At 44.6% G+C, this 144,082-nt stretch overlaps 1 protein-coding gene across 1 annotated transcript; it reads right to left on the bottom strand.

Moving 5' to 3' along the window:
• Positions 1 to 39,217: 39,217 nt before the first annotated feature.
• Positions 39,218 to 116,178, bottom strand: vipr1b (vasoactive intestinal peptide receptor 1b). The gene is made up of 13 exons (XM_030348617.1): positions 116,071 to 116,178; positions 108,870 to 108,960; positions 98,037 to 98,147; positions 70,110 to 70,210; positions 69,034 to 69,131; positions 64,343 to 64,471; positions 49,150 to 49,307; positions 48,927 to 48,987; positions 48,544 to 48,616; positions 43,311 to 43,402; positions 42,705 to 42,834; positions 40,492 to 40,533; positions 39,218 to 39,563 (listed from the first exon to the last, which is right to left on the bottom strand). The coding sequence occupies exons 1-13, from the start codon at positions 116,119 to 116,121 to the stop codon at positions 39,372 to 39,374; spliced, it is 1,329 nt and encodes a 442-aa protein (XP_030204477.1). The 5' UTR covers positions 116,122 to 116,178; the 3' UTR covers positions 39,218 to 39,371.
• Between the last annotated feature and the right edge of the window lie 27,904 nt (positions 116,179 to 144,082).

Raw genomic sequence — 144,082 nt, 5'->3', positions numbered from 1 at the left:
GACTATTTTGACACTAGCAAACGCACCCTACACGTTTTATTTTTGCAAATAGTTCATATTTTTTCATGAAAAAATTCAAATTCATGTTGGTTGTTGTGATTTGTTTACTAACCCAAGTGCTGGTATACTAAAGTAGCCCTACTGTATTAGATAAACCCTTATATCAACTGGGGAGAAAAAGTTTAGTACAAATACTTGATATGCTGAGCTACTGTTGAGCTACTTTTGCCGTACAGCAATATACAAATGATGTGTTTTAAAGAACGACAGCAGGGCCCCGTTTCCCGATAACGATGGATCCACGCTCGTACGATCCATCGTAAATTTCTTTGGAGCATTTCCCGAAACTCTTAACATTAACGCACGTTCACTGCCCTCACGATCTTATTTACCAACAATGCTTTTGGGACACGGTTTGAAAAATGTACGATGCTCGTACAACGCACTTCACAAACTTAAACACAAACACTTAGGCTAACGATGTTTTCGGGAAACGGGGCCCTGAAGTCTAAGCTAGTGAACGTATCACGGGGATATGTATAAACAAAGTTTGCTCGCTCTACCACTCGCGCTAGGTCCTTCCCCCTCCAAACGGAAACAGGCGGGCGGTGCAGCGAGCGCAATGCAATGTGGTAGTTGGAGGATAACTTACTTCTGAACCAGAGAGACACTTTCTGCCTTTTCTCAGGCTAGGATGAACCGATTTCAATTTTTTTTGCACATTTATAATGCATATAATTATTTACTTCATATAACCTTCATATCTCCACCGGTGAAATATCAGGGGAATCCAATCAGCATGTCAAATCAGCTCATTTGACATGCTGATTGGATGATGGTGGGGTCACTCTGACCTTGATTATTTAATACTGTACTCCACCTGGTGCTTCTTGTGAACGCCAGACAGTACTTTAACTCTTTCCATTAATTTTTTATCCCTCAGGCGTTTCTCTGAGGATCCAAAAGAGACAGATTACAGAGAAAAGCTGTGAGTAGATCACTTCTAAATTGCAAACCAATAGTTCAATATAACTTCACTTTGAAATTTATGTCAATATACAGTTCAACACTTTACATCAAAATACAAAAAAACTAAAAAAACTAAAAGCGTTTGCTTCATGCCCTGAATGGAATTTGTCTGCATCTTTTATTCTTGACTTCCTGGGTACAGGATTTAAAGGTGATGTTTTTATGTAATATATTGTTTGTGCAGGGATTTGCTTGTATCAAGGTCAGGAGTCAGGACCAAGTTAGTTAATTAGATAATAGATAACTTCTCAAACTAAATAACCATTTGAGAATGAGTTAGTTAATTTTCAAAGGAAGTCCTTCCAGTGATAATCTCACAACACACTTTATTGAACAATTTATTGACTGCATTGGACCGGACCCAACAATTCTCACATCTAAAACCCTGCTTTAGTCATTGCTTAATGACTCAATTAGTCTGCTGATAACTGGAGTTCAACGTGAGCTGAATCTACATCAACATGTTATCCAAAGCTAAACAATTTCATGTTGATTCGAATTAATTGGTCTTTAATCGTGTCCTTATTAATGAAATCCAGCAAGTTAAAGGAAAGCCCAAAGTATTAAGCACATATTCAAAAACCCCGTCAAACGTTTTCAAAAACCTGTATGCTTGAAAAGAAAGATGGCAGGTGAGATTAAACACACCCTTTCATGGATCGTCACAGACACAACTGCAAATGTGGGCCTGAAAATGTTTTTCTACACCTATCCTTCTTTCTAGTCGCTCTTTTTGAGTTCAGCCAGCCTCAAAGTGGACCACATTCCCACATGCAATTCTTGAAAGGATGTCATTTATTTGTCCAATGCTGCAGCACTTTTCATATCCAAAGGTCAAAGAAGAGACGATTTCCAGAAGGTAATCGGCCACGTAATGCACAGGCAAATGTCTAAGAAGCTCTATGGAGCACATCAAGGGAGAGACATTCCTCTTCAGACGCTTCAGTCATTATTTCCATGCTAGGTTTTTGCAGTAAAGGTTATTGGATTTATTTTAAAGGGAAGTGTTTCTGATATTACTTCTTTCTACACTTTCAACACAAGAACTAAACTACTACTTGGCACATTTACTGTGTGAAAGCTTTTGAAACATGCCATCTATGATGTATTACCTGGCTACGGCTGTGAAAGTAATGATGACAGATGAAAGATGTTTATTGCCAAGCAAGACTTTGCAAAACATAGCTTTACGTTCCCCAACAGTGTAAAGTTGTAACTTTGCGTATCATTGACTATTTGACAATAGTTCCATTGGATGATATGTGAGTTGTTGAACATTAAATTATTATTGAGATATATGTGTTTAAAAGTTGGTGAAGTTAATCTGCAAACTAATTGCCATATTACTACTTGAATGACCAAATAAAGCATTGGTTCATCTCAGCGGTCAGACAGAATGCAGCACCTTGTTAGGACGTGAATGCCCACACCGACCTGCCCACATGCCCACAACGCCTAAGTGGATCGTGAAGTGCGTCGAAAGGGCATCGTAGAGTTTTCACCGCGTTTCCCGAAAGCATCGTTGGTAACGAACGTCTTGAAAATGCTCGTAGCTAACGAGTACTCCAGGTGTACTCGTAGGTACTCGTAGGACGCTAAGAGCATCGCCTACTATAGCCTCAGTGGCGTCACCATCGGACATTCCGTGTATTGGATGCGTTTTATTAAAACGCATTGCGCCTTTATGTTCTTAGTTTGGTGATTAATAAAGATTATTAATTTATTTATTAATAAAGATGTTAAAATGGCCAAAATAAAACGGGACAGTCCAGAAAATGTTTGCGCAGGCAGGGCACTCAAAATGTGTGAGAGAAAGTGGGGGGATTTGTGCAGGCTGTGACATAGGCTACTCATAAAACATAGCCTAAAATAACCCAGAAAATTAAAAATTAAACAAAATAATGAATGAAAGAAATGAAAAAAATATAAAATAAAATAATGAATGAAATGAAAGAAAAAAGAAACCAAATAATGAATGAAAGAAATGAAAAATAAATTAAAGGCAAAAGGAGCAGGCAAAAGGCTGGGATATGGTGGGGATAGGTCACGTTGACGGGAATGTTTAGTGACATGGGGGGGGGGGGGGGGGGGGGTAAAAAAAAGCCGCGATCACTCTTCGCCGTGATTCCAAACCAGCAGCGTAATCCGGGAGGCCGTCCCGAAACGGATCTTCCTCGTCCTCGTCCGGTTCACCCAACGCCACCCCAGCCTTGGCTTCAATGTTGTGCAACATTGTTGTCACGCAGATCACAGCGCACGACTTGGCTGGCGTAAACTGGAGCCCTCCGCCGGACTTGTGGAGGCATCGGAAGCGCAACTTCCACCTGCCGATCGTGCGCTCGACAATGCACCGGGCCAGACGGTGGGCTTCGTTGTACTGTTCCTCGTGGACGTCTCCCGGGTTAGCCACTGGGGTGAACAGGTGAGGCCTAAGCGGAGCCGCCACTCTCCCCTGGAGGCTGCAGCCAGCCGTCCGATGGAGGACTCGCGGAACACGAAGGAGTCGTGAGTGCTTCCAGGTCATCTCGCTACGACATCCAGGATGATGCCCTGATGGTCGCACACCACCTGGCAGTTGACAGCGGCATATCACTTCCGAAAGATGTAGACGTGTCCATCAACGTGGGGCGTGAGAATTGGAATCAAAGTTCCATCCACGACTCCGGCCACTTGTGGGATGCGGAACGACCGAAAAAAGTTCTCTTGGGTCGCACCCATCTCGTCTCTGCTGTGGAAACGGACGCGTCACGGTACGAGACGAAGGAGGCTGTATGTCACTGCCTGGACCGATCTGCACACTGACGCCTTGCACAGGCCCTGGCCATCTCCTACCATCTGCAGGAAGCCCCCTGTGGCGTAGAATCGGAGGGCGGCCAAGAGCTGCACTTGCGGTGTGAGCGCAAAGCTCCTCCTTGTAGCACGTCTGAGGTCTTGCCTGATCGCCCCAAGCAGCTGTCTGATGGCCTCCCTGGGCAGCCTGTAGCGCTGTATGACTGCCGCGTCAGTGTAGACCTCGAGGGGGTCAAAGTTGTCCCGGATTCGGCCATTGATCGCAACAAGGCGACTCCGGGGACGCCTCGGCCTCTCTCTCTCTCTCTCTCTCTCTCTCTCTCTCTCTCTCTCCTCTCTCTCTCTCTCTCTCTCTCTCTCTCTCTCCCTCCCTCTCTCTCTCTCTCTTCCTCTCCCTCTTGCGCACGGAGCGCTAGCACACGCTGTCTCCCAGCCATTATTTGCACTGACGTACTGCATTGTCCCTTGCACTATATCGGCCTATGTTCAGAGACTAATTAATCAAACCTGTTAACGATTGTTAATTTGATGCGTCATGCCTACAACACTACACTATCAACACATGATTAACAATCAATCAGACACTCTGTAATGTTAAACAGCTAATTTGTTAAGGGTAGGCCTATATCAAACATCATTGCCTATTTTAATTTTTTTGTCATATGTTTTTTTGTCATATGTATATTTTGAATTATTTCAGGGGGGAAAATGCCGTGAAACGCACAGTGCATTCAGGATTAGGACTGATATATGTCGGCTTAAGCCTAATCAATTGTGTTTTAATGTCTTTAGCATTCATATAATTGCAGTCTATTTTTTTCGTAGGCTACTCTGCTGTTGTCCTTGATGGGGAGATATTTGAACCCTTTTTAACACAATTTTCCTGCGACATTCCTGCGTCTCCCCCTCCTACGGAGCCCATTACAGCACCGTGTCAGTAGACAGTTACAATCCTACGACGTCGTGAGTGCAGCGAATGCGCGTTCACGTTAAGAGGAGTTTCGGGAAACGCGACAAAGAAATTATCGATGGTTCGAAAGATCCATCGGGAGAATGATCTTACGAGCGAAGATCCATCAATATCGGGAAACGGGGCCCTGATCTATACAATGTGATATAAACAGGGCCTGGGAACCGTGTGAAGCACCATGACTCATGTCTTACACTTCCAGACTCAATTGGAAAATTGGCTTTGAATCATACATAAATGTAGAAAGTGATCCACAAGCATCCTGTCATTGTATAACTTTGTGAAACCATTTCCTTAATCCTGTTTACACCTAGTGTAAACATGTTGGCACCCACCAAACTTGGGTGAAACCATCGTACTCTGGATGAGTCTCTGACAAATGGCTTATGATGTCACATAGTACTTCATATTTACTGCAGTAATTATGGGCTGAGTGGAAGCAGGAATAACCCGAGAGGCACCAGCATGAACAACAACATCAACAATATCCAATATTCAACATCAAGCATACATGTGAAACACAGATTGTAATGGCTCTGCTCAGGCCCAGTGGGCAGTAATGTAGCATTTGAATAACCATGGAAACTGGTTATGAATGGATCCTATCATCATTAGTGTAAGTAGTAACATGTATTTATGGTAAGTGCAATTATCAGAGGTTGGACTTAATCACATCTGTTTTATTTCTTCATTCATAATTAAAAAATGTACGTTTTTTATTCATTGCCGCACCTTTTGTGATATTGTGGTAGTTGGTGGTAATATTGGAGGTAGTGTTTGGCATTGCTACCAGTTATTTATTTGGGTCTGCCTGAGTTTCCATAACTGCTTCAAGGCTCGCTGGAATCTTGGTTTGATACGAGATGCCTCCGACACCAGCCTTCAGAGTTGGAAGTGGGGAAATCTCCCAGCTTCCTGCGGCAATTCACAGAGGCACCCCCCCATTTGGCAGCGCCCGTAAAGAGATTTTTTCTTTGTGTTTGAAACACATTCTCTCTAGGTCGTCCTCAGACGAGCCCTCCATCGTTGCTTTCAGTCATCCCGATTCTCCATACATCTGGCCAGTTCATCGGTACTTTGCGCTTCTGCATCCTTCTTGAGTACATCCACGTATGTTAGTGTAGGACGTCCTCGGGACCGATGCCCATGGGTTGGTTCCCATAGTACCAATTTGCTGGCTGGCAGCTCTTTGTGTCTTTGGAAGTGTCCTGCCAGTCTCATTCTCCTGGCAGCTACTTTCTCACTCACCCTTGGTATTCTTTCATACAGGATCCTGTCGGTGTACTCTTGCTGATGTTAAGTACTGCACGCAGCATTCTGGTGTAGCACCCGTCTAAAGACTTCTGCAAGGTTGGCTTCAGGGACCAGCATTCGCTGCCGTAGAGGAGAACAGACTCTACCGTTGCATAGAAGAAGCTGAGTTTGATTTGACGGGGGAGGTTGGAGTTCCATACACAGGTCATGCCGTTCAGGGCCCTCCATGCGAGTACCTTCCTCACCTTTAGGTCCTGCTCGGTTGAGTTGACCCATGAGCCCAGATACTTGCAGTCCTCGACTTCCTTCAGCACAGTGCCACCAGTTGTTGTCAGCGGTTGATGCTCCGGTGAGATTTTGTAGGTGATGACCTCTGTTTTCTTGGCGTTTAGCCTAAGTCCAACCATGGCGCACTCCAGCTCCACTCTGTTCAGGAGTTCCTGTGCTTGTTCCACGTTGTTGGAGGCAGGCTGATGTCATCCGCGTAGTCCAGGTCTGTCAGGACAATTGCAGGGTGTCGCTCTGACCTCCTTGGGGTTAGGGTGAAGCCGAGTTCCTGCTCCCGCCCACTAATAGCTTTTCTGAGTGCGTAATCCAGGACTTTGATGAAAAGGAAGGGGGCTAGTGTGTCCCCTTGCATTACTCCAGCCAGGATATCAAACTCCTCAGTGTTGCCATCTGGGGTAACCACCTTGGACCTTGTTCCTGGGTACATGGTCTCAATAGCCCGGAGTAGGTTGGGAGGAACATCGTAGGCCTTAAGGATCTTCACCATCGTGCCTCTGTGGATCTAATCAAATGCCTTTTTGAAGTCGATAAAGCACAGTACAGCTGTCAGGTTATCCTTCTTCACCTCCTCGATCATTCTCCTTAGTTCCAGGATCTGGGCTGTGGTGGTTCTCCCCTCGCGAATGCCATTTTGGTTCTCCCTCAGGTGAGGGTCGATGGCACTCCTGATCCTGTTTAATACCATGCGGTTGTATATCTTTGCCGTGATACATGTCAGGCTGATGCCCCGGTAGCTGTCTGGCTTTGAGAGGTCTCCTGATTTAGGCACTGGGAAGATGTTGGAGAGAGATCATACTTCAGGCAGTTTGTTTTGCAGTAGCACTAGGTTGGAAAACTCCAGCATGATGTCAGTGAGGTCACAGTTCTTTAAAACCTCTGGGGGTATGCCATCTGGCCCAGGACTTTTTCAAGCTCTCACTGTGGCTTTCGCCCGGGCTAGCTCAGTGACAGTGAATGGACCATCATCGATGTCTAGGTTCTGGAGGACTGGTGGAATTTCTTCCTCTGCCCCATGCTGTTGAGCCCAGAAGGCTTCGGAAGTGGTTGAACCAGGTTGCCATCCTCTCCTCAGGGCTGTGACCTTCAACCTGTCCCTCCTTTGTCCTTTTCAGCCCAGTCATTTCGTTGATGCAGCAGCAAACCGTGTCTGTAAACACTTTCCAATCAACACAGTGTAGACTGGTCTCTGTAGAAATACACTTATTAAAATCCCCTCTCACAGCTTTTTCCAATGAGCAAGTTAGTTTTTTTCGCTAGAATATCTCCGCAATTAAACTGGAAACAAGGTGTAGCTCAGCCCCTTGCACCAGATGAGGGAGACGGCCAAGCGAGTCTCCCTAGGAGTTCTGCTTTAACATAGTAGGACTGCTGGGTCACAGGTGTCACAGGATTGATGCTTTACACTAATGAATAGGCACGAATGGGCTAGTGATATCGAGCCCAACCGTCCTGCAGGAATCTCTTACCTCTGATTGGTGGGTGGGTGTCTCCTGTTTGACAAAACCAAAAGTGCAGCACGAGCGCACCTAACATCGTTTCTGCTGTTTCGTCAAAAGAGGCTGTCAATGAGGCTAGCTAGTCTTTATGAGAAAAGCCATGATTTCAAGCTGTGTTATAACTTGACCAGGTAATAATTCATTTTAAAACCTTGAAATAATCTGTCAGATGTCTATTAAATGACAGTTGACCACAAGACGATTCTATCTATGCCTCTTCTTGAATTGCTGCACGTTACTTTTCGTTCACACCAAACGCGACGGGGCGACAAGATCCCATACAAAGTGAACATAGGGACGCGTATCGGGCGAATTATTCGCCAGAGAAAACGAGGATTTGTGGCGCAACAAATTCGCTCGAGTTGAAATATTTCAACTTTAACGCGAAATTTGCGTGATGACAGCCAATCAGCGTTCAACAGCGTGGCCACTGAGTGACATGTGGCCACTCAGTGGCCACTGAGTGACATGTGTAAGTCAATCAGCGTCAATCAGCGTTCAACCGGAAAACTCAGTGCAGTGCAGTCCGGGGTGAACTGCAGCATGGAGAAGATATTGATTTTGCCGTTTAAGGCTACCGGAGCTCTATATATAATAGTATATAATATAATATAATTGTATAGATAATATCACGGCCAAAAGCTCAGTGCGTTTCCGTATGGCCGTAGCGCGGGGAGCTCTCATAGGGATTGGGCTTCTCGGGGTTTGTTTACCCGCGTTGCTATGGTTTCCGGTCTTGTGTGTTCCAACGGTTTATTAGGTAGGCCTATCTCTGTCTATCTCTTCCGTGGTCATTACAATATTATGAATAGAACGTCTCTCCCGCTTCCACAAAAGGTAAAGAATGCAATGGTGGTTATCTCGGCCGTGGTTGAGAATGAATTGGCATGAAGCACCGTTGGCGGCCAAAAGTTGTGGCGCTACAAATTCGCCTGACAAAACTTGCACAGCGACAGATTATGATTTGTGGCGCGCCAAAACTTCGGCGACAACGCATACGGGCGACAAATGTCGAGTTTGGTGTGAACGCACAGTTAGTCGACAGAGGCTTGTAATGGTGCGTAGCATGTCAGTTCAAACCAAACGCGATGGGGCGACGAGATCCCATACAAAGTGAACCTGGGGACGCGTATCGGGCGAATTATTCGGTAGAGAAAACCGGCGACAAGTTTTGATTTGTCGCGCCACACTTTCGCCCTGCACAGGCGAGCACATTCACGAGGATTCGTGGCGTGACAAATTCGCTCAAATTGACACTTTGACGCGACATTCACGTGATCAGCGTTCAACAGCGTGGTCACTGAGTGACATGTGTAACTACAGCCAATCAGCGTTCAACCGGCAAACTCAGTGCAGTGCAGTCCTGGGTGAACTGCAGCATGGAGAAGAAAGTGATTGTTGCCGTTTGCATCTCCCGGAGCTCTATATATAATAGTATATAATATGATATAATTGTATATATAATATCACGCCCAAAAGCTCTGTGCGCCTCCGTATGGCCGTAGCGCGAGGAGCTCTCGTAGGGATTGGGCTTCTCGGGGTTTGTTTACCGGCGTTGCTACGGTTTCCGGTCTTGTGTGTTCCAACGGTTTATTAGGTTGGCCAATCTAATACATCTCTGTCTAATCAATACTTCATTCCCTGCCTCTTCCGTGGTCATTACAATATTATGAATAGACTGCGTTGGGTTCTCCGAAGTCTCTCCCTCCTCCACAAAAGGTAAAGACATGCTGGTTATGGTGGTTATCTCGGCCGTGGTTGAGAATGAATTGGCATGAAGAATGAACGAGAGATTATGATTTGTGGCGCGACAAAACTTCGGCGACAACGCGAACGGGCGACAAATGTCGCGTTTGGTGTGAACGCACATTGATAAGCATGATAAGGCGCAAGGAGCAGAAAAAGTTGACAAGGGTGCTAATCATCCGTTTAATTTTATCAGCTGAGGGGGTTTTCGTTGCCATAGCAAAGTGAGCTAAACAACAACTACAACATGTTCTATACTAACACCATGAGACTCATAGTATTAGTCTAGTATGTTGTAGCCTACTTGTTGATTTTTTTGCAGGATATAATTTTATAATAATTTAATAGATTTATAATAATGTATGTGTCCCTGAAAGTGAGGCGACATAGTTTAGTGTTCCCGAAATAGTGGTCTGTTACTCAAAGTATTACTCTAGTAGGCTACATGTTGTACTTGTTGATTTGTTTGCATCACAAGTTTTATAAAAATGTATGTTGATACAATATTCTGAAACAATATTTGTTTTGAAGTTCACATTTTACTTTGTCTTCACATTTTTTGCATCCATTTTCCATATTTACCATGTATAGTTTACTTGGAAAACCAATGTGTTTCAGTAACTGTGTAAATACAAAAAAATGGGAATTCCTTCATCCGAACCATGGACCTATTAAAGAAAGGACAGCTGACTAAAACATGGCCGCCCATTCATTCCTATTAAAACTGCTCAATGGCGCAGGGCAACATCGAGGAGAGATTTGCTTCCACATCATGGGCGCCTAGCCATGCACTAGTGCATGACGTGCCGGATGCAGAAATATTCTTGTTAACTAGCATTTCAAGCATTGTAGACCGTCGCACCTGCTGTCTCCCTCCCTGATTTTAATTCAACCATCATGGTTAAAATGTCCTGATATTGATCAATTGACAGAAGACATAGGCTACTAGACATGCATCATGCTTAGACCAGTGGGTGTCAGAGAATTTCTGCAGGCATTTTTTGTTGCGATTGTTTGCATTACGCACTGTAGGCGCTTCGGTGAGGCTGTAATGAAGTTCACTATTTATTGGACCCTGTCTAGACAGTAACGAACATCCCTGACCATAGTTAATCGCGTTTGTAGTCTACACTCAGACGTGAACTCATTATTGCATGCAGGTGTCTTCATTCATAAAAAATGTAAAACATTCGGGAGCAATAATTCAAACTATACAAAAGAGGTCAGAGACTCCGTGCGCAGCCCCGCCTTCCCCAGTGAACCAAGAAAGCCTGCGCCGTGACGAACGGGGGATTTGACCACCTTGGTTTTACACAGGAAACTTGAGATTAGAAGGTGAAATCTCCGGGCATACCAAGCTGCGACCGAACCGGCTCGGCAGTGTAAAAAGTCCTATAGCCAGGGTTTGCGTTAGGTGGGAGCCAGTGGAAGCTGAGCTTCCATAGAGAGAGGTCTGGCTCCCATGATAGCAGCAAACTCAAATATCTGTGGAGGTCTCTGAAAATACAGCAGCATAATATTGTAATTACAAATAAAGCTATTTTCCCTTCCAAATACAGAGTAATAGTGACGTTGAGTAAGGGATAATAGAACGCCAGTCGTTATCGGGAAAATAAGCCCAGACAGGGCGAACCCGACACCGACGCGAAACAGAGGTGCTTCGACCTGAAGGGGCACTTTTTTGATAATGAGCGGCTACTTGCCAAACGAAAAAATAACTTCACAAGGTGTCTATTTACAATTACATTGTTACCATTCGTAGTGTTGATCAGCAGAGAAATAGTTAGCCAAAGACGTTAGCCTCTGCGTTTGAATGATAATGAATGAATGGTACGTTGCATTTCTAATGTCTACAAATATTCTAGACTAGAGAGCCAATCAATGAAACCTTATGCGGAATCAGATAAAGTCTGCTCTTTTCTGCACAAAGTATTGTGACGACTCCTACCCCCGGGGAGTCTGGAAATCCGTGATGCCGGTTGGGGGAAAAAGGGTTTTATTGTCTTTTTGTGTTGGGGTTAACGGGTTTGGGGTGTGTGGTCGGTAGGGTGAGGTTGTGTGTTTTGAAGTGTTACTTTTGTGTAGTGTTGCCGGCAACCGTTACCGAGAATTGCATGCATGTTGGTTGGGTGTGCTGTGGGACATTTTTAAAAAAAGGTTCTGCAGTTGTCCGGTGTATGGGATGCAGAACTACCTTTCCTTAGCCTGACTCTGTGTTCTTCTTGGCCGACGCTACAGTGGTGTCAGAAGTGTGATTTGTTAGATCCAGGGGAAATGGACAAGAACACCCTTCCCGAGTGGGGATTGCCCGTTGTGCGTCCAAAAGATGAAGACACAGAGGAATGGCCCGGCGCGAATGTGGCGCAGTACCACCCGGAGGCCGCTGGCGGTGTCGCAGGGCCTGCGGCGGTCGACCGCCACCTGGTGGCCAGGCTGCCCAAATTCTCCAGGGCGACAGCAGCACTGGAGCCTTACCGGGCGCAGTTCAGGACCGCCGCATGACACCACAGCTCGATCGTGGACGAGTCCGCCGCCCAGCTAGCCCTAGCGTTAGAGGGAACGGCGGTAAAGGCTCTTCTGGACCTTGCCCCAGCAGACCAACGGGACCTCGGGGCCCTGATCCGTGCCTTGGAGAGGCGTTTCGGGCAGCGGGCCGTCGGCAGCCCCAGCCGAGAGCTGCCCACCAGACGCCGCCGCCAGGAGGGGGAACGGTTGGGGGCCCATGCAGCGGACGTGCAGCTGTACGCCCAGCTGTAATCCAGGCTTACCTGCTGCGGCTAGGGATGAGCTAGCCCTGCATGCCTTCCTTCAGGAACGTGCCCCGCCGCGGCTGGGGCAGCACGTCCGCCTCACCATGCCCCTGACTCTCGATTTGGCTCTCAACGTGGCGGAACAGGCGGAGCGGGAGCTGTCCAACCAACCCAGCCTGCAGCCGTCCGGTGCCTCACAGCCTCACGTCCGGACGGCGGACTACGAGCGGGACGAGGACGGGGAGGAGTGTTTCCAGGCCGGGACTTCGTCCTAGCCTCCCCGCCAACCGATGTGAATCCGGAGCCGACCGGCGCTGTTTCCGGCACCACGGGCTAGACCATCTCGTCCGGCGGAAAACTACGGCGGAGTGGCCCAGTGAGGGGACCACCGCTCCGGAAACCTACCCCTCTCCACGGTCGGTGCGCTCTGGTTGGCGGCCCAGCAGGGCCTTGGTGGACACTGGGTCGACCATCTCCCTGGTGCGTCCGGGCGTTTTTCCGGGTACCACCGGCGCACTCTCTTGGGGGTGGACATTGACCAGCGTCCGCCTGACGACCGTGACGGGACAGGAGACCAGAATGATGGGGAGGAAGCGGCTGGCCATCCGGGACTCATGCATCATCGGCCTGGACCTGCTAACCCGCTGGGGTGCCTGGGTGGACATGGCTATAGCAGCCATCACCGTGGGCGCAGAGACTGTGGCACTCCAGTCCGGACGGGGAGGGCACAGGGACTCTGGGGGCCGGCGGAGTAGTCGCCGGGCTATGGCCCGGGAGCCTTGGCCTCTGCCCAGTCCCTGCGTTCCCCGCGGCCCTGTGTCTGCCGCCTTTCCTTTCCCCGAGACCGCCGAGGCAGTCAATACGCTTTGGCTGCGCAGTGGAGTTGGGCTCGACGTGCAGCAGGGTCAGCAGCTGAGGCTGTTACTCGAGGAGTATGGAACATTTGCGGCTCGGGATGAGGATTGCAGGCGGATAGGGCTGGTGCAGCATGCCATCGACACCGGCACTGCTCAGCCAATCCGCCTGCGGCCCCACTGATTGGCACTGGCCAAACGCCAGGCAGCGGAAGACAAGGTCCGCGAGATGGCTGCCGGGGGGGTAATCGAGCCCTCGTCCAGTCCATGGACGGCTCCGGCCGTCCTGGTGAGGGAGAAGGATGGTAGCTGGAGGTTCTGCGTGGACTACAGGCGCCTCAACGAGGTCACTTGGAAGGACTCATACCCGCTTCCACGGATCGACGACCCCTGGACTACATCGAGGGGTCTGGCTGGTTCTGCTCCCTGGACCTGCGTAGCGGCTACTGGCAGGTGGAGTTGGCGCCCGAGGCCAGACATAAGGAGAGACGCCGAGATTGTTTAATGGCCTGTGGCATGTGCCACCGCGACCACTGACATACCATGGCATATGCCGTTCTGGAACGGTAACTGCCGTTCTGAAACGGTAACTGCCGTCGCGACCACTGACATACCATGGCATATGCCGTTCTGGAACGGTAACTGCCATTCTGAAACGGTAACTGCCGTTCTGAAACGGTAACTACCGTTCTGAAACGGTAACTGCCGTCGCGACCACTGACATACCATGGCATATGCCGTTCTGGAACGGTAACTGCCGTTCTCAAACGGTAACTACCGTTCTGAAACGGTAACTACCGTTCTGAAACGGTAATGCCATGGCATATGCCGTTCTGGAACGGTAACTGCCGTTCTGAAACGGTAACTGCCGTTCTGAAACGGTAATGCCATGGCATATGCCTTTCTGGAACGGTAACTACCGTTCTGAAACGGTAACTGCCGCAGGTGGAACGGTAACTGCAGTTCCCAACAATGGTATGTGACACCAGCATAACTCCTCCGTATAATTTCAAGACAGGTATTGCCATAAATGTAAAGGTATATATATTTGGTATTTATTGACACAATATCACAACATAACGCCGTTAATAAAGGGATTTACACGTTTCTCTCGTCCGTGCTGTTGTAATGATATTTCCGATCTGTCTGTTTTGTAATGACAGATGCTTTTGAAAACAGCCGGACTTGCTCCGGTGACGGTAGTTATAGCCTAGCCTTCTAGGTGGCCATAGAGCTATAGTCTATTGCCTTGTTCCAATATCCATACTATCCGCAGTCATTATACTTTATTTTAGTATGACTTATTTTTTATATAGTTTGAGTACGTAGTGCGTTGCAATTAAGATCAGGGCGAAAGGAAGTGTAGTGAAAGGACCCGGATGGTATACTCAAAACGGTCAAACCGCTGCTGTGGAACACCTTTCGTGCTCCACAGCAGCGATCTTAGCTACGTAGCTGAAGAGGCGGAGCCAGGCTGAGCCAACGTCGGCGCATTTTCTTTAATAGGTCCATGCATTTTCCACGTATCCTGCATTAATGGAGTCATTTTGTAGTTTTAATAGCTTTATAACTACTATGTGTAAAGAGTTCACCGTTCAAAGCGAGATGTTTATGCGGTTGCGATCGTAGTTTCCGGTTAGTGCACCAGAGCCAGGTCCCTATAGGGGTGGCACTGTAGGCTATGGCTAGACAGTCATCCATTTTTCCACTCGTGTTTTATCAAGATGTTCTAGTAGCGTAGCCTATAATAAAGCCTACTGTATGACTGCTTCAGCTCATAACTATTCAATAGGCCAAATATTAAGTTTTGCATTTGTTCTTATTGGTGTTTAACCAAATAATTTAAATAGGCCTATAGGTTCCTATCATTTAACCCTGATCCAGTGTCATAAACCTTTCTATATTGACATGATCCACCGTTTTTCCGCTGGCATGCCACTCATGTAAAATGGTATTACCAGTTTCTACTGGCACCTACCGTTTTTCCGCTGGCATGCCACTCATGGAAAATGGTAATTACCAGTTTCTACTGGCACCTACCGTTTTTCCGCTGGCATGCCACTCATGTAAAATGGTATTACCAGTTTCTACTGGCACCTACCGTTTTTTCCGCTGGCATGCCACTCATGGAAAATGGTAATTACCAGTTTCTACTGGCACCTACCGTTTTTATAAGAATGATTGTGTAGCTGTGAATCATGAGTGGTATGTGTGTATGAACGGGCAAATACCACAGGAAAGGCATATCTACTGGCAAACGGTAGGTGCCAGTAGAAACTGGTAATTACCATTTTCCATGAGTGGCATGCCAGCGGAAAAACGGTAGGTGCCAGTAGAAACTGGTAATTACAATTTTCCATGAGTGGCATGCCAGCGGAAAAACGGTAGGTGCCAGTAGAAACTGGTAATACCATTTTCCATGAGTGGCATGCTAGCGGAAAAACGGTAGGTGCCAGTAGAAACTGGTAATTACCATTTTCCATGAGTGGCATGCCAGCGGAAAAACGGTAGGTGCCAGTAGAAACTGGTAATTACCATTTTCCATGAGTGGCATGCCAGCGGAAAAACGGTAGGTGCCAGTAGAAACTGGTAATACCATTTTCCATGAGTGGCATGCCAGCGGAAAAACGGTAGGTGCCAGTAGAAACTGGTAATTACCATTTTCCATGAGTGGCATGCCAGCGGAAAAAACGGTAGGTGCCAGTAGAAACTGGTAATACCATTTTACATGAGTGGCATGCCAGCGGAAAAAACGGTAGGTGCCAGTAGAAACTGGTAATTACCATTTTCCATGAGTGGCATGCCAGCGGAAAAACGGTAGGTGCCAGTAGAAACTGGTAATACCATTTTACATGAGTGGCATGCCAGCGGAAAAACGGTGGTTCCAGTAGGAAATGGAACTTCCGATTAACATAATTGGCTTGCCAGCGGAAAAACTTTTGGCCTGTATGCCATGATACCACTGGATCATGTCGATATAGAAAGGTTTATGACACTGGATCAGGGTTAAATGATAGGAAACTATAGGCCTACTTAAAATATTTGGTTAAACACCAATAAGAACAAATGCAAAACTTAATATTTGGCCTATTGAATAGTTATGAGCTGAAGCAGTCATACAGTAGGCTTTATTATAGGCTACGCTACTAGAACATCTTGATAAAACACGAGTGGAAAAATGGTTGACTGTCTAGCCATAGCCTACAGTGCCACCCCTATAGGGACTTGGCTCTGGTGCACTAACCGGAAACTACGATCTCAACCGCAATAAACATCTCGCTTTGAACGGTGAACTCTTTACACATAGTAGTTATAAAGCTATTAAAACTACAAAATGACTCCATTAATGCAGGATACGTGGAAAATGCATGGACCTATTAAAGAAAATGCGCCGACGTTGGCTCAGCCTGGCTCCGCCTATACGTAGCTAAGATCGCTGCCGTGGAGCACGAAAGGTGTACATCAATCCACACTCATCGGTTTGACCGTTTTGAGTATACCATTCGGGTCCTTTCACTACACTTCCTTTCGCCCTGATCTTAATTGCAACGCACTACGTACTCAAACTATATAAAAAATAAGTCATACTAAAATAAAGTATAATGACTGCGGATAGTATGGATATTGGAACAAAGCAATAGACTATAGCTCTATGGCCACCTAGAAGGCTAGGCTATAACTACCGTCACCGGAGCAAGTCCGGCTGTTTTCAAAAGCATCTGTCATTACAAAAGCAACAACAAACAGATCGGAAATATCCTAACAACAGCACGGACGAGAGAAACGTGTAAATCCCTTTATTTACGGCGTTATGTTGTGATATTGTGTCAATAAATACCAAATATATATACCTTTACATTTATGGCAATACCTGTCTTGAAATTATACGGAGGAGTTATGCTGGTGTCACATACCATTGTTGGGAACTGCAGTTACCGTTCCACCTGAACGGCAGTTACCGTTTCAGAACGGCAGTTACCGTTCCAGAACGGCATATGCCATGGTATGTCAGTGGTCGCGACGGCAGTTACCGTTTCAGAACGGCAGTTACCGTTTCAGAACGGCAGTTACCGTTTCAGAATGGTAGTTACCGTTCCAGAACGGCATATGCCATGGTATGTCAGTGGTCGCGACGGCAGTTACCGTTTCAGAACGGTAGTTACCGTTTCAGAACGGTAGTTACCGTTTCAGAACGGCAGTTACCGTTTCAGAACGGCAGTTACCGTTCCAGAACGGCATATGCCATGGTATGTCAGTGGTCGCGGTGGCACATGCCACAGGCCAATAAACGATCTCGGCCCTACTGGACATAAGACTGCGTTCACCATCGGGCAGGGGTTGTGGCAGTTTCGGGTCATGCCGTTCGGACCAGCAACGCGCCGGCGACGTGCAAGCGGATGATGGAGAGGTTGCTGGCGGACGTCCCCCGGAGTCGTTGTGTCGTGTACCTGGATGACTTGGTAGTGCACGCCCGCGATTTTGGCGGGGTGCTGGCGAACTTGTGGGAGGTTCTTGAGGCAATCCGCCGGGCGGGGTTGCGGCTGAACCCTTCCAAATGTTCCCTGCTGGCCAGGGAAACGTTGTTCTTGGGGCACGTGGTGAACGAGCATGGCGTAGCCACTAACCCGGACAAGGCGGCAGCGGTCCGGGACTGGCCGACCCCCGCCAACGCCAGTGAACTGCAGAGTTTTCTGGGCCTGGCGGGGTACTACCGCCGGTTCGTCCAGGACTTTGCCACGGTCGCCAGCCCCCTCCACCGCCTAACCGAAGCGGCCGGCCGTCTGTCTGGGACAACGCCTGTGCCACGGCCTTCGCCCGACTCAAGGTGGTCCTCACCGAGGATCCGGTCCTGGCTTACCCCGACGCTGGTCGCCCTTTCGTCACTGACACCGATGCCAGTAATGTGGGGGTCATTGTGGTCCTTTCCCAGGGGGTGGGGGAAGAGGAACGTGCCGTGGCCTACTTCAGCCGCACTCTCAGTCGGGCGGAGCGCAATTACTGCGTGACCCGGCGGGAGTTGTTGGCTGTGGTTCTGTCCGTGCGGATTTCAGGCCATACCTGCATGGCAAGCGCTTCCTGATCCGCACCGACCATGCGCCCCTCACGTGGCTCTTCAGTTTTAAGAACCCTGAGAGCCAGGTGGCTCGATGGCTGGAGGTATTGCAGGAGTATGACTTCGAGATCCAGCATCGGGCAGGGCGGCTCTACAGCAACGCCGACGTACTCTCCCGACGGCCCTGTGCAGTCCTGGAGTGCCGCTACTGCCTGCGGCAAGAGGAGCGGGCCCACGAGTCTCCGATGGTGGCGGCTCTCCAGACCACTGAGGCTGCCCAGACCATCGGCGAGGCAGAGGGGTGGCTCCCGCTGTCGGCGCGTCAGTTGGAGCAGCAGCAGCGGGCCGATGAGACCCTGGCGTTGGTGAGGGACTGGCTGGAGGCGGGGCAGCGCCCCAGCTGGCCGGAGGTGTCGGCACGAGGACCTGAGGTAAAGACCTACCACCCCCAGTGGGGATGCTTCCAGCTCCATGATGGGGTGGTCCACCGCAGGTGGCAGGACCCTAGGGGTAAGGGCGACATTGTACAGATGTTGGTGCCCCGTGTGCTTCGTCCCCAGGTGCTGCAGCTAGTCCACGGCTCGGTGGGAGCGGGGCACTACGGGACTAAGTCCCTGCATCGCCTGCGGGGGCGGTTCTACTGGATGGGTTGTCGACGGGACGTTGAGCTGCACGTCCACTGCTGTGACACCTGTACAGCACAGAAAGGGTCTGCCCAGCGTTCCCACGCCCCGCTCCAGCAGTACCTGGTGGGAGCACCGATGGAGCGGGTGGGGGTCGACGTCCTGGGGTCATTTCCAGTCACCAACTCCGGCAACCGCTACGTCCTCGTGGCCATGGACTAATTCACCAAATGGCCTGAGGCGTATGCGGTGCCGGAACAGAGTGCCGCCACCACCGCAGAGAGGCTGGTGGAGGAGATGTGTGCCCGCTTCGGGGTCCCTGCTGAGCTCCACAGCAACCAGGGGTGGATTTTTGAGTCCCAGGTCTTTTGGGAGGTCTGCCGGCGGCTGGGGGTGCACAAGACGAGGACGACGCCGCTCCATTCCAAGAGTGACGGGTTGGTGGAGCGGTTTAACCGCACCCTGGCCACTCAGCTCGCCATCCTCTCCAGCCAGCACCAGTGGGACTGGGACCGCCACCTTCCCCTGGTCCTGTGGTCCTATCGGACTGCAGTACAGGAGTCCAGTCACTGCACGCCATCTGCCCTCATGTTCGGGCGGGAGCTCCGGACACCGGTGGACTTGGTGTTCGGGTCCCCGCCCGAGCCTGAGATCGCTGGGGGTGCGGCTATGGAATATTTCCACAGGCTGAGGGATCGCCTGCTGGTGGCCCATGACTACACCTGCCAGGCTCAGGCTGCCTCAGGGGTGAGGCAGAAGAGGGGCTATGACACTCGCTGCCGGGGACGAGCGTTCACACCCGGGGACAGGGTGTGGGTGTACTGCCTCGTCAGAAAGAAAGGGGTCTGCCCTAAATTGCGGAGCCACTGGCAGGGGTCTGGGGAAATCCTCGACAGAGTGTCCGAGGTGGTGTACCGCCTGCGGATGCCGACTAGGGGGCCGGTGCCGTTTGGCGGCATTGCACCAGGACAGACTCTCGCCGTACCGCCGTACCGCCCCCTCGCCCCGTCTGTTGCTGGCGAGGGTGGCGGAACTCCTCGTGGCTCCCCGGGCGGCTCCCCTGCCCCTGCTGACTCTCCGGACGGGGCCCCGGGCCCTGCAGTTGCAGCCCCTAGGGGGGTCCGGCTGACCCCTCAGGTGGGAGCTGTGTGGCGACTCCTACCCCCGGGGAGTCTTGGTATCCGTGATGCCGGTTGGGGGAAAAGGGGTTTTATTCTCTTTTTGTGTTGGGGTTAACGGGTTTGGGGTGTGTGGTCGGTAGGATGTTGATGAGTGTTACTTGTTGTATGTAGTGTTGCCGGCAACCGTTACCGAGAATTGCATGTATGTCGGTTGGGTGTTGCTGTGCGCTGTGTGTTGTGTGACATTTTTAAATAAAGGTTCTGCAGTCGTGCGGTGTAGGCAGAGGTGTCAAAAGTATTAACATTCATTACTCAAGTAGAAGTATAGATACTAGCGTTTAAAAAATACTTCTGTAGAAGTTGAAGTATCAACTCAAGCTTTTTACTTAAGTCAAAGTATAAAAGTACTGGTTTCAAAACTACTTAAAGTATTAAAGTAAAAGTAATGCAAGGGAAAAAAATGCCATTAAGGGCAAAAGCTTAGGCCCTGCCATAGGGGCCTATAGAATTACAATCATCTTTTCTGCCAAGTATGCTCACACATACAAGGAATTTGGTCTCTGCATTTATCCCATCCGTGAATTAGTGACACACCTCTATAGCACACTGCCCCACTTCCCCCAAAAAAACATTTTTCTAAGGCCATCTAATGACTATAATGTTAATGTTGAAAAAATTGGGATGCACCTGTTTCAGAAACATTTATGCCCATTGAAAATGAACGCATATTAGTACAATGCAAATACATTAAAGAACCATATATGTGGGCTACTGAGCATTAACATGTGTTTCATGGAGCGGAATATATGATGACTATTTCCAATACTGTACGTATTTGGAATGGTGCAAAAAGTCAAACTTCAGAGGCATGTTATCAAAAGCCTTTATAGGAAATGTAAATATATGTATCCAAGCTTAGCTGCAGGAATTTAAGATGTAACGAGTAAGAACTGAGTTCCTTTTTGCAACCAACCATTTCAAAAAAAATCTTCCAGGTACGGCCAGGGATGTAGAAGGGTTGGCTGGTCTTCTTGGCTACCAACCTCGTCACTGGTGCATGGTTGGGACATTTCGCTCATCCACGTCTGCTATTTCGTAGCTGAAATGTGGCGCGATTTATGTCATGTCAGAGAATGAAGACGGGCTCTGGTCATGCACAGGTGCCATGGATCACGTATAAACCCATAGGGTGTCAGAATGGTATATGTTTCTACTCTCATCCAACCAATCCAATTCACTCTATCCGATGGCGCAAATTATCTGGATAGGTTTTTTTTGTTTGTGTTTTTTTGAACGCCGGCGGAATAAAAACAAGCCGAAATGAAATAGGAGTAGCGAGGCCATTTTTAAAATGTAAGGAGTAGAAAGTACAGATAAGTGCGTGAAAATGTAAGAAGTAGAAGTAAAAAGTACTGAAAAATAATTACTCCAGTAAAGTATAGATACGCAAAATTTCTACTTAAGTATGGTAACGAAGTATTTGTACTTCGTTACTTGACACCTCTGGGTGTATGGGACGCAGAACTACCTTTCCTTAGCCTGACTCTGTGTTCTTCTTGGCCGACGCTACAGTATGTTTCAGAAATCAGCACATTAAGATAAATGTAGTGGTCACACAAGCTATTTTGGATTTTTGTAATACGGAATTATTTAAGGGGGGGAAATGACGTGAAAAAATTGTATGCGCAGTGCGTTCAGGAATTAGGACTGATATGGCATATGTCGGCCTAGGCCTAATCAATTGTGTTTTAATGTCTTTACCATTCATATTGTTGCAGTCTATTCTTTTCGTAGGCTACTCTGCTGTTGGCCTTGATGGTGAGATATTTTAACCCTTCGACATTCCTGCGTCTCCCCCTGCGTCATAGCCCGTTTCAGCACCGTGTCAGTGGACAGGTACAATTCTACGAACGTCGTGAGTACAGCGAATACGCGTTCATCTTGAGAGGTTTTTCGGGAAACACTCCGAAGATATCCACGATGGTTCGCAAGATCCATAGTGAGAATGATCATACAAGCGAAGATCCGTCGTTATTGGGAAACGAGGCCCAGGACTCATACATTCAAACTCCAGTGGGACTCCTTTGTATTGATGAAGAAAGCCCACAGCTGAACCCATCCAAAGTGGGAATCGTCTTGGAAGTAAGTCTTGTGATGGATGACCTGGCCAGCCCTCCTCAGGCCTTCTGCATCCTTTTTGGGTTGATTTACGCCCTACATCTGGACTAACCCAAGTACATGAAAAATATTTTCTCCTTTGTCCAGCAGGTAATGATCAGCTTGGGTAAAAGTCAGTTGGCACCGAAATTCCAGTCTTTTTTGAAAACCAGCTCTCAGGGTAAAGTTGGTTCCTGACTTGTGCAGATATCAGTTGCTTGGTTGAAATGATGCACTTCTGACATGTTGCTGCTTATGTTTATACATTGTATGCAGTGGTGGACGAAGTACTCAGACCACGTACTTGAGTAAAAGATGTGATACCTAGTGTAAGATATTACTCCAGTAAAAGTGAAAGTACTCCCTTTAAACGTAGACTTTAGTAAAAGTATAAAAGCACTTGGCTTCAAATGTACTTAAGTATAAAAAGTAAAAGTAATTTGGTGTAATGTAGTTCCAATGTCTTGCTATGTCCTTTATACACTCAGTCCAATAATTTAAGGTTAAAAAAAATCAAACACTAACACCACTCTAAATACAATGTGTTCTATTTGTGATATCAGGTACTACTGATATCATTTGAAATTATCATAAGCACAATATACTAAACGGAAACCAAATGGTTAGTTTGGGGGGACGTGCGATGTCTGGCCTGCAGGGGGAGTATGGGCAGGTTTGGAGCGCACCGGATCGGCTGGGGGGGGGATTGTACCTGATTGCGGACACCTGCTCGCAATCAGGCCAATCAGGGAGTGTGTACTTATGTGCCTGCTTTGTGTTGTAGTAGGAGGATTGGGAGCAGAGAGGAATGACTGAACCACATGGACGATCACTGCAAGAGATCCTCAGAAACGCTCCTGTGACTGCCTTGGCTGATTTGTGATTTATGATTTGTGAATTGTTGAACTGCCCATAGTCGAAATAAACGACTTGCTTGTGCTGAAAAGAAACCATGGTGTCCATGCGCTCTGTGGATCCAATACAGCCCTTGAGGGCAGAAAGAATGGCCCAGTCCCCGTTAGGAAAGGTACTAGGGCACCTGGCCAAAATGGCCGAGCGGCAAGGCCAGCTCCACCAGGTACAGAACGAGGTGCTCACGGAGCTGGCCCAGTCCTTGGCCGCCGATCGGGCCATGCTCCGTGAGCGCCTTGCCTCCGGCGGACGCGGCGAAGGACCCCGAGGGGCGGGAGCCGCAACCCACATCCACGTCCCAAAGATGGGGGAGGCAGATGACGCGGAGGCCTTCCTCAAAACTTTCCAGGGGGTGCCCGAGGTGTCAGGGAGGCCTTGCCCGGAGTGGGCGCACATTATCGGGCCATTACAACGTTCCGCACACGGGTATCGATTTGTGTTAGTCCTGATTGACTACACAAACCGATACCCGGAAGCAATTCTGTTGCGCAAAAAGATGTTGTTTTTTCGGAATTGTAAGAAAATACTTCTTATGTCTCTATATCATCCCACTTCTAGCATTAAGAAGTGAGCAGTGGCAGCATTGTGAACTTGGCTATGGTTAATAATTTTCCGGGGATTCGGGCGGAGGTGCGCAGGTGGTGCGTATTCTGGCCCGGGGGCCAGTTGGTGAATCCCCCGGCCGTCCCCAGGGCTCCCTTACGGCCCCTTCCCCTGGTGGAAGCCCCCTTCGACCGCATTGGCATGGACATTATCGGGCCATTAGAACGTTCCGCACACGGGTATCGATTTGTGTTAGTCCTGATTGACTACACAACCCGATACCCGGAAGCAATTCCGTTGCGCAACATCTCAAGTGTTGCATCTCAAGTTCTGGACATCACATGTGAATTAGGCTGTAGATCTTGCACTAAAGCCTGAAACGTAGGCTGTTCTACCACAGGAAATGGTTGAAGACAAAATCTATGACTATGTCGTCTACATTTCTTTGATTCACAATCTTAGTTTCTCCCAATTTCAGTTGCCTGGAAGTAGAGGGAACTGGGTTTTCAGCTTTTCTTTTTCGAGGGACTGTAAGGGCATTGTATCTTGCCAAATGACTTGAATGCTTTCGCTGGAAAGAAAGAGAAAAAAACACATCATGAATATCATATCTTCACAGCAATATATCAATTATTTCATAAATGTTTTTCATGTGTTTTTGCATGTACCAAGTAGGCCGAGAAGGCTGAATAACTAGCTAGCCTATCAATAGCAGACAGGCTACTGTTGAAATAGCAACCAATCATATCTTTAATGTTAATTGTTAACCTAGTCAAATAGAAGCCTAAATAGCTGCGTTTACATGGACACTTCTGATCCGATTAGATTTATAATCGGAAAGATCTATTCCTATCATGCATCCGAATGTACTGTATCTATGGAATTTACAAAGGTGGTAAGCGTACGTCCGTATGTCTCTCGCACACAACCGTTATGTTGGTCTGGACTTATTTGATATATGTAAGGGATAATGTTGTACAGAACGCAGCAGGTCATTATCGGGAAAATAAGCCCAGACAGGGCGGACCGAACCCCGACGCGAAGCGGAGGTGTCTTGCTTCACCCTGAAGGGTATTATTTTGCCTTGGTGGAATGAGCTTGCTGCTAGTCTGCAGTTTCCTAGCTTAATCTTGCACAATGCAACCGATGTCCACATTTATTGTTAACACAAGTATGAGCGTATATCCAGTTTGCTTCAAATGACAGGTATATTAGCCTTTAGTTGGTTTCCGAGTCAAACTGAAAATTACTTACCTCTATGTGTTTCTTTAGATTCGATGGCAAATTCTTGAATGAGGAAATTGTATGCTTCTGAGGCAGACACAGAAGGCACTTAAAAATGAAAGTCATTCTTCTTTTCCACGATTTCAAATAATTTGCTTAAATATGGCCATGGGTGCTCAATATCATCTGGCGCTTCCATTATTGTGTATCACTTGGTAAATTCGAAGCCAAAACAGAGACGAGGAAGTTGGGAGAAACCCGTCCAAACTCACGCAGAGAGACACACACGTGCGCACACTCACATTCACGCACGCAGGGGGCAGGTGCAGACAAACACATAAACACACATCATGTATGTCGTGGAAAGGAACGTTGAAAGCAACGACATGTTTTTGGAATGTAGTGGAGTAAAAAGTAAGATTTTCCCCTACGAAATGTAGTTGAGTAAAAGTATAAAGTCTCACAGAAATAACGAATCTCAAGTAAGGTACGCTAAAAAGTAACTTAAGTACAGTGACGAATTATTTGTACTTCGTTACTGTCCACCACTGATTGTATGTTATAGATGGGCACTGATACTGTGGTTCGATTACATTCAAAAAGATGTTTGTTCGGAATTGTAAGAAAATACTTCTAATCTCTCTATATCCACCCACTTCTAGCATTAAGAAGTGAGCAGTGGCAGCATTGTGAACTTGGCTATGGTTAAGAATTTTCCTGCTACAGTTTGAAGCTTATTGTTCAGACTTTTTTGCACACTTTATCTAAAAACAATTTTGATGTAATTTGTTGTGATGTTAGTGTGAACGTATTTAATCGTTTAAAGTTAAAACAACTGACAAAGATTGTTTCTAGGCCTTTAAATTTGTTTTACTGTTTTATGCAAAATATCGTCTCAGCAGCTAATGATTCAAGGGTCATCTGCTAAAAACACGGGTCTCCATCCTGTAGCACAGTGCAGTGCTCAGAGTTTTAAGTTAATTTTTAAAACAATACAAACATTTTATTGTAATTTGAATAGCTTGACAGTGAAGCTAAAACTTCTTAAGTTAAATAAAACACAAAAGCAATGCCACTTTGTTGTTTTGTTTTTCTCACTATTTAAAGGTTCATACAACACGACATACAACACAAGATATTAACTGGACTAACTGGGGAAATAAATGAACATTACAGAGTGAATTAAATCAACTTGGAATTTAGTGTGTTTAACTTATAGATGTTAAGTGCAATAGTTGTGCAAAGCAATTGACCTTGCAAAAAAAAGTGCAATAGGTTTGCCCGATAATGTACAAATATACTTCAGGGCTTGGGTTTAGGTTCAAAGTTATATGGGTTTTAGGTTCAAAGGGGTATGAGCAACACTGAAAGTTTGTTCAAATCAATGAATATCTCCACACAATCCCTTCAACAAAACATCTAGGGCCCTATTTTCACGGTCTGAAACGCAAGTGGGAAGCGCAAAGCGCAAGTAGCTTTGTGGGCGGTTCTACGGCGCTATCGCTATTTTACAGGCGGACAAATGACACTTGCGTCGCGGCGCAAGTGTCAAAAGGGTTGGTCTGAAGCAGCCTAGTTACCCGTAGGTGTGGTTTGGGCGTAACGTCCAACAAACCAATGAGAGTGCCAGCTCCCATCCCCTATAAGAGCCATGAGCGCATTTGAATCGGACGAGTTGATATTTTGACAGCGCGTCTGCAGTCTCCGATGAGACAGATGCACATGAATTTCAAACTGCAAATGGCTCAGTTTATTGCCAAATAATATGGCCTAATTCACACATGGAATAAGGGGTTTTCTTCCACAACTTCAGAAATACTGAGTCCTCAAATAAATTTCGGCAAAGAAAACGTATATGATATAACATATGATATGCGGTAACTGTGGTTCTATTTAATGATATACGCAATACATTATAAACATTGTTTCTTATCAGTATTGTATGCTATCCTAATATGCATGTGTCCCCGCGGTAATAGACATTGCCATTGATTGTATTATGCGTTACGTGTTTAGTTTGCGTGTGATTAAACAGAGCACACACGCGCGCCCGCATTCATTCATTCTTTTTAACTCACTGGCGGTAAAACAATGTTTTTCACGATCAAATACTCATCAATCCTAAAAGTTATGGGCATGTAGGCCTACACGATGTCTGTGTCAAGAAAATATATGTTTGCTGTACGGTGTTTGCAGATGCATTGATTTAAAAGTAGGCTACTACTTATTACCGCTGCATCAGCCATTCTTTCCCAAATAATTTACCAAGAATGTGCGGCTAGGTAGATGAGAGAAGCAAAGAGTATGCGCGAGGTGCACAAGCAATCCGTATGCATCGCATGCGCATGTATGCATGCGCCCTTAAAATAGCATCTGAACAACGCGCCACTGACTTTAAACGAGGTATTTCCTGGTCAGTAGCGCAATGGTATTCAGAAACGGCAAAATACCGTTTGCGCCAGAACACGCCTCCTCCTTCCGCCGAACCGCCCCTTGGGGCGCATGATCAATCCCTAATTTACCGGCGACTGGCGAGGGTGGGAAAAGAACACTCTGCGCCAGTTGTAAACTAGCAACAACACATGCGCCAGTGACTAAGTCACTTGTGCCGGATGCAAGATAGGGCCCCTGGTGTTTATGGTTGGATTTTTTTTAATCTATTTTGAGCAGCCATTTTGAATATTATTTATTTTAATGCCACTGTTTTGTTGTCGTACTTGTTCAGTTAAGGACTGGAACTTTTTTTTAGTGGTTCTTATTTCTGTTTTAAGTATGTATTTAATGTTCGGATTTGGTGAACACATGATATCCCAGTCTGCCTGCAGTTAATTGGCATAAGAAAAACTATATAAAAATAGCTTTCTTTAACCATAATGATCTTGTTTGCTGTTAGAGGTTGTATATGATCATCAGAGGAAAAATTACAAATATCTCTGCCCAGGGGCGGACTGGGGGAAAAAAGTGGCCCGGGAGTTTCTGTCAGACCGGCCCACTCAATACACGGCGCGCGGCCCACTAAGTACACGCCGCGTTGCCAGAGTCGGCTCCAGAGCAGATCTACTGGAGGGGCATGGGTCGCCAGCGGGGGGGCACTGCCGTTTGTGAAATATTTTAACGCAAAAAAAGGGGGAGGGCTGTCGTGAATGCTAAACGCAAATAAGTGCAGTTTAACCACCTCTGCTATGTCATAAATAGTTTATTCACATCACACACACAACAGTTTATGAACCTCCAAAAAAATCATCAAGTAGGCCTGGCACTGTTTATAAACCTTAGAGAACAGCCTTCACAATAATCAAAAACACCCTTGACAACATATAACAGAACAGGACCGCTGACAGAAGGCACGCATTGTGGCAGAAAGTAGCATATTGAACAAGCCAGGCAGAAATGACACAATGCCATACGTATACAAGCCTATTAAACACCAATAGATAGACAAAGCAAACATTAATCAACATTTAGTAGGCCTTATAATGAAAGCCAGGGCTGGCTTCAAGAAGTGAATAAATTAACAACCGGAAAACATCTCCCCTTACCATTGTAAAGAGTTACAGGATACTGTTTTAACACAGTTTGGACAGGCCTGTCAGTCCCGAGATCATCAACCGCTGTCCGCTGACTTGGGGGGCTTGTAGATCGTCGTTGCTCTATGGCTGCGCCGGCTAAATCCGTTTGCGGTTGCCCGGAGCTTGCGTTAGCAGAAGGGCCAGCTCGGCTTTCAGAGACCCTGGCTGTACTAGTGGTGGTGGTGGTGGCCGGAGTGTCACAGTCTGCTACTGGCTGAGGAGGAGCAGGAGGTCTAAGCCATTTTCGTAAATCCATGTTTGGTGATAATTAGCTAGTTAGGCTAACTTTCGTCTATGATAGGAGGACCAACTGTAATTTTCGATTAATACCAGGATTCTGCGGCTGCGCACTGCAGCTCAACAACGTTATTTTGAAATCAAATGTAACAAGTTTACTCAGCAACCAATGAGCATGCAACTCAATGTGCTATAAATAAACAATAAAAGGAAAGGGCACAAAATAAATAAAATATAATATAAGCTAGAGTGAGTGATATTTAATAACACCTAAAACAAGAGTTTGGAAGAGGCAACGAAGAGCTGGGCCTCATGGGCTGAGCGCATGCGTAGAACTGGGTGCCGCGTTGCGTGTATGTATGCAAATCCAAATTCTCTACCTCAATTCGCACAGCTGAGAACACTTCGGCTGTGTAAGAACCAATTTAGAGGTGTTTATTAATAAGGTGGAGATCCTTTCTTACTTTGGACTTCCGAAGACTGTAAAACACATATTAGAAGACACTTAAAAAAAAATCGAAAAATAGTCACCATGAGTGTGAAGACCGATTGCGAGTAGCAGTATAAAACTCAGTCAGTCAGTCAGTCAGTCAGTCAGATTGGATAGGTATAGCTCTTGGAGAAAATTACTTCTTCGCCGCTGTGTTAACCATTGTAGGGATGGTGGGCGTGGGCCGGTACATAATAGTGATGGGCCGGCGGGTTTATATTTTCGGCCATCGGCCCACCGGGGATGTCCCCGGTATTCCCGATGGCCAGTCCGCCCCTGTCTCTGCCCCTCCCTCCATCCAACATACACTCTTCGCCTGTTCCCAAATCATTTTGGCCACCACTATATACATTTTTTGTTTTGTATCTTAGGGCGTATTTTTACCAGGAAAGTCCTTAGTTCGATCTCTTTGGTCCAGACCAAAACGCAATGTTTATTTTTTGGTTTGGTGCGATTCCTTTTCACAATGCAATTTTTCGCAACAGTCCGAGAATCTGTCATCTGTTCATGACAGTTGTCATGTCATGGTTATGACAGTCTTATGCATACACCTTCAAATAAAGTGTTACCATATATTTTATAATATTATATATTTTGGGAGAACCTATATAGTGATATTGTAATTATATAATTTATTTTATGAAAATATCGAACTGATTTATTTGGATTTGATTTAAATGTTTGATTACGCATTTTGAATTATTTGGAGAACTAATTTTATTATATTTTTCTCATTGTATCAATAGGTTTTCAACCTAATCCTAATCCGAAATGCTTGTCGCAAAATTCATGTTCAATAAAAACAAGGAAAAGGATTTGACCTGTCTTGCATCCTCTGTCTAATCCATGGCATTTCAAGTTGGGCAAGCACCAATGAAAAAAAAAAACAGATAATTTGACAATGCCTGTGCTCTGCTAGGAGAAGCTGTAAAATGTCTGTGGGCTTGTGAGCGCTGCCTCTGTAGTCACGTCTCAATGGATGTGCCGTGTCGCAGAGAACTGCTGAACTCTTCGATAGCCTTGGACATTTTAATTGATTGGTTTGCAGCAGAACTAACCGAGAAATTCTGATGAATACTGTTGGGAAAAGGCAACGCAACCTCTTAACAGAACGCATTACGTAGGAGTAGACGTTCACAGAAAACAAATAGGCCAATGAAGGGATATCAATTTGCTAGATTGGGAACACTTACCTCATCCCCTTATTCAGCTCAGTGTTGAATCCTCATGTAGAGCAGTAGGCCTCTGGAAAGTATTGGATCATGCTTCAGATGATTAAAGGTTTTAGAGGAATAGGTTGCAATTGCCACAACCACAATCCACCTCTGAAAAAACACTACTAATAATTAACAGATCAAGCCCAATAAAGATGATGTAGTGATGACGGGTTTGCGGTTCGGTTTAGTGTGTGACTTTATACTTTGCCTGTGTAGTACCTCACTTGGTACTGAATAAACCCAGTTCTCTTAAAAAACAATGAGAAGGGGTTTCGAAATAATTTAATACACTGTGTGCACATTGTGTAAACGACTTTACAAGCTTCATGAAAAAAAACAATTTGGCAACATAACTATTTAAAGACATTGTACAGCGAATGGAATCATCAAAATACGAAACTGCACAGTCAATGTTTGAGTAATAAATTAACAGCATTAACAGCAAAAATGACTGAAGAACTACAACCTTTACTCAAAGAGTACACTCATAGTTTCAGAGTTAATTTACAAGGACTACATGCAACAATGCAACCATAAGAATCAGCTCTGAATATACACACAAAATATCCAGTTCAATGTACAACTACTACTCACACAGACATTAACATTAGTTAACGTAGTTTGGAACAATATCTCTCGGCATGAAACTATATCACACCCATATCCAAAACAGACCCCTCCAATAACAGTCAAGTACTATAAATCGTAAAATAATTCAAACAACTTGTTACTGTGTTCTTCCAACATTTTATTTTAGGCGTGATGTTTTTCATGTCCCGATGCAGCTGGTATCAATATTCATGCATACTTCCATCAATGTGATACTGAAGTCCTACTTCCACTGACTCACAATTACATATTATTTTTATTTTTTACGTTCATTCAGATCCCCATTAGCTTCCACAGCTGTGGTCGCTAATCTTCCTGGGGTCCACATAAAACAATAAACAACACACAGACATATAAACTTACATACAGTACAAGAACCTATCAATATCACAAAAGTTAGAAAAACTGTATATACAACACTTCAATACATTGTACAAGCATCATTATCCTCTCAATCAAAAAAAAGAGTTTACAAATACATCAAGCATAGAGAGTTATTCCTGTGGTGTAGATTCCCTCAGCATCTGTTTTAGTGAATTTTTTACGACTATATTTACCGTTGATGCTTCTTATGCTAATGAGTAAGGAATTCCTGTGACTGACGGCTCTGTAAATTACTTGCTTGTTCAGTTGATTTGTTTTTGGCTGTGGGAGGTCAAAACAGCCTTTTCTTACCAGTCTAGTCATATGACTGTGCCTTGAGCCTGTCTGAACAAGCTGTTCTGAAAAAAAAATGGGTTTCCTATCAACAACGGCATTTCGGGTAAACATTGCAAGACTAGATGTTACTTTAGCTTCAACGGTCAACCATGAAAGACTGTTGTGCATCTTCATGACATACGTTCTAAAAGTACATTGAAGAGCCAACCTTGCAGCTCTATTTTGAGCCAGCTGGAGTTTCTTTATTTGTTTTTTAGCGGCGCTGGACCACACAACCATAGGTAACCCTTCCTTTTACAGTTCCCTAATTACTAGGTATTTAGCTGGTAAATATATGGTGAATCATAGTGCATTATTGGGTAATTACCACTGGTAATAAGAAGGTAAATACAGAGGAATTACCCGGTAAATATATGGTAAATCAGAGTGTATTACTGGGTAATTACCTCTGGTATCAGAAGTTAGGGTTAGGGTTTAAAGCTGAAGTGAATTAAAGCTGAAGTGCTAAGTAAGACCTCCACTATTACCCATCAACTCAACTAAGTACCGTCTAGTTGTAACTGATTTAGGTTGATAATAACTCAGATATTATTGTGTACTTCCTAGGAATTTAGGCAACCAATTCTTCGAAACACCTATTAATTCAAGTTACACTTGTAGTTATCCAAGGTTTAGGTTGGTAACAGCACAAGCTTAATGATGCACTATCTAGAAATTACCAGAGTACTTTCCAATAAATTACTTTTTCTTACAGTTATTATTCAAAGCTACACCCATTTAGAAAGGGTTAGATTTACCTTAGAAACTATGGAATTAATTACCTGGTAAAAAATACTGCAGGAACAGTTTTCCTCTAGTGTCATGGTACATCTTCTTAAGTACTGGGTACGAAGCCGTTTGTTTCCATGGTGTTACCACGTCATTACCATATAATTTGTAATAGATACATTCCAGTCCATGCAGTTAACTAGAACTTGTACCATGTACGTTCTGCAACGTTACTAAGTAAAACATGACAATTACCGTAATTTTCGGACTATAAGCCACGGCTTTTTTCCCATTTTTCGATTCTGCAGTTTATAACAGTGCGGCTAATCTATGGATTTTTACAGCTAACGTCCACTAGGGAACCTCCTTAATCTATGGATTTTACAGGTTACAGTCCACCAACTTTAACTCTATGGGCTCTATGACCGGTCCGCGCCCCCCCACCTTTAAGCTGCGGGCTCCAGCAGGAAAAGCTGGAGGCCGGAAAAGAGTGAGACAGGTAGCGCGCAAAAGTGAAAGTGGAACCGAGAGTGGTACGAGAGACAGAACGAGAGCAAGACAAACATTACGAGAGCGAGACAGCCATCTCTTTCCCGACAATCCCCTCTGTGCACGAACCCTTACATATGGTAATTAGGGCTGGCCCGAATTATTCGAATATTCGAATACTCGTTCGGAATATTAGTATTCGAAGCTTAAATCAGTATTCAGAGCTTCGTTGTTTTTTTTCACGTACGCAGTGGAGGGAGAATAGATATCTTGTTTCCCTTTACTTTATAACACAACATTAGTGGGATCTCGGGGGGAAAAGTAATACTTAGCGAAATGCTAACCTTAGCTAAGCTTAGTTGTTTGTTTACGTTCGCTGTACAGCGCCGCACCAATCAACTGTGACTGGCTTTCAGCAGAGCGTGAGAGTCTCTGGAATACCTGGTCAATATAATGGAAATAATATGGACGCATAAGACAATCAATATTCGGTATTTGTTCTGGATTTATTGCACAAATTCCCTGAAAAGATTCACGTTCCAGGATGAATTGAAAAGCTCCCGTAAAGGCTGAGATGGCAGAGGACAGCTGATTTGGAACGGAACAACAGCTGTTCGCTTTCACGGGGAAAAACGAAGGAACTTCAACCTACTTAGGCCTAGTAATTAACGTTCAATAGCTATTAAATCTTCAATAAAATATACAGATACTGTCAAAATCGGTTCCAGGGAGTATATAGGGATTATTAATGTTGTTTTGGATGGTGTGTTTTTCTGGAACGAGTATTCGAATATTCGCTCGGAAAAACCAACGAGTATTCGAAGCCTGAAAAATGGCATTTGGGCCAGCCCTAATGGTAATTAAACATTAAAACACCTGTGGCTTATAGTCCAGTGCGGCTTATACATGCATACCTCATTCAATTTAGCTGCTGCGGCTTATACACCAGTGCACCTTATAGTGTGGAAAATACGGTAACAAAGTAAGTAAACTGAAACTGTACTGTAAAAGGAAGCCTCATCTGTTTCCATGGTATTTCCAGGTTCTTACCATATAATTTGTAATAAATACATTCCATTGTCCATGCAGTGAACTGCATCTTGTACCATGTACGTTCTGCAATTTTATTAAGTAAATCATGACAATTTACCCAGTAAGTAAGCTGAAACTGTACTGTAAAAGGAAGCCTTGTTTGTTTCCATGGTATTACCAGGTTCTTAACATATAATTTGTAATAGATTATTCGCTTTTCCATTCAATTAACACAAACTTGTATGTTCTGCAAGGTTACAAAGTAAAACATGACAATTTACCCAGTAAGTAAGCTGAAACTGTACTGTAAAAGGAAACCTTGTTTGTTTCCATGGTACTACCAGGTTCTTACCATATAATTTGTAATAGATTATTCCCTTTTCCATTCAATCAACACAAACTTGTACCATGTATGTTCTGCAACGTTACTAAGTAAAACATGACAATTCACCCAGTAAGTAAGCTGAAACTGTACTGTAAAATGAAGCCTTGTTTGTTTCCATGGTATTACCAGGTTCTTACCATATAATTTGTAATAGATTATTCCCTTTTCCATTCAATAAACACAAACTTGTACCATGTATGTTCTGCATCGTTACTATGTAAAACATGACAATTTACCCAGTAAGTAAGCTGAAACTGTACTTTAAAGGTAGCCTTGTTTGTTTCCATGTTATTACCAGGTTCCTACCATATCATTTGTAATAGATTATTCCCTTTTCCATTCAATCAACCCAAACTTGTACCATGTATGTTCTGCAACGTTACTAAGTAAAACATGATAATTCACCCAGCAAGTAAGCTGAAACAGTACTGTAAAAGGAAGCCTTGTTTGTTTCCATGGTACTACCAGGTTCTTACTATATCATTTGTAATAGATTATTCCCTTTTCCATTCAATCAACACAAACTTGTACCATGTGTGTTCTGCAACGTTACTAAGTAAAACATGACAATTTACCCAGTAAGTAAACTGAAAGTCTACTGTAAAAGGAAACCTTGTTTGTTTCCATGATATTACCAGGTTCTTACCATTTCATTTGTAATAGATTATTCCCTTTTCCATTCAATAAACACAAACTTAATTTTAGTTATAAAACCCCAAACCACTGTTGATGAAAGGCATATTAAAATAAACAAAATCAAAGGCTGATCTTTCAAACAATACATGTCGCACAAACACACTGAAAAAATCGGACAAAAATAAGCCGTCCAGATCAACTAAATTTAAATGTTACTGATGGTGTTTTGTTAAAACACATGACAGTGTCATGGCAAGTGACCAAAATGCAGACTGCTTCAACCTCTACAATTTGAATAAGTTGAATAAGAATGCCATGCAGCAATCTGCCTATGGGCATAGGCGTCGATTATGCCGGGGATGCGTCCCCACCAGATTTTGTCAAGAATCATTTTGTACCCACTACTTTTAAAAAAATAAAATAAAAATAAAATCGAGTTTAATTATTATGGATTAATACACGGGTCTTCTCAATGCCGTGGAACGCTCCGTTCACTTGCATTGGCTCTTCACAACTTTGCGGTGAATGCTAGATATAAATTGACCGCTGTCAAGGAAAACAAAGGACTTTTTTCCTATAATGACGTCTTTGGTATCACTCCTCAAGTAGTCCGGTAACTTTTCAACCACAGCGTCTTCGGTTGCTAAGCGACGTCAACGTCTTTGGCGGACTATTTCTCTGCTGATCAACACTACGAATGCTGGTAACAAATAGATGGTAACAAGCCACACCATGTGGAAGTCATTTTTTCGTTTTGGCACGTAGCCGTGTAATAAGCGGGATAATGTATAGAACGTCGCCGGTCGAATTTAAGCCCCTTCAGTGGGAAGCAATTAACCTCACTGCGCGTCGGTGTCCTGTTCGCCCTATCGGGGCTTATTTTCCCGATAATGACCGGCCTTCTATACATTATCCCTTACTTATTACACTGCTCTTCCCAATGCTGTAGACTACATTCATATTCGGTTGCTAAGCGACGTCAACGACTTATTATTATTTCCCTGCTGATCAACGCTACGAATGATAACAAATACACAAAAGACACACTGTGTGAAGTTATTTTTTCGATTTGGCAAATAGCCATTACTAATAATATTAATACTCTTTGGCTGGGATGATGAGGCATCAGACAATCCAGTCATTTTAGCCTGAATACATAGGCAAGAAGCACCAGAGCAGGTTGCTAGTACCATGGACAGTATACGAACGATAACCTGTTGAACTAAATCAATCAACTTATCAATATCAATTTGAGAGTAATTCAGGCTCACCTTAATTTCTTGTAGCTCACTCAGAACTGAGTCAACTCTTTTGCTTGTTGAGTCCATGATCAATTGAGAAAAACGAAATGAAGTCTCCTGCCTCTTCAGCAGATCCTCATAGAAGTTCTTCTGTTGGTCCAGTAATTCCGTAACTGTGTCCATTGTCACAAACTGAGGATCACCAGGATCATCGTTTGAGGCACCTTTGTTTGTTCCTCGGTTGCCATTGCGACCAGTCATAGTGGAACAGCTCCAAATTTCATAATCCAACTTTTAGGAATGATATACAGCAGACATTCTTACCAAGATGTTACCAGGAGTATGTTTGTTTCTGTTCATGGGTCTCACACAGCTTTGGAACTCAATCCTTCAGATATCTCCACTTTCAAAAAACATCCACCATGTATGAAGCTATGGAAGGAGGTATTTTCAATAGCACAACATATGGCTCTCAACATTTTCAAAGAATTTTTCATAGAAATTAGAGCATTCCTTCACAAACAAACTCGAGTGTTAGGCTTCAGTGGCCCTCTTGGGACATGTGATCTAGTGCTACATGAGAACATCAACTGGAGAATAAACCAAATCATGGCTCATAAGCTGAAAGGAACCTTCTGCACATCATAGTAACCTCTAATAGACCCCCCCCCCCCTTCCTCCCAGCCAATCCACATGGTTTCTCCCACGCCATTGATATGGGTTTAATCGCTTGAGGGGAAACATAAACAAGTTATTTCTCTGCCAACACTCAACCCTGCGGACTGAGATGGCAGCTCTCTAGTTTAGGCCAGACGTTCTCTCTTAGAAAGCACACAATGCAGTCTGCGTCTTGAGTTTCAAGTCCAACCTCGTGAAGTGGAAAACTGGTGACAGTATTCTGAAAGCGGTTTGCTCTCCGCAATTGACTTAGCTTAACATAAACTCTGACAGCCGCTGCGGACGGAGCCGCAGAACCTCGGCTAGCTAGCTAGCTCCTGGAGGGCTGCCTACCGTGAGCAGCCGTCTCCACACACACGCATGTGTGACTCCATTAATCCACTGATGACTGATGGAGAGAGTCAAGTGTTGTGAAGCATTCTCGGCCCCCTCCTCGCTCCACAGTGTAATGGCTGATCTGACTGGAACCATTGAAGGGTTACGATTGCCCCTTTACACGAGCAGTACGAATGTTCTGCATGAAATGTTCTGCTTTTCATCATGTCCCTGTAGATCTAATGGGTCGGAATTATTGTGCCAAGGCAGTTTATCTGATGTGGTTGAGACTATCAAATAGAGTTGAAACGTTGTCATACAAACCTTATTGACCATTCTTTCATGGCAATGCTCAATTCATTTTAGCACAAAAAAATGAAAATGTAAAAACATTCCAAAAACAAGAAGTATTTACGAATGTATCTTTAACCAGGTCAAAAAAGTAACTCTAACAGACATGCCTTTGAAAGACTCTGGAGTGCCCATAGACAATGAAATGAAGAAGTTAGACAGAACAAACCTGACAAGAGAGAGAAAAGGTTACGATGAAGGCCCAGGGTCTGGTGACGAGGCTAGAGAACAGCCTCTGATGAGGATAAGGCTCAGAGTTGGTGAGGAGGCTGGAGGTAGGCTGTGGGGTGGAGGACAGCCTCTGATGAGGACGACGAGTACAGAGAAGATCGTTCAATAAATGAACAATGAGAACCGACCACCACTAACGAATGATTGGTCATCCCACTAACGCAATACGATATTGCCAACACGTTTGTGTGAACAACCATCCCAATCATCAACACCCTTGAATATTCCAATTCAATTTTCTCTCTGTTTCTCGGTTTGCCCTCCCGTTTACTCTCTAGCTGACACATTTCCAGTAGTATTGATTCCTAAGTATTGATTATGTTATTCCCTGTAAGATGTTTGGCGGAGGGGGGCATTTGTGTAGGGGATCAGGCAGCATAGGGGTCAACCTCTTAAGTGATTTCTTCAATCAGTTCATAATTAAATAAAAATGCAGCGCCAGCAGATTTTCTTTATTTTCCCTGCATTTCACACTTGGATTCCCAGCCAAAGCTCATCTAATAAGTTACATCTCCTGTTGCTCACTGACAGGGAAGCTTAGGGAATCAATGGGAAATCAAGCGGTTAGCCGTTGTAACACGAATCATCCACCGCCCTTGACAGAGGGCTTGGGCTGCGAGGGGATGCCTCTGTCACGTTCCCTGTCCTCCTACGTTCACTGTAAGTTGTCATCGCTGGTGGAAACACAAGAGGATCAGCTGTTGCTGGTTAATAAATGCATTGATATTTCTCTTTTTTTGTGAGTAAGTGTGATGAGCTGCTTGTGAAAATGGAATATTTATAATCAGCGATTTTACATGCATAACCTAATTTTCTCATTTTGTCTGCTCGTGCGCAAATGTGTATTTATTTTCCTCTCCTCCCTGTGTCTGAAAGCTTCCATGTATGGCATGGATATAATACAGGAGAGCTAATGTGTTGAAAGCTTGTCGTTTGAGTGTAGAAAAAAAACATTCACGTATGAATTGGGATTCTTAGCTTCTATGATTCTGAATCGATTCACAGCTTCCAAAAGTCCAATAAGTGTGTATCCTTTTGTCTTAGTGTGCCTTTGCGTGTTTACATTATTTCAATCAGTTATTATTTTTTTCTTTTTTTTAAGTAATCAAACACACTTCACTCCATCTTCACCCATGACCTGGGGACTATATACACACATAGATCCTGACCTATACACACACAGGTATATAGGTCCTGACCTAGGGACTATACACACAGGTACATAGGTCCTGACCTATATACACACAGGTACATAGGTCCTGACCTATATACACTCAGGTACATAGGTCCTGACCTATATACACTCAGGTACATAGGTCCTGACCTATATACACACAGGTACATAGGTCCTGACCTATATACACACAGGTACATAGGTCCTGACCTATATACACACAGGTACATAGGTCCTGACCTATATACACACAGGTACATAGGTCCTGACCTATACACACTCAGGTACATAGGTCCTGACATATATACACACAGGTACATAGGTCCTGACCTATATACACACAGGTACATAGGTCCTGACCTATATGCACACACAGGTACATAGGTCATCATCTATATACACATAGGTCAGATGACGGAGCAGTCCTTGTGGTCGGGGATATATACACACACGTTGACACGTCTCCATGGCGATGGAGGTCAGATGACGGAGGAGTCCTCAGGGCCGGAGGAGGAGACCCGGCGGGTCACGGGGCTGCACTTGGTCAGCATGGAGATCTGGGTGCTGAAGGTGTTCCCGTTGCTGGACGGCTGTTGGTACTTGGTGGAGTCTGAACCCATGTAGCGCTGCAGCAACCACCGCCGCCACTTCCTCTTCACCTCCGCCTGAACCTGGTGGAGGAGAGAGGGTGGAGGAGAGAGGGTGGAGGAGAGAGGGTAGAGGAGAGAGAGTGGAGGAGAGAGGGTGGAGGAGAGAGTGGAGGAGAGAGAGTGGAGGAGAGAGGGTGGAGGAGAGAGAGTGGAGGAGAGAGGGTGGAGAGAGGGTGGAGTAAAGAGTTGAGGAGAGAGTAGAAGAGAGAGAGGGGAGGAGAGAGGGTGGAGGAGAGAGTGGAAGAGAGAGTAGAGAGTATATTGTGCTTGTTGCATTGCATGACCTGGTGAGAATTAGGGGTGGGTATTGCCAAAGAAGTCACGATTCGATTCGTATCACGATTCACATGCCACGATGCGATTCTATCACAATGCATCGCGATACTTGAATTATTGCGATGCATTGCGAATTTTCACTGAACACTGTTAAAAAAAAATTAAGCCATTACCAGTGGCTGACTGGCTGTGTATGATCTGGATAGTGTGTTCAATTGATAACTCAAAGCAACTCAATTCATACATAGCTGTATTTATTGAAACGACTATTACTGGATACACTGACAAGAAGTGCTAAGGATCTATAAAACTTAAAATAACAAAATGAGGATAATCAGTGCCGTTTACATGGCCTCAGTGGTCCTTTAAACCAATGAAATGAAAACATTCAAACATTTCCCCTTTTGGAAGTAGCTGCCATTATAACAACAATATCATTTCATAAACATAAGAGGACAAACTGATGCCACAAAAAGTGAATAGGCTTTATAAAACTATATAAAAAAAACACAATTTTTAAAATTAATAATCGATTCTTGGCGTCAACAATCGCTGCAGTAGATCGTGAAAATTAGAATCGCGATGCATCGTCATGACGATTATTTGGCACACCCCTAGTGAGAATGCCAGGTCAGAACTTGAATATTAGAGTGTGTAATGCGCTGGTACCTACCTCCCCGTTGAGGAAACAGTACAGCACGGCCACCACGAAGCCCTGAGGAACACACGTAGATATCAGTCCAGTCTGGGGTACACACTATAGATATGAGCCCGGTCTAGGGTACACACTCTAGATTTGATCCCGATCTGGGGTACACACTCTAGATATCAGCCCGGTCTGGGGTACACACTCAAGATATCAGCCGGTTCTGGGGTGCACACTCTAGCTATCAGTCCGCTCTGGGGTACACACTCTAGATATGAGCCCGGTCTGGGGTACACTCTAGATATGAGCCCGGTCTGGGGTACACACTGTAGATATCAGCCCGCTCTACGGTACAAACTCTAGATATGAGCCCGATATCACTCAGCCCTGCTGGAGGATTACACACGCTTTATGATGTGTGAAGGATTTATCGGCTATGAATGACATTACAGTGTGTCAGAAAGGTAAACTAACAGGAGATACATTACCATTTAGATACTTTTATCCAAAGCAAAGTGAGGCTGAGCACAACCCATCACCATCAGAGTAACTACAAAACACTCCGCATGCTGGCGGAGAAGTCTGGGACAACTGAGTCATGAGGTTAACAAGGAGTGTGGGGACAGAATGTTAATCTCGTTAATTAACCAGTACTCTTGGTCAGGTGGTCTGGCTCCTCTCCCTCTCATGGCTCATCGGGCTCTAACAGCAGGCTGACCGCTGTGACTCTGTCAGGGTGAGGGATCCACTGGGACCACTGCCATGTGCTCCAAACCTGCCTAGTCGACTTCACCCTGTTGAGCTCCTCTGTCTCCAGGGTGGAGTCGACTACACCCTGTTGTGCTCCTCTGTCTACAGGACAGTGTGGAGTCGACTACACCCTGATTAGCTCCTCTGTCTCCAGGGTGGAGTCGACTACACCCTGATGAGCTCTTCTGTCTCTAGGACACAGGGTGGAGTCGACTACACCCTGATGAGCTCTTAGGTCAACAGGGTGGAATTGACTACATCCTGATGAGCCATCGCTCGCTGGCTCCCGAGAATACGGCTCAGCAGGACAGAGCCAGAAGTGAACGACTTGTATTCACAATGTTGTTTATTTTAGATGAAGACGATTGTAAAATAGTATAATGTTTTCCTGGATTCCTTTGACAACTATTAATGAATATTTATATCAATGTTTAATGAAGCAGCAACACCATTACAAATACATGACCACTCCTGATTCCTCCTTCTCCCACCGATGATATCGCAGACTAGCAGCTCTCTGCAAGTGAGTAGCCAAAGATGTTTTGTACAAACCCACTGAGTATGAGACTATCAACACTAGAATAGGGCCTTCTGCAAGATTAACACATGGAATTTTGAAAATGCTGACTAACAGGGCTGATCAGGGGTTGTTCTTTAGTGACGTCTGAGCGCCTCTGTAAAGGCTTTCAGACGTCACTAAAGAACCGTCATAGATTACTATGTTGATAAAGTTTCATAGATTATTATGTTGACGATCATGTAAGACAGATATTTAAAACTAAATAAAAAGGGATTTGGGTTCAATGGCTCCTTAAAGAGGTTTGACGGATGACATGAAAAAACTCAAACACTTCCTGGTTAAAGGTATGATAAACTGACAAGCCTTGATCCAAAGGAGCATCAATGTCTGCTGCAAGCTGCATAGCTGGCTCACTATAAAGTGGGACAGTAGGTTCAATGGTGGCACAGAGGAGGACACAGAGATTCACCAAGCAAGGTCAAGCCAAAAACTGCAAATCCCAGCATGAATCCAGTAAAGTCCATACTGGTTCTAGGATCAGTTGGGACGAGGTGTTCCGCGCGATACTTTAAGAGCACTGTGAAAATTAATTCATGACGGCCATTTGGTGGCCGCTTTTTTTTAAAAGGTCTGACCATTTGGATACACCCGTAGAATAGAAGAGTGGAAATTGAAACCCAGAGACGGTGCAGTGCGAACCCCATGCTATACCAGCAGAGCTACACAGAACCACAAGAACATACGCACTTATTGTGTGTCGTATTTTGTTACAGTACTTATCTAGCATTTTATCCTTTGTTGTTTACGGGGAATGGGTTAATCTAGATATATTGTTTAACTTTTTTATGACAAATGCACTTCTTGTAAGTCGCTTTGGATGAAAGTATCTGCTAAATGCCCTAAATATGAATGAAATGTAAGTAGAATATCCACTACTGACAATGCTAATGCTAAAAGGGCCCAAGTGTACCTGGAAGGATCCCAGAATCAGGTCGAACACCAGGCGCATCTCTGTCTTCAACTGCTCCGGGATGAAGGCGAACACGATGAAGTTGATCCCGAACAGAGGGATCAGAAGCAGAGTAGACTTCGCCAATCTCCTGTAACAGAGGAACAAGAGGTTATAGGCTTAGAAAGTTTGGTTGAAGCCTAAAGGTGATGATAAAACTCTCTACAGGGGTTCCTCTTCCCAGGCGATCGTTGAGACGGACTGAAGAACAGATGTCAGCATCAGCTGGGAATGAACTCACGCCAAAGTATTATCCGGGTGTTTGAAATCCTATCAGAAAAAATCTAATATTCCAATAATGTATGCCTCAGGGAGATTAAGATGAGCCATGGTTTCATGTTTAACTCCCACACAGGCTATCGATCTTTACCCAAACGCTACCTTAGAGATAACTGCCTGTACACTTCTAAAATAAACTTGTACATCGCGTTAACCTCCACAGAATGAGGACCAAGTTTGGACTAGGACATAAATAATACACCATAGGGTTAGCATCATTATAACTAATGAAGAAGACAAGGAAATAATACAGGTTGCAATAGGAAAGAAACATTCAAATTAACTTACAAATACTGGTTTGACTCGTTTCTTCCTATATCCGGGCAGTTGATCTTTTGACGAAGTATTCGAATGATACAGATGAAGAGGAAGAAGTTCATCTGCACAACATTTGCAAGAGATGGGAAGAAATTATGAAGCATGCTACAAAGAAAAAAAATGATTCTTCATAAGAATCTTTTTTTCTTATATACATATATATGAAAATGTCATCCATTTCAAATAATGTTTTAAGATAGAAGTTGAGAGCCATGTATAGTTGGAAAGAGGTTTCACCCTTAAGGTGATATCGCCAGTCTGGAAGAAGGTTTAAAGACAATAATAAACTTCAGAGAAAACAGAAGAGATTGTATTTGGCTTGTGTAATCCATCAAGAAAAAAATCAAGCAGGTGTCTTCATTTAGATACTTTTATTATATTTGTGGGTCCTATCTGGATGTCCTGTTTTTGATGTCCTTGTCTTGTCTGTGATGTTTGTAAATATAGCTGCTGGGATGAAAGACAAATTTCAGACTTGCTTTGAGAATAAAGTACTATTGTACCATATCGTATCGAATAATAAAGAAACGTTTAATGAAAATGTTGGCATCCAAATGGGATTAGCGTCCACGGCGGTGGCCCAAGCTTTCTCCACCACTGTCCGGCCGCCCCAGAAAGCTCAGGAGATACTGCTGAGGCCAGGTCGAAATGGTAGGCCTAGCACCAAATAACAAAGCAGAACCTGCCCGGCCAAGTACCCTCCTGAGTAATGGGCCGAGAGACAGAAACCTTGAAAAGAGGCCATCAAAACATGCATCACACATGAATAATAGACGTCAGAGAGCTTTATCAAAACACAAAAGCATTTGTGTGTTTTTAATATAGTCTGCTGGAAAAAGACTGCTGAGACTCAGGGAATAATAGGACAAGGCTTTCGCTTTATGCTTGTGTTCCTTTTCCAAGTCACTAAAGACATAAAAAGTACTTTGTGTTCCTTTTCCATGCCAATAAAGACCTAGAAAGTACTTCATCTGTTCCTTTCCATGGCACTAAAGACCTAAAAAGTACTTTATGAGTTCCTTTTCCATGTCATTACAAACCTGAAAAGTATTTTATGTGTTCCTTTTCCATGACCTAAAGACCTAAAGAGGACTTTATGGGCTCTATTTTAACGGTCGAAACGCAAGTGAGAAGCGCAAAATGGAAGTAGCTTTGTGAGCGGGTCTCTGGCGCTGTTGCTAATATATCGGCGGATAAATGACTCTTGCGCCCGACGCAAATCTAAAAATGGCTGGTCTGAAGTAGCTTAATTACCCGTACGTGTGGTTTGGGCTTAACATGCAATAAACCAATGAGAGCGCCATCTCCCATCCCCGTTAAGGGAGCGCATTTGAAACTGACAAGTTGACATTTTGACAGCGAGTTTGCAGTCTCCCCTGAGACAGATGCATGACCAAATGAATTTCAAACTTTCTTCTATAACTTCAGAAACACTGAGTCGTCATGTAAATTTCGGCAAAGAGAACTTAACATACACATGATATGCGGTCCTGTGGCCGCAACTGTGAGTCTATTTAATGATATGCGGCAATACATTAACAAACATTGTTTCTTACCAGTATTGTATACATTATCGTATCAACTTGTGTTCATAATTTGCACGTGTCCCCCAATTAATATATATTGCTATGGACTGTATTATGTGTTAGCCTACGTGTTTAGTTTGCATGTGTTTAAACAGACACACACGCGCCAAGCATCACCCGCATTCATTCATTCTTTTAAACATTCTCTCGTGGTAAAACTACCATCAATCCTAAAAGTTATGGGCTTGTACGGTGTCTGTGTCAAGAAAATATGTGTTTGCTGTACGGTGTTTGCAGATGCATTGATTTAAAAGTACAACTTATTACCGCTGTATCAGCTGTTCTTTCCCAAATAATTTAACCAACCTTATCATTTACCCTAAAAACAGATTTGGTTTTGGAAGGCTGGGATGTACTTTGCTTGAGTTTATTGTTGTTATTATTTTAACGCATGGCATAGCCTACTACAGTGTTCATTCATGCAGCCCCTATTGAAAATTATTCAACAATCCACATGCTATTTCTATGCAGTTTCACGTTTATGAACAATCTTTGACATCATAATATTTAAATCAGGGTAATTCTTTGCATGTTTGTGCTGTGTATAGCCTACGTATGTGTAAGCTTATTTTACGTTCCGACCTGCCTTGACACGTCAAAATAGCAACACCAACTGTGCCATTCGGTCAGTTGCGCAATTGCAAAATCGATCTGTAAGACAGCACCATGTATTATTTGCGCTGGAGAACGCCTCGCTTTTCGCCGACACGCCTCTCAGGGCGAAGTTTAGTGGCTCGATTTTGCTGCTGGGGAAAATAAGCTTCGCGCCGGCTGCAAACTAGCAACGATTCATGAGTCGTTGTAGAAAGTAAATTGCGCTGGGTGCAAGATAGGGCCTTATGTGTTCGTTTTCCATGTCACTAAAGACCTAAAAAATACCTTTTGTGCTTCTTTTCCATGTCAATAAAGACATATAAAGTACTTTATGTGTTCCTTTTCCATGTCACTAAAGACCTAAAAAGGATTTTATGTGTTCCTTTTGTCAACACGGTCAGCCACATGATGACTTGCAAGGCTGTGTAAAGGGCAGTGCGTGGCCATATGCTAGAACAGGGGTTTTCAAAGTGTGAGAGAGTGAGCCCCCCCTCAGAGAAAAAATTCAGCTGAGCCCCCCCCCCCCCAAATATCTTTTTTCTAAAGACCTGTGTTTTGAAAGCTATCTTAATTATTTTACACATTTTAAACATCTCTGATCATAATTTTAAAACATTTGAAACATATTTTTTAAACATTTGAAACATATTTTTTAAACATTTTAAACATATTTCTGAAACATTACAACATCTTTGTGCGTTTTTAAACACATTTCTTAACACAATTTAACAACTTTATCCAAGCATGTTTTAGCTTAACCTTTTTTAAATAGATTTGAACATCTTAATCTGTGTAAACTGCCAGTTTACACAGATTCATTAAGGGTCCCCGACTCTGAATTTTCAGAGTCGAATCAGATCTGCTTTTTCAGTCCAGAGATTCGACTATTCGGCGGGGTTTGTTTACCGGCGTTGCTATGGTGACCTAAATTATTATAAGCAACTGAAAACGATGCCGGTTTGAAACTAAAACTGTGATTCTGAAAAAAGTATAACTGCTATCAAAATTCCGTTTGGATAGTATTGAAGATACAAGTGTGTAGATTTGTTCAATGGTTTGAACGATGGTAAACGGTTGAAAAATGAATGAGTTACGATGTCTAGAACTAGGTGTATCAGAATGGGCAGACGTCTTCAATGAAAACAGCTGAAAACGAAGCGGTATGAAACTAAAACGGTGGTTCTGAAGAAATTTGAAATGATATCGAAATTCTGTTTCGATATTATTGAAGATACAAGTGTGTAGATTTGTTAAATGGTTTGCACGAAGATAAACGGTTGAAAATTGATTTAGTTAGGTTACTTCTACAGTTGAAGTACGATTGATGATTTGAATCATCGACTTTCAGGTTTTTCTTCGGGTTTATTTTTTTCTCACGTTGCGCCCCCCCTGAAGAACTCTGGCGCCCCCCAAGGGGGGCGCGCCCCACAGTTTGAAAACCACTGTGCTAGAAGGTGCTGCACTCAACCCCATTCTTGTTGCAGATGCATACAATGTACCAGTACCAACCCAGGAGACAGCTGAGGAATCTGAAGACCAAATAAATCTGATCCTGACGGAAATTATGAAGGGATACAAGACACACAACGAGATATAGTCACAACCAACTTGACAGCAGCAGCGAAACTGTATGATGGTGCAATGTCTGGTACATTATCTGCGGTAGAAGTGTGTTCAGCAGAAGCATTGGTGACAATCCAAGGTAAAATAAACGAGAAGAAGGAAACGATGACTACACGGACAGCAAAATGATGGGTCCAATATCTCGATATGGTGGACATCTTTCGAAGGTTACTTAAAGCTGAACGGACATGCAACTGGAAATTGCACATTTAATCGGTACATGAAATGCTGCCATACTTTGAAGCAGCCGGACATAGGCTATATGCAAAGTCTGCATTTGTATACCTTCATTAGATGATTAATCTGACTGAAACACCCAGATGTCCATCAGAAGTTTGTGGAAGGATATCATGTGGTGCGGCGTATTGGGGGGGACTGTTCACAGACCTCATTATTGAACAGGTGATGATGAGAAGTTATAAGACGCACGGGCCCCGACGCAAGGAAAGGGCATGACAGAGAATCAACGCTTAATTTGGGTCATGAAGATGCCTGCCTGTGCAAAACTCAAAGATGCCATGCAGAAGTTCAGTGGTGCATCTTATGAAACCAGCGAACAGCACAAAGATATGTCGAAGGCCAGACAGGAGAGAGATTTCAGTGACAGACTAGACTTGATCAGCCATCTCTGAGACAGAGATCCCTTCATCGAGAATGCTTCAAGAGTTCATATTGCGGAAGGCTGACCAAACGATGACACTTTGATCAAGATCAGCTGTGAAGATCAAAAGAGAATCCATAAAGGTGGACCCACAGCTGATATTCAAGAGACTGGTAACCTTGGGAGAGCAAACATAAGATCTTCCATCATTGTGTGCCATCAAGTATGAACTCTTTAGTCACCCCCTGCACTGTTTGAATGACCCTCTCTTCCCCTCCAGGCAACCAAAGCAGTCATGCTGATGTCCTCTGGTGTCTGAAGTCCGGTGGAGATTTCCAGTAAGTTCTTGTTGGAGGTACATTACTCCACCACCACACTCAAATTGCAATATAGTTCAAATGAATCCTGGTGTACCAAAGCAATATTGTATTAATTAGAATCAGTTGAAGATGTCTTCTGAGAGCAAAAATATGGGAAATTTTGATTTTTGGCAGCCATATTGGATTATTGCAAATGAGAATTTCATCAAAAATAAATTAACCATATTTCCAAATAATATTGGTGTCCAAAAAAACAGATTTTAGATTTCTTTGCCTTGTCAGAGCAAATTATGGAATTTTGCACCCATATTGGATTTATGCAAATTAGCTATATTTCATTTGCAATTTTTTCCTAGTCAAATCTGAGTTTGCCTGGACTATATGCCAAAAATCTGAATTTATCTTTCGGATTCTGTCTTTGATGATATAGTAAACATTGATAAAGAATGAAGAATGTGTGTACGTTAGTGGGAACGTACCAAAATGGAGACCAGTATGGGAGTTTTAATTATCCACCAGAACCCATCCGAGTTCTCGATGATATCCCAGCACCTGGCACCGGAAAACAAACATAAGTCAGTCCAGCATCACTCTAGGTAACAACGGGTTCGGGCCCGTTATGTCACTCCAGGACACATCATTCCAGTTTTGTCCGGTTCTGTCATTCCAGGACACACTCATTACAGTTTTGACCCGTTCTGTCACTCCAGGACACACTCATTACAGTTTGGGTTTGTTCTGTCACTCCAGAACACACTCATTCCACTTCGGGTTTGTTCTGTCACTCCAGGAAACGTCATTCCAGTTTGGGTTTGTTCTGTCACTCCAGGACACACTCATTCCGGTCTGGGCCGGTTCCTACCCCACATCGTTGTACTTGGCCTTTGCGATGGTCCAAGCTGTGATGAAGACCATCGGCCCTCCTGGAGACACAATGACAAACGTATGAACACAATCTAGACACGTTCTTCCATCAATTTCGCTGCCTGTCACTTCCTGTTGTGCATCTATACTGCCTCTAAAGGTCAAGTTCCTATTTTTGTTTGCAGTGTGGTAAAAAGGCATGATTGGACAACCATTCTTACCCCAACCAATCAGAATATAGGCCCAGAAGTACTTCCTCTCGGAGAAGAAGGAGACAGCCAATAGGGCGTGGAGGTAAAGCCCCTCCACCAGCAGCCAGAAGAAGCTGGCCATGACGCCGTACTGGAAGAACACCATCGCCACCTTGCAGCCCAACAGCCTCTAAACACACACACAAGCACATAGACACAATTATTAACAGGCACATGCATACACCAACAAACACGCACACAAGCACACAACACACACACGCAAACACACACACGCATGCACGCACACACATACAAACACGCACACAACACGCACCCACACAAACACGCACGTGCCCGCGTACACATGCACACACAAATGTACACACGCCAATGCGCGCATAGACTTAGACTTAGACTTTATTGATCCTTTTGGGATGACACCCTGAAGGAAATTGAATTTTCAGTAGCTTACAGAAACACAACACAATATATATACAATATAAGATAAAACAATAAACTCTTTGCTAACTATAAAAAGTAAACAATAACAGTAAACAGTAAAATCTTAGCTAATATTGAAAGTAGAGATAAGAATGGAAGTAAAACAGGATTCAAGTAAAAATATAACCGCTAGCCGTGATTAACGGGGTCCGAGCAAAACGAAAAGTCAAGAACACATTAATGGAAGATATAAATATGACATATAATTATGAAGGAAAGATGTTGATGTTGCCCTTAATGGCATACTGTGCCTCGGCTTTCAGGTGACTGGGCTGCATAGGAATGGCCGAATGTCATTTTCAGCATGTTCATAATTGTAAGTAAGTAAGTAAGTAAGTAAGCTTTATTTGTACAGCGCCTTTCACAGACCAGGGTCACAAAGCGCTTCACAGTTAAAACAAAAACAATAACAATACACAGTTAAGAAGTACATACAAATTTAAGTTTAAAAGGCCAAGACAACTAGGTGACAAACATAGCAGCCCCAAGACAGCTAAGCAAAAGCATGAGCAAACAAATAGGTCTTTAGTTGCTTTTTGAAGGAGTCAACAGACTCCATCGAACGCAGAGAGAGCGGAAGATCGTTCCAGAGCCTGGGAGCAACAGCCTGGAAGGATCTGTCTCCTCTGGTCCGGAAACGAGTGTGTGGCAACGTCAACAGATTCTGATCCACAGACCTCAGAGCCCGAGTTGGGGTGTAAGGCTGGATCAGATCACTGATGTAAGGCGGAGCCTGGCCATGCAAAGCTCTGAACGTTAAAACCAAAATTTTAAAATTGATCCTGGACGAAACTGGCAGCCAATGAAGAGCTTTAAGAATAGGGGTTATATGAGTCCTCCTATTGGTGCGAGTCAGAACTCTCGCTGCAGAGTTTTGCACTAACTGCAGGCGAGACAGCTCCTTTTTGTTTAGACAAGAAAACAAACTATTACAATAGTCTAAACGCGAAGACACAAATGCATGAGTGATCAGCTCCAAGTCATTTTGTGAAACCATTTTCCTGAGTTTCGAAATGGCCTAATGAATTGTCTAATCGGGATTCATCTCCCAAACTAAGGATCACCAGTACAATGCATTACCCCATTGAGCCACTGACAAAGCCGAAATCTAGCCTCATTCACATGGTCAAAATGTCTATTGATAAGCACACAACATCCAGAACACTCCAAGGAAAGATTTCTCAAATTAATTAAGGGTTTTCTTAAAAGCAAATACCTGAAAAATCTTCTGGGGAAATTAAACATTTGTTGTCAAGAACACTAACGGAAGAAATATTGATATGACAGAGTTCATTATGAAGGAAAAATGGTTAAAGAAGAAGTTCCCCTTAATGCCATTTTGTGTCTTGGCAGACCGATTCTTAGAAACTAATGAATGTTGAAAGTGGAATGTTGATTGCCTGATGAATTTCAGGCAGGGGCAGACTGGCCATCGGGAGGTTCGGGAGATTTCCCGAACGGCCGGACGATTTCAGGCCGAGCCGGCCGGCTGTAATTCTTTTAGATTTTTTATTTTATTATTATATATTTATATTTTTTTTTTGTTGTAAAAGATGTAAGAAAAAAATGAAAAAGTTAAGTAAGCCGTGATTTGGGGTGGCCTGCTGCCGGATATTTACTTACAGCGCGAAACGGAGCTCTTGCCTGACGGTGAAACGGGGCCGATATATTACTGTCAATTTAGAGGGGGGAGCACCCCCACAGTGCATGGGGGCAAAGCGAGCGGCCAAAGCGAGCAGCCGAACGGCCCCTCCCAACTTGGACTGCTCCGCGGTCTGTCATTTCTGATTGGCTCAGCCTGACACACGGCCGGGTCACTTACCCGGTACTTCTCGTTGATCTCACTGAAGTTACACAGAAATACGAAAATGTCAAAAAGGAAAAAAGGTGGTGGAGAGGCAAAATAATTGGGTGGCGCTCAGAAGTTGAGGTTGAAAAGGAAAAAAATGTTAGAGCAAGACGCAGCCAAATGTGCTAAATTAACCGACCTTTTCCGTGGGAAAAGGTCGGTTAGGCGGGAACAGGACACAGCAGCATAGCTATGACAGGTGCACTAGCGAGCATGTTTGGCAATATAATAATGACTTAAACTAATTATGGAAGTACCAGAGACTTCGGAGAACAATTCATAATATTGTAATGCCCACGGAAGAGGCAGTGAATGAAGTATTGATTAGAGAGCGATTTATTAGATACCACCGGAAACCATTGGAACACTTCAACACCGGTAACCACAGCAACGCACAACAAACCCCGGCCCGCCCCCATCTCCCAAACCCTGTGTATGTGTATGACAATTTTTTTCCACTAAAATAATTGTATCTTGCACTATTTAAATCATTTTCAGCCTTGATTTACCTTTCTAGGCACATGCAATTTCTAATATGTTGTACATGGACAAGATTGCTTATAAAATATTTCCCAGTGATCTTCACAATATTCAACACATGCACATCCCAACATTGACATGCAATGCACATATCCACGGATAAGGACTAGTTTTTATTATTTTACACCGTGGCAAAATTCTACGCGCGGTATTCCCGCAGTCTCATAAAAGGCCTCTCCATCCCAAAGTCCCGGGCAAAATTTTTGGGCCAGTCCTTCCCTGATTTCAGGTGCCGTTAGATGTTGTGTTTCTTAAATGAGTGGCAATGACAGAATGTCATGTTCAGCTTGTTCATAATGCCCTGATCAGTATTCAAACTCTCAACCTAAGGATCACCAGTACACGGCAGGGTGAATAGATGCGTCTGTTTTTAGAGATGAATATGATGAAAGAATTTTGAGTCCAGGTAAATCTCGCAAGGAGAAATAAGGCTGGTTCATAATTTTTTAAATAGCGCCACCTTTGGGTGCAGTACCACCTAATAATAGTTGTATGTTTTTTTTACACAATATCAAAATGGTCATATAAGAAAAATGGGCTAACTGCTCCAACTTTATTGGCCAATATTTCTAAAATGGAACTAAGTAAAACAAATTCTGTCCAATGATTTTTGTGAGGCTTGGTCTAAAGATTTTATTTGGCGATTTTGGAGAATTTTTTATTATTATTTTGTAGCCTGTGAATCTTTTTATCATGTTGAGGTTTAATATGAAATTGTGGGAAAAGTATACATTTTTAGGGCATAAGAGGCATTCAGGGTTTGATAAATGAGTCTGATTCTAGAGATGAATATTCTGAAAAATTTTTGAGTCCAGAAATTAGCCTAATTCTTAATTGATTTACAATAGCGCCACCTTTGGGTGCAGTACCACTATTAAGGCTTATGGGTAGAGGGGGTTATTGGTAACCATAAGTGCAAATTTCAAGAATTTTCGACCTACGGTATAGGCTGCAGTATTACTTTTACATAATTTGAGGGGAAAAAAAAACGTTACAGAAACAATAGGGGCCAAGCAGCTTCGCTGCTCGGACCTTTAATAAAAGAAAATAAATATAGAGAACTGTATCAAGGATAAATATAGATAAATATATGGCTGTATATGGCATTGTGTTGTCATACAGTGGATAAATAAATAAATAAATGATAAATTACAAATCGCAGAAATTAGCAGTTAAATAAATTAAATTAGCAGTTAAATTAAGCGGTTAATTAGGTTATTGCACAAAAAAAGAAGAATAGTGTCAAGTTATGTATGTGGGTAGATTAGATTATTGCACAGCGCACCACTCCTTCCCTTCTGTCCTCTTTACTGTATTTCCTCTATTTCCTCGTCCTTCCCCTCGAGTGACGAGTTGTAGAGTGTGATGGCATTAGGGACAAAGGAGTTCTTTAGTCTGTTGGTTCTAACCATGGGAAGGACAAGCCCTCCACTGAACAGGCTCTTCTGGTTGCTGACAACGTTGTGCAGGGGGTGGCTGGCATTGTCAATAATGTCCAGCAGTTTGTCCAGTGTCCTCCTCTCTGCCACGTCACCAGTGAGTCCAGCTTCATGCCAACCACAGAGCCGGCCCGCCTGATCAGTTTATCCAGTCTGGAGGTGTCCCTCTTTTATATGCTGCCTCCCCAGCGCACCACAGTGTAGAAGAGGACGCTGGCAACCACAGACTGGTAAAACATCCACAGCAGTTTGCTGCAGATGTTGAAGGACCGCAATCTCCTAAGGAAATACAACCTGCTTGTGTCTTTCCATACAGGTAGCTGGTGTTTGTTGTCCAGTCCAGTTTATTATCCAGCCACACCCCGAGGTATTTGTATGATTTTACAGCCTACACCTCAGCTCCCTCTAGCAGGACTGTTTGCGGGCTTGGTCTGGCCCTCATAAAGTCAATGACCAGCTCCTTTGTCTTAGAGGTGTTGAGCTGTAGCCGGTTAGTGTGTCACCTGAGAGCAAAGTCCCCCACCAGACTCTGATACGCCTCCTCTCTGTCACCCCTGATACACCCAACGATGGCTGTGTCATCGGCGTACTTCTGTATGTGCCATAGCTCTGAGTTGTAACAAAAGTCTGAGGTGTACAGGGTGAAGAGAAGAGGGACCTGCACTTTGTCCTAGGGGGCTCCATTGTTGCTGACCACAGTGTCAGACATGGTGTCCTTCAGCCTGACGTACTGTGGCCTTTCAGTGGTAATCGTCAATCCAGTCCACCAGATAGGGGTCCACTCCCATCCTGTTCAGTTTGTCCTGAAGCATAGGGGGCTGGATGGTGTTAAAGGCACTGGAGAAGTCCAAGAAGAGAATCCTCACTGTGCCGCTTCCCTTATCCAGATGGGAGTGGACTTGGTGTAGCATGTAGAGGATGGCATCCTCCACACCAACATCTGGCTGGTACGTGAGCTGCAGGCGGTCCTGGGCGTGTTGTATCTGGGGACTGAGGAGGCTGAGGAAGAGCCGCTCCAACGTCTTCATCAGGTGTGAAGTGAGTGCCACCGGTCGGAAGTCATTCAGCTCGCTGGGCCTGTTCTTCTTCGGAACCGGAACGATGCAGGATGTCTTCCAGAGCATGGGCACTCTCCCTAGCCGCGGGCCAAGGTTGAAGATCCGTTGTAGTGGTTCCCCCAGTTCTGCAGCGCAGGTCTTCAGTAGTCTCGGACACACTTTGTCTGGGCCTCCTCCTTTTCTGGGCCGGAGCTTCCTCAGCTCTCCTCTGACCTGGTCTGTCGTGATGTGAGGTGGGGATTGTGCTGAGGTGGGGGAGGGGGGTGTTGTGGTGTCTGGGGGGAGGTGTGTAGAGGGAAGAAGGAGGGATGGCTGCGGTGAGGGTGGGGGTGTTCGGGGGGACGAGGGCTGGTTGAAGCTGTTGAAGTCATTCAGCTCGTTCGCCCTCTCCATTGTCTGCATTGTCCCCCCTGTAGCTCTGTTCTTTGTGTTTTGACCTGTGATGGTCCTCACATCTGCCCAGACCTCCCTCATGTTGTTCTACCTCAGCTCCTGCTCCACCTTTCTCCTGTAGCTGTCCTTAGCTTCCATCAAACAGTGTTTCACCTCCTGTTGTGCGGCCTTCATGGCCTCCCTGTCCCTGCTCCTGAAGGCAGCCTTCTTCTTGTTGAGGACAGCCTTGGCTTCCCGCGTTACCCATGGCTTGGTATTAGGGTAGCAGCGGACAGTCCTGACAGGACTGTCAGGACTCCATCAGACAGTGTGTCATCCCCTCTCTGTCCTCACCATGCGGGTCAATCAGCACATCCCATACTGTGGTGTCAAAACAGTCTCTCAGGGCACTTTCCATCTCAGGGGACCACCTCCTGATAGTGCGAGTTGTCACCGGCTGTTGGACCAGGTATAGTGTATAGTGGCTGTACGTGAACCTATGCATGCACACGCACACCAAAAAAAAACTGGTTCGGGTGAAATCAGGTAACAATATAATATATACAATTTAAGAAGCTGTCGTAAGCCAAAACCTTAAGAAGCTGGCTTCTATTCAATGTAGACTCACAGAATTCTATGATGCAACATTTATATCCAAAGTACCACCCTAGGTGTATTCAGGTCCAAGGCGGCAGGAGTCCGTCAGCGTTGACGAATGTTGCTCGCATGACAGGCTTCCCGACACCGGGGATCGTACCTACAACCTCACGGACCAGTAGTCCCCACACCTGAGCACTGTATAAATCATCACACCCCCTCCCCCAGCACACAGCATACAGACGGTAGACACTCGACACACAGGCCTGCAGTGGTAAACAGGAAACACACCTCGGGTCACCTCTTCTATTCGCCATAGAATTCTATGCCGAATAGAAGAGGTGGTGTAGTCTGTTTTAATCGACATGCATACACTTATTCCGAATAGATTGGGGTTTAACTTAGAGCAGCTGCAATAGTTCGCAATTGGTCCACTGAGCTCCGTCTGTATTTTTATGCACACCAAACTTGACCGCTGTCAAGGAAAGTGGATTTATTGCCTGATTCACGTCTTTGTTACCACTCCGTAAGTAGTCCGGTAAGCGTGTCCGGTTGCTAAGCGACGGGACATGGGTGTTTATTAATGACGTGTTTGCGTATCGTAGTGTCTGCGCGCGTCCGAGATAACTGTAAATGAGTAGGCTACTACTAGTAATTTTGCAGGCTGAACGTTAAAATACTTCTTAACTGACCCTCCGGTGGCGCGCGAAACAGCTTGACAGCTTAGAAACAGAGCTCCGGTACCAGCCTTTAAATTCCCCCTAATTCAAGCGTTTTTGTTCATTCAAATTGATACACACTGAATAACAATGGATGGGGATAAAAGCAAGAAAGGCGGATATGGGTTACGATACAACGCCGATCGGCAAATCGAAAAAGAAGATGCGGCTAGCGAAACTTTAGCAGGTCAAGATGGCGGCCCCGGAGAAGGCGATACTTTGGACCTAATACGTGTAGCCGTGAGCTAAATGGAGGAATTTTCCACAGAAATAGACCGGAAAATGCAAGATACGGCTGGTCAGATTGAGGGCGCGGTGAAACGCATTGATGAGATGGAGGAAAACATGGCCGGTATGGAAAGATGGGACATTGGAGTGAAGGACGCCCTCAACCAACTGCTTCGCGATCAACTAGCTCTGCGGGATAAAGTGTCTGATTTGGAGGGTCACTCCAGGCGCAACAACGTTAGGATAATGGCGTCCCGGAGGACGCCGAGGGTACATCCGCTGTAACCTTCGTTGAAAACCTGATTAAGACTGAACTCGGAGACAGTCTGCCCTTGGATAGGGGCCGTGTCCTGGGTATAGATCGCGCTCATCGCGCTCTGGCACCAAAACCTCCTGCAAGTGCCCCTCCACGCTCGATAGTGGTTTGGTTCCTCCGGTTTTCAGTGAAGGAGAAGGCTCTCAATACAGCTTGGAAAAAGGAACTGCGTGTCCAAAACAAACAAGTGTTTTTTGACCATGATAAAACCCCTGTCCGACACTTTCTTTTGACTTAACAAATACACTGTACTATAAGGCTGATACCTACGGTGCGCACAGACAGAGAGCCACGAGACTTTCTTCCTTCTTTTTTTTCACTCTTTTGCTACAGAGGGGCCCCACTTTGTGGCCTGCGCCCCTCACTGTCGAGGCAACATGTCACCTTGCTTGTTGGAAAATCAGTTTGATGTTCTGTTTTATAGTTCTAGTTCTCTTGTTCTACTTTATTTTAAGCTCAGTTTGATGTTCTGTTTTATAGTTCTAGTTCTCTTGTTCTGCTTTATTTTCTTTGTTTTGAGGTCTGGGATATTTCAAGTACAATTGCTCATGAGTACACATAATGCAATACCAACACTATAACATACTGTCATTGAATGTAAATGGAATGAATAATCCGATCAAAATAAGTAAAATGATAACTAAATTAAAAAAGGAGAAGGTAAACATAGCATTTTGGCAAGAAACTCACCTTTCTGGCCCTGAATGGCCTTTGGGAACTCTTTTTACTCATAATTTAAAAAAGGAAAACGGAGGGGAGTTGCCGGACTAATTTCAAATTCGACTACATTCGAATTTATATCCCAAATAGGTGATAAAGATGGTAGATTCATTCTCATTAAAGGAAAAATAGATCAAATAGAAGTAACTCTCTTTAATGTATATGCCCCCCCTGGGAGTGATAAATCTTTTTTCGGAAAGGTGTTTGATTTGATAGCCTCTGAAACATATGGGACTCTAATATTTGCCAGAGGCTTTAACATGCTAATTAAACCCCTACTAGATACAACGAATAGAAAGATGAAAAATAACGCTACTGAGAAATATATAAATAAAGTACTAAAAGACCTTGGACTGAATGATGTATGGCGGTTTGTGCATGGATCAGTCCCAGGTTATACTTTTTATTCTGCGCGAGTCGCGACACTCTGTTCACTCTAGAATCGACTATTGCTTTATGTATGGTGGGGATTTACATAGAGTAAGGGATTTTAGAATGGGCCCGAGAGACCTCTCGGACCACTCTGGAATTTATCTGACGTTACATTTAGACAGTAAACAGCGCAAAACACTGTGGAGACTCAACACCGGTACGTTGAATGACCCTGCTTTTAGGAATTCAATAGTGTCTGATTTAAACTCATATCTACAGGATAATGATACCGGAGATGTGAATCCTAGTATTTTATGGGATGCAGGTAAAGCCGTTCTCAGGGGGAAAATCATAGCCAGGACATCAATGTTGAAAAAGATAAAAGCAAGAAAATTATCAAAACTGCAGGAAGAATTAATAGAGCAAACGCAAATTGTCAATAAAGAGGCCAGTATCATAAATAAAATCAAAAATTTAAAGCAAGAAATAGATCAAATATTAAGCGAGGAAGTTGAGAAAAATATTAGATTCATGAAGCAAAGATACTACGAGTCAGGCCTTAAGCGACAAAGCTGTTAGCTTGGAGGCTTAGAAAGCAACAAGGGGAAAATACAATCCACAAGATTAGAGACCATGTGACAAAAAAGATTACTACTAGTATCGATTGTATACAAATGGCATTTGAAAATGATTATGCATCTTTATATTCTCAAAAAGAACATAGTAATGAAACGACTATACTCAAATTTTTAACTCCTTAGACCTTCCTGTACTTGGTAAAGAAATGAATGATAAACTTGTCTCTCCAATAAAAGTAGAAGAAATAGAAAAGGCTATTTACCTCTGGTACAAATCCATGAAAGAACATCTGCTCCCTTTACTTGTAACCTATTTTAATTATGTCTTAAAAGAAGGCTCACTTCCCCCTTCTTGGAACGAGGCTATCAGTCATCCCTAAGGATGGAAAGGACAAGATGGAGTGTAGTAGTTTCAGACCTATTAGTGTTTTAAACACGGACTATAAACTTTACGCAACCATCCTAACCAAAAGAATGGAAACCGCAATGCCACTATTAATAGATGTATGAGGCTTTATAAAAAATAGACAAACTCAGGACAATATAAGGAGAGCATTGCATATCATTCAGCAGGTTAGGCAGGAAAATAGTAGCTCTATGGTCCTCAGTTTGGATGCTGAAAAAGCTTTCGATTCGTTTGGGTGGGAATTCCTCTATTTAGTGATGAACAGATTTGGCTTTAGCAAAGATTATGCTGTATTCAAGCTCTTTATTTAAGCTTAATTATAGTTTCGTAATTTTGCAACGTGGCTGAAGCAATTCGGCAGGAGGACGGACTTAAAGGCATATCTGTGGGAGGTGTGGAGTACAAAATAGGACTTTACGCAGATGACGTATTGGTCACGATCCTGGACCCGGACTCTGGCTTACCTGTACTAATGAGAATGTTAGAAAAATATGGGACACATTCAGGTTATGTTCTTAATGTACACAAAACCCAGGTCTTGACATTTAATTATTGTCCTACGCAAGACTTTATCACAAGGTATCATTTTAATTGGAATTAAACTCGCATAAATTACCTTGGAGTACGTCTACCTAAGGATCTCTCACAGCTATTTGTTATTAATTATAATTCAGTTAATCAAAATATATATGATGACCTCACTAGATGGGCCCTCCTTCCTCTCGACTTTGGCAGTAGAATTAGATCCGTTAAAATTAATACTCTTCCCAGATTATTATATATTTTTTCATCACTTCCAGTAGAAATCCCCCAGAACCAATTTGGAGAATGGGATAAGCATATTTCTCGATTTATTTGGCATAAAAAGAAACCAAGGGTAAAATTCTCTACCCTTCAGCTGCCGGAGGAAAGGAGGGGCATGGCCCTCCCTTCCTTAAGAGAATATTATTTGTTGAGGCCTTTGGTTTATTGGTGTAACCCATCCTACGTTGCCAACTGGAAAACCATGGAGTTATCTATAACAGATTCACCAATACAATCACTGCTTGGCTTTGTTGACAAGGAGAACGAAATTATACAAGTAGAGGGTCAGTGGGTTAATCTATCACTAAAAGTATGGAGGGAAGTCGTAAAATGTTTTAAACTCCAAAGAGACATTAAAATGCTTAGATGGCCAGCCTACGACCCTGACTTCATACCAGCACTGCAGGATCATATAGGTATAGACAGTGGGTTGATTATGGTATTACTGCTATTTGTAAGACCACTGAAAAGGGCAAGTTTAAAAGCTTTGACAACCTATGTCAAACATACAAGACTTTTACAGATACTTGCAGCTTCGTGACTATTTTTGTAAGAAGATAAGAGGTGCTAATTTAAGAGAAATACCAACTATTGTTCAAATATTTATTGATGCATATAATTCTGGAAACATCAAAGGTCTGATAAGCAAGTTGTATTGTGGAATCATATCTCTGAACAAGGACTCAACAGACTATGTGAAGGAACGATGGGAAAAAGAACTGAACATTGTAATAACTGAAGACATATGGCTGAATGCCTGGACAACACAGTTTTCCTCCATCAACTCCCGGACCTGGAGGGACTTCTGTTGGAAAAACTTGATTCGTTTTTTTATCACCCCAAAACAGAAGTCTAAACAAACTGGTACCCAGCTAGGCTGCTGGAGGGACTGTGGGGACATTCTGGTCGATCATGCCTATGTCTTTTGTTCTTGCCCACTTATTCAGTCTTTCTGGAAGGAAGTGGCATTGATTATTACAAAAACATTGGGCCTCAATATCAGTGTAACGTTCTTATGTCTCTATCTTGGTTATTTCCTGATAAGCTAAGTAAAAATGATGCATACCTCTTATAGATTTTGCTGGCAGCAAGTAAAAAGGGCGTCACAAAATGCTGGCTTCAGAAAAATGCTCCTACTGTTGGTCTTCTTGTTAGCATTGTTAAGCAGTTACATCTTTTGGAAAGAATGACTTCAAAAGGAGTTGGGTGAAAAGCGATGGGGAAAATGGTCCGTTTATTTAGCTAGTCAGACAGATTTGGCATAGACATTGCACCGTGAGCGGGTTCTTTTTCTAAGCCTTGGAGATAGGCGAGATTGCCATGATTAAGTGATTGTCCCATGACCTCTTGTGCCATGTAAACGCATCTAGTGTAACATAGACCCACTAGGACCACTGAAACCCCACTAGGACCAGTGTAACATAGACCCACTAGGATAAGGTGACCAGACGTCCCCGATTTCCGGGGACAGTCCCCGTTTTCGGTGATCTGTCCCCGGTCAAAGCTGTCCCCGGAAATGTCCCCGATTTTGACGGTGAATGGGGGAAAAATGCGCGCAGACTCAAACACCAGTTATTACGGTAGTAATTTAACGCAGCACCAGAGAAGACGTCGTATGACGTACAGACGTTATCAGGACGTACGACCAGACGCAGCAGCATCAACAACAACAATCTAGAGGCGGCAAAAAGGAAAAAGAGAAGATCAGCGGTCTCATAAATGGTATGTTGTGTATGAACTTATTTATTTAGTGTGAATTGGCAGTAGACTTGAGTGTGTGTGTGTGTGTGTGTGTGTGTGTGTGTGTGTGTGTGTGTGTGTGTGTGTGTGTGTGTGTGTGTGTGTGTGTGTGTGTGTGTGTGTGTGTGTGAGAAGTGGTAACGTTAAAATAAGTATGATTGTTTATCTGAACTGAAGACCTAACGTAACGTTATAAAAGTCAGTGAACGTTAAAATCATGACAATGTTTTCATATCGGTCATTAGTGAAGCTGTAATGTTAACGTTAGCATGAGATTACCAGGTGATGACATTGTATGTGGCTCTGTTTTGGAAGAGGGGGAGGTGGAAGACTGCTTTGGTAGAATATGATTTTCCTGTAGGCATAGGGACCTGAGACTGTTAAAATAATAATAATGATGACATTATTTATTAATAATAAATTAATTAATAATCAGTCAATGGTTGATAGTTGTGTGTGTTAGGCTGCTGTTTTTTTTGTCGGGCTGTGTGGGTAACCAATGACTGTAGTAGTTATAAATGCAGACCATTTGATTAGCTGATGCCCTGAGTCACTGTTTTGTGTCAATGTTTTTAGTAAAGGTATAATAAATAAATAAGTAATCAACAGAGTGAAGGAGAGAAGATGAAAAGAGCAGGAGAATAGTATGGAAAGGCAGAAATATAGAAGTAAACAACAGAGGGAAGCTAAGGAGAGAAGAAAGAAGGGTGAAGAAAAGAAAAGCATTGAAGGAGAAGAGAACAGACGAGAGTATTACATCTTTTTATATGTTTTGACTTGGTAATTATTACTAATTACATCTTGATGATATTTACTAGCTACTGGTCTGGCAGCTGTCTTTGCACATGACACTTAACTTTGGAAGAGAGATTTTCTTCTCATGTATTATTCTATATTTGTGTTTTTGACACTGCTGTGCACTACTGATACATGATATTTGTGGGTGCTGATATTTTGATTTATTAACCTTTTGCAGGGGCGCCACCAGGGATGTTGGGCCCCATTAAAAGATATCACACTGGGTCCCACCATCACACACACACAGGCAACGCCAACCATGTGCAGTTTCTGTAACCACACCTCTACCTGTGAAGGCTTCAATTATCTTATTGTCCGATATTAACTTTACAATATGACATTGAGTTGTGATAATATAACACTGTGAAGACATGAAGGAAACATTCTGCATACTGATAGTGTTTGTTTAATTATAAATTTGATTTTCCATTAAAATCCATTAATGATTTTTTTTTATTAACATAACTAATGTTCTAATATTTTTTCAGGGCCCCTGTCAGTCACTGGCCCACAGAATTTTCCTAACTTTTCGCCCACTAAGCTGGTTAAAATAAATGAAAAAGTACTTGTCCCCATTTTTTATTTCATAATGATAATATGTAAGGATTTTTCACCGCCGCATTGAAAATGTCCCCGATTTTCAGTTCAGAAATCTGGTCACCTTAAGTAACAAGTAATAAATAATGCATTACGCTTTTGAAGTAATGCGTTACAAAAGTAACGCGTTACCGTAATATATTACATTTAGTCAGTAACGGAGTAATATAACGCGTTACTAACTATATTTCGGTAATATTATTACAGTTACTGAGTCCGGTAACGCGTTACAATCATGGACATAATAAAGGATGGACCACGGACTGGAAAGTGGCCGCCCATTCATTCCTATACAAACTGCTCAGTGGCGCAGGGTCACATACAGGAGCGATTTGCTTCCGCGTTATGGGGCCAAGACACATGGCCTAGTCCGTGATGTACCGGATGCAGAAATATAGAACGCATGCGTGCCCATCCCCCCACTCCGGTCCAACAACAATATAAAATGATACTGTAATGCACCTGTTCTTTGTCTTTGGATCTTTTGAATAAATGGATCAATACATGATGAATCACAATGATCGCAAGCAGAGGACCGTGAGAGTTATTGAGCAGCAGATGAACCAGTCCAAAAATCGGACACGTTAACGGAGCACTGAACTAGGCCCTCTCGGATGCCATTTGTTTCACTACGACTCCTTTCAGCTGCACACCCCTCTTCCCCAGCGAGGTAAGGGCTAATAAAACGCTTGAGGTGGCGTTTTGAGGACATGGCATGAAGGTAATTATTAGCCTTTGAATGATATCCAGACATTTTTTGCGGAGACACATTCCTGTTCCCCACTTGTATTGGAGTGAACAGAGATATCTACTTCTGGGTCCCATGATTTGAAGGACCCGTCCACAGCCCGCTTAAACAGCTGCAATACCAGGCTTGGCCGCTGAGCACTGGTGGATTGCGGAAGTATGCAGTGTTCCTGGGGGCTTGGTTACAATCCGAGCCACACAGACTCCAGCCCTTGTTTGGCTGTATATTTTGTCTATTAAGACTTTGTTGTTTGGTCCTAACCAAAACATTAATAGGCTCTAAGCATAAGTTCCTTGTAAAGTCTCTGTGGGACTGAAATGTTGAATGTGTTTCATTATTTATGCTGTTCTCATGCTCTTTCTTATTACTGCTATTTACTGCTATTTCAGGGCAGGATATATGCTCAGGTTCTAAAATACTTTACAAAACATGCCCTGTCTGGTGGCTGTTAGACGTCATTCTTGAACTGCACTTTTATTTTATTATTGAAATAGTATAAACTATTGACATGTTTGATTTCATGGAAATGCAACTTTTTTTGTTAAATGTTTGTGTGGCTGCACTTTGTAACTAAGGAACTAATAAATGAGGCATAGAAAAAGAGTTTGTGTCATGTCGTGTAAAGGTTTTGGTTGTTTAATTATTCTATATCATAACATTATTGTAATTCAGCTATTCATGGTACACACTACATGCAGATGCAATATAGACCTCACTTTCAAATGCAAGTAACTAGTAATATGAAATATATTACATTTTGGAAGTAACTTGCCCAACACTGGCCCCCATATCCTAACCTCACCGTTGAGCTGAAGGTGTGTAGGTCTGTGGACTTACCGACCCTGAGGAGCAGTTGTCCTCCTCCCCCACCTCGTACAGCACCACGTCTTTCACGAACACGGACACCGCTTTCAGGATGAAGGACACGAACAGGTGGAGGTGGATGTAGTTCCTGGTGCAGTGCAGCTTCCTGCAGGTGGAGGACATCAGCAGGCAGAGTCCTTTAGATGGCTTATGATTGGGACACACACACACACCATACACACGCACATTGACCATACACACACACCATACACAATACACACATACCACACACACCCAACATACGCACGCACACCGACCTTACGCACACACGGACCATACACACGCACCATACACACCCACCATACACACCCACACACCATACCCATGCACACACACCATACACACTCCTCATTCGTTACACAAGCACCATGCACACCAACCATACACAAACATACACACACCATTCACACACTCACACTAACACAAACATTGCTACAGTCCACTGGGTAGGCTGGTAGACTGATTTATCCAGCACACATCTAGGTGGACATGCCCACTGTGATGTCATGAGGGACAGATTTCCGTAACGGCTAATCGGCCCACACCTGGTGGGATATCATGGGACCTTTAATGAGAAACATGGGCCTGTGCTTCATGTAACTGTTGGCTAATTTCTCCCCACAAAAAAGCAGATGCTAGGAGAGGGTCAGAGCATGTAGAAGTATATTAAGGTGAGTGCTGCATGCAGTGCTCAACTATTCTTCTTCTTAAGTTTTATCAAATATATTCTTCCTGAAATTGACGGTGTTTCTGGATGCTCTTTCTTTTTCATATATTTTCTAGAGCTGTCAGTTAAACGCGTTATTAACGGCGTTAACGCAAACCAAATTTAACGGCGTTAAATTTTTTATCGCGCGATTAACGCAATTATTTTATAAAAATAAATAACTTTTTTTTTTTTTTTTTTTTGGCTCAAAACAAAGAAGCAGTAATAATAATAATAATACATTTAATTTAGAGGCGCCTTTCAAGACACCCAAGGTCACCTAATGGACAGTCATTTGAACATAGCAGTCAGTAGCCTGACTGCTATGTTCAAATGACATTTGTTCAAAGCAGTCGTTTAATTGCACTATAGGCTCCTTTTTTGTATCGTCCTGTTTTGATCAGTGTATATGCCAATGTTGTTATCAATAAAAAATCATTTGCACAAGGCAAGCCGATGCACTTCACCATGTTGATAAGAGAATTAAAATGAGAAGAATTATGGGACAAAAAAATCAAGGGATATTTAGCATAGAAAAATAATTTGTGATTAATCGCGATTAATTAGAGTTAACTATGACATTAATGCGATTAATCACGATTAAATATTTTAATCGCTTGACAGCTCTAATATTTTCCTTTCTCCTTGTTATCAGATTTAAGTTTCAACAACTCGATTTTCTATTGTCTAGCTTTCAGAAGTGAAACTTCCTGATTACCCCCTGCAAGTACTCCAAAGTCCCTCAAGAGGTACGCGTACCACTGTTTGAGAACCACTGGCTTAGAGAATAGTCATGATGCCAATGTAAGCTGACAATATTCATTCGTAGTGTCAAGAGCGGGGGATTGTGGGATTGTGGTCAAAAGGGAGCGAGCAGAGGATCAATCCCCTGACGCTGTCACAGAACAGAGACATCACTGTCCACCTGATCCCTTCAGGCTCCCACAACGCCGTCCCGCGGGGGAGACACAGCAAATCAGAAGGCCTGGTTGGAGGGGAGCGTGGGGAGGTGGGGGGATGGACAACTAATTTCTGGTGTCTGTGTTTGTTCTCCCCCCCCGCTATGCTGCCACGGTTTAACGTAAGCCTTCTTATTATTTTAATTTCTATGCCAACAGCGTAGGGGGTCAATCAAAGATAATTCACTGTCATATGCTGGAGCAGTTAGCTGGCCCCCCTTTGACAACAGAATAGATGTCATCTCCAGACTACTATTACATGAAGCCAAGAGTTAAGGAGGTATCGAGCACACAGGAAGTTAAAAGCCTTAAAGTTAAGTTTAGAAAAAACTCAATCTCACTCTTTCGCTTTCTCTCTCTCGTTCCTGTCTCTCTCTCTCTCTCTCTCGTTCCTGTCTCTCACTCTCTCTCTCTCCCCCCCTCTCTCCCTCCCTCCCCCCCTCTCCCTCCCTCTCCCTCTCCTCTCTCTCTCTCCCTCTCTCTTTCTCTCTCTCTTACTCTCCTAACTCTCTCACACTCTCCTCTTCCCCTCTCTCTATCCCTTTCTCGTGTCTCTTTCTCTCTCTCAGAACAAATAACGGCATGGTGGGGTTTTAGGAGCAGGGTTGGGAATTAGTGACAGGATGTGGAATTAGGTGCGGAAGGGTGGGGCATTAGGAGCAGGGTGGGCTATTAGGGGCCACAGATCGGGGGCATTAGGGGATGCAGGGATGAGCATTAGCAGCAGGATGGAGAATTAGGGGCGGGGTGGGGCATTAGGGGCAGCAGGGTTGGATATTAGGGGCTGAGCGGAGGCATAAAGGGCAGCAGGGTTGGATATTAGGGGCAACAGGGTGGGGGTATTAGAGGCAGCAGGATGGGGCATTAGGAGTAGGGTGGGGCAGCAGGGTGGGGCATTAGCAGCAGTGTGGGGAATTAGAGGCAGGGTAAGGCCATAGGAGCAGGGTGGGGCATTAGGAGCAGGGTGGGGCATTAGTGGTAGGGTGGGGTATTAGGAGAAGGGTGGACCGTTACGGGCAACAGGGTGGGGAATTAGGAGCTGGGTGGGGCATTAGGAGCAGCAAGGTGATGTATTAGGTGCAGGCTGGGGGTATTAGGGGCAAGGTGGGGCATTAGCGGCAGCAGGTCGGGGCATTAGGAGCTAGGTGGGGAATTAAGAGGAGGGTGGGGCATTAGGAGCCGGGTGGGTATTAGGGGCAGTGTGGGGTATTAGGATTAGGGTGGGGCATTAGGGGCATCAGGGTGGAGCATTAGGAGATGGTGGGGCATTAGGGGCAGCAGGGTGGGGCATTAGGGACAGTATGGGATATTAGGGGCAGCATGGAGGGTATTAGGGGCAGGGTGGGGCATTAGGGGCAGCAGGATGGGGAATTGTGAGCTGAGTGGTCACTTAGGGGCAGGGTGGGGCATTAGGAGCAGGGTTGGGCATTAGGAGCAGGGAGAGGCATTAGAAGCAGGATGGGGCACTAAGAGCAGGCTGGGGGTATTAAGGGCAGGGTGGGGCATTAGGGGCAGCAGGTGGGGGCATTAGGAGCTGGGTGGTGACTTAGGGGCAGGATGGGGCATTAGGAGCCGGGTGGGCATTAGGGGCAGTGTGGGGTATTAGGAGCAGGGTGGGGCATTAGGGGCAGGGTGTGGCATTAGAAGCAGGTTGGGGCATTAGGAGCAGGGTTGGGCATGAGGAACAGGGATTGGCATTAGAAGCAGGGAGGGGCATTAGGGGCAGCAGGGTGGGGTATTAGGAGCAGGTTGGGCATTAGGAGCAGGGTGGGGCCTTAGGTGCAGGCTGGGTCATTAGGAGCAGGATGGGGTACTAGAAGCAGGGGCGGGCTCAGGGGCAGGGTGGGGCATTAGGTGCAGGGTGGGGCATTAGGGGAAGTGTGGGATATTAGGGGCACCAGGATGGTGCGTTAGGAGCAGGGTGGGGGTATTAGGGGCTGGGTGGGGCATTAGGGCAGGGTGGGGCATTAGGAGCAGGGTGGGGTATTAGGAGCAGGGTGGGGCTGTAGGAGCAGGGTGGGGAATAAGGGGCAGCAGGGTGGGGCATTAGGAGCAGGGTGAGATATTAGAGGCAGCAGGATTGGGCATTAGGAGGAGGGTGGGGCATTAGGGGCAGCAGGGTGGGGCATAAGGGGCAGTATGGGATATTAGGGGCAGCAGGATGGGGCATTATGAGCAGAGTGGAGGCTATTAGGGGCAGGGTTGGACATTAGGAACAGCAGGGTGGGGCATTAGGAGCTGAGTGGTGACTTAGGGGCAGGGTGGGGCATTAGGAGCCGGGCGGTGATTAGGGGCAGTGTAGGGTATTAAGAACAGGGTGGGGCATTAGAGGAAGGGTGTGGCATTAGGAGCAGGATGGGAAATTAGGAGCAGGGTTGGGCATTAGGAGCAGGAAGGGGCATTAGAAGCAGGATGGGGCACTAGGAGCAGGATGGGGGTGTTAAGGGCCGGGTGGGGCATTAGGGGCAGCAGGTCGGGGCATTAGGAGCTGGGTGGTGACTTAGGGGCAGGGTGGGGCATTAGGAGCCGGGCGGGCATTAGGGGCAGTGTGGGGTATTAGGAGCAGCCGGGTTGGGCATTAAGAGCAGGGTGGGGCATTAGGAGCAGGCAGGGGCATTAGGAGCAGGCTGGGTCATTAGGAGCAGGATGGGGTACTAGAAACAGGGGCGGGCTCAGGGGCAGGGTGGGCATTAGGAGCTGTGTGGGGCATTAGGGGCAGGGTGGGGTATTAGGAGCAGATTGGGGCATTAGGAGCAGGGTGGGGAATTAGGGGCAGCAGGGTGGGGCATTAGGAGCAGGTTGAGATATAAGGGGCAGCAGGATGGGGTATTAGGAGCATGGTGGGGCATTAGGAGCATCAGGGTGGGACATTAGGAGCAGCAGGGTGGGGCATTAGGGGCCGCAGGGTGGGGCATTAGTAGCAGCAGGGTGGAGCATTAGGTGCAGCAGGGTGGGAGATTAGGAGCAGGGTAGGGTGTTTGATGTGTGGGTCCCAGTGCTTACCTGAAGATGCAGAGGATGAGGACGGCAGTGAGGAGCGAGGCGAGGGAGACGCTGTGGCCGATGGTGTAGCCCACCTTCACCTGCCAGAAGAACCTCCCCTGCAGGAGACAGCAGACACTTACAAACAACAAAAGGGCTTCTGATGGAAACACAAAGATGCTTGTTGTTGGGTGTGTGATGCTGCTGGACAGAGGAAAGGCTTTGAAGATGTCCTTGTGGTGTCAGAGCGATGTCCTATGCCTGTCTAACTCCAGGGGGCCGGAGGGTTTGATCACCAACGCTTGGCGCTTTGTGGTCGGCGTCTTTGAGCAAGCCCCCTTTGTTCTCCTTAGTGGTCTGAAAGATCCTTCTTGAGAGGCATTGGACAGAAATGTCGGCTGCTATCGAGTACCTGCATCTACCAAGGACATGTTATTTATTTCCTATATATTTACTCATTAAATTACAACATGACATTATCCATTACTCAATGCAGGGGTTAAAAGGCTCTCTCTTCTAAGGCAGGTCTGACCAAGCGAACATTTGGCATCAGAAGAGACAGACGAAGACAACATTAAAGAACGCCCTCCTATCCATCAGGATATTCAGCCTCCACAGACAGACAGAGAGAAACGAGGGCCAGCTCCCTGCCGCCCGCTGAACCATCTCTCAGAACACACGCCCCTCCACAGATAGACAGAGTGAAACGAGGCCCAGACGTCCTGAATGCTGAAACATCTCTCCAGACACAGCCTTCCACAGACGGAGAGATTGAAACGCTGGCCAGGCGTCCTGAACGCTGAAACATCTCTCAGGACACACACGCATTTTATGATACCTTTGGAGAACCGTCCAGATCATTATCAATTTGAGGTTTGGCAGTACTGTCGACTCCCTGACGAGAGGGAGATACACGCAGTCTTCTGTGTTTTAGGATTTCAAGGGTGGACATGAGTAAACCATTGTCAGCTCCTGAATCTCCTGCCGGCAAATAAACAATCCCCCTGGCTCTGTGAGCTGGCTCCCTGCTGTGTGGCGGAAAGATCCCGCTAGGGTGCGGGGGGGCCCTCAGGGTCTCTGTCGGTGTGTGGCCTCACCTCGTCCCCGCTGATGTTGTGGTTGTAGCCACAGTTGACGGCAATGTCGATGGGCAGCATCTCGCTCCAGCCGTCCGCGGTGCAGGTCTTGGAGAGGTTACCTGGAAACAGAACGTTGGTTCAGAGAACGCCGGTCTGCACACCCCGGCAGAGGGAATGGGACCGGCAGCCTTACAGATCCCATATCATGCTTTTTTAGGGTTTGTAATTGCACTTGGGGGTACTAATAGAATAGGGTTACATGCATGTATGTTCGAAATACCTCTTATTATTCTCAGACTATTCATCTCTGCAAAATCTATTTCAGTGTCTTTCAAAAACATTCTGTTTTGTATCATGACGCTTTAAGGCCCGCATCCCGACTTGCCCAGTCTGCTGTGATTGGTCAGCACGCCTACTCTGTTTCGATTGGTCGAATGCTTTGCGAAATATTTGAACACAAACGGGCTGTCTCACACACTTATTGAGGGGCGTTCTTGGGGGACGCTAATGCTCCCCCTGGCTCATACTTAGATTTTCTAGCTTATCAGACGTAAAACATGTATACGTCATATAGCAGTCTAAAGCAAAGGGGAAAGTTGAAAAACCATGATACCACCCCTTTAACATGGTACTACTGTGGGGGAGGCCCTGTGTAGACAATGTCCTGTTAGGAGGACACTCAGTGAAAGGTTACATGCAGCGGCAGCTGAAATGTCTACGTGAGCTCACTGTATAAGAGTTTCTGATTATCATCTCTGTCTCCGGAAAGGAAATGCAAATTTGAACGTTGAAACACAAGTCCATAGTATGCATGTGTGAGCCATGACAGCCCATTCAGTTATCTGATGCATGTGATGAAAACAAGTCTGTTTTCGTGATTTGACCTTCCTACTTGCTTGAATATTTTTAGGCATTGAGAAGAAGGTCTAAAAACCCTTGCTGCAATGCAGTCAACGCTAAAAATGTTCCTGTCTGCGGAAGAGGCTGGGGTCTGGACCACACTGTATACTGCAGTGCTGCTGTCACTGAGAGGTCTGGCGTTGTGGAGCTGAGGCTAGGGTCTGGACCATGCTGTAGTGCTGCTGTCACTGAGAAGTCTGGTGATCTATCGCTGCATTACAGGATGGAGAGAGAGAGCCTCGTAGCTCGGACAGAATTCCAAAGTAAAATGAAAACAAAAGAAAAGGGCATTCATAATGAGATCATCTAATGTGATAGTGCCATCTACAAGTTTCGCAGTGTTCACAAAATACACTTCATCTTCTACATGTTTTCACCACATGTTCCAGTGGAGTATATAAGACTGGAATAGCCGTTTCTAAAAGAACAGGGTGTCTGTAGGCAACACGACTCCCCTGAACAAGAGAAGATATCAAATGTAATGGGATCCATACCACAGTTGCTTAATACTAGGTCCTTGAGACTCGTTTAATCCCTCCCCCTACCTTCCCTTGAATTTGTTAATTACTGAACATTAAACACTGGGGTTGTATAAAACTGCCCGGCTCTTAAAGGCTGTCGGGAGACAAATAGAAGGGAAAGGTTCAATCCTCGGCCCCATTCAAAAGACACTTACAGGTCCACATTCAGAAGATCTGTCACTGAAAAGACCCCCACCTCCTCTCACAGCCGGTCTGTCACTCAAAAGACCACCACCTCCTCTCACAGCCGGTCTGTCACTCAAAAAACCACTACCTCCCCTCACAGCCGGTCTGTCACTCAAAAGCCCGCCACCCCCTCTGACAGCCAGTCTGTCACTCAAGATACCACCAACTCCCACTACAGCAGGTCTATCACTCAGAGAGGTGAGTATTCATATGAACAACACCTGTATTCTGTGTGTGTGTGTGTGTGTGTGTGTGTGTGTGTGTGTGTGTGTGTGTGTGTGTGTGTGTGTGTGTGTGTGTGTGTGAGAGTGAGAGTGAGAGAGAGAGAGAGAACACCTTTGAGTCACTACAATGAGACGGAGGATCGTAAAGCTGTTCCTGGAGTATTTCCATAGCAGCCTCACTGGGCGTGACTATAATGTAAGAATAAGCCAGGAACAGAAACCCGGCAACTTAACATCAGGGTTCATTATATCAGAATATAGGGGTTGGTTGGTTTTGTGATTGTGCAAATTGAAGAGGAGGAGGCTTCGCCCTTTCTCGTTGTGTTGTGTATATGATGTGAGTTTCTATAGTGTTTGATTGTGTAATCAAAATGCAGAGGGAACAACACCATTCCATCGATACAATTCAGCACAGCTTATAGAGCACAACTTGTTGAACCCTGAAACTGCCTTAAACCCCCTCCCTGAAAGACTGGGAGAACATTAGCCTTTTGGCTCTATGTGTGTGCATGTGCATGTGAATGTGCGTGTGCATGTGCGTGTGCGTGTGCGTGTGTGTGTGTGTGTGTGAGAAATATTGCCTGTAGGTCCAGTATATGCGTTTACAATGAGTGTTCATTCTCAGAGGAAGAGCAACAGGTTTTTTTCAGGGCTTTAAATTGAAACTGGGCAGGAATAAGCCAAAACCCAGTCCCACCCATCTGTCTGGGTGCAATGGGTAATTGCAGCCAATCTTCAATCAGAACACTTGCTTTCATCTCTTTCCCGCCCGGAAGCTCTAGATAATTAAATGGCCCAGAGTCGAGCAGGGATTCAACATGTTCCCTGCAATACGAGTAGAGCCTTTTTCTTATTTATTGACCCTATCTCATCATGGAGGGGGACACCAGTGCAATCACATGACCACCCAATGCTTTTGTTTTGAAAATCCTAACTGTGAAATAATAGATGTGATGGAAATGATTGCAAGTTGAGGTTTTAAGTGTGCTTTGTCAGAAAAGATAATTATAAGGACAAGGGTATAAAACCAACAATATAATATATCAGTTTCACATTTCTCTGGATCGTTTTGCAATGGAGTTCCTCATCTACGAAAATAATGTAGGGATATTACTGACTTGTATTTGCTCATTCAGTTGTTGTCTTTCCTTAATGAAAATGCAGTGTAATGCAACACAAGAAGTGCTGATAAAACAGGTTTTTGTGGAGTGGAAGCTACACAACATGTTGGCGGAGCTGGATCCCAACACCTCCCACTCCTGCTAATGGAGAGCAGCCTGCTCTCATGTTAATCAAATCATTGCTGCCTGCAAATGGTGTGTTGGCGGGTGATTGAAAGTGTCCTGTGTGTGAATCAGAAGGCCCCGCTAAGGAGGTCAGGGCTTCACTGCTCCTGCTACGCGATAGTGAGTGTATCAATGTTTAGCGTACAACATTGTACAATAATATATACAATATTGCCCAACATTCAGCTAATCATGCACACATTCACACACCGATGGCAACCATGCAAGGCGACAGCCAGCTTGGTAGTTAGGGTGAGGCGTCTTGCTCAGGGACACCTCAACACTGAGCTAAAAGGAGCCGGAGATCAAACTTGCAACCTTCCGGTTACCAGCAAACCCACTCTACCTTCTGAGCCACATACCGCCCCCTCCGGTCTAGTGAGCGTATCAATGTTGAGTGCCCAGTGAGCGTATGAATGTTGAGTGCCTAGTGAGCTTATCAATGTTGAGTACCCAGTGAGCGTATCAATGTTTAGTGTCTAGTGAGCGTATCAATGTTTAGTGTCTAGTGAGCATAACTGTTCTGCCCCCGCTTCTTTGTGTGTGTGGCGCGAACGAGCCTGGTACATCAGCTCGGCAGATAGCTAACAGTTTTCCCTCATAAAGAATGAAGCAGCTTGTTTCCTTTCCAAACTTTACTTAGGAAGCACTGTAAAACTGGACAGATACAAAATACATCTTTCAGTATCACATACAGACGTTCAAGAACAATATTCATATATTGTCTGTTTAAAACGTTTCATAACAAACATTAACACATGCGTTAGCTTAAGGCTAACGTCTATTGGAAATTACATTAAGATGCTCGCGATTAGCATAAAGGATCAAAATATACAAGATAGCTGTATGACATCTACTTACAGGCAAACGTGTTTTCTGGCCAACCAATACAAAAGAGAAAAATACGTGACTGTTGTTTCACCATGCATCGTCGAACTACGGCGAGACTGCTAGTACAAAAACATTGCGTTAAAAGTTGACCACTAGGGGTCTCCCTTTCACCAAATAAACATCAGAACAGCACACTCCCCGCTTGTTATAATGCGTTATGACACTATTCCCCTTTTACAAGTAGAACAACTTCAGAGACTGGTCTAGAATACACCCGTTGAGTACCCTGTCTGACCACCCTCACATCTACTTTGCGAACTTTAGAGTCTTTGCTGGGAATGGCATTCAACACCACTCCGACAGGCCATTCATTCCGCTTGCCCTGTGCATCCTTGAGCAGCACAACATCTCCTTCGCTCAGGTTTGGCTTGTCAACGTGCCACTTTCTCCTTGGCTGGAGTGAAACCAAGTACTCTTGAAGCCAGCGTTTCCAGAATGCGTCGGCCAACGCCTGTACCTGCTTCCGCTGCTTGATTTATAAGTCTTTAAGGTCGTACTCTCCAATGGGTGGAAGCACTGGGTTGACTTTCTGTGTTAGCAGCATGGCAGGTGTAAGGACTGTAGGCATGTCTGGATCAGATGACACTGGAACAAGGGGTCTGCCGTTCATAATGGCCATGACTTCAGACATGAGTGTGACCAAAACTTCATGAGACAGATGGGCAGTGTTTGTCTTTAAAAGCAGTGCATCCAGTATTCTGCGGGCAATGCCTATCATCCGTTCCCACACTCCACCCATATGGGAAGAGTGTGGAGGGTTAAAGGTCCAGGTGCTGCTTTGGTCTTCAAGGTAAGTAGTCAGTTCATGGTCACCAGATTTGATCTGCAGTTCCTTGCATGTGCCTATGAAGTTTGTTCCCCTGTCAGAACGGAACAGGCGGACAGGGCCACGGACAGCTGTGAATCTCCTTAGTGCATTAACAAAGCTTGAGGAGGACAGAGACTCTAGCACTTCGATATGTACTGCTCTTGTGACCATGCAAGTAAAGATGACAGCCCAACGTTTATTTTCTGCTATGCCACCTTGCGTGCACCTTGTGCTTATGGTCCATGGACCGAACACATCAACACCTACATTTGTGAACGGGGGGCCTGGGTCAAGCCGTTCAGCAGGTAGGTTCGACATTATTTGTTCTTCCATTTTTCCTCTCAGCTTGTTACAGGTTACACACTTGTGAATGATGCTTGACACCAGTCTCTTGCCTCCAATCAGCCACAGTCCAGCAGAGCGAACAGCGCCCTCTGTCAGATGTCATCCCTGATGAGCAACCTTTTCATGGTAATGCCTCACCAATAAGGTTGCTACGTGGTGCTTTTTGGGGACGATGATTGGGTGTTTCTCTTCCCAAGGTAAGTCGGCCAAAGGAATCCGTCCTCCAACTCTTAGCAGGCCGTCTGCGTCCACAATTGGATTCAGTTTCCTCAGAAGACTGGACTTTGGGACAACTTCACCTCTGGAAAGGCATTTCATCTCCTCAGCAAACGCATCGTGTTGAGCATTTCTGACGATTATTAGTTTTGCTTGTGTAATCTCATTCTTATTGTTGACTGAGTCCTTTGTGTAGGACCTGGCCTTGTGTATGAGCTTGGTAACGGCTCGACTGAGTAACTTCCAGCTGGAGAAGCGTTCAAATCGGTTTGACCCCAGCTGACATTCAAAGGCCTTGGTTATGAAGGCTTGGACCTGTGGACGTATGTCTATGTCCGCTTCAGGGTCAATTAGCCCAAATGCCTCTGGCGGTGGGGTGTCTTTGGCTAAGAAAGCTGGACCTTTGAGCCAGTTGGTGTCTTTCAACATGGCTGCTGGCACTGAACGAGTTCCATGGTCTGCAGGGTTGTGTTCAGTGCTGACAAAGTGCCACTGTTCAGCGCTTGTGGACTTCCTGATGCGAGTGACTCTGTTGGTTACGCATACATAAAATCGTCTGTTATCGTTGTTGATGTAGCCTAATACGATTCGGCTGTCTGTGTAGAATGTGACCTTGTGGATGTCTGTGTCGAGTTATTCTGTGATTAACTGGTAGCCGTGGTACAGTGTGTGGAGGATGAGGTGCCAGCTTTGACTTGCCCATGACGAATCCAATGTGAGTGTGTCCATTTTCATCTGTTGCTTTAAGATAGGCCACTGCTGATATGGCCATAGTGGAAGCATCAGAGAAGACACAGAGTTATCTATGTTTGGTGGAGCACAAAGAAACAGGCACATAGGTTATTTCAATCTGAAGCTGCTCAAGCTCATGGAGTGAGTCGGTCCACATTTTCCACTGTTCCTCTTTTAGCGCTGGCAGGGGAGCATCCCATTCAGCTTGTTCGGCAGACAGCTCCATGACTAAGGCCTTTCCTTGAATTGTGACAGGTGCCACGTAGCCCAGGGGGTCATAAAGCCCATTTGCAGTAGACAGGATTCCCCTTCTAGTAAATGGCTTCTTCTCTCTGGATACACGGAAAGTGAATGTGTCTGACTGCAAGTTCCAGGTGAGTCCCAAGCTGCGCTGCAGTGGCAAGGGGTCAGCAGTTAGCTCCAGATCCACTAAGTTTTTGGCCCGCTCCTCAGGCGGAAAGGCATCCATCACAGTGCGGCTGTTAGAGGCTATTTTGTGTAGCTTAATGCTTGACTCTGCTAACATTTCTTTTGTACTTTGCAGGACGGCAATGGCCTTTTCTTCAGTGGGGAATGAGGATAGCCCATCATCAACATAGAAGTTTCTCATGACAAACTGTCTGGCTTCGCTGCCGTGTTCCTTTTCTCCATGCAGGGATTCTTTTCTCAGGCTGTAGATGGCTACCGCTGGGGAAGGAGAGTTGCCGAAAACATGTACCTTCATCCGGTACTCAGTGATGCGTTTGGTTGGGTTGTTATCTTCAAACCACAAAAATCTCAGAAAATCTCGATGCTCTTTCTGGACAATGAAGCAGTAGAACATCTGCTGCACATCGGCTGTTACTGCTACAGGCTCTCTGCGGAAGTGCATCAGGACCCCCAGTAAGGTGTTGTTCATGTCAGGCCCACTGAGAAGGACGTCATTGAGGGAGGTACCTTCGTGCTTCGCACCGGAATCAAACACTACCCGTATCTGGTCCTTTTTCGGTGGGTGATAAACACCGAATATTGGTAAGTACCAGCACTCTTGTTGAGGCCTCAGCTCTGGAGCAGGCTCTGCTTGGTCTGCGTCAAACATGGCTTGCATGAAGTTGAAGAACTGTTCTTTCATGGCACTTTTCTTCTCCAGCATGCGACGGAGGGAGGCGAGACGATTGACAGCATGCTGCCTGTTGTTGGGCAGACGCGGCCTATTTGGCCTGAATGGCAGCGGTGCTACCCAGCAGTTTGCGTTATTCATGTAGACTTCCTTATCCATGAGGTCAAGAAACAACTCATCTTCGATGGAAAGGCCAACTTGGTCGTCACGCTGTGTTCTTTGAAACACGTTTCTGCCCAGGCTGTCTATTTCATTGGTTGCAGGAGACACGCATGGAGAGGTGTGGGGTGGCACAGCACTGTCAATCTTCTTTCTGACTGTTAAGCTGCTGTTGCATGGGCTGAGGAGGGAGTGGTGCCCGCTTATCAGCACACTGGTTCTGAAGATGCTGACAGTGGTGGGTTTGTGTGTTCTTCCCAGACACCAGGCATGCAAACTGGCTCGGGGTGAAAAAGGTGAGAATGATGCGTGAGCTGAGAAAAACACAGACCCACTATAGGGTTCCAGGTTTATACTCCGGGGAGCTTTCTTTTACATTTTTTAATGTGTTAGGGTTAGTCACAAGCTAAAAAAAATTACAGGACTGCGCACAATTACAAACAAAGCATTAATTTATTATGTGCAAGGGCAGCCCCAATAGGTACATAATTTATCACAAAATTAAGAAAGAATATTGAGAATAATAAAAAGAGGTGGGAGGACAGGGCAATAGGAGTATGCCATTATTTATTTTTCTTCTTGGCCTGGACCAGTGTCTCAAGGGCCCGCTTTCGAGCGACTTCTCTCGGCTATATCGACTAGTATGTATCAACACAACTGGTGACCCGCTGAAAAATTCTCTTTTGGCGCGTTTCCACCGGAGGGTGCGTTCGGTTCGGTTCGCAAAGTTGCGGCACGGTTCGCGTTTCCACCACCAAAAGTGGGCGTGACATGGGGATAAAAACAAACCGCGAGGTATTATTCTGGACAATGGACGTGTCGCGTAAAACGTTAGCTTGGGCGAACAAGGAGGTGGAGCATGGACCTATTAAAGAAGACAATACTTTATTAAAGCATGCAATTGTGATGTAGAACAAAATAAAAAGAAAACCAAGGTGCTTGCATGATATTGAAGCCTACAGCGATCGTTACTTAACTTGTGTGGTGGTGCCTTATCATTTGTTTACCCGCACTCTCATTGGCTGAATCGATGAGAACGTTTTAGATAATATAAGGTCGCGGGGAGACGAAGCTCTGTTCGTTTGTATATTTTATTTACGTGACCATATTTTTGTTATGTTTGTTTTGGGAATCAGTTCTCGTCGTTCACCTTCGGGATGTTTACGTGGCTGCCGCGGCGATCGACATCCGGCCTACCATGAGGGTACTGTCGGCGGTGGAAACGCTCGGTGGAAACGAGGCATTTAAAGGCTCCGCTGGGCTCACGCTTGGCCGTTTCAGATGGTAGGCGACTTTCCGCTCGCGCTGTCGGATGTCCGCGCGGCTTCACGAGCGAGCGCATGCGTTCGACGAGCACGGAAGCGACAGTTCCACGGGAGTGCGCCCACTTGTCGTGCCGCCTGACAGAATGCTGCGCCTTCTCTCTGTCCGCTCGCTATTAGCAGGCGCTACAAGGACTCCATGGCTGGCCATCAGACCCCCCCCCCCCCCCCCCCCCCCCCAAAATGTTTTCTCAACGGATCTCCACGAATCACACAAGTGGTCAATTTTGTCTTCAAAACGGCGAATTTCGCCGAAAGGTGACTAGTTTGCATGCCTGAGACACACATCTCCGATTATCACCCATCCCAGGTCGAGTCGTTGGGCAAACGGTGCTTTGTGTGGCCCGTTACATTGTTCTCGCACTTTGTGCACCTGAATTAGGTCTCTTCCGAGGAGAAGGAGGATGGACGCTTCTGGGTCCAGGACTGGGATTTTGTCTGCCAAGTGTTTGAGGTCAGGATGGTGTCTGACTGCATCTGGTGACGGTATTTCAGACCTGTCGTCTGGCAGCATGTCACACTCAATCAGCGTAGGCAAAGGAATGTGGATGTTGCCGTCTATTGACTCCACCATGAGGTTGCTGGCTCGCCGTCCGGCCGTATCCACCACTCCTGAGCACGTCTTCAAAGTGTATTGTTTTCCTGTGCCTTGAATTCCAAAGTGTTCAAAGAATTCTGTTCTGCCTAGCGACTTGTTGCTCTGCTCATCAAGAACAATGTAGGTCTTCATGGCTAGGTGTCTTTGACCTGCAGGATACACTAATGCAAGACAGATTTTGGAGCATGATTTTGAAGTGTTCACACTTCCACAGATTTCCGTGTATTTCGACGTCACAGACGGAATGGCTTCCAGCGTCCGCCGCTCCCCGCTGTGATCCACGGTACTCACATGAGCCTCGGTTTTCCATGGAGCAGGACCTGGATGTAGCCCTGCTGGGTGTCTGTCGCTGTTGCACTCCTGGCACAGCACAGGCTTCCCACAGTCCTTAGCAACATGAGTGGACGACGCACAACATTTGAAACAGATGTGTTTTTCCTTCAGATACGCTTTTCTTTCTTCCAGAGTTTTGTTTCTGAAGCTACGACATTTTCTCAATGGATGAGGCTTGTTATGTAGTGGACACTGTTTGTCTGGGTCATCATGTTTCCTGACTGCTGTGTTGTTATCATCGCAACTTGTTGAGATTTCAGTCCTACTCACAGCAACTGATGTTCTTGTGTGATGACTGGACGGCTGGAAAACACTCTTTTCTGTCTTTGTTGTACGCCATGCTTCTGTTATGCTAGCAAAGCTAGGATCGTTGCGTGTTTTTGCTTGTTCACAGACAAAGTTGATAAAGACTGAAAAAGGAGGATATGGTACTCCTTGTAACGTGATCCTACGGTAATCCACCTCTCTTGCAGGTTGGACGGGAGTTTCTGGACTATTGGGTTTACTCCAGGGGAGGTGTTGAGGTATGCAAGACCAGGTAGGAATCCATCTGCCCTGGCTGCTTCAAGTTCCATGAGAATATCTCCCAGTTCTCTTAGCTTGTGGTTTTCTTTGACTGAGATTTTAGGAAATTCTTCAACTTTTCCTAGAAGAGCGTTTTCAATCACCTCTGGTGAGCCATACACATCTTCCAGTCTTTGCCATAACATCCTGAGGCCTGAAGGTGGAATGTGAATGTGCACCGCTCTGATTCTTTTAGCTTGCTCAGACGACGAAGGCCCCAGCCATTTGCACAGCAGATCAAGCTCCTCTCTGGGAGAGAGTTTTAGGTCGTCGGTGGAGCTGTTGAAAGATGCCTTCCAGGCCCAGTAGTTCTCTGGCTTGTCCTCAAACTTCAGCAGGCCCGAACTCACCAGCTCACGTCGCATCAGGTACCTCCCTAGGTCTGTTGCAGCCACAGCGCTGGATGAGCTTGTGTTGGACATAGGGAATGACTGTGTGTGGTAAGGCTGGGAAGGTTGGAAATCATCACTGGTTGGTTTCAGGTTGTAGGAGAGCCCTCTGTAGCTGTATGATTTTTTCTGTGCAGTGCTGGTTGCCTGATTTAGGATCCAGGTGTCTTCTCCTGTGAGTGTGTGGGGTTGAGGCAGCTCAATAAATTCATGGTCACTGCTTTCACTCAGATGTGCATGGCCCTGGTTTTCGCATTTGTTTGCTTCACCACTGTCCATGGTAGGCTGGCGCTCTGGTGAATGTGAAGTTTTCTGTGGCTTTGCATCTGATGGTGAGACTGTGACTGTATTTACCATGCAGGCTGCTTTTTCACCCTGATAGGACTGGTGACCTGGATTTGTAACAGGAGTCTGCATTTCAGCATTTGAATTGTGCATTTCGACTTGGGTTAGAGGTTCTGTGTTTTCATTTGCTCTCCTTTTAATTGGGCATGACAATTCATAATCATATTCTTCAGCGGCTGCTTGTAAGATTAAAGCTTCAGCGTTTGCAGCCGCCGCTGCCTTTTCTAATTTCAGTTCATGCAGACTGGCGTTTAGAATGGCTTGCTGTTTTAGTAGCTCTGCCTCTTGCATATGCTCGTCGAGCATATGCAAACTCAGCACGTGCAGCTTCTGCTTTAGCCCGTGCTTGCACTGCCATAGAATTAGCTACAGATTGTCTGCTGGTTCTGGAGCAGTTGGATACGAGTGATCTTGTTTCTAGTTCATCACAATCCTCTTATTTTCTTCTAAGTGACATGGTGATTGTGTTAGAGATGGTATTTTACCTCCAGATCGGACGAACGCTGGCCGTTGGAAGAGTTGCCTTTTTACTGTTCTGCCCCCGCTTCTTTGTGTGTGTGGCGCGAACTAGCCTGGTACATCAGCTCGGCAGATAGCTAACAGTTTTCCCTCATAAAGAATGAAGCAGCTTGTTTCCTTTCCAAACTTTACTTAGGAAGCACTGTAAAACTGGACAGACACAAAATACATCTTTCAGTAACTCATACAGACGTTCAAGAACAATATATGAACAATATTCATATATTGTCTGTTTAAAACGTTTCATAAACAAACATTAACACATGCTTAGCTTAGGGCTAACGTCTATTGGAAATTACATTAAGATGCTCGCGATTAGCATAAAGGATCAAAATATACATTCTGAACGAATTTAATTCCATGTCAAGATAGCTGTATGACATCTACTTACAGGCAAACGTGTTTTCTGGCCAACCAATACAAAAGAGAAAAATACGTGACTGTTGTTCCACCATGCATCGTCGAACTACGGCGAGACTGCTAGTACAAAAACATTGCGTTAAAAGTTGACCACTAGGGGTCTCCCTTTCACCAAATAAACATCAGAACAGCACAATAACAATGTTTAGTTCGCCATTGGTCCACTGAGCTCCGTCGGTACTTTTAAGCACACCGAACTTCACCGCTGTCAAGGAAAGTGGATTTATTGCCTGATTCACGTCTTTGTTATCACTCCGTAAAAGTAGTCCGGTAAGCGTGTCCGGCTGCTTAGCGACGGGACATGGGTGTTTATTAATGACGCGCCCGCGCGCGTCCGAAATAACTGTAAATGAGTAGGCTACTACTAGTACTTTTGCAGGCTGAACGTTAAAATACTTCTTAACTTGGAGAGATGGCATCTGCAGTAGTGCGCAATTGGACCTTCGAGGATTCCTGGTCACTAAATTCCCGTAAGACCACTCTCTCCCACCAGTCTTGGCTGCGGACTCGCATCCAAATTCCTCTTGCTGGCGGCGGAGCTTATGGTAAATATAAAGATCTGTCCTGCTACTTCTTAATTGAAGGAGCAGGCAGAGAAAAGCTCTCTCCTGCTGTGCTTTCATTAAAATCAAATTTAAAATCCCCGATAGTGATAGTGATACATTCGGAAGACATTTTAGGAACAGATCTATGCCGCATAGAAATCTATGCGGATCAGATGTGCCATGTAAACGCGGCTACTGTGTAGTGGCAAACCCTTTGCTCACCCTTCTTGTTCCACCACAGGTTAGAGGCAAAGATGTCCGACACACATTTCCTTGAAAGCACACAGAGTGTGTTTGACTTGATACTGACATATTTATTAATCAATAATCTCCGGTTGACTTTCCAGAAAAAACAAAACAAAATAAACGAAAAATACGTCTGCACATCACCACAAATCAATGTTTAGTGTAAAGTGAGCGTATCAATGTTTAGTGTCTAGTGAGTTATGGCACACACTTCATAGCACTGAAAAAGCTCTTGTTAAAATAACCAATGATCCCCTCATGGCTGGACTACTCACCATTAGACTCTGGACTACTCACCATTCTGATCCTCCTGGACCAGAGTGCGGCTTTTGCCCACATTTCCCACACCATCCTCATTGATCGATTTGCCTCCCTTGGAATATCGGATTCAACCATGGACTGGTTTAAATCGTATCTCTCTGGCCGTACTCAGTTTGTCCAACTCAAAACATTTAGATCCCATTCTTCCCCGTCTCCTCTGGTGTACCCCAAGGTTCTGTCCTTTGACCCCTCCTGTTCATTATCTATCTCCTCCCTCTTGGCTTTCTCAAGCTCAACTGTTATAAAACTGAAATCCTCCTTACTGGCACCAAATCCACCCACTCTTAAAAAAATACTTTTCCATCTCCATTGACAATTCATCAGTTTCCTCCTCTCCCCAGGTCAAGAGTCGGGGTGTCATCCTGGATAGCACCCTATTATTTCAGTCCCATATCAATTATGTCCCTCCGTCAGCATACTTCCATCTACGTACAAAACGCTGCAGCCCGTATCATTACTAAAACATCCTCCATCACTCACATAACACCTGTCCTGTAGCAACTCCATTGGCTCCCCATCAAATATCGCATCATCTACAATATCCTTCTCCTCACATTCAAGGCCATCATTAATCTTGCCCCTCAGTCTCTTACCAAGCTCCTCCATATCAAGACACACATCTGTTCCCTCAGATCTTCTTCCTCCATCTAGCTCATCCTCCCACCTGCTCGCCTGGTTACCATGGGGTCAAGAGCATTCAGTCGCTCAGCCAGTTCCATTTTCACCTTCTAATCTCACCTGAAAACGTATCTATTCAGACTAGGGATGGGCATTTGAAGAAATTTCCTTGATCGAGCATCGCTAGAGTTATCGATCAATTATCGATTAATCATTAACTTTTTTCTAGGCTATATTGAAATTCCCGTTGGTAGAAAATGCAGCATGTTTTTATCAATGAAATCTTTATTCCAACAATAATGTATGGGCCAACATTAGTACAATACAGTTAACTTGAAGACCTACAACTGTTTAACAGTTTTAAAATAATAAATACTGGCATTATAGGTTATAGGCCTATGCGGCGCTCGTAAAGTCCGAACAATGCGCCTACAGGCGCTCTTAAAGGTTTGAAAACGATTCAACAAGACTAAATCTGTAGCCTATTCCAATTACAATAAGTAGCCAACTTATCGGACAACAATAATCAAACAAAGGCAGTAGGCTAAAAGTGGGCATTAAACTGTATAACTGTTTTGAAAAAACGGGGGAAAAAAGGCCGACATTATAGGCTGCAGCCGGCGCACGGAAAAGGCTCGCAACAAAAAGATGAGCCACCCATTTACAAACAATTGCATGAACTAGTCTATCTTAAAAGCAATACCTTATTGAACATATATAAGGCTGAACTTGTTGCTAAAATATCACAGTTTTGGCAAAATGTAACGACTCCAAGAGGCACCAAGCCGAAAGAAAAGCGGAGCGAGAGACAACACATTAAGAAAAAAAAGAGCGACTCACGTACGGTGGTGACTTTCCCTGCTGTCCATAGCATAACTCCAGCCTACATATTTTTGTTTAGGAATATAAGCATGTTAACATGCTCGCGGGTCAGACGCGAACGAAGCCTTGTAACTGTCAGTCCAGCAGCAGAAAACACCCGCTCTGACGGGACTGAAGTTGCGGGGATGCAGAGGTATTGTCGCGCTAACTTTGACAGGAACCTTCTTCCATTCACTTTCCACCAGTGGGCAGGGTGGTATTTCTCCCACATAGTGATATTCAATTAAGACTCACAGTATGCAACACAACGTCCTTTTGATCGATAACAATATAAATTGATCGACGCATTTTTTAACGATCGATTATCGAGCATCGATTAATTATGCCCATCCCTAATTCAGACAAGCCTACTCCCTTTAAATCAGTTGCATTCTTGGGCTAGAATGACCCCACTCATTTCTCTTGTACAATGTTTTATTATGTTTTTGTTGTTGTTGTTTTTTTTTTTTGCTTGCTCTTATAACTGTTTGATTTTGTAAGGTGACCTTGAGTCTCAAGAAAGGCGCCCATAAATAAAATGGATCATTATTATTATTAGGATGTGTACGTGTGTAGAGGTCATGTGCATAGATGTGTTGATGTTATGTGAGTAGATTTGATATTTGAGTATATGAGTGTATTTGTGCAGAATTCGTGTGTATAATGACTGTGGTTTTGAAAGACAACTGGATGAGAAGGATTTAGAGGGCGATCGTTGTTGGACTTTTGGACACAGCCACACAGTGAACACTCTGTGCTTATCGCTGTGCGCTTTTTCCTTGGATTTTGAGACCACATATCAGTGTGGGAAAGGCTTTTCTTCACTTGCCATCATGAAAATGAAATACAGAACTAGGACTGATGTTTTTGTGGCAAAATCTGCAAGAACCCACGTGGCCTGAAAATCCACCAGGCCAAATTGAAATGCGTGCAATTGGTGCAAGTGTCACAGCGCACAGGAGCTACTCCTGGTTAGACGCAGGAGGAGCCAGGCCCGGAGTCAACCCTCAGTGCTCGGGACCTCCAGGTGACACAAGCCTCAGCACAACGCAGAATATCAGAACATCGTCGGGTTAAGTGGCCCCAAGCTAGCAAGGAGAAGTGTTGCTCCAACGAAGACGTTGATTCCATCATGGAAGAAACAGCCAAGAGGGAGGCTGACAGACGCCTCCAATCAATGACCACCATCATTGTCTCTCTAGCAGCAGAAAGATTCGGGTTGGAAGAAAATAAAGCAGCAAAAGCCCCATATACCATGAGCAACAGAGTGACCAAGATCCTCCATCTCAGGAAGGAGCTGAAGAGCCTGAGGCAACAGTACAACGAAGCGAGTGAGGAGGAGAGGGATGCTCTCTCAGAGCTGTGCCGCATCGTCCACAAGAAGCTTACTACCTTGACGAGAGCCGAGTTGCATCGGAGGCGGAGGAAGGAGAAGGTCAGGAAGCGAACCCCCTTTCCAGCCTAACCCGTTCGGGTTTAATAAACAGCTGCTGGGGCAGAAGCGCAGCGGTTAGCGCACCTCCCCCAAATCTGAGATCGACAGCTACCTCAGAGACACCTTCAGTGACGCAACCAGGGAGCAAGATCTGGGCCAATGCAAGTTCTTGAATACTCCACCTGCACCAACCCTGGACTTCCAGGGAAAGGAGCCCACCTTGATAGAGACCCAGGAGGTGTTCAAAAAGGCAAGAGCGAGCTCAGCCCCAGGACCAAGTGAGGTAACCTACAAGGTGTAAGTATTGCCCGAGGCTACTCCACAGGCACTGGAGTATCCTGAAGGTGATTTGGAGGAGGGGCAAGATTGCTCCTCAGTGGAGATGTGTGGGAGAATATCGATCAGAGAACATTGATCAGTCGCACACAGGCCTGGTCACCCAGATGATCCGGGAAGTCCGGGAGAACAAGGGGGACCTGATGGAGCTGTGGTTGGACTTCACAAACGTCCATAGCTCCATACCCCACAAGCTGGTGGAGGTGGCTCTAAACCGGCACCACGTCCCAGGCAAGATCAGAGACCTCATACTGGACTATTACAACAGCTACAGTTTGAGGGTCTTCTCCGGGACAAAATCGGAGTGGATCTCAATTTCTCAGTGATTACAATTTCAGTGATGCTCTTCGCGCTCGCAATGATCATGCTGGTGAATTCAGCTGAGGTTGAGTGCAGAAGACCCCTCCCCAAGTCTTGTGTCCGACAACCTCCCATCAGGGCCTTCATGGATGACCTGACTGTGACAACCACATCTGTCCCGGAGAAAAGGTGTATCCTGAAAAGTCTGGAGGAACAGATCAATTAGGCTCGCATGAGCTTCAAACTAGTGAAATCCAGATCCCTGGTGCTAAAGAAGGGCAATCCCGTCAACAATTACCATTTGACTGTTGGCGGCAGTCAGATGCCATCAATCAGCGTGAAACCAGGGAAGAGCCTGGGGAAGGTTTTCGACTGCAGTCTGAGGGACACAGAATCCATCCGAGCAACCACTGGAAGCGTGGGTGGCGGCTGTGGACAAGTCAGGCATCCTCACATGGATCTTCTGGCCCCTCTTGGTCTACGAAGTCAAGATCTCCACCGCTGAGGGCTTCAAGAGGAGGGTCAGCAAATTCCTACGGAAGTGGTTGGGTCTTCCCCGAACCTTGAGCAACATTGCCCTGAATGGGAAGAACACCATGCTGAAGCTCCCCTTCAGCAGCCTGATGGAAGAATTCATGGTGACCCGTAAAAGGGAGGTCCTGCAATACCGAGAGTCGAGCGACTCAAAGGTCTACAAGGCCGGCATCCAGGTCAGAACAGGTCGGAAGTGGAAGGCAGGAGAGGCCGTCGAGGTCGCAGAGTTTCGGCTGAGACACAGGCATGGTGACAAGCGGGAGGGCTGGCCTTGGTAGTAGCACAAAACCACGCTTCGACAAGGCGAAGAGGAAGGACAGGAGGCCCATGATCCAGGAGGAGGTGCGAGCGTCAGTCTAGGAGGAGCGAGCCAGCCGGATAATTACAATCCAGCAGCAGGGAGCCGGGACAAGATGGGAGCAGGCGGTGGAGCGAAAGGTGTCATGGGCCGAGCTTTGGATAAAGGAGCCCCATCGCATCAAGTTCTTGATCCAGGGACCCATGAGCATATTCTCAGCTCCTGCTCGAAAGCCCTGGGGGAGGGGGCTACATATTCACTCTGCAGCGGAATCAACGACTGCAACCATATCCGCCAAGCGAAGAAAACCATCACTTTCAACAGAGCTGGTCAGAGGCCAAAAGCATCTTCCAGGACCCCCTCAACCTACCTGCTCTCCAGCACAAGACTGGGAGCTGAAGGTTGACCTGGAGAAGATAGTGTGTACATGTTGTGCGTATAATGTGAGTGCGGATATTGCAGTGGCGGAGTGGTAATCTGGAAAGTTTGTAGAATTGCCGTTAAAGGTTCCATGGCATGGAAAGCTCACTTTATGAGGTTTTCTAACATTAATATGAGTTCCCCTAGCCTGCCCATGGTCCCCCAATGGCTGTGTGTGTGTGTGTGTGTGTGTGTGTGTGTGTGTGTGTGTGTGTGTGTGTGTGTGTGTGTGTGTGTGTGTGTGTGTGTGCGTGTGTGTGTGTGTGTGTGTGAGTGAGATTGCACACTGTAACGAAGTGTTGTACAATTCTTTGTTATTTGGATAACCGTTCTGCTTTTGGTGTTATGCCGCATAACATGTTGGACTCTCTGACGTCTCTTGTATTTCCACAAAGGGCTGGGCGATTTGGCCTAAAAATAAAATCTAGATTTTTTCTAACTAATGGACAATTTACGATTTAAACCTCGATATTTTTTTCTGTTTTCCTCTAAACAAATTAAAAAGACCAAGGCAAAATTTAAATACATGTTTTCTTTATTAAAACAATAAAAATAAAGGAGATTACCAAGTAATCTAGGCCTATGTGAACCAATAAAAAATAAAAAATAAAATCAGCACCACTTGGCTGTCATTATTGTGCAAAGATTTTTTTTAATCAAACTGAAAAAAAAAGATCTTGTAGGCCATCCCTGAAAAACTTGTAAAATGCGTTTGACTTTCTACAAACCTTACACGGAACAGTTTGTTCTATGTCTGACTGCTTGTACCCGAACCACTTCCATACAACTGAAGTAGCACCCTTTTTATGAATGATTTCTTCATATGTGTTCGTGGATATTTTTATGGTAGGGGAGATCCGGGTCGATTGAAACACGGGATGATTGAAACACAGCGATTTCCTCGAAAACCACGCAAGGCTTTCACGTCAAATTTCGTCACTACGTTCAGCACGCAAGACTGACCAACCCCGCGAAATTTCGTGTAATGACGTCCGACCGTTCAAATGTTATCCCCCGAACCTGTTTTCGAGAGCGCCAAGTATAATCCTTCCTGTGGTAGTTTTTTGTAATAAATAGTTGTTTTTTGTTTCATGCCATAATAATATGAATATGGTTGCATAAAAACAAGAGTAAGGTCAATAGTTTATTTTTTAAATATGCTGTTTCATTCGTCCCGCATGTGTTTCAAACGTCCCGACTAGGCGGGGCGTTTGAAACAGATGTCGACTTATGTTCAAAGTAAAAAAACTGCTCGATCATCCAACATATATATTCAATTACACTTGTAACTAAGAAAACACACATGTGAGTTGTTGAACACAAATTATTTGCATACGTAACGTCATCTTTGAAAAAGACGTTTAACAGAAAAGTGTTTCAACCAACCCGGCTCTCCCCTACGTCTGTCGGGGGCGCGGTGAATGTGATTGTAGTAGGCTGAGTTTTGCGCGCGTTCTGGAAAGTGAGAGAGGAGGCTACTACGGAGTCCCTTGAAGCAAAACAAATCTGAAGAGTCTAGAACTGTTTTTAAATCGCGATTTTTCGTTTCAGCCATTTCACAAACCGTAGCAAAGTAAAAATCCAAATTAATCGTTTAAACCGAAAAAATCGCCCAGCCCTATTTCCACAACGAGAATCGTAGTGGGGGTTATCTCAGCCATGGTTTGGAAGGAATTGGGGGAAAGGAACTTTGGCTTTGATTCCCTGAAATACATGAACCACGACAGAGGAAAAAGGGATTGTTGCCTGCGATTGTCTCCCACTGTAGCCCCGCTGTTAGCTGCCGCGAGGCATCGCCACCGTGGCGGTGGTGCCTCGGTGCTGCCCGCTGGCGAGGCGGTGGTGCCTACGTGCTGCCCGCTGCCCACTGCCGAGGCTGTGGTCCCTCGGTAGCGGGTAGCGGGGCTCCGGCGGGAGCCAATCGCGGTCAACAATCCCTTCCTCCTCCATGTCGCAGTTCAGTCTTCTTCAGATTGATGTGGAAGTGGAAATACCAGAGACATCGGAGAACCCATCGCTGTGTCGTTTGAAATTCATACAATTGTCTGGAGGCGCACACAGCTTATGGCCGTGATAATATCTATTATATGACATATATAACAATGTATAATATGATATTATTTAGATATAGAGCTCCAGGACTCCCGCTGGGGCACCCGGAGTGTTTTAGAAAATGTACAGAACACAGCCAAAAGCTGTATGCGCCTCGCCATTGCGATGCATCCACTGTAAAAAGAGCGCATGGTGCCATGGCTGCAAGCTGCTCAGGGCACCCTCCTCCTTGACCCGCCTCTCTCCTCCCCATATGCATTAAAGCTACATAATTCTGCACCACAACTGAATTTCGGGAACAACTTCAAATACTGTGTTATGGGCCCACTAATATCTATATTAAAGCATCCATAAAGTAGCATGCCGTGGGACCTTTAACGTTTCAGGGCTGCCGGGCTGATTACTGCGGGATTACGATATTGCCTTTAGAAAATAATTCCTTGCTGCGCCGTCCGGCCAGCCTGAGCTGTGCGCTCACAACCTCTCACTCACTGCCTCCCATAACGGGGAAGCCTCCAATTGTGTGTCAATCGTTTCTGTTGGTTTGGAGGTACGACAGATGAGTCCAGTAAAGGGTTTCATTGTTCAGTGGCTCGTAAATATAAAAAGCACACCCACCCGCTCCCCCCAAAGTGAGTCCCACTCCTGCTCTGGTATAGTGTGAATATAATGTGAGTGTCTATGATGTGTACATGTTGTGTATATTATTAGAATGTCTATTGTGCGTACATGTTGTGTATTTGATGTGAGTGGCATTTTTACACTGCCAAGCCGGAACAGTCGCAGCTTGGAACGCCATGCAATTTCACTGTCTTGCCTGTGTAAAACCGCGGGGGTAAAATCCCCCTTAGTCAAGGAGCCGGCTTTCTTGGTTCATTGGAGAAGGCGGGAGTACACTTCTTTAGAATGTGTAAAAATGTTTTATAGTTTGTACATGTTGTATATGATGTGTAGTAGGAGCTGGGCGGTCTGTGAGGCCAGCGGTCTGTGAGAGAACGGTTAGCCCCAGACTGGAGCAGCCAGAGCAGCACCAGGCCCTCTTAACCCTGACCCCCCCAGATTGAAGCAGCCAAAGCAGCACCAGGCCTTCTTAACCCTGACCCCCCAGACTGGAGCAAGCAGAGCAGCACCACGCCGTCTTAACCCTGACCCTCAGACTGGAGCAGCTGCTGGGTTTCCAGTACCTCCTCCATCTGACAGCCCAGCCAGAGAGCGTACAAAGGGAAATTAACGTTAGATCAGGGAACTGAGAGAGGCTACCAAGACATGATACAAAACACGCCATGCTCCAAAGCAACACAAAAACAAGGCAGCCACAGTCTCCATGTCACCTCCCTAACCTTCTGATGCAGCCACTCAGACTGCTGCCTATAAAGAGAAAGGGGTTAGAACTTCCTGGCCCAGGGCCAAGACAGGCTGTCTAAGGAAAGACTTAAAACTCCTTCATCTTAATGGCCAGAGCCTCTCCACCGCTCCTGGTAATGAATCCTCCCAGCAGACAGGAGCTATGGAGGAGACCGCCCTGCATAATAAATACTTTGTGGATGTGGATCGATAACACAGAATTATAAATACATGCCCATGATGATGTACCGCTAAAAGTTTCTGACACTCGTAACAGCTTGTAACGTTCTACAAGTCTCATTTAGAGCCAAAGAAACGGAATAACAATGATCATTTCAATTTGTTCATTGTAAGTGAGGAGGGGAGAAGTAGATGAGGGGAGTTAAGGAGGAGAAAAGGAGGGGAGGAGGGTAGAATGAGGGGAGGAGGGGGAGGAGGAGGGAGAGAGGAGGGAAGGAGGGGAGGAGGGGAGTTGAGGAGGGAGGAGGGGGAGGAGGAGAGGAGGGGGGGGAGGAGGAGGAGGGGAGGAGGAGAGGAGGGTAGTTGAGGAGGGGGGAGAGTTGTGGAAGGGAGGAGAGGAGAGGAGGAGGGGAGGAAGAGAGGGAGGAGGAGGAGGAGGAGGGTAGGAAGGGAGCTGATGAGGGGAGGAGAGGAGAGGAGGAGGAGCGAAGGGGAGGAGGGGAGGAGAGGTGATGATTGAAGGGAAGACAAACAGATACAAATCTAAAATAAGTCATCCCAGTGGCACCATGAAGAGAGATGGGAACCCACCAACGACCCTCAGTAAGGGAATCATCTATCTATATGGAGGAGAGATGAGTCTGAGAAAATGGAGGGCATTATCTTGACGCAGGAGCAGTGAAAAGAAAGTGGCAGTGAGTATAGTATAGTATATTCATTCCAGTGGCGTGCTCTGCATTGTGTCTTGTATCTGACGCAGTCAATGACCCCATGTGGCTGTTGGTTTTATCACTGATTTACAATCTTCTCTTTAGTGTGGTAGATATGGCTGCAGTAACGATCCACCCCCGAGGACTGCTCTCTGAATTCAAATCCAAACCTGTGTCCAGCCCAATGAGTGTTCGGGAGAGACTTGATTGACTCCAACGCTTGGGAAATTCAAGTCATGACAGCATTTATTAGGACGAGAGCCCATTTACTGTCAAAACATTGACCATCAGTATGGAGTGCAGACAGAGTTTATTGCCCTTCCTCAGTTCAATGTACAGCGCCAGGATACGAAAAAAGAGTTGTGAAAAACACAATGGGAGCAGTATGTATCCATACATGTATAGGCCTATGTAAGGATAGTATTAGAGTGCTGGTCTGAAAACCCACTCTTTCAGAGGGGTTTAAATGTTTAAAGGGGAGCCTATCGAGGCTTACACCCTAACCCCATGTGGCCCAGGGTAGCCTTACATGGCTTACACCCTAACCCAATGAAGCCCAGGGGTGCCTAACGAGGCTTACAACCTAACACCATGAGGCCCAGGGGAGCCTAGCTAGGCTTACACCCTGTAGCAACCAATAATGTATTAACGGCCAATAACGTAATAACGGCCAATATGGCTGTCATTGGTCAGCTAATGCCTCATTCGTGCAGCCCCTAGCGTTCCAGCGGTGAATTGCAATAACATACTAAAAACTGCAACGCAGAACTTCGAAAGGCTCACAACTCTGTTGAAGCATCTGTGTCCTCACGGAGTTGGATACACAGAGTACTATTACGGAACCCTAAGAGTTACATATAAATCGACTCTTGGCTCCTTTCAGGCATCCAGGGGAGGGGGGTATGAGGGTGGAGGGGTATCTGTAAGGTCAGATATTCAAGCATGTTTTGGAAGATGCACTATTAAGGCTAAGTATGACAGTTTCTCTTCAGAAATTGAAAATAAAATAAAGTGATACCTCAGTTATTACATTATTGGCTCAGTTAATACTTTTTCAAATACATTCATTTTTAATACAAGGCCAATAACGTAATTATTGGCAAAAAGTGAATGCGTTATTGGCTCAACAACTTTATTACATTATTGGCAAGTTATTATGTTATTGGCTATATTACTAGTGCTGTCAGTTTAACGCGTTATTAACGGCGTTAACGCAAACCAATTTTAACGGCGTTAATTTTTTTATCGCGCGATTAACGCACTTTTGGCTTGGCAGACGTTGTAGTTTTTTCACCTGCTGTCTAGCAACTAGTCATGTTACAAAAACTACAACACCATACCGGATCTACACCGGAAACAAAACAACAAGCACGCCGCACAAACTTGTTTGGGTAAGCAAGGATACGGAGCGGGTGATAAACTCCTTAAAAGTGTGTGTGTCTTTGTGTGTCATGCTACGGTCAGACTGCACGCGTTACTCGCGTTAAAAAACGTGCATAACACGCCAAACTTGACGCTTAATCATTGTGTGTCACAAAAATGGTTCAACGTGCCTAACGCGCCTGTGGCTGCGCTGGATTTACGAGTCTGAGGTACAAAACCCAAACGCCGCCGTGTTTGGGTGCATGATAGAGTTTAGATCGGGTTAGATTAAATAATCTCGGATATAAACAGTGGTGTAGTCTATTTTATTGTAGTGGGTATACTGTGATGATTCCCTCCCAGCCTCGTACAATCCTGTCCCACCGGTAGGTGTACGTGTGTGGCACTTATGGGGTGTCGCACCACACTCACCAACGCAGGGGTCTCCAACCCACTGATTTAAGAGTATAACGATTATCAACAATCATGGAAAGCTGAGTAGGTTTATCAGTTTTAATAACAGTATGAACAAATAGAACACAAAAATTACGAGTTGTCCTTTGTATATCTATAGTAGCAATAGCACATGCTAAACAAGGACAAAATCTACTCAAAATAATTTAATGAACTCTTTACAACCATGGCTAACCAGTGCATGAGAAGGAGATGACAGGAGACTAATGTTTCACTTTTTCAATTGCTCTAATTTGAGCTCTTACTTTTGTTATCTAACATACCATACAGTAATTGAATAGTGTAAAAGTGTGAAATTACTGCACCTTAAAAATGACCATGAATTAGCTATACTCTCATTTGCATAGTGATTAACATTATGAATTTCAATTGTGTATGTTGGCTGACATTTACCTAACTCTTTTCCCCTCCACTCTAACCAAGGGTGCCTGTTTATAAATTCCCTAGCCTGACACCCAGTCTGAAAGGCTGGCCAGGGGTTCTCATCTAAAAGTAACAAGGAGATATAAAGTGGGATTAAAACATTGTCTTCTGTTGACTACTTATTATGTGGTTTACACATTAATATGGGAGGACTGGAAACACACACACACACACGCACGCGCACGCACGCACGCATGCACACGCGAGAAGGAGGGGCTCGGCCCGCCAACTAACGTGCAGAGATGCAGGGGCAGCTTCGCGCTTCGTAACAGAGACAGGGCAGAGCGCGAAGGGGGGATTTTATGAATGGTGAATGTAGGAGATAACTTCCCCTGCTTAAAGTATTTTATTGCAGTTATACCCAACCGGTATTTGCGAAAAATAAACACAGAAGTGAAAGATCTGTCACAAGACGATTGATACGTATCCGTGCACATTTTTAAGTGGGTATACGCAAATCCTGGTGCGTTCCTAGTGGGCATACGGCGTATACCTGCGTATCACGTAGACTACACCACTGGATATAAATAACAATAATCGGGTTAAATAACTTCACATGGTGTATCTGGTGTGTTTCCAGCATTCGTAGTGTTGATCAGCAGAGAAATAGTTCGCCAAGACGTTGAGGTTGCTTAGCAACCAAAGACGCTGTCCATGCAATTGAATGGAGCGTTCCCTCATAACTATCAAACATCATCCTTCACATTTACCGAGCGAACATTATGAAAGTAAAATGCACATTTCTCGCTAAAAATGTTTACATAAACGCTTTTAATGGCGTATTTATGTTATTATTTCCACCCAGAATAAAGAAAGATGTCCGCCATATGCTTCTGTGCAAGCGTCACTACTCTCTGCCAGTGACGTCGGGTCAAGCTCCACGCTGGTTGGCTATCGCGGCTAAGCGTCACGCGTAGGCGCGTCAAAAGTTCAATTCTTTGCGCGTTGCTGCGTTGGGCGCGTTGGTGCGTTTACGTGCGTCATTACATGCGTATGCCGCGTCTAACGCCACTAACGCGCCGCTTTAACGAGTGTAACGCGTCTACGCGCCTACACCAATAGTTCCCTATGCAAAAATGCAGATTTTCAACGCCAACGCGCGTGTAGTGTGGCCGTACCTTCACTCTGTTCGAGCCTGCACAAGAGTTCAATGTTGTCATTAGCTGCTACGTCTTTCTGACCAATCGCAGTTCAAGGCCCATCTGGGCTGTACCACTTTGGGAGGGGCCGCTCAGTTACTCCCCTCTAGACAAAATCGACTTGGTTGCAATGTTGACAGTTTGTGAGTGTTGCGTCTGTTGACAGTTTGCGGGCGCACAGCTCAGGCTGCCGGACGGCACTGCAAGGAACCTTAATAAACGCAATATTGTTATCCCGCAGTAATCAGCCCGACAGCCCCGAAACGTTAACGGCCCACTGGGAATTCTACCGACTCTCCGTTTACCACTCCGCCACCGTGTGTGTGCGTGTGTGTGTGTGTGTGTGTGTGTGTGTGTGTGTGTGTGTGTGTGTGTGTGGTGTGTGTGTGTGTGTGTGTGTGCGTGTGTGTGTGTGTGTGTGTAGCGTTATTCGATAGCCTGGTAATGTGTATAGGCCTACGTACGATATGAATATTCATACTGTATAAATAATAAATGTTATAGTATTTCCCATCTTTGCTGAGCAAAGAGTTTTGTTTGAAAGTTCAGTGATTGAAACAAATAAAAGTCTGGGCTATTGAAGTTTTACGGTAGGCCTACCACTGTCATGCACCTACCCGACGTCACGGGGCCGTGTTGAATTCACTGCGGGTCTCTCTTCTTACTGTCCTTCTCAACACTTTCTGATCTCACTAAAAGGCTAGCAGCACGAAATCAAGGGATATCTCAAATAGAAAAAGATGTTTGATTAATGAGTTAACTATGACATTAATGCGATTAATTGCGATTGAATATTTTAATCGCTTGAAAGCACTATATATTACATTTAAATTATTACGTTGTTGGTAGATATTACATTATTGGGCATTATTATGTTATTGGTTTCTACACACCCTAACCCCATGAGGCCCAGGGGAGAACTTACGGAGGCGACTGTTGCAGGGTTCTACCGAGGCTTATCGATAATGTTGCCCAAACAACGAGATTTGGAAATAGTTTTCACCTGCAGCCTCCAATGCCTTAAAGGTGAACCTCGGGGAATGTAAAGTCGTTGGAATGCACTGTCCAGAAGATTCTCTCCTCTGTTAACAAGCTCTGTCAACCCCCAGCCAGCCAGACAGGGGGAATATGTATAGTCCTGAATACCATCTTAAATGTCTACAAATAGACTAGCGGTAAAACATACACACCAAAGGGGATTTCTTATGGGGATTGAGTACAGGTTGGTGTACTGGTTATGGTTTCTGATTCACGGAATGTCTGCACCTCCTCCTCTGCAGATCTCCTGTATCTCAAGTAATTGGATTAACAATACATACTTAATAGTATTTGTGTAAACAACTGAGATCACTGGATATTTTGTAGAATGGCCACAAGTATGGCCAAGTCGTCTCCCAGCCCGGAGCCTCTCTATGGGGCCTTTGACTGTAGTGCCCAATTAGGAAATGACTCCTAATAACCACGACAACATGGCCCAGACAGTTCACTATCTGGCGGTGTTAAATTGCGGAATAGGAGATTCACATGCGAGGTAGGGGTGAGTTCAGGACATGGCAAAGTGGTGATGCAAGCAGACAATTGGAAATATTTTGCTCATTCACCTTCATACAAGAGTTGCTTAGGAAACCCTTTATATCACTGTGAGTTCGCTCTCTTTTTACTCCCCTTTAGTGCAGTCAAATAAAAGCCTTCTTTGATAACATAACTTCCACTACTGTTACAAATGAAGATATATTTTTCTGTGTTGTAATCAGCAAGAACGAAACCCAGTTGCATCTCGCACAGATACTAACCCTGATGTAAAATGTATTGACTTGCGCATTCACTCATTCCACATTATTTAGTTGAAATTAGATAAGGCCAGTTTTACTAGAAATTAGGCGAGTGTTGAGTTCAGAAGACATTTTAACGCTAAGTAGGGAAATGCTGAGACACAACAAGAGTTATTAGTAGGAAGCATGAAACCTGTTTGGTCAAGGCTCCAGTAATACAATTCACCTGACAACCAGCTTCTTCTGCCTCCCGATGACATTCCTTCACCTCACAACACAATGCAACATGCAGAGCACTGGCATTCACCCGCCTTCCAAAGAGGGGATAACCGTTCCCTAAACACTGTGTCTCAGTGGTGCTGCGTGTGTGTAATACTGAATCAATACAGTCTACCTGAAGGGAGGTAAACGCCTGGGAATTTATCCATGAAGTGTTACACAAATATATAGTGAGAAGTTTTGTCGGTGCATTGGTTAAGTTATTATACAATTAAACCCAAACTGGGGATATTTTATTGAAACACGATAAATACCAATGATTAAAACATAAAGACATCATTTTCGAAAAGTTTGTGTGCCTGTGTAGTGTGTTTGTGCTAGAATAGCGTTGTATGGCTTCTGTAATGTTACTCAACCAATAACCAAGCAGCTCGGTAAACATTGCATATGAAACATAGGACAGAACAAGGGTTGTGTTTTGAGCAAGGTAAATATTTACCTTTATGCTGGTCGCTGAAGTAACTGAAGTAATGTGGACATGTGATGGTGACCACCTCTCCCACCGGGGAGGGGGGCCAGCAGGCAACCACATCCCACATCCCCTGGCACCCTGCCAAGAGAAGATGGTACTGTTAACGCAGCATAACTCACTCACGCACACGCACACATATGAGGGGCCGCCTGGGACAGAATTCATACTTGGTCTTAAACACACTATTAAATCTCGCATATACACCAGTATACTCATACACACACACTATTATACTCCCTTTACATGTATGTATGAGAGTGTATAATAGTGCATGTGAGAGAGAATAGTAGTGTATGTGAGAGAGAATAGTTTTTATGCAAGAGAATATAGTAGTGTGTGTGAGAGAGTATAGTTGTTTATGCAAGAGAGTATAGTAGTGTGTGAGAGAGAGAATAGTAGTGTATGTAAGAGAGTATAGTGGTGTATGTGAGAGAGTATAGTTGTTTATGCAAGAGAATATAGTAGTGTGCAGTGACGGCTGGTGGTGCTTTTGGGTGGGTGGGCTAACATTTATCAATGCTTCACAGGGCCAGACGCCATGAGGTCACCTTTATATCTCTGTTCATAACTTTAATATAATGCGAATGATTTTTAAACAAGAATAAGTTGTAGAGAAATGCGTGTCTTTATTTGAAGCACAATTATAAATAAAAATAAAAATAAGGTGTTTAAAGTGCTTCACTGAGCTGATATTGAACATTTCGAACTAAACCATTAAGCAAAATAAAACTTTTACGTGCTTAAAGTATTAAACAATTAAAATGTTGACCGGTATCCCTTTGGGCAAAAATGCGGCTGTAGATGATCACACACTCTTTGGTCGAGACGTCTGTCTCGCCGTGAATCGTGAAGGACATGTATGTGGCGTTTCCGACGTCCGCAGCTGTCTTTTGCTTTAAGGTGTCGCCTATTACCGCAATGAATTGTGCACATGCCATCTCATTGCTATACGTCGGGTTGACGTTTAATCCATTTTTCTTCATGAGAATAATTTCGGATTTAAATTTGGTGAATGGCAACTCCTCTTTGGCAATGTTGTATGCAACATTAAATTTGATCATTTCCGATTCCTTAGAGAACCTTATTGTTACAGCCTGTCGCTGAAATGCAGCTGAGAGAGGGGCCACTTTCTCCACACACTTGTCATGGCATGTTGGGTTATTTAGACATATGCTTTTTTAATGTATCAATACGAAACGTTGTTGACCCGAACTATTACCAGCCATATTCTGACCGCACAGTAAAAGCAGTGCGTTCCGTAATGCACTGCGTAATAAGAAAATGTTATATAGATGAGTCAGCATTTAATTAATTTGTGTGACAGAAACAACTATATTTCATGGATACATTTTAAGTTTATTCATTTATTTAAATAAATAAATTATGATAGAAACGTTTAACTACACATACGCCATACTGCACTTGCGCTACTGTGCTGTGATTGGTCAAAGGTCACTGTACTGTAGCTACTGTGCTAGCTGGTCCAAGGTCAGCCTTTGGGCTAAACTAATTTAGCCCAAATGGGAGAGTAGGGTCTGTCTGCATCCTGCAAGACGAGGCGTAACTTGTAGTGGGCGTAACTTGTAGTAGGAGGCGTAACTTGTACTATGAGGCGTAACTTGTACTTTTCTAAATCACGGTCCACGCGAGATCTTCTCTTTTCGTGGTAAAAAAAAGCCTTGTAAATCACGGTTCACACAAGATCTTCCTTGAAGTCGGATCTTCAGATATTCATGTCGGTAAGTAAAAAGAAGTGGATTAACAAGAATGATTTTTTTTGTTTTTACAAGATTAATGAACTCTAGAACTAGGGCAGACTCCTTGTGGTTGTGATACTGTTTAACATTCTTTACGAAATGTTCAACGCTTAGGCCTACTGTTTTAACGTTGGAAGAAACCCCAGCTTTCGCCACCTCGGTGAAGTTAGTTCGATGCACACGTTTGAGATGCACACTGAACGGTCACGAAATACTCTATACTGTACAGGCTGGTAGATGTTGCTTGCTTCTTTCTGCCCCTAGTTTGCACAGTGCAACAGTGATGACGTACCTGAGAAATCCATGTATTGAAGACCGGCAAATATATATAAAATGAGGGCTTGTAATGTGAACGCTATAATATGAAGACTTTCTCATAACTATCCTCCTGTTAGTGACATTGTTCTTGTCTTGTTTCTATCAGTAATATTTATTTTAATTCATTGTTTTCTATCTCGTGCAGGACCTTGAAAACATGCGATCAATAACAATAATATATTAATCTGCAGTCTTTTTGTTAAAGGTATAAAGGGATTAAGTAGGCTAAACTTAAGCAGGTTCCCCACGTTAAACTTCTATATGCATTACATGTCATTGTAAAATTGTAATAGGCTTCTTTTCTTAAATGCATATGACTCAGGGATGTCAGTTTCAAGTAAGGCCACTGGTGTAGTCCAGGGTATACGCAGGTATACGGCATATACCCACTTATTTTTCAGTCATCATTGCGTATACCCACTTCTAAATCCCCCCAGATGAGCACCATTCAATAGTATCTGCAAGCCAAATTGCCCAATTTTTTGCGTTCACACCAAACGCGACGGGTCGACAAGATCCCATACAAGTGAACGTAGAGACGCGTATCGGGCGAATTTTTCGCGAGAGAAAACCGGCGACAAGTTTTGATTTGTTGCGCCACACTTTCGCCGGGCACAGGCGAGCGCGTGATGACAGCCAATCAGCGTTCAACAGCGTGGCCATTGAGTGACATGTGTAACCTAACAGCCAATCACCGTTCAACCGTCAAACTCAGTGCAGTGCAGTCCGGGGTGAACTGCAGCATGGAGGAGAAAGTGATTGTGGCCGTTTGCGACTCCCGGAGCTCTATATAATAGTATATAATATAACATAATTGTATAGATAATATCACGGCCAAAAGCTCTGTGCGCCATGATCCACGCTACTCTGCCTCTTACTGTGTGTTCACACCAAACGCAACGGGGCGACAGGATCCCATACAAAGTGAACGTATAGACGCGTATCGGGCGAATTTTTTCCCGAGAGAAAACCGGCGACAAGTTTTGATTTGTCGCGCCACACCTTCCCCGTGCACAGGCGAGCGCGTTAACGAGGATTAGTGGCGCGACAAATTCGCTTGAGTTGAAATATTTGAACTTTGACGCGAATTTCGCGTGATGACAGCCAATCAGCGTTCAACAGCGTGGCCACTGAGTCAATGACTCAATGTGTAAAGTAACAGCCAATCAGCGTTCAACCGTCAAAGTCAGTGCAGTGCAGTCCGGGGTGAACTGCAGCATGGAGGAGAAAGTAAATGTTGCCGTTTGCGACTCCCGGAACTCTATGTACAATATAATAGCATATAATATAATATTTGTATGCATAATATCATGGCCAAAAGCTCTGTGCGCCTCCGGATGGACGTAGCGCGGGGAGCTCTCATAGGGATTGGGCTTCTCGGGGTTTGTTTATCGGCGTTGCTATGTTTCTGGTCTTGTTTGTTCCAACGGTTTATTAGGTAGGCCTATCTAATAAATCTCTGTCTATTCAATACTTCATTCACTGCCTCTTCCGTGGTCATTAGAATATTATGAATATACTGCGTTGGGTCCTCCGACGTCTCTGCATTCAGAAGCTTTGAGAGAGAGGGGACCGCAGAGAGTAGGGTGGAGCTGAACAGCGCCAAACAGCAGCTGTTCAGCACCTACGACAGGATCAAAGGGGAAGAATTGATGGAGAAGGTGAAGAAGGTGGAGGCAGAACATGGCAAACAGAGATACAAGGAGTCATGGAAGGTCATAAACGAGATGAGTGGGCGCAAGAAGACGAGAGAGGGACAGCTAGCAGGCTGCAGCCCAGAGGAGAGAGTGACCTCCTGGTTCACCCACTTCCGGGATCTCCTAGGCACCCACCCAACAGTGGACGGAGCTGAGGAAGAGATACCTGCAGTCCTCACAAACCTCAACATTGACGATGGCCCCTTTACAGCTACGGAGTTTGCCACAGTGAAGTCCACCCTGAAGCAAGGAAAAAGTGCTGGGCCGGACGGTATCCCCCCAGAGGTCCCTAAACACTGCGATCTAGATAACATCATACTGGAGATCTGCAACCAGGCTCTGATAGAAAACATCAAACCCGATATATGGTCCCTCTCTAATATCATCCCGGTGCCCAAGTCTGGAGATCTGGCTAAGCCGGACAATTATCGTGGCATTAGCCTGACCTGTGTCATAGCGAAGATGTACAACCGCATGATACTAAACCGGATTAGGGACGCCATTGACCCACACCTGAGGGACAACCAAAATGGCTTCAGAAAGGGAAGAGACACCGTAGGCCAGATCCTGGCCTTAAGGAGAATCATTGAGGAAGTGAAGAGGAACAACTTGACAGCGGTGCTATGTTTCATTGACTTCAAAAAAGCATTTGACTCAATAAACAGAAGCATGATGCTGAAAATCCTTAAAGCTTACGGGGTCCCCCCGAATCTACTCCGGGCCACAGAGGCCATGTACAAGGGCACAAGAGCCAAGGTGGTAACCCCAGATGGCATCAGCGAGGAGTTCGACATTCTGGCAGGGGTGCAGCAGGGGGACACTCTTGCCCCCTTCCTCTTTATCATAGCCCTTGACTACACGCTCAGGAAAGCCATCAACGGGCGGGAGCAGGAGCTGGGCTTCACAATCACACCAAGGAAGTCTAGAAGAAGCCCTGCTGTAGCCCTGGCAGACCTAGACTACGCAGATGACATCTGCCTGGTGTCTGACCGCGTGGAGCAGGCACAGGAACTCCTGAACAGAGTAGAGGTGGAATGTGCTAAGGTTGGCCTCAGACTGAACATAAAGAAGACTAAGGTAATCACCTATAACATCTGCACAGACCATCTGCCGATTACAACATCAGAAGGCAGCTCTTTGCAAGAGGTCAATGACTTCAAATACCTGGGTTCCTGGGTAAACTCCACAGAACAAGACCTTAAGGTCAGGAAGGCAATGGCGTGGAGAGCCCTGAACGTTATGTCAAGCGTGTGGCGCTCAAATCTCCCCCGTCGCATAAAGCTGAGCCTATTTCATGCCACTGTGGAGTCCGTCCTCCTGTATGGCTGCGAAAGCTGGACCCTGACGCCCACCCTGCAGAAGTCCTTGGATGGGTGCTACACCAGGATGCTACGAGCAGTGCTGAATGTAGACCAGAATGCCCACATTACCAACAAGGATCTGTACGGGCGGCTGCCGAGGCTCAGCCAGAAGGTAGCATCCAGGAGGATGAAGCTGGCCGGCCACTGCCACAGACATCGGGAGCTCCCGGCCAGCAGGCTGGTCCTGTGGGAACCAACGCGCGGGCATCGATCGCGAGGACGTCCCGCGCTAACGTACGTGGACGTGCTTAAGAAAGATGCGGGAGCTGAAAGTTCTTCGGAGCTGGCCGGGTGTATGGAGAACCGAGAGGATTGGAGACTCCGATGGAAGCTCGTCTGAGGACGACCGAGAGAGAGAGTCTGTGGGCCAGTATTGGTTTAGTAATTTCATAATCCTTCCTCCCAGAGATCAAGCAGCAGAAATTATGTGACAATGAGCAGATACTACTGAAGGATTTTTAACTTGTAGTCGTAACTTGTACGACTACAAGTTACGCCTCCGACTACAAGTTACGCCTCCGACGTCAAGTTACGCCTCTTCCGACTACAAGTTACGCCTCCTACTACAAGTTACGCCTCCGTCTTGCAGGACGCAGACAGATACTATTGGAATGGGAAGCATATGGAGGGGGCGTGGCTGGGCACCTGTCAATCAAACGTCAATGGAAGCTTACACTACTGTGCTTGGGCTAAATTAAATTTGCCCAAATGGGGGCGTGTCACGACACCGGTCAATCACAATGAAATGGCCGCTTACGCTACTGTATCTGGGCTGAATGACTTTAGCCCAAATGGGAGGCATATGAAGGGGGCGTGTCACGATACCTGTCAATCAAAATTGAATGGAAGCTTACGCTACTCCGCTTGGGCTGAATACATTTAGCCCATTCACAGGAAAAAAACCAAGATATATCATATATCCTGGGTTTTTCTGTCACTTTTTGGGGCTGTTGCTGCTTTAGGTTCTACCAAAATATAAAACAATATGTTCTAGGTTTTTAATAATATTTTTTCATTTTTACTGTAAAAGGTAGGGAGGGCTTAGCCCTGTTAGCCCATTAATACCAGCCGTCCCTGGTAGTGTGTGTGAGAAAGTATAGTTGTTAATGCAAGAAACTATAGTAGTATGTGTAAGAGTTTGAATGAAACGGAAGTGAGTTTGAATGAATCGGAAGAGAGTTTGAATGAAACGGAAGAGAGTTTGTATGAAAAGGAAGTGAGTTTGAATGAAACGGAAGTGAGTTTGCTCCCTCAGCTCCTGATTGGCTGACAGAAGAGGCAGTAGCTTCTGGCGCTCAACAACTACTGTCATTTCAATTTGGAATTTCCAGCAGATCTGGTATGCTGCGTTCGCACCAAAGAAATATTACCTTCGCGTGCGCACCAGATACTTTCGTGCGAACACCAGATACTTTCTCGTGCTCACGAGAAACTTAATTTTTTTTTCAAAAAAATACATTGCAATGGTATAAATTTACACCTTTACAAGTTTAAAAAAAATAATATTCAACCTTTAGAAAACCTATTTCTCAATGTATGAACATCTTTTTGCAGAATCCCATTTACAAGGTTTCAAAGCCGGTAAACAATGAAATACACTGTTATAACAGTGCCGGATTTGAAGCTCTGCAAATGCGCTGGTGAAATTTTTTGAACTTTGAAAATCTGTTTGTGAAAAAAAAATACTTTGAAAATGTGTTGGTGAAAATGATGAAGAAGATAAAATAGAACACACAATCATGTTTGCGGATGTTTGAATTTTTTCAGGTTATAATCTCTTTTTTCAGTGTTGCAAAACCTTTTTTACAAGGTGTTGAGTTTTCAAACTCAGACTTACAAGCCTTTGAAACTTTTTTTTTCAGGTTTGAATTATGGCAGGTAATTGGCTCCATAGGGGTCACGCACGGGGGGAGGGGGAGTGCAGTACGACCGTTTGATTGACGTACTTACTGTCCAATGCCACTCGGTGGTTCTGGAAATCATTGGCTGGAGTTTTCCGAGCCCTGCCCATTCCATAGATGATTGACTTGTTTAATTTTCATGTCAGTACTTCTAACTCAGTGGCTGTAAGTGGGTTATGATAAGGATTTCAAGAAAAGAAAATGGCCAAAAAAGAGAATTCCAAGGCAAAAATTGCCAAAAAAGGGAATTCCATACCCAACCTTTAAGTAATTTTATGGCACGTTTCCACTGCAGGGTGCGGTACGGTTCAGTTCGCAAAGGTGCGGTACGGATTGCGTTTCCACCGCCAAAAGGGGGCGTGACCCGGACTGAGCCGTACTCGTTTTGCCCTCGTCTTCAGTACTCACACCCCCTCAGCTACAGTTCAGCTACACACCCCCTCCGTTGATTGGTCGACAGAACAGTAGCCTCGAGGTATTATTCTTTACAATTAACATGTCGCGTTAAACGCTAGCTTGGGCGAAAAAGGTATATGAAAAGCATAAAGGCCAGGAACTGTTGCTAGACGACTTCCATGGTAGCTCTTGGTTTCATGTGTCGCGTTCAACTTTTCCATTGTTTTTATTGAGCAGGCTACACTGTGTCGCGCTGTTATGATGTCACGATGTTTACGTAGCTGCCGCGGCGATCGACATCCGGCCTACCATAAAGGGTACTGTCGGCGGTGGAAACGCGACCTCGGAACTGAATTGGGCTATACTGCCCCCTCCCTACCGGACTGAGGCGAACCGAACCGTACCGCACCCTGCAGTGGCAATGCGGCATAAGCGCCAGAATGGGCAGAAACTAAAACTGTGAATCTGAAAAAAGTATAAATTATATCGAAATTCTGTTTAGATATTATTGAAGATACAAATGTGTAGATTTGTTTAATTGTTAGACGATGGTAAACAGTTGAAAAATTATTTAGTTATGATGTCTTTAGTAATTGAAGTGTCAGAATGGGCAAACGGTTTCAATTGGACCAACTGTAGAATATGACCGTTTAAAACTAAAACTGTGAATCTGAAAAAAGTATAAATAATATCGAAATGCTGTTCAATATTATTGAAAATACAAATATGTAGATCTGTTTAATTGTTTGAATGATGGAAATTGGTTGAATATTGACTGAGTTATGATGTCTTAAGTTATGTTTAAGAGGATGAAGGATTTTTTGAATTTTCCAATGGGAATCAATGGGGGGATTTCGGGATTCAAAGTCCCGAGACTTCGAATATCTCGGGAATTATGAATAATATGAACACAGAAAATAATAGCAAAATGGTACTAACAGAGCTGAAAGTTTTAATGTTTGAATGATGTTTCAAACATTGTTGAAGTATGTTGAAGGAGTCGCGAACGGAAAAAAGTGGCGGGATAAAGAGAAAAATAAATATGTAGCATTTCTAAAATGTGAATGCTTTCAGCATTCACACCAATAAAGATTTCAATATCTAGAGTGTGAATGCTACAGCTTACACACTAATAAGAATAACTGGTAAATGCATTTCCTGAAGAAAATGCGGTGAGTGCTGTAGTGCAAAGTGAGGTTGAAAATATTTTCTAATAAAGCCAAATAGATTAAGGCATAAAGAAACGTTAAATGGCTTCAATCAAGTGAAGGGATTTGAACAAAAGTCCAAAAGTCTAAATAGAGCAAACAATGTTAAGATGCACACCATCTAAGAAAATGTAAATGGTTGGAAACCAATTAAGTGTCAGCTGAAGGAAAAGTGCAAGGCATTGCTAAAAATGCAGAAATGTAAATTGAATTGAACTGAAGAATCTGAAAGGTCAAATGTATTGCCCTGCACTGCTGGTGTGTGTGTGTGTGTGTGTGTGTGTGTGTGTGTGTGTGTGTGTGTGTGTGTGTGTGTGTGTGTGTGTGTGTGTGTGTGTGTGTGTGTGTGTGTGTGTGTGTGTGTGTGTGTGTACGTACGTACGTACGTACGTACGTGTGTTTGATGGCTCTGGGCATGATTGAAAGATGACTGATCAGAACACTATTCGATTTGATCTCGTGTTAATAAATGTATATCAGGATCATCACTGTCTATCACCGATGAGGCGATGAGGTCACACAAAGTGGGCGGAGCCGAGGCCTACTGATCAAAACGCTGGCAGTGTGATGAACGATGAACCGGGTGTCTGTGGTGACTTCCCAGCCATGCATCTGAATCAAAAGCAGCAGGTGGTGACGCTGTCCCCTCAGCCAGCCGGTTAACTTGCGGTGGTGTAGAGTTTTCCTTGGCAATGGTGTGGCCAAAGAGAAGGTAATGAAGATCATGGAGATAAACTGTTTATTAAACATGCTTCATGGAAAGGAGTTATGTTCCATTACATTCATTAGGCCGGCACTCCTTGTTTTGTTCTGATTTAGCTCTGTGGAGGAACTTCAAACAAGTGAAACGGTGGTTTTAACCAGGGGAGGGCAGAGTACAGACAAGTGGTTGGTGTTTAACCAGGGGAGGGCGGAGTAGTCTAGTAGTCAGTTTTTAAGCAGGGAACAGGGTTCAGTCTAGTGGTTAATGTTTAACCAGGGAACAGGGTTCAGTCTAGTGGTTAGTGTTTAACCAGGGAACAGGGTTCAGTCTAGTGGTTACTAACAACTAGACTGAACCCTGTTCCCTGGTTAAACACTAACCAGTGTTTACATTTTCAGGGAACAGGGTTCAGTCTAGTGGCCAGTGTTTAGCCAGGGGGCAGGGTACAATCTAGTGGTCATGCGTGTTTAACTCCCAGCCAAACGGTTTTGTTGGTGTTGTAGAGCAACATGTCTGATGATGCATCTGACTGATTCCACAAATAGGTCTTAGTTGTAAGTGGCTTCAGATGAAGGATCTCCAAAATGAGCCGATAGGTGATCCTTACCGGTGTCTTCATAAATTAGAAAACCTTCCCCCTGGCTTCACCCAGACCTATGGGGGTATTACAGGATACTCAGAGAGACCCATACTGCAGGACACACATCGTATACACGCAAGACGTGTTTCACGATTGTCGGCAGGCCGTGTGTTGCAGCCATGGTCCTCCCTATTTCCTCAACATGTCAGCTGTCATTGTCCTCCTGATCCTCCTCACCTGATGTCCGCTCCGTCAGCCTGAGGTCACGCTGCTGGTAACCGGATCAGTCCGCTGTGTGATGGCAGACACTGTAATGTATGACCTTGTATGTACATGCGTCAAGCTTCACGTGACATGTATTTCCATGAAGCAGAGGGCCATAAAACTAAGAACAGCTAGTGTACATCAGCACAGAGCCTTCTCTGAGGGACTTCTCCGTATGCTGCTTGAAAAGGGCTGTCGGAGAGGGAGAGGCTAGGCGGATCGGTGATGTTCCTTCCAGAGCCAAAGCAGATCTGTTGCTTAGTAGTGAGATATCTTCAAGTGTCCACTTAAGTCCGAAGAGGCTCCTGCCCTCAATGAGCTGATTTCAGTTATGTTCAGTTTCAGTATTTTTTTTCATTTTCGTTATTAGTTATTCCTTCTTTAATGATTCAATTATTCTTTATCAGTTATTAAAGAACATAAAAACATATAATAACCAATAACTCACTCAACATGAGTTATTGGTTATTATACATTGCAAGTCATACTTTATTGGTTTGCGGTTATCATTTGGTTATAATTAGCTATCAGTTCCTTAATTATTTGCAAGTCTAGTCATTCCGAATCCTTTAGGTGCACATAGTTCCTGCACACCCAGTGGGGGCTGGGGCTGACCTGAGGTGCTGTTTCCAGAGGTGCTGTTGTGACAGCGTTCCTTCTCCTGCTCGATCTCCGTCTCCACCTCACACTTCTGCACCGACACCACCTTCAACACAGACAGCATAGGTTGTTCCTGAACACACACTCATGTTTAAAAACAGGCAGCATTGTGTCTGATGAGGATCCATAGAAACCACCAGACCCTGGTTAGGAACTAAACCCCATAATGAAGATGACGAGTCTTACGGCAGGGACATGTACACACGCACACACACACACACACACACACACACACACACACACACACACACACACACACACACACACACACACACACACACACACACACACACACACACACACACGCACACACACACACACACATCCAACCTTCCTAAATTAAAAAAGAAGGGTTATCCATGAGACCATGACAGTGACTTGTGTACATTGAATGGTGACATCCTTGTTAGGGCTGTTAGATTATGGAAAAAAACATAATCACGATTATTCAAACGATTATTTTTGAGTTTGAAAACATGATCTATTAATTCAGCATGACTCTCCAAAAAAACCCTTTGTAACTTGAAATTTGGCCTCGAAAAAATACACAAAATGGTCGTCAAGAAAATGTTTCTAAAATAATAATTCGAAAACTTGATTATATTAGTTTTGGGATCTTTTGATGCTAAAATCAAAATCACGATCAAATTTGATGTTGATTAATCGCCCAGCCCTTATCCTTGTACAATAGTAAAAGTGTTCATGCTTTACGTGTGATTTTTGTGACACACAGGGTATACAACCGATACATAACAAGCCCTGAGTGATGACCCCCAATCCAGGGTTGAGCCGAAGGGACATGACCTTTCATACACTGCTGAGGTTTGGGGTAGCAGCAGAAACCCTTTTGGGCTTCAACGACAGCAGCACGCTTAGGTTCAGCGTATTTCATTTGTTGCACGTTACTGCTCAATACATAGATCATCTATGAAGAGCGATAAGCAGCTGCTGTCCTGCATCACATTAGCTCTCTGTATCTCCCGGTAGTGGGCTCTTATCAGCCACTTCTGGAGGACCAGCAAGCCGATCAGCAGTATCTAATTAACAAGCCAGAAAACAATTACAGCTAGGTGCCTGTTAATCAGGGAATAGTTAACCATCCTATCAACAGAACCAAAATTAGCTGAGATAACAATTAATGCCTGGAGAGAAATCTTGCTATTACAGCAGCAACCGTGTGCAGGAGATTAGATCCACAATTAAATAAGGATGAATCAACATCAATCTAAAAGAATAAACTAGAGTACAATATACTTTAAATAGACATGATCATCCAAAACGATGCACTGAATCCCGTAGAAAGAAGACAGCTTGGATGTGTGGGGGTTGGGGAGTCCAGTTGTAGGAGGTCAGGGGGAGGAGAGTCCAGGTGAAGGAGGAAGACGGAGCTGGAGGTCAGGAGGCCGAGGCACAGTCAACTTAAGCAAGCTTCCCGAAAGCATCAGTGTGATACGATGATGGGCCGTTTTGACTACAGGTCACAGAGAGCATCATGGGGGTGTGAGTGAATAATCTGATAATAGGAACACGGGGAAAACTGATGCTCACAAGAACCTACCCTTTGTTTTGGTTGAGAGGTTTTTCTACCTTAATAGATGTTATATTTGTTTGCAACTTCAACGCAAAAAGTTGCGTTGAAGTTTTTCACAAAAACATTACCTCAAAGGACGACTTATAATCAGTATTGGCAGCCACTTTACTGTATGAGTACTGTGTACTGTGCAGATGGTGGGTGGTAAACACAGTACTACGGGGGTGGAGCATTAAACCACTGTTTTTATACTGGAAGGATCAAACCCACAGAATGTCTTAAACCCACTTTCGGTAAGTAATCTGCAGTAGCAAAACAAAGTTGCACAGGAGGCTTAGACAGAATGAAGGGAACATCAGACGAGATGGTAGAACATCACTGATGGTATCTCTCTCCAGAGAGCCACCCAATGGCAACAAAGCGGGATTAACGAGCAGCGCTCCAACGCTGCATAAACAATGGAGGAATTAGCCCCTCTGCCGGAGAACAACTGAACACAGCGGAATGTGTGACGGTGTGTGTGCATCAGTGTGGGTGTGACGTGTGTATATATTCTGTCTGCGTGTTTGTGGGTGTCTTTGCATGTGTGTTTTTCGATGTACATACTTGAAGGTACTAGATTTGTACATATGTATATAAGTCTTCTTGTATGAGTGTGTGGTATGAGTGTGTTTGTCTGTGCGTCTGTAGGGTGTAGTGTGTATCTGTGGTTTGTCTTTGTGTGTGTGTGTGTGTGTGTGTGTGTGTGTGTGTGTGTGTGTGTGTGTGTGTGTGCACGTGCGTGCATGTGTAAGGGTGTGTGTGTGTGTGTGTGCGTGTGTCTGTACGATTTTGTGTGTGTTTGTGGTGTGTGTGTGCGTGTGTGTGCACGTGCGCAGCCTGTGTGAGTCCTATGTCTGTGACAGAGGCATGGAGTAACAGATTTGAGTGGAAGATTTTGATTCAAAGAGTTTGCTGAAATTAAAGTGATTCCCTGATGGAGGTTAGAGTGAGTCAGACACTAGCCCGCTGCCCAGGACCATTTGAGCTGTCATCCAAGCCGACAGTGACAACATGCTCATCTAACCTCCTCCACAGACTAGAGCTGTCTACCTTCCACCTAAGAGGAAGGTAGACAATTAAACATTTCAATTTGCCCGCTTTTAAGAAGCTAATTTCACCACCTGGTTTAGAGGTTGAGATGTGGTTGGAGACATTCTGTACACGTAGGAGGGCAGGAATCTCCTCTGGTTAATACCCATACCCTTGCAGCCTTCGAGCAGTAAGAATGTGGGAGTTTAGTTTCAGCCCTCCCGCTTTTGACGTTATCATTTGTGATCCGGAGCATATTTGGATGCAGCTGAGAGCGCTCATGACGTGATAAGTCTGCTTATTATTCCAGCCCACATTCTACTTCCCCAACTAGTGTTGGGCCAAAGTGCTTAACAGCAAGGGACATTACAGTGGCAAAATGGACAAAATGGGGCAGGGAATAAAACACAAGGGCACAGCCACCTGGCCCAATGAGGGAGTGAATGGGTTGTGTAAGCAATCCATCAAACTGTTAGTCTTGGTCTCTGATTGGTCTACTGTCAATGTCGCACTCTGATTGCCCTATTATCTTGTTCTTTAATGTCAGCTTCACAACTCTCCAGCGAACCCTACAGTCACTAATGCATCACCGTTGACATTGTCTGTACAATCCTTCACGTTAAACAGACGGACCAGACACAGATCAAACAAAGGAAGGCGTGTTGCAATAAAACTGGATGCAGGCATTTAAAAATCGACCAGGGTGGTCAATGTTTAAACGATTTCCAACGCCATGGGGACAACGGTGCCGGCCACTCAAACTATGTCAACAGCGATGTGTCCTGAAGCAGCAAGCAATGTTCAGTCTAAGGGTGAGACATCAGCCTCAAGCATCCTGGGGCCGAACAGGAAGTAGATTCACATTCCCTACATGTTCAAAATAACTTCACCTAAATTCAACACTATGATTTCCTCAAAAATAGGTTGGTTGAAGTTAAGTTAAAATCTTTCAATGAAACCTTTACTCCATAATGAGTATGAAATCGATCATTGAAAGTTTTACAATCACTGCCATTTGTGGCTGCCTGGCTGTTTACAATTACAAATGAAACGTGTATGATCCAACCATTACAACACATCACCACTGTTAAACGCTTGATGACTATCAATCTATATTGACTTATTGTAATCGACTTTCCATTAGGTGGGACACAAGGGATGCTCTGCTTCATAAGCAGGCTGCTGTTGTTTCTTTAGGTGAACGTGAAACGGTCATTGCTACAGTGTGTATTAAACAGTATTAAACAGTATTAAACAGTGTTACTTGAGAAAACACCTGTCCCCCTTTCCCACCTATCCATATTATTGTAATTCTACAAAGAATATTGTGAGAATACTGCAATGAATTAGACACACGATCGATATCATTGATTAGGACCCAATAAACTAATTTTGGCCAATACGAAGATATAGTCGACTGCAGCCTAGTCTCACAAACAGGATTTAAGGTAAACATCTAAAGTGTGAGGGCAGAGGAGCTCAGGTTTTGGCCATGTTGTGACCTACTGAGCAGGACGGTGCCCTTCTGATCATCCCCAGCAGGGCCGTAGAGAGTGTCACTCTGGTCCGGCTCGCTGTCACTCACACTAATGAATTGTCTTTGGCAAAAACGAAACAGGAAACAAGGCGTGAAAACATCCCTGGCAGATGTTGGTCTCAGGTAAGTTCTGTCTCTCTCAGGAGAACTACTTTAACATAGTAGGACTGCTTGATCCCACACCAGGGTTAGTGTGGGATCATAGGTGGGTCTATACTCTGCAGCCAGTGATGAAGCCTGCTGTTGCACATCACTTTCTTTACTCTCATCTCAAGCATTCAGCAAAAGCACATGAGAATTAACAAAAAGGCTGCCAAAGGCTCTATTTAAAGGAGATATATTGTGGAATTTTCCCAACAAGTAAACATCGTATAAGAGTTCCAGAAAACATGTTTTTGAAGCTGTTTGCTGGTATTAGCAAGGAAAAATCTCGCCTACCGCTATTTCCCTCTGTTTCAGTCCCTTCAGAATGCATTGTTTCTGGTGTCTGTAGCTTTGATACAAAAGAGCTGCTGCCCATTGACCAATGAGCTGTCAGAGTGAACCACAGCATGGAGAAGTGATTGTTGCTGTTTGCGGACTCCTGGAGCTCTATATCTATGTAACATAAGATAATAATAATATTATTATTATATAATATATAGGTATTTATTAGGGGTGTAACGATACATCGATGTAGATCGATACATCGATTGATTGGCGAACGATCCAACTGCATCGATGCAACGGCCAAACATCGATGCATATCGCAGTATTACACCCTTTTATTATTATATATCTCCTTTCGCGGGTGTTTGTGAAACTATTTCTGCGCAAAGCGCCAAGCCGCTCGTATCCATTCACCGGTTAAACGAGGCAACAGCGAGCACATGTGTGAGCGCGAGGATGTCTAGTTTCGGTTTGTGTTGCCATATTGCGCATATGTCCCGTTTTTCCAGCCTAACGTGATTAAAAGTAGCCAAATCGGGCTGAAAAATTTGCCCAATCTGGCAACACGGACGGCGTATCTTATCAGCCAAGATGATTCCGAGGGATGTTTTGTTTTTAGAAGAAAACTATCCACACAGATAGGTTGGGAATGGTCTACGTTCAAAATGAAAGATCATTACAGGCTCTTTAATTTAAGCCATAAAAAACCTTTGGCACTTAAATGCAATTATGTGGCACTTTATTATTTGTATTAAAAATTGATTTTTTTGTTTTAAATATCCGGAAGAGCAAAGAAATAAAATGTTGAAATTATAATTAAGTTGATGTGAGTTGATGTGATTGTAAGAGGTTGTGTTAAATGGGCATATGATATCGTCTCATATCGATCGCATGCCCCTGAATCGAAATCGTATCGCAGCAGACTTTTGATATCGGCAAATATCGTATCGTTGTCCAATGAATCTATATAATATCGTATCGTGATGAAACCAGAGATTTACACCCCTAGTATTTATATTATATTATATCTAATATCACGGCCAAAAGCTATGTGCGCCTCGGATGATATTATGAATCATAAAGACTGCGTCTGACGTCCCTGGTACTTCCACAACAAGTAAAGACTTGTGGTGGGGGTTATCTTGGCCATGGTTGAGAAGAATTGGGGGAAAAGGAACTTTGGCCATGACACTCTGAAGTCCATGTTAAACCACGACATGGAGGAGAAAGGGATTGTACTCCGTGAGCTGAGCTGCCGGACTGCCGCCGAGGCTTCGGCGGCAGGCGAGCTCCCGGAGTACACCCGCCGGAGCTGCCGGCGGAGGGAACTCGGCGGAAGTCCGGCAGCTCAGCTCCAAAAGAACAATCCTTTTCTCCTCCATTTCTCCTCCTCCGGAATGCCACCTAAGCTTCGGCGGCAAGTGTTGTTTTCATAATATGTCCCCTTTAACTTAAAAGTAGCCCAGAAGAGGTTGAATAAATAAAGATAATACATTGTGGTTGTATGCTCATCATTTTTAACCATACATTTTTAACATCGCTTTTTATAGAAATTAATACGATATTAAACCTTAAATAATACACTACTGAATATTTAAATGAACTATGTAACTATAGACCCAATATAGCATAAGAGCACATGCCAGCGGATGTGAGCTTCCCTCCATCCAGGATACCTACAAGGCCCGGTGTGTCAGGAAGGCCCTCCGAATCATTGGGGACCCCAGCCACCCCAACCAGAAACTGTTTGAGGGAGTCGGTACCAAAGCCTAAGGGCCAAAACCCAGAGGATGACAAGCAGTTTTTTCCCCCAAGCAGTCAGACTCCTGGAAAAACACACTACGCCCCAACCATCCACACGCACACCACAACAACAGACTGTTGTTACTTTTTAGTATTATTGATGCTGCTACTTACTTATTTATTTATTTATTTATTTTTACTTTGTTCCTTTTCATATGGTTTCTTATTCTTATTCTTATTTATTTTATCTTTTACTGTTGCTGCTATGTGAATGTTGAGGAACCAAGCCTAAGATTTTTACTCTTGAGTACTGTACTATAAGATGTAATAAAAGTGATTCTGATTCTGATTCTGATTCAGTCGATTTCATATTGTATCTTAAATTCATATTGTATCTTAATTTCTTACAGTATCTGAAATTCCTACTGTATCTTAAACTCATAATCTATTTTATTTCATATTGTATCTTCATTTCAAATATTATCTTAATTTCATATTGAATCCTCAATGCATATTGTATCTTAATTCAATATTGTATCTTAATTTCATTTTGAATCTTAACTTCCACTGAACAGAAACATGAGATTAACAGGCGACATAACCGTTGAGTTGTGTTGAGTTGCCGACTACAAAGTGAAGCTAAAGTTTGAAATAACACTCCTAACAAGAATTAGGTTTGAATAATAATAATAATATTAACCTTCATCACATGACTGTAAACGTTTAGTGAAACATTGATATGAAACAATACTACATCACATTCATTTTTCCGCTGTTCACATTTGTATTGAGGTTTTAGTTGTAGCCCAAAGAAATGAACTGAGGGAACACACAAACACACTTACCTTAGGCAGGAAACAGTAGAACCCCAATACAAAGTACAACTTTACATCCATCGTGATGTCTGGGTGCGTCACGCTGCAGGTTCTCAGGCCACTGAGCTCAGAGGAGGATTCTAGGAACCCGGACCACCAGGCGTCGGAGGGGACTGAGCTCAGATACAGGGAGGAAGAGTAGGAGGAAAAGGAGGAGGAGGAGGCGGAGGAGGAGGGGGGAGGATGCTGCCGCTCAATCGCGTCTTAGTGGCTCTGAATATAAAATGATCCGCCTCTAAATGTTCTCCTGCGTATTTTTAAAAAGCCATCCGATCAGTTCAGTGGGTGGGGGCGGGGGGCTCTGTATCATCTGGCGTCTGCTGTTATAAAGACTGCATCATCTACCACATGTATCGTGTTGATTTGTGAGTCGTGTTGATTTGTTTCCAGTGAAAGACCTCAAACGATGGATGTTGGTCAGGAGTCTGCTCCGTCCAGTATGAGGCTTTTAAATTTTTTCATCTTTAAATCGATGCAGAAGTAACACACCAATCAAAGCCTTTCTGCTCCCCCGCCTCTTTGGAGTTAGCCTATTTCTGTCCAAGAGTCTCACATAAGTGTTTATTTGTTGGCCCCAAACAAAGAGCATTAAATGTCTTAAACATACCAATAATCCGATATACTGTAGGTTATTACTCGTCTCTCTGGTTCTCCAGAGGATATGTATATGCTTGGCTCTGAAATAAAGTTGAAGGATTTACGATAAGAAAAGCAGAATGACTAAATTGAGTTTTTAATTACAACACAATCATTATTGGGATTAATCTGGTCCCATGCTGTGGAACATTTAAGGTGTAATGTGTAGGATTTATTGACATCTAGCGGTGAGGTCGCAGATTAATAATTCTGGATGCTTGAACATGTTTAAATTGCAGCTTTTCTCTTCGAAAAACGACTTAATCGTGCAGCTTAGTTGTGTATCACGGGTAGGTTACTAGCTACCCAGTAATTTGACATCGATGGGAGAGGCAGAATTGCTATTTTCAGTATAATTTAAGTTGAACATGATTAAACTGAAGTTGCACATGATTTCCAATGGGGTTTGTTGGTCTTACATTATGAATTCTACAGGAAATTGCTGACAAGAGAAGATGCCAGTCTTTTGTGCAGCCTGCGGATCCGTTAATCTGCGAACTCTCGAAACGAGGACCTGTTTAACCCGGGGATACCTGTAGGATATTACAATATTATGACTTTTATTTTTAGGATAATCGTTAGTAACTTAGTGGAAGTATAAACAGTACAGGTCCTGTTACACATGAACAGCGGGGCTAGTATGACATAATAGTATTGCTAGATTGTTGTTGACACAAGGCTATTTAGAATATGCTTGTTAACACAATCACTGAATGGAATTTTGGACACCTTTTTTTTTTTGTGTGGTTAATCGTAAATACTGATTGAAAATGTTGACAATAATTAATATATCTGGGTGCATTTCTCACTTTTTTAAGGTTTCAAACCTATGGTGGCATCATGCCTTCAGTGTGTCTTGAACAGCCACAAAGGCTGCACATATTATATTAATATTTTATCGTATTTTTCTAAATGCATACTTGACTGTAGATAGATTTGAGTGAAGTTACCAACACAATAGATTGCTGAGTTTTAGTAGCCCATATATTGATTTAACATAAATAACATGAATACCTTGTGCATGTGTGTATTTACTGCACCTATCTGTTCTGTTTAATGTTCATTTCATATGAAAACACATGGTTATAATTACATAAATACATCTCTGTACAGGATGGGGATTTCAACATGCAGCCTTTCTTGATGTATATTTGTAAAGGAAAATCTTGTACCTATTTTAGAACATTATTCTATTTTTCTTAGAACCTAACAATTATTCATAAGTATGTACTGTCATACCTACATCTCTGACGTTTATAACAAACCAAACCGTTTGAAAATCGGTTGAAATTTAGCAAGTTATGGTTATTTAAAAAGTACATGAATCACTACCAACACAATTTTATTGGTGAGCAGCTTACTGTGGTAAGATGGCAGCCAGTGGTTGCGTTCGACTCCATTGGCCAGCACTGTGGACGAGGCATTTAGTTAATATATATATCTATGTCCAAAACAATGTCATCGTCCATTCCGTTTGTGTCAAGTCCGTCCAACTAGATGTTTTTTTTTTTTTTTTTTTTTGCACACTGCAACATTAGATTTGATTTATCTTCAACGACCCAGGTTGGCCTACATGCAGTTGGGAACCTGAACCTTAAAGCATATACATCCAGTAAAGACAACTTAATTTCATCGTGGTCAACTGGGAACTGATCTATAAGCATAGCGGAAATCCAATCAGCAGGAAGCTGACCTTTATGTCATCCGAAGGTAGAGTTTATGAAACCATTGTTACATTGAGGACTTCGGAAAAGGATATTTTTTTACTCTGAAGGTAAAAGGTCAAGAACAATTCTCTGATGCGCTGCATACCGCAAATTAAGGAATGCAACACCACCGGGATTTTGACATGTACCCTTATGGCATCCGGTGTTGCCTGGATACCAGAGAACATCATCAGACAGTGCCTCCTGTTTCCTGAGTTACAGACAGATGCCGGTTGATGAGTTACTGTCCTACTGTTGCCTCTCCACTCAAGAGTAACATTAAGGTTCCTGTGGTATGGTTTAGTCCATGTATAAATAGGACTTGGGCTTGGTGAAGTGGACGTCTATGTCAGTAATAAACAGCAAGCATTGTGGAAACCTAGTACCACAGGGGCTTTGGGTTTATCACCTCTTCTTCCCTGCCCTCCGAGCTACACACAGACCTCATCTGTTACAAGGAACACAGACCCCAACTGCTACCAGAACTACAGACCAAAACTGTTACAAGTGGGAATGGGTACGGCTGTAGCCCTTTGGTAGCTCTAGGCAAGATTGAGTTTTGCGCACCCCGTTCCAAAAGTGAGAGTTGCCCTGTTAATTGAAAATGAAACAATGTGTGATGCATGGACAACAAACAACAGGAAAGTTTCAGAACATTCTCTTTTTAATTCTTATAAATAACTTATTACACACTCAAATTCTGGTTAAAAGTACGGATGAACTCCATTCAGTGTAGAGTTGCTCATGTGAGGAATCTTAAAAAAGCTAAATATGGCTAAAATATGATCTACCTCCATGCATAAATTAAAGATGCTCAAGAATATTTAACATGAAATCAACTTTATTAACTGTAGAAATAAGAACACAAAAAATACGAAAAAGGGTCACCTCGAAGGAATTGTATTAAAAAATACAAAATTTGCAAAAATACCCCACATTGCAAAATAATTAAAAAAAAATCATCAATTAAATAATAATCTGGTTGACAAGTAACCGTGTGGCTGACGGGACACCCTAGGATGATCATGTTTAATAAACATGTTTTCTTTTGCTTGTTGTTCTAATTCTATGATTCGTGGGAATTAAGGGCGACATTAGAGGGCGCCCCCAACACATTTGTCGCCCAGGGCAATCGCCTAGTATGATTATTACAATCGCCCGCACCCCCCGTAACCGCTATACTTAAAACCGCATCCGACCGTGTTCCGACAGTAGTGCGAATTACATTCCGCACCCGACCTGCTATAAATTGATACCGAAGCCCAACCCGCACCCGAAGGAAAATTAGACACATTAGATGAAACGCCGGGGAATTACACTATCTGGTGTTTGGCGTGGTGATTTAGATTAGTGTGCAAAAAAAACACATCATCCACTGTTAACAGTTTTAGTTGAATATTTCATGGTCCGTTAGTTGACTTCTCGCTTGCTGCGCTGTATGAACTGAGCAGGGATGGCAAGGATAAATCTGGCAATCTGAGCAATATTGGGAAATGAACAACCTCCCCACCACGATAACACATCAAAAGAGTATCTCTTAGTGTTTTGTTTTCAAAATAAGCAGCAACTTCGTCCCGATAATGTGGTGTGGAGCCTCATCACTGGAATCCTCTACGTCCGATCGTGTGTCCGCTGATACTCAAGCTTGCTTCTCTGTGGGGGCCGGGGATACTGCTCAGTCACTGCTCTCATCATTTTGAAATGCAGACATATTTTGTAGATGTGTCACTTGTAATGTTCTTTTTATTTGCACGTGACGCCTTGAAAATTTGTAAGCCTTGAGCACGGCACATGTTATCAGGGAGAAACCAGCTGAGACGCACCGCAGTGAACAAAGGGGACATGATTAGATTTCTTTCCCATAAAATAACATTGCATGCCTTAGTCAGCAACGAACTTGACATAAAGACAACATTTGTTGAACGTCAGACCTGAGTAGCAGTCCCAGTCCTGCTGATTTGATCTGAATTTGTTGTCGTTTGTGGTTTGTTTTTGTAGACTGCCGAGAGAATTGAGGAAGTAAGACTATGTGTTAGCACTGGACAGTAGTCGGCTGTCCAGTGTTTATGACGTTTTGTTCTTGGTTGAGGACTTCTGCCATATTATTCTTTTACACGTTGTGGCAGATGCCAGGGAGGGGTGGTGATTGAGGGGAGGTATGTGGCAGCATGCTGGCTCCACCCCCAAGCTTTACAGGGACTGCCTCCCTTAACGATGCAAGCCTGAGGTGCATTAGGCAGGAGTGCTTGGGGATAAAAGGGAGCATGCAACCACATGGAGGGAAGCCTACTATGGAGTGCCTCTGCGGGAGCCTCTGTGAACTGTGTGTGGCCAAAGAGTGCAGGAAACCTGAACATTGACGGATTATTTGTGTACCGACCGCTTTGTGTGAGAACCCTCCCGGTGACGACCCCTGGACTACGGACTACTGACTCTGGATTACCCTTTTCCCCACCCTGGTGACAATTATTTGTCTATTTTGAATAAATCACCTTATTGAACTGCTCTCTGTGTTGTGTGTATCATGTGACTTGGTGGCGTGGAAACCCCACACCCACTGGCCTGCTAAAACGTATAGATAAATATTTCATGGTTCAATAGTTCAACAAAGTGTTCAATTTTTGTCACTGTATCAACAAGTACTCTGGCTTGTAGATTTAGGATTTAAATGTTTAACCCTTAAATTATGTCCCGTATCATGTCAGTTAGCCCCTGCTCGGACCCATCATCCAATCAAATAAACACCTTTACTACCACCGTATATTCTGTATCTGCAGTTCAATCTAATCGGAATCTTGATCCGTAGTCTCTACTCTTTCGCCAAAGCTCTTGGCGGTTCTTAAAAATAATGGGTTGTTCAGGGGAATAGAAATGGGGACAATTAGGGTGTTTTGAGTTGTGTTTAAATCTCCTTCCTGGCAGCTAGCGGTAGAAACCTTCGTAAAAAAGATCCAGCCCTGTCAGATGGAGGGGGGGATACTTTGTGCCCCTCGGCCCTGTTCAACACAAGAAGGTCATGGACAGCCATGACTGAGGTAAATCTGTTCCTTTCATTGATATGTACCCACTAGAGTACATATGAATAGGTGATTATAGATAATGACCAACTTGATAACGCCATGCCTGAATGAAGCAACCAGCAGTCGGTCATGGGTAGTATGAATCTATCTAGGGACGGGGATGTCCTGATGGTCGTTCCCTAAGGAACGGGGTGAGAGTAAAATAACACGCACGCTGCAGCAAACAATCAGAGATCAAGGTCAGGGGGAAGAGAAACAGTTTAAGAGACGAATCATGTAGCATGGAAACATATGAAAGCGGTCCTGGATCTCTTTTTCATCACCTGACGACTCCCTGCCACATTTCAGACCTCCGGTCTTTATAGTTCACAACAGTTTCAGTAAATACCGGCTTCTTCCATTTTAGTTGGCTAGAAACAGACACTCTCCACCTATCTGACTCCCTCTCTTTCGACTGTCTCTCTCTCATTGTCTCTTTGTCTCTCTGTCTTTGTCTCCGCTCTCTCTCTCTTGCTCTCGCTCTCGCTCTCACTCTCTCTCTCTGTGCATCTCTTTCCCCTTCCCTTTCAGCTGTTCTCCAGTGGGTGAAACCATGAACCTCCATGTTATTTTTAACATGGATTATCATTCCCGTAATGATAACCATCCTTTGCTCCAGCTTTGCTCACTTTGAGAAACACATGATGGCATGAAGTTTTGATGTCATCTGAATGCTTTAACACTGCAGCCCAGAGATGATGAGATTGAGACGGGGGACCACGGACCAGGAGGCTGACTCATCCATCCCAGCCATGCATCAAACGTGAGGAGACAGCTGGCCAGCCTCCTGGGGACTCAGTGTCCTGCTTTCCCAAGACGCTCCAGAAATACACAGTACCACTAGCATGTGACTGTAGTACTGCTACTACTAGTGTAGTAGCAGTCTCTCTGTAGTAGTGTTACTACTACACTAGTAGTTACAGCAATGCTGTCACGTACTAATGGCACTACTACTACTATAATTACTATCACTACGACTGCTATTTATCATGTACTAGTGGTAGTGCTATTTTTACTTCTACTTCTATAAACATTAACAATATTACTATTACTTCTAATTACCACTTTCAATAATGATTATTATTATCAGGTAACAATAGTTTAGTATTAGCGACAGAAGGTGTGAGTGCCGCTGTAACCCAGTGTCCATCCTCACGAGAAGGGGGGGTGGGGGAGAGAGAGAGAGAGAGAGAGAGAGAGAGAGAGAGAGAGAGAGAGAGAGAGAGAGAGAGAGAGAGAGAGAGAGAGAGAGAGAGAGAGAGAGAGAGAGAGAGAGAGAGAGAGAGAGAGAGAGAGAGAGAGAGAGAGAGAGAGAGAGAGAGAGAGAGACTACATTACTTGTACTGAAACTTTGCTAGTCTCTCTTTCAGTGCAGCAAAGCGATCAATGACTTTCTCATTGAAATCACGCATGTTGAGGAAGACTAGTTCCCTCTCCTGGAAGAGCATGGCCAGTGCATGCAGACGATCCTGGCCCATTGAATTTCGCAGGTATATCTTAATTATTTTCAAAGTTGAGAAACATCTCTCAGCTTCAGCTGTTGTCATAGGAGTAGTTATGAGAATGTTCAACAAACTCACAGTCTCAGAGAATGTCTCCTGGAGGTTGTAGCTCATGATAACCTGGTACAGTGGTACACATAGGCGCCGGAACCTATGTGGCCGCGGGGCCAATGGCCACCCCACTTTTCGTGAAAAATAATAATAAGAAGAAATTGCCTGTTTTGATGAACTATTTCGTTTCTTAGTAATGTTTTGGCCAAATATTGTTACGATACAAACGAACAGTGCTCCGTCTCCCCGCGACCTTTTATTGATTGATTTAAAACGTTCTCAATGATTCAGCCAATCAGAGTACTGCAGCAGGTAGCAATCGGGTTGCCAAGCCATGGCCCATGGGTAAACAAATGAGCACCGCCATACAAGTTAACTAACGATCGCTGTAGGCTTCAATATCATGCAAGCACTTTATGTTTTCTTTTTCTTTTTTTCTACATCACAATTGCATGCTTTAATAAAGTATTGTTTTACCTACCATTACGAGTGTCGTTTGGTTTAGTAGGGAATTTGCACAATGGCGCTGCTGCTGCTTGCTTATGGCTGGTTCAGACTACACGATTTCAACCCGATTTTGATTCGTTCGTCGCAGACAAATTTGCGAGTGGTACACGATTTTGAAAAGTCGGCGACGAGACGAGGTCTTGTAATGTGACACGCTTGCGATCTACACTTTTTTCGTCTCCATTGTCGACATGGAGGGAATCCCGCAAACTGCTGGAGCACGAGGGCCGTGTTTACTAACTAGTAAAGAACGAACTAGTAAAGTAAAAACTAGTAGAGATGCGCGGTTGGCGGTCATATAGGTTAACATATAGGTTAACATATTGACCACTAGAAACGGCAAACTGACAAATTATATTTTTCTATAATCTCCCTGCTTCTGAAATCTCCGCCCAGCGCTCGTCCGCTGGTTTTCCATAAGCATTCCACTGTGCGATCATCCCTGCTGCATATGCCCTCACACATTGTTGAAATCATGGATGCTTTATTCTTTCTATGTGGCTTTTAGTCAATGATCGGGCTATAATAAGACCATGTTGGCTATGTTCGCTGACAACAGGGGACATTTCATAGTGGTTGGACATTTTAGCGAGCCAACAGGCTTTTTGTCGGGACGCGGAACACGCAACTCAAAATCGGGCACTGCACTACGCAGAGGACCGCCATCATAATGCCTAGTATAGGAACTCGGGATCCATTGTTATTAACACTTTTTTGCTGCGTTCACGCTGCATGAAGCACTGCATTAATCACGACCAAAGTTTCTAGAGTCAAATCCAAAAGCCATCTATAATAATGATTGCGATGATGATGAGGATTATGATGACGATGATGACAATGAAGACATTTATTCTGATTATTCAGTGTTTACTATGCGGTGACGACCCATTATTTGGATCACAACGGTGCTGCAGCGCGCCGCTTCCTATTGGTGCTAGGGGCGCGAGTGAAATTCGCACCACGGCGCTTCGGCGCGGTCTGTGGCCGGGTATAATGGCACAAGACAGCATCAGAGTCGTCCACAGAGCCATTGATGGCCAGAGACTGTCTGTCTCTACCCATCTCCACAGATCCAAGATCTGTGGGTTTAGCTCCCCTCCAGATGCCCCATCTCCACGGTGCCCTGGGTGCCCTCTAGGGTCCAGGTTACCGTTCGTATGAATGACATCTCCTTCTGAGTACTGGTCCAATTCTGTGTGTCCAATGGATTCTCTGTGAATGGCTTGTTCTGAGCAGTTGGATGTTTGAGATGGTCTTTGGGTGGATGAGCTCTATCATTTGAGGCATGATGTGTGGCAGTTGACACATTTTATAACTGGCCAGTTTTCTGTCTTGATTGGCCTTCTGCTGACCTCAGCTGATCTTCCTGCCCAATAATGACCCTGATACCTAACACTTAACCCAAAAGCCTTAGTTAGGGGTCCAAGCCAACAGGTTGGATCCCTATTGTTTTTGTAAGGATTATTAGGGGTCCAAGCCAACAGGTTGGATCCCTATTGTTTTTGTAAGGATTTTTATTAGGGGTCCAAGCCAACAGGTTGGATCCCTATTGTTTTTGTAAGGATTCTTTTTTTATTATTCCCCCCTAGAAGTGGGTCCACAGCCCAAACCGTAAATGGTGCCGACACGCCAATTGCATGACTAGATCCAGGTCCCTGAGTTCTAAGCAGACGACCAAATCGAGACACGCCGGCCACTAGGTGGCGCTATACCAAGGGAAAACGCGTTTGGGGCTATAACTCCCACACCGAACCTCCCACAGTCAAAAACTTGTACCCACATATTCACTGGAGTCTGCTGCATCTTTTGGCATAGGCCACGCCCATTTGCGTCCACAATTTTTTTTCGCAAAATCGCGAAAACCGCAAAACTGTTTTTTCCCTACTCCTCCCACATTTCTTGACCAATCAACACCAAACTTTGCACACGACATCTTAAGACGCACACGCAAAGAATGCATGGAACACTTTTTTGATCTGACCCTCGACGACGAAACGGTAGCGTTTTGAATATTGGTTTATTAGCTAAATTAGACGTGGAATATCAAAAATCCAAAGAAATCCAAAATTAGACATCGGATCAAGTCCAAATTTTACACACATGTTGGTGCTAACCTTTATGTCGTTCGATAAAAAAATCGGAAAATTTCGCCATTAGGGGGCGCAATAAACGAGGAAATTGTATATCTTCTACAAAATTTCGCCGCGAAAACGCTACACTGACTTCTCGCTACTCCTACCACAGTCAAATCCTTTGTATCCACAGGTTCAGGGTAGCGTTTTGAACAAATGCTTTGCGTTGTGCCGGCGAAACGCACATTTCTTGTCGCGTTGTGCCGGCGAAATGCACACTTCTTGGACCCCTGCATAACTGCTTGCAGTTCTAGTTAGGGGTCCAAGCCAACAGGTTGGATCCCTATTGTTTTTGTAAGGATTTTTCTTTTTATTAGGGGTCCAAGCCAACAGGTTGGATCCCTATTGTTTTTGTAATGATTTTTATTAGGGGTCCAAGCCAACAGGTTGGATCCCTATTGTTTTTGTAAGGATTTTTCTTCCTATTATTATTAGGGGTCCAAGCCAACAGGTTGGATCCCTATTGTTTTTGTAAGGATTTTTAGGGGTCCAAGCCAACAGGTTGGATCCCTATTGTTTTTGTAAGGATTTTTATTATACTTCCCGCGGTGAAAGTGGAACCACAGCCCAAACCGTAAATGGTGCACACGCGCCAATTGCATGACTAGATCCAGAATCGGCACCGCTACTCAGATAACAAAATCCAGACACGCCGGCCACTAGGTGGCGCTATACCAAGGAATACGCGTTTGCGGCTATAACTCCCACACCGAACCTCCCACAGTCCAAAAACTTGTACACACAGATGCACTGGAGTCTGCTGCATCTTTTGGCCTAGGCCACGCCCATTTGCGTCTAGGAATATTTTTCGCTAAATCGCGAAAACCGCAAAACAGTTTTTTCGCTACTCCTCCCACATTTCTTGACCAATCGACACCAAACTTTGCACACGACATCTTCAGACACACACGCAAAGAATGCATGAAACACTTTTTGGATCCGACCTTCGACGACGAAACGGTAGCGTTTTGAATATTGGTTTATTAGCTAAATTAGACGTGGAATATCAAAAATCCAAAGAAATCCAAAATTAGACATCGGATCGAGTCCAAATTTTACACACATGTTGGTGTTAACCTTAACGTCGTTCGATAAAAAATTCGGAAAAATTCGCCATTAGGGGGCGCAATAAACGAGGAAATTGTATATCGTCTGCAAAATTTCGCCGCGAAAACGCTACACTGACTTCTCGCTACTCCTACCACAGTCAAATCCTTTGTATCCACAGGTTCAGGGTAGCGTTTTGAACACATGCTTCGCGTTGTGCCGGCGAAACGCACATTTCTTGTCGCGTTGTGCCGGCGAAATGCACACTTCTTGGACCCCTGCATAACTGCTTGCAGTTCTAGTTAGGGGTCCAAGCCAACAGGTTGGATCCCTATTGTTTTTGTAGTGTTTATTATTATTATTATACTTACCTCCCTAAAAGTGTGCCCACAGCCCAAACCGTAAATGGTGCCGACACGCCAATTGCATGACTAGATCCAGATCCGTGGGGACTACGCAGACGACAAAATCCAGACATGCCGGCCACTAGGTGGCGCTATACCAAGGAATACGCGTTTGGGGCTATAACTCCCACACCGAACCTCCCACAGTCAAAAACTTGTACGCACATATGCACTGGAGTCTGCTGCATCTTTTGGCATAGGCCACGCCCATTTGCGTCTATAATTTTTTTTCGCAAAATCGCAAAAACCGCAAAACTGTTTTTTCCCTACTCCTCCCACATTTCTTGACCAATCGACACCAAACTTTGCACACGGCATCTTCAGACGCACACGCAAAGAATGCTCGAACACTTTTTTGATCCGACCCTCGACGACGAAACGGTAGCGTTTTGAACATTGGTTTATTAGCTACGTTTTACGCCGAAACGCAAAAATTCAAAAAATACCAAAATTAGACATCGGATCAAGCCCAAATTTTAGACGCATGTCAGTGTTACCCTTAATGGCGTTGAATAAAAAAAACTGAATTTTTCGCCATTAGGGGGCGCAATAAACGAGGAAATTGTATATCTTCTAATTGGCCAGAGGAATGTTATTCAAACTATAAGGGAACCATCAAGGGGCAAACCCGAGTCTATATAGAAAATATGGGCAAGAATTATTAATGTGGGCGGGAGTTATTTGGCAAAGGAAAATTGTCTTTGGAAAATGTCGCCACAGGGCGGCGCCAAAAAACGACGACATTGTCTATCTCCTATTTGGCCAATGGAATGTTCTGAAAACGAGTTTTAGGCTATAACTCCCACACCGAAGCTCCCACAGTCAAAACCTTTATATCCACAGGTTCAGGGTAGCGATTTGAATACTTGCTTCGCGTTCTGCCGGCGAAACGCACATTTCTTGTCGCGTTGTGCCGGCGAAATGCACACTTCTTGGACCCCTGCATAACTGCTTGCAGTTCTAGTTATTATTATTATTCCCAACTAGAAGTGGTACCACAGCCCAGACCGTAAATGGTGCCGACACGCCAATTGCATGACTAGATCCAGATCCCTTCGGACTACGCAGACGACAAAATCCAGACACGCCGGCCACTAGGTGGCGCTATACCAGGGAATACGCGTTTGAGGCTATAACTCCCACACCGAACCTCCCACATTCAAAACCTTGTACACACAGATTCACTGGAGTCTGCTGCATCTTTTGGCATAGGCCACGCCCATTTGCGTCTATAATTTTTTTTCGCAAAATCGCAAAAAACGCAAAACAGTTTTTTCCCTACTCTTCCCACATTTCTTGACCAATCGACACCAAACTTTGCACACGATATCTTCAGACGCACACGCAAAGAATGCACGAAACACCTTTTTGATGCGACCTTTGACGACGAAACGGTAGCGTTTTGAATATTGGTTTATTAGCTAAATTAGACGTGGAATATCAAAAATCCAAAGAAATCCAAAATTAGACATCGGATCGAGTCCACATTTTACAAACATGTTGGTGCTAACCTTAATGTCGTTCGATAAAAAATTCGGAAAAATTCGCCATTAGGGGGCGCAATAAACGAGGAAATTGTATATCTTCTAATTGGCCAAAGGAATGTTCTTCGAACTCAAGGGAAACCATCAAGGGGCAAACCCAAGTCTATATAGAAAATATGGCCAAGAATTATTAATGTGGGCGGGAGTTATTTGGCAAAAGAAAATTGTCTTTGGAAAATTAAAAATTTCGCCACAGGGCGGCGCCAAAAAACAACGACATTGTCTATCTCCTATTTGGCCAATGGAATGTTCTGAAAACGCGTTTTGGGCTATAACTCCCACACCGAAGCTCCCACAGTCAAAACCTTTGTATCCACATGTTGTTCACGGTAGCGTTTTGAATACTTGCTTCGCGTTGTGCCGGCGAAATGCACATTTCTTGTCGCGTTGTGCCGGCGAAATGCACACTTCTTGGACCCCTGCATAACTGCTTGCAGTTCTAGTTAGGGGTCCAAGCCAACAGGTTGGATCCATATTGTTTTTGTAAGGATTTTTCTTATTATTCCAGCAGCTAAAAGTGGTACTACAGCCCAAACCGTAAATGGTGCACACACGCCAATTACATGACTAGATCCAGGTCCGTGAGGTGACGGCAGACGACAAAAACCAGACACGCCGGCCACTAGGTGGCGCTATACCAAGGAATACGCGTTTGGGGCTATAACTCCCACACCGAAACTCCCACATTCAAAAACTTGTACACACAGATGCACTGGAGTCTGCTGCATCTTTTGGCCTAGGCCACGCCCATTTGCGTCTAGAATTTTTTTTCGCAAAATCGCGAAAACCGTAAATCTGTTTTTTCGCTACTCCTCCCACATTTCTCGCCCGATCAACACCAAACTTTGCACACAACATCGTCAGACGCACACGCAAAGAATGCATGAAACACTTTTTTGATCCGTCCTTCGACGACGAAACGGTAGCGTTTTGAATATTGGTTTATTAGCTAAATTAGACGTGGAAAATCAAAAATCAAAAAAAATCCAAAAGTAGATATCGTATCGAGTCCAAATTGTACACACATGTCGGTGCTAACCTTAAGGACGTTCAAAAAAAAAATCGGAAAATTTCGCCTTTAGGGGGCGCCATAAACGAGGAAATTGTATATCTTCTACAAAATTTCGCCGCGAAAACGCTGCACTGACTTCTCGCTACTCCTACCACAGTCAAATCCTTTGTATCCACAGGTTCAGGGTAGCGTTTTGAACACATGCTTCGTGTTGTGCCGGCGAAACGCACATTTCTTGTCGCGTTGTGCCGGCGAAATGCACACTTCTTGGACCCCTGCATAACTGCTTGCAGTTCTAGTTAGGGGTCCAAGCCAACAGGTTGGATCCCTATTGTTTTTGTAAGGATTTTTATTATTATTATACTTCCCGCGCTAAAAGTGGGCCCACAGCCCAAACCGTAAATGGTGCCGACACGCCAATTGCATGACTAGATCCAGGTCCGGCACCGCTACTCAGATAACAAAATCCAGACACGCCGGCCACTAGGTGGCGCTATACCAAGGAAAGACGCGTTTGGGGCTATAACTCCCACACTGAACCTCCAACATTCAAAACCTTGTACACACATATTCACTGGAGTCTGCTGCATCTTTTGGCATAGGCCACGCCCATTTGCGTCTGGAATTTTTTTTCGCAAAATCGCGAAAACCGCAAAAATGCTTTTTCCCTACTCCTCCCACATTTCTTGACCAATGGACACCAAACTTTGCACACGACATCTTCAGACGCACGCGCAAAGAATGCAGGAAACACTTTTTTGATCCGTCCTTCGTTAACGAAACGGTAGCGTTTTGAATATTGGTTTATGAGCTAAATTAGACGTGGAATATCAAAAATCCAAAGAAATCCAAAATTAGACATCGGATCGAGTCCACATTTTACACACATGTTGGTGCTAACCTTACTGTCGTTCGATAAAAATTTCGGAAAATTTCGCCATTAGGGGGCGCAATAAACGAGGAAATTGTATATCTTCTAATTGGCCAAAGGAATGTTCTTCAAACTCAAGGGAAACCATCAAGGGGCAAACCCGAGTCTATGTAGAAAATATGGCCAAGAATTATTAATGTGGGCGGGAGTTATTTGGCAAAGGAAAATTGTCTTTGGAAAATTTCGCCACAGGGCGGCGCCAAAAAGAACGACGACATTGTCTATCTCCTATTTGGCCAATGTTCTGAAAACGCGTTTTAGGCTATAACTCCCACACCGAAGCTCCCATAGTCAAAACCTTTATATCCACATGTTGTTCACGGTAGCGTTTTGAATACTTGCTTCTCGTTGTGCCGGCGAAACGCACATTTCTTGTTCTTATTATTCCAGCAGCTAAAAGTGGTACTACAGCCCAAACCGTAAATGGTGCACACAAGCCAATTACATGACTAGATCCAGGTCCGTGAGCTGACGGCAGACGACAAAATCCAGACATGCCGGCCACTAGGTGGCGCTATACCAAGGAATACGCGTTTGCGGCTATAACTCCCACACCGAACCTCCCAGAGTCCAAAAACTTGTACACACAGATGCACTGGAGTCTGCTGCATCTTTTGGCCTAGGCCACGCCCATTTGCGTCTGGGAATATTTTTCGCTAAATCGCGAAAACCGCAAAACTGTATTTTCGCTACTCCTCCCACATTTCTTGACCAATCGACACCAAACTTTGCACACGACATCTTCAGACGCACACGCAAAGAATGCATGAAACACTTTTTTGATGCGACCTTTGACGACGAAACGGTAGCGTTTTGAATATTGGTTTATTAGCTAAATTAGACGTGGAATATCAAAAATCCAAAGAAATCCAAAATTAGACATCGGATCGAGTCCAAATTTTACACACATGTTGGTGCTAACGTTAATGTCGTTCGATAAAAATTTCGAAAAATTTCGCCATTAGGGGGCGCAATAAACGAGGAAATTGTATATCTTCTACAAAATTTCGCTGCGAAAACGCTACACTGACTTCTCGCTACTCCTACCACAGTCAAATCCTTTGTATCCACAGGTTCAGGGTAGCGTTTTGAACACATGCTTCGCGTTGTGCCGGCGAAACGCACATTTCTTGTCGCGTTGTGCCGGCGAAATGCACACTTCTTGGACCCCTGCATAACTGCTTGCAGTTCTAGTTAGGGGTCCAAGCCAACAGGTTGGATCCCTATTGTTTTTGTAAGGATTCTTTTTATTAGGGGTCCAAGCCAACAGGTTGGATCCCTATTGTTTTTGTAAGGATTTTTTTTATTATTTTTATACTTCCCGCCATAGAAGTGGTACCACAGCCCAAACCGTAAATGGTGCACACGCGCCAATTGCATCACTAGATCCAGGTACGGCACCGCTACTCAGATAACCAAATCCAGACATGCCGGCCACTAGGTGGCGCTATACCAAGGAATACACGTTTGGGGCTATAACTCCCACACCGAACCTTCCACAGTCAAAAACTTGTACCCACATATTCACTGGAGTCTGCTGCATCTTTTGACATAGGCCACGCCCATTTGCGTCTATAATTTTTTTTCGCAAAATCGCGAAAACCGCAAAACTGTTTTTTCCCTACTCCTCCCACATTTCTTGACCAATCGACACCAAACTTTGCACACGACATCGTCAGACGAACACGAAAAAACAAACTCAAACACTTTTTGATCCGACCTTCGACTACGAAACGGTAGCGTTTTGAATATTTGTTTATTAGCTACGTTTTACGTCGATACGCAAAAATTCAGAAAATACCAAAATTAGACATCGGATCAAGTCCAAATTTTAGACACATGTCGGTGCTACCCGTAATGGCGTTCAGTAAAGAATTCGGAATATTTCGCCATTAGGGGGCGCAATAAACGAGGAAATTGTATATCTTCTAATTGGCCAAAGGAATGTTCTTCAAACTCAAGGGAAACCATCAAGGGGCAAACCCAAATCTATATAGAAAATATGGCCAAGAATTATTAATGTGGACGGGAGTTTTTGGCAAAGGAAAATTGTCTTGGGAAAATTTCGCCAACAGGGCGGCGCCAAAAAACGACGACATTGTCTATCTCCTATTTGGCCAATGGAATGTTCTGAAAACGCGTTTTAGGCTATAACTCCCACACCGAAGCTCCCACAGTCAAAACCTTTATATCCACATGTTGTTCACGGTAACGTTTTGAATACTTGCTTCGCGTTGTGCTGGCGAAATGCACATTTCTTGTCGCGTTGTGCCGGCGAAAGGCACACTTCTTGGACCCCTGCATAACTGCTTGCAGTTCTTGTTAGGGGTCCAAGCCAACAGGTTGGATCCCTATTGTTTTTGTAAGGATTTTTATTTTTATTATACTTCCCGCGCTAAAAGTGGGCCCACAGCCCAAACCGTAAATGGTGCGGACATGCCAATAGCATGACTAGATTCAGGTCCGGCACCGCTACTCAGATAACAAAATCCAGACACGCCGGTCACTAGGTGGCGCTATACCAAGGAATACGCGTTTGGGGCTATAACTCCCACACCGAACCTCCCACATTCAAAAACTTGTACCCACATATTCACTGGAGTCTGCTGCATCTTTTGGCATAGGATTCACCCACTAATAGGGAACGTGAGCTGGGTTTAGACCGTCGTGAGACAGGTTAGTTTTACCCTACTGATGATGTGTTGTTGCAATAGTGCGTCTACATTTTTTTTTCGCAAAATCGCGAAAACCGCAAAACAGTTTTATCGCTACTCCTCCCACATTTCTCGACCAATTGACACAAAACTTTGCAAACGGCATCTTCAGACCTACACGAAAATAATTCCTGCATTACTTTTTTGATCCGACCTTCGATGACGAAAGGGTAGCGTTTTGAATATTGGTATATTAGCTAAATTAGACGTGGAAAATCCAAAATCCAAAAAAATCCAGAATTAGACATCGGATCGAGTCCAAATTTTTCACACATGTCGGTGCTACCCTTAATGGCGTTCAATAAAAATATCGGAAAATTACGCCCTAAGGGGGCGCAATAAACGAGGAAATTGTATATCTTGTAATTGGCCTGAGGAATGTTCTTCAAACTATAAGCGAACCATCAAGGGGCAAACCCGAGTCTATATAGAAAATATGGCCAAGAATTATTAATGTGGGCGGGAGTTATTTGGCAAAGGAAAATTGTCTTTGGAAAATTTCGCCACAGGGTGGCGCCAAAAAACGACGACATTGTCTATCTCCTATTTGGCCAATGTTCGGAAAACGCGTTTTAGGCTATAACTCCCACACCGAAGCTCCCACAGTCAAAGCCTTTATATCCACATGTTGTTCACGGTAGCGTTTTCAATACTTGCTTCGCGTTGTGCCGGCGAAACGCACATTTCTTGTCGCGTTGTGCCGGCGAAATGCACACTTCTTGGACCCCTGCATAACTGCTTGCAGTTCTAGTTTTTATTATTCCCCCCGTAAAAGTGGGCCCACAGCCCAAACCGTAAATGGTGCGGACATGCCAATAGCATGACTAGATTCAGGTCCGGCACCGCTACTCAGATAACAAAATCCAGACATGCCGGCCACTAGGTGGCGCTATACCAAGGAATACGCGTTTGGGGCTATAACTCCCACACCGAACCTCCCACATTCAAAACTTTGTACACACAGATTCACTGGAGTCTGATGCATCTTTTGGCATAGGCCACGCCCATTTGCGTCTAGAATTTTTTTTCGCAAAATCGCAAAAACCGCAAAACTGTTTTTTCCCTACTCCTCCCACATTTCTTGACCAATTGACACAAAACTTTGCACACGACATCTTCAGACGCACACGCAAAGGAATCGTGAGACAGTTTTTTGATCCGACCTTCGACGACGAAACGGTTGCGTTTTGAATATTGGTTTATTAGCTAAATTAGACGTGGAAAAATCAAAAATCCAAAAAAATCCAAAATTAGGCATCGGCTCGAGTCCAAATTTTACACACATGTTGGTGCTAACCATAATGACGTTAGATAAAAATTTTGGAAAATGTCGCCATTAGGGGGCGCAATAAACGAGGAAATTGTCTATCTTCTAATTGGCCAAAGGAATGTTCTTCAAACTATGAGGGAACTATCAAGGGGCAAACCCGAGTCTATATAAAAATTATGGTCAAGAATTATGGGGGCGGGAGTTATTTGGAAAAGGAAAATTGTCTTTGGAAAATTTCGCCACAAGAGGGCGCAAAAAAACGACGAAATAATACATCTCCTAATTGGCCAATGGAATGTTCTGAAAACGCGTTTTGGGCTATAACTCCCACACCGAACCTCCCACAGTCAAAACCTTTATATCCACAGATTCACTGGAGTCAGCTGCATCTTTTGGCATACGCCGTTTCTCAATTTCGAACACATGCTTCGCGTTGTGCCGGCGAAATGCACACTTCTTGGACCCCTGCATAACTGCTTGCAGTTCTAGTTAGGGGTCCAAGCCAACAGGTTGGATCCCTATTGTTTTTGTAAGGATTTTTATTATTAGGGGTCCAAGCCAACAGGTTGGATCCCTATTGTTTTTGTAAGGATTTTTATTATTATACTACCTCCCCGTGAAAGTGGAACCACAGCCCAAACCGTAAATGGTGCCGACATGCCAATTGCATGACTAGATCCAGGTCCGGCACCGCTACTCAGATAACAAAATCCAGACACGCCGGCCACTAGGTGGCGCTATACCAAGGAAAGACGCGTTTGGGGCTATAACTCCCACACCGAACCTCCCACATTCAAAACCTTGTACCCACATATTCACTGGAGTCTGCTGCATCTTTTGGCATAGGCCACGCCCATTTGCGTCTGCAATTTTTTTTCGCAAAATCGCGAAAACCGCAAAACTGTTTTTTCCCTACTCCTCCCACATTTCTTGACCAATCGACACCAAACTTTGCACACGACATCTTCAGACGCACACGCAAAGGAATCGTGAGACAGTTTTTTGATCCGACCTTCGACGACGAAACGGTAGCGTTTTGAATATTGGTTTATGAGCTAAATTAGACGTGGAAAATCAAAAATCCAAAGAAATCCAAAATTAGACATCGGAACGAGTCCAAATCTTACACACATGTTGGTGCTAACCTTAACGTCGTTCGATAAAAATTTCGGAAAATTTCGCCATTAGGGGGCGCAATAAACGAGGAAATTGTATATCTTCTACAAAATTTCGCCGCGAAAACGCTACACTGACTTCTCGCTACTCCTACCACAGTCAAATCCTTTGTATCCACAGGTTCAGGGTAGCGTTTTGAACACATGCTTCGCGTTGTGCCGGCGAAACGCACATTTCTTGTCGCGTTGTGCCGGCGAAATGCACACTTCTTGGACCCCTGCATAACTGCTTGCAGTTCTAGTTATTAGGGGTCCAAGCCAACAGGTTGGATCCCTATTGTTTTTGTAAGGATTTTTATACTTCCCGCGGTGAAAGTGATACTACAGCCCAAACCGTAAATGGTGCACACGCGCCAATTGCATGACTTGATCCAGAATCGGCACCGCTACTCAGATAACAAAATCCAGACACGCCGGCCCCTAGGTGGCGCTATACCAAAGAATACGCGTTTGGGGCTATAACTCCCACACCGAACCTCCCAGAGTCCAAAAACTTGTACACACAGATGCACTGGAGTCTGCTGCATCTTTTGGCCTAGGCCACGCCCATTTGCGTCTGGGAATATTTTTCGCTAAATCGCAAAAACCGCAAAACTGTTTTTTCGCTACTCCTCCCACATTTCTCGACCAATCAACACCAAACTTTGCACACGACATCTTCAGACGCACACGCAAAGAATGCACGAAACACTTTTTTGATGCGACCTTTGACGACGAAACGGTAGCGTTTTGAATATTGGTTTATTAGCTAAATTAGACGTGGAATATCAAAAATCCAAAGAAATCCAAAATTAGACATCGGATCGAGTCCAAATTTTACACACATGTTGGTGTTAACCTTAACGTCGTTCGATAAAAAAATCGGAAAAATTCGCCATTAGGGGGCGCAATAAACGAGGAAATTGTGTATCGTCTGCAAAATTTCGCCGCGAAAACGCTACACTGACTTCTCGCTACTCCTACCACAGTCAAATCCTTTGTATCCACATATTCAGGGTAGCGTTTTCAACACATGCTTCGCGTTGTGCCGGCGAAACGCACATTTCTTGTCGCGTTGTGCCGGCGAAATGCACACTTCTTGGACCCCTGCATAACTGCTTGCAGTTCTAGTTATACTTCCCGCGCTAAAAGTGGGCCCACAGCCCAAACCGTAAATGGTGCCGACACGCCAATTGCATGACTAGATCCAGGTCCGGCACCGCTACTCAGATAACAAAATCCAGACACGCCGGCCACTAGGTGGCGCTATACCAAGGAAAGACGCGTTTGGGGCTATAACTCCCACGCCGAACCTCCCACATTCAAAACCTTGTACACACATGTTCACTGGAGTCTGCTGCATCTTTTGGCATAGGCCACGCCCATTTGCGTCTAGAATTTTTTTTCGCAAAATCGCGAAAACCGCAAAACTGTTTTTTCCCTACTCCTCCCACATTTCTTGACTAATCGACACCAAACTTTGCACACGACATCTTCACACGCACACGCAAAGAATGCATGAAAACACTTTTTTGATCCGACCTTCGACGACGAAACGGTAGAGTTTTGAATATTGGTTTATTAGCTAAATTAGACGTGGAAAATTAAAAATCCCAAAAAATCCAAAATTAGACATCGGATCGAGTCCAAATTCTACACACATGTTGGTGCTAACCTAAATGACGTTCGATAAAAATTTCAGAAAATTTCGCAATTAGGGGGCGCAATAAACGAGGAAATTGTATATCTTCTAATTGGCCAAAGGAATGTTCTTCAAACTCAAGGGAAACCATCAAGGGGCAAACCCGAGTCTATGTAGAAAATATGGCCAAGAATTATTAATGTGGGCGGGAGTTATTTGGCAAAGGAAAATTGTCTTTGGAAAATTTCGCCACAGGGCGGCGCCAAAAAAAACGACGACATTGTCTATCTCCTATTTGGCCAATGTTCTGAAAACGCGTTTTAGGCTATAACTCCCACACCGAAGCTCCCATAGTCAAAACCTTTATATCCACATGTTGTTCACGGTAGCGTTTTGAATACTTGCTTCGCGTTGTGCCGGCGAAATGCACATTTCTTGTCGCGTTGTGCCGGCGAAATGCACACTTCTTGGACCCCTGCATAACTGCTTGCAGTTCTAGTTAGGGGTCCAAGCCAACAGGTTGGATCCCTATTGTTTTTGTAAGGATTTTTAGGGGTCCAAGCCAACAGGTTGGATCCCTATTGTTTTTGTAAGGATTTTTATTATTTTTATTATTCCCGCCATAGAAGTGGGCCCACAGCCCAAACCGTAAATGGTGCCGACACGCCAATTGCATGACTAGATCCAGGTCCGGCACCGCTACTCAGATAACAAAATCCAGACACGCCGGCCACTAGGTGGCGCTATACCAAGGAAAGACGCGTTTGGGGCTATAACTCCCACACCGAACCTCCCACATTCAAAACCTTGTACACGCATATTCACTGGAGTCTGCTGCATCTTTTGGCATAGGCCACGCCCATTTGCGTCTAGAATTTTTTTTCGCAAAATCGCGAAAACCGCAAAACTTTTTTTTCCCTACTCCTCCCACATTTCTCGACCAATCGACACCAAACTTTGCACAGGACATCTTCAGACGTACACGCAAAGGAATCGTGAGACAGTTTTTTGATCCGACCTTCGACGACGAAACGGTAGCGTTTTGAATATTGGTTTATGAGCTAAATTAGACGTGGAAAATCAAAAATCCAAAGAAATCCAAAATTAGACATCGGATCGAGTCCAAATTTTTTACACATGTCGATGCTCCCCTTAGTGGCGTTCAATAAAAAAATCGGAAATTTTCGCCATAAGGGGGCGCAATAAACGAGGAAATTGTATATCTTCTAATTTGCCAGAGGAATGTTCTTCAAACTCAAGGGAAACCATCAAGGGGTAAACCCGAGTCTATATAGAAAATACGGCCAAGAATTATTAATGTGGGCGGGAGTTATTTGGAAAAGGAAAATTGTCTTTGGAAAATTTCGCCACAGGGCGGCGCCAAAAAACGACGACATTGTCTATCTCCTATTTGGCCAATGGAATGTTCTGAAAACGCGTTTTAGGCTATAACTCCCACACCGAAGCTCCCACATTCAAAACCTTTATATCCACATGTTGTTCACGGTAGCGTTTTGAATACTTGCTTCGCGTTGTGCCGGCGAAACGCACATTTCTTGTCGCGCCGGCGAAATGCACACTTCTTGGACCCCTGCATAACTGCTTGCAGTTCTAGTTATTATTATACTACCTCCCCGTGAAAGTGGAACCACAGCCCAAACCGTAAATGGTGCCGACACGCCAATTGCATGACTAGATCCAGAATCGGCACCGCTACTCAGATAACAAAATCCAGACACGCCGGCCACTAGGTGGCGCTATACCAAGGGAAAATGCGTTTGGGGCTATAACTCCCACACCGAACCTCCCACAGTCAAAAACTTGTACGCACATATTCACTGGAGTCTGCTGCATCTTTTGGCATAGGCCACGCCCATTTGCGTCTAGAATTTTTTTTCGCAAAATCGCGAAAACCGCAAAACTGTATTTTCGCTACTCCTCCCACATTTCTTGACCAATCGACACCAAACTTTGCAAACGACATCTTCAGACGCACACGCAAAGGAATCGTGAGACAGTTTTTTGATCCGACCTTCGACGACGAAACGGTAGCGTTTTGAATATTGGTTTATGAGCTAAATTAGGCGTGGAAAATTAAAAATCCAAAAAAATCCAAAATTAGACATCGGATCGAGTCCAAATTTAACACACATGTTAGCGCCACCCTTAACGACGTTCGAATAAAAATTCGGACAATTACGCCCTAAGGGGGCGCTATAAACGAGGAAATTGTATATCTTCTAATTGGCCAAAGGAATGTTCTTCAAACTCAAGGGAAACCATCAAGGGGCAAACCCGAGTCTATATAGAAAATGTGGCCAAGAATTATTAATGTGGGCGGGAGTTATTTGGCAAAGGGAAATTGTCTTTGGAAAATTAAAAATTTCGCCACAGGGCGGCGCCAAAAAACAACAACATTGTCTATCTCCTATTTGGCCAATGGAATGTTCTGAAAACGCGTTTTGGGCTATAACTCCCACACCGAAGCTCCCACAGTCAAAACCTTTATATCCACATGTTGTTCACGGTAGCGTTTTGAATACTTGCTTCGCGTTGTGCCGGCGAAATGCACATTTCTTGTCGCGTTGTGCCGGCGAAATGCACACTTCTTGGACCCCTGCATAACTGCTTGCAGTTCTAGTTATTATTATTCCCCCCTAGAAGTGGGCCCACAGCCCAAACCGTAAATGGTGCCGACACGCCAATTGCATGACTAGATCCAGGTCCCTGAGTTCTAGGCAGACGACAAAATCCAGACACGCCGAACACTAGGTGGCGCTATACCAAGGAATACGCGTTTGGGGCTATAACTCCCACACCGAACCTCCCACAGTCAAAAACTTGTACGCACATATTCACTGGAGTCTGCTGCATCTTTTGGCATAGGCCACGCCCATTTGCGTCTAGAATTTTTTTTCGCAAAATCGCGAAAACCGTAAAACTGTTTTTTCGCTACTCCTCCCACATTTCTCGCCCGATCAACACCAAACTTTGCACACAACATCGTCAGACGCACACGCAAAGAATGCACGAAACACTTTTTTGATCCGTCCTTCGACGACGAAACGATAGCGTTTTGAATATTGGTTTATTAGCTAAATTAGACGTGGAATATCAAAAATCCAAAGAAATCCAAAATTAGACATCGGATCGAGTCCACATTTTACACACGTGTTGGTGCTAACCTTAAGGTCGTTCGATAAAAATTTCGGAAAATATCGCCATTAGGGGGCGCAATAAACGAGGAAATTGTATATCTTCTACAAAATTTCGCCGCGAAAACGCTACACTGACTTCTCGCTACTCCTACCACAGTCAAATCCTTTGTATCCACAGGTTCAGGGTAGCGTTATGAACACATGCTTCGCTTTGTGCCGGCGAAACGCACATTTCTTGTCGCGTTGTGCCGGCGAAATGCACACTTCTTGGACCCCTGCATAACTGCTTGCAGTTCTAGTTATTAGGGGTCCAAGCCAACAGGTTGGATCCCTATTGTTTTTGTAAGGATTCTTTTTATTATTATTCCCCCCTAGAAGTGGGTCCACAGCCCAAGCCGTAAATGGTGCCGACACGCCAAATGCATGACTAGATCCAGGTCCCTGAGTTCTAAGCAGACGACCAAATCCAGACACGCCGGCCACTAGGTGGCGCTATACCAAGGAAAGACGCGTTTGGGGCTATAACTCCCACACCGAACCTCCCACATTCAAAACCTTGTACACACATATTCACTGGAGTCTGGTGCATCTTTTGGCATAGGCCACGCCCATTTGCGTCTACAATTTTTTTTCGCAAAATCGCGAAAACCGCAAAACTATTTCTTCCCTACTCCTCCCACATTTCGTGACCAATCGACACCAAAATTTGCACACGACATCTTCAGACGCACACGCAAAGAATGCATGAAACACTTTTTTGATCCGTCCTTCGAGAACGAAACGGTAGCGTTTTGAATATTGGTTTATGAGCTAAATTACACGTGGAATATCAAAAATCCAAAGAAATCCAAAATTAGACATCGGATCGAGTCCACATTTTACAAACATGTTGGTGCTAACCTTAATGTCGTTCGATAAAAATTTCGGAAAATTTCGCCATTAGGGGGCGCAATAAACGAGGAAATTGTATATCTTCTACAAAATTTCGCCGCGAAAACGCTAGACTGACTTCTCGCTACTCCTACCACAGTCAAATCCTTTGTATCCACAGGTTCAGGGTAGCGTTTTCAACACATGCTTCGCTTTGTGCCGGCGAAACGCACATTTCTTGTCGCGTTGTGCCGGCGAAATGCACACTTCTTGGACCCCTGCATAACTGCTTGCAGTTCTAGTTATTATACTTCCCGCGCTAAAAGTGGGCCCACAGCCCAAACCGTAAATGGTGCCGACACGCCAATTGCATGACTAGATCCAGGTCCGGCACCGCTACTCAGATTACAAAATCCAGACACGCCGGCCACTAGGTGGCGCTATACCAAGGAAAGACGCGTTTGGGGCTATAACTCCCACACCGAACCTCCCACAGTCAAAACCTTGTACAAACATATTCACTGGAGTCTGCTGCATCTTTTGGCATAGGCCACGCCCATTTGCGTCTTGAATTTTTTTTCGCAAAATCGCGAAAACCGCAAAACTGTTTTTTCGCTACTCCTCCCACATTTCTCGACCAATCAACACCAAACTTTGCACACGACATCTTCAGACGCACACGCAAAGAATGCACGAAACACTTTTTTGATGCGACCTTTGACGACGAAACTGTAGCGTTTTCAATATTTGTTTATAAGCTAAATTAGACGTGGAATATCAAAAATACCAAAAATACCAAAATTAGACATCGGATCAAGTCCAAATTTTTCACACATGTCGATGCTCCACTTAAGGGCGTTCGATAAAAAATTCGGAAATTTTCGCCATAAGGGGGCGCAATAAACGAGGAAATTGTATATCTTCTAATTGGCCAAAGGAATGTTCTTCAAACTCAAGGGAAACCATCAAGTGGCAATCCCGAGCCTATATAGAAAATATGGCCAAGAATTATTAATGTGGGCGGGAGTTATTTGGCAAAGGATAATTCTCTTTGGAAAATTTCGCCACAGGGCGGCGCCAAAAAACGACGACATTGTCTATCTCCTATTTGGCCATGGAATGTTCTGAAAACGCGTTTTAGGCTATAACTCCCACACCGAAGCTCCCACAGTCAAAACCTTTTATATCCACATGTTGTTCACGGTAGCATTTTCAACACATGCTTCGCGTTGTGCCGGCGAAACGCACATTTCTTGTTGCGTTGTGCCGGCGAAATGCACACTTCTTGGACCCCTGCATAACTGCTTGCAGTTCTAGTTATACTTCCCGCGGTGAAAGTGGAACCACAGCCCAAACCGTAAATGGTGCACACGCGCCAATTGCATGACTAGATCCAGAATCGGCACCGCTACTCAGATAACAAAATCCAGACACGCCGGCCACTAGGTGGCGCTATACCAAGGAATACGCGTTTGCGGCTAGAACTCCCACACCGAACCTCCCACAGTCAAAAACTTGTACGCACATATTCACTGGAGTCTGCTGCATCTTTTGGCATAGGCCACGCCCATTTGCGTCTATAATTTTTTTTCGCAAAATCGCGAAAACCGCAAAACTGTATTTTCCCTACTCCTCCCACATTTCTTGACCAATCGACACCAAACTTTGCACACGACATCTTCAGACACTCACGCAAAGAATGCATGAAACACTTTTTTGATCCGACCTTCGACGACGAAACGGTAGCATTTGGAATATTGGTTTATTAGCTAAATTAGACGTGGAATAGCAAAAATCCAAAGAAATCCAAAATGAGACATCGGATCGAGTCCAAATTTTACACACATGTTGGTGCTAACCTTAATGTCGTTCGATAAAAAATTCGGAAAAATTCGCCATTAGGGGGCGCAATAAACGAGGAAATTGTATATCTTCTAATTGGCCTAAGGAATGTTCTTCAAACTCAAGGGCAACCATCAAGGGGCAAACCCAAGTCTATATAGAAAATATGGCCAAGAATTATTAATGTGGGCGGGAGTTATTTGGCAAAGGAAAATTGTCTTTGGAAAATTAAAAATTTCGCCACAGGGCGGCGCCAAAAAGCAACGACATTGTCTATCTCCTATTTGGCCAATGGAATGTTCTGAAAACGCGTTTTGGGCTTTAACTCCCACACCGAAGCTCCCACAGTCAAAACCTTTGTATCCACATGTTGTTCACGGTAGCGTTTTGAATACTTGCTTCGCGTTGTGCCGGCGAAATGCACATTTCTTGTCGCGTTGTGCCGGCGAAATGCACACTTCTTGGACCCCTGCATAACTGCTTGCAGTTCTAGTTATTAGGGGTCCAAGCCAACAGGTTGGATCCCTATTGTTTTTGTAGTGTTTATTATTAGGGGTCCAAGCCAACAGGTTGGATCCCTATTGTTTTTGTAAGGATTATTATTAGGGGTCCAAGCCAACAGGTTGGATCCCTATTGTTTTTGTAATATTTATTATTATTATTATTATACTTACCTCCCTAAAAGTGTGCCCACAGCCCAAACCGTAAATGGTGCCGACACGCCAATTGCATGACTAGATCCAGATCCGTGGGGACTACGCAGACGACAAAATCCAGACATGCCGGCCACTAGGTGGCGCT

Source organism: Gadus morhua, chromosome 23 (assembly GCF_902167405.1).
Source record: "Gadus morhua chromosome 23, gadMor3.0, whole genome shotgun sequence".
Taxonomy (NCBI): domain Eukaryota; kingdom Metazoa; phylum Chordata; class Actinopteri; order Gadiformes; family Gadidae; genus Gadus; species Gadus morhua.
The sequence above is the reverse complement of the archived record's forward strand: the minus strand, read 5'-3'. Positions and strand labels throughout refer to the sequence as shown.

What these genes read in the sequence shown, in the direction of transcription:
- vipr1b (XM_030348617.1), bottom strand. Translation starts at nt 116,121, where the DNA reads ATGGATGTAAAGTTGTACTTTGTATTGGGGTTCTACTGTTTCCTGCCT. An exon ending in TGATTCTGGGATCCTTCCAG is followed by an intron (nt 40,534 to 42,704) that starts GTACACTTGGGC and finishes TGTGTTCCTCAG; the next exon opens with GGCTTCGTGGTGGCCGTGCT. An exon ending in ACTGTTTCCTCAACGGGGAG is followed by an intron (nt 39,564 to 40,491) that starts GTAGGTACCAGC and finishes CTCCTCCACCAG; the next exon opens with GTTCAGGCGGAGGTGAAGAG.